The sequence below is a fragment of the Ambystoma mexicanum genome, chromosome 6q, assembly GCF_040938575.1.
Source record: "Ambystoma mexicanum isolate Mex_15411 chromosome 6q, UKY_AmexF1_1, whole genome shotgun sequence".
NCBI lineage: Eukaryota > Metazoa > Chordata > Amphibia > Caudata > Ambystomatidae > Ambystoma > Ambystoma mexicanum.
The window spans coordinates 73451452-73595630 of NC_090937.1; positions in this window are offsets into that span (position 1 = coordinate 73451452).

The following is a 144179-nucleotide window of genomic DNA, read 5'->3' on the forward strand; positions in this document are numbered from 1 at the left end:
ATCTCTGGTTCCCAACATATAGGCAACATAGGGGCAGAGCTTGGAGTGAGGATGTCTGACTGTACCTCTACACTCCCTCCTCTGGGCAATTCATTGGCCACTTCATTATCAATATTTACATCAGGACATCCTTGTCTGAAAAAGTGTTTCTTTGGGACCCAAATCTTCATACCTCCTGATAATTTCACATGCTCATCAACGCTCCATGTCATAATTGTGCAGTGTTCAGTAGGACTACAGTAGTCCAATCTTCCAACATACTTCTTCTGTTGTCTTGGATACAGAAACGTTGTACCTTCAGGTGCATGTATGCTATCTTTCACATAGTCTCTGATTCCTTCATCTGTTAGTTCCTTAGTCTTCCATCCTGATTCAACATCAATCATGATCTTCATTCCTACAGCTTTCTTTACAGCCTTCCTGCACTGAGTGGTTATAATTCTGATCGCACACACAATCCGAGTATGATCATCACCAACAGGGCTCCAAGAAACTTGAACATGTCTGTCATCCATTGTGGAACCCATGAGAAAACTGCTCCAAACCAACTGTCATCAGCAATGTCTTCCACTTCATCAATCATCTGGACATGTAGGTCTGTCAACATGGATATGGCCTCTGTCAAGGTGCCATTCTCATCGTCATGAAAAGGCATAAATGTGCAATATGATTCTCCAATTTTGGCACAAAGACCTCCATCCATAGCTGTAATCATTTCTAGAACATATCTGTTCTGAAGAGTCATCAGTCTTATGGCTCTCAGCTCCTCCTTGGTTGCATTGAATCATTTTATGGTAGTGTCGATCCTTTGCAGAAACTCCCATCTGGTTATGTTCAACCATATAGGGGTAATTCAGAGAATTCAGCGCACAAGTGGTGCACGCGGCTGGCGCACAGTGTGCACGTGCGACAGTCTGCACCAGCCGCGTGCACCAAAATCCATTTCTGCGCACAGCGTATTCATGGATTTTAACATATATTACCAGCCGTGGTGCAGAGTGGCGCAGCGACCCTGCAGCAGCGCCAGTTATGCTCCCAACCCTTCCCCGTGTACCATGCACAGCACACAAATCCCGTCCATGGCGCACAGGCCAGTGGACCATCATACAGGCCCCCAACCACAAAAACGCCTGTAAAACTCCAGGCGCCTCCCTCCGAATACACGTACACCCCTGCACGGGGAGAATCACACGCGATTGGCCCTGTGCGAGCGGGGTATGTGTATTACTGAGATTCGCAGTTAGAATAACACGCGATTGGCCCTGTGCGAGCAGGGTACGTGTATTACTAGGGTTCACGTGGAGTTCCACACGCGATTGGCCCTGTGCGAGCGGGGTACGTGTATTACAGGGGTTCGCGGGGAGTTCCACACGCGATTGGCCCTGTGCGAGCGGAGTACATGTATTTCTGGGGTATGCGCGGAGTTTCACACGCGATTGGCCCTGTGCGAGCAGGGTACGTGTATTACTGGTGTTCGTGGGGAGTTCCACACGTGATTGGGCCTGTGCGAGCGGGGCACGTGTATTACTGGGGTTCGAAGGGAGAATCACACGCGATTGGCCCTGTGCGAGTGGGGTACATGTATTACTGGGGTTCGCAGGGAGTTCCACGTGCGATTGGCCCTGTGCGAGCGGGGTACGTGTATTACTGGGGTTCGCGGGGAGTTCCACACACGATTGGCCCTGTACGAGCGGGGTACATGTATTACTGGGGTTCACGTGGAGAATCACACGCGATTTCACTGTCAGAGTGGGTTACGTGTGTCCAGTGGGGTGCGCGGGGGGTTCCACGCGTGTATTGGCAGTGTGGGTGTGTGGGTCCTCCGAGGTGTGCCCTCTACCCCCTCCACGGCCCCTGCAGTCAGCCCACACCACAGGGGGCTACCATGCACCCCTGGTCATGTCCCGCAGGCAGCCCATCCACCATGGGCATGCCCCCCAGCCAGCCCACATGTCACCGTGCATTAGAGATCACCAACTCATGTTCCCCAGCACCCCCACCCCCCAGCATTGACAGGCACCTGCCAGCAGGCCCCGACTCATGTCCCCCAGCAGCCACCCACCCACCCAGCAGTGAGGCTCAGGCTCTGACTCATGTCCCCCAGCACCCCCACCCACCCAGCAGTGAGGCTCAGGCCCTGACTCATTTGCCGCAGCACCCCCACCCACCCAGCAGTGAGGGGCACCTGCCAGCAGGCCCCGACTCATGTCCCCCAGCATCCCCACCCACCCAGCAGTGAGGCTCAGGCCCTGACTCATGTCCCCCAGCACCCCACCCACCCAGCAGTGAAGCTAGGCCCTGACTCATGTCCCCCAGCACCCCCACCCACCTAGCAGTGAGGGGCACCTGCCAGCAGGCCCCGACTCATGTCCTCCAGAACCCCCACCCACCCAGCAGTGAGGCTCAGGCCCCGACTCATGTCCCCCAGCATGAAGCAGTGAGGCTCAGGACCTGACTCATGTCCACCAGCACCCCCACCCACCCAGCAGTGAGGGGCACCTGCCAGCAGGCCCCGACTCATGTCCCCCAGCACCCCCACCCTACCAGCAGTGAGTCTCAGGCCCCGACTCATGTCCCCAGCACCCCCACCCACCCAGCAGTGAGGGGCACCTGCAGCAGGCCCCGACTCATGTCCCCCAGCACCCCCACCCACCCAGCAGTGAGGCTCAGGCCCTGACTCATGTCCCCCAGCAGTCCCACCCACCCAGCAGTGAGGGGCACCTGCCAGCAGTCCCCGACTTATGTCCCCCAGCACCCCCACCCACCCAGCAGTGAGGGGCACCTGCCAGCAGGCCCGACTCATGTCCCCCAGCACCCCCACCCACTCAGCAGTGAGGCTCAGGCCCCGACTCATGTCCCGCATCACTCCCACCCACCCAGCAGTGAGGCTCAGGCCCCGACTCATGTCCCCCAGCACCCCCACCCACCCAGTAGTGCGGCTCAGGCCCTGACCCATGTTCCCCAGCACCCACCCAGCAGTGAGGCTCAGGCCCCGACTCATGTCCCCCAGCATCCCCACCCACCCAGCAGTGAGGGGCACCTGCCAGCAGGCCCCGACTCATGTCCCCCAGCACCCCCACCCACCCAGCAGTGAGGCTCAGGCCCCGACTCATGTCCCGCAGCACCCCCGCCCACCCAGCAGTGAGGGGCACCTGCCAGCAGGCCTGACTTATGTCCCCCAGCACCCCCACCGACCCAGCAGTGAGGCTCAGGCCCTGACTCATGTCCCCCAGCACCCCCACCCACCCAGCAGTGAGGCTCAGGCCCCGACTCATGTCCCCCAGCACCCCCACCCACCCAGCAGTGAGGCTCAGGCCCCGACTCATGTCCACCAGCACCCCCACCCACCCAGTAGTGAGGCACAGGCCCCGACCCATGTCCCCCAGCACCCACCCAGCAGTGAGGCTCAGGCCCCGACTCATGTCCCCCAGCACCCCCACCCACCCAGCAGTGAGGCTCAGGCCCTGACTCATGTCCCCCAGCACCCCCACCCACCCAGCAGTGAGGGGCACCTGCCAGCAGGCCCCGACTCATGTCTCCCCAACACTTCATCATGATCCACAATCATGAGCCTCATGGCCTCCCAAATCCCACCGCACGCCACCTCTGTGCAGACCCAACCAAGTAGCCCATCCACCCCACATTGAAATGCCCATTACATGATACAACCCAACTGGCGAGAATGTACATCAAAACATGTCTGTCAGCAGTGAGGATCAGGCCCCGACTCATGTCCCCCAGCACGCCCACCCACCCAGCAGTGAGGCTCAGGCCCCGACTCATGTCCCCCAGCACCCCCACCCACCCAGCAGTGAGGGGCACCTGCCAGCAGGCCCGACTTATGTCCCCCAGCACCCCCACCCACCCAGCAGTGAGGCTCAGGCCCTGACTTATGTCCCCCAGCACCCCCACCCACCCAGCAGTGAGGCTCAGGCCCCGACTCATGTCCACCAGCACCCCCACCCACCCAGTAGTGAGGCACAGGCCCGACCCATGTCCTCCAGCACCCACCCAGCAGTGAGGGTCAGGCCCCGACTCATGTCCCCCAGCACCCCCACCCACCCAGCAGTGAGGCTCAGGCCCTGACTCATGTCCCCCAGCACCCCCACCCACCCAGTAGTGAGGCTCAGGCCCCGACACATGTCCCCCAGCACCCCCACCCACCCAGCAGTGAGGCTCAGGCCCTGACTCATGTCCCCCAGCACCCCCACCCACCCAGTAGTGTGGCTCAGGCCCTGACCCATGTTCCCCAGCACCCACCCAGCAGTGAGGCTCAAGCCCCGACTCATGTCCCCCAGCACCCCCACCCACCCAACAGTGAGGGGCACCTGCCAGCAGGCCCCGACTCATGTCCCCCAGCACCTCCACCCTCCCAGCAGTGAGGCTCAGGCCCCGACTCATGTCCCCCAGCACCCCCACCCACCCAGCAGTGAGGGGCGCCTGCCAGCAGGCCCCGACTCATGTCCCTCAGCACCCCCACCCACCCAGCAGTGAGGGTCAGACCCTGACTCATGTCCCCCAGCACTCCCACCCACCCAGCAGTGAGGGGCACCTGCCAGCAGGCCCGACTCATGTCTCCCAGCACCCCACCCACCCAGCAGTGAGGCTCAGGCCCCGACTCATGTCCCCCAGCACCCCCACCCACCCAGCATAAAAAACAGCTCTTTTATAACAAAAATGTGTCACTTCTGACGTCATACTATGTGGCACACTACAAAACTTATGAGTACCTGTGGTTGGCTCTCAGTGAAGATCTATGATATGTTCTATATAGCCACTGGTTATGATAGGGTACCTATGTCAGGTGGGCATCAAAACCCACCCCCAATAACTGGTCATCATTGTCGTCACTAAATACACAATGATTAATTGGTTCTTGAAACTATAGGGCTCTTCATTACATGGCCCACTATGATTGTTTTGGCACCCTTGTACCCCTTTAAAATATTCCACACGCTAGCAGCACGCAGGCTACCATCCCAGGTGCATGGAAGCTCGGCGTGATCATGCCTCCCCTCTAATTAACCCACTATCCATCAACACTCCTTCAGTCTATCAGACAATTAAACTTTTGAACTTAGTCTTTAAACTGTTGACTTCATCTGGTAAATACATGGGAGTATGGCTTCACTCTGTCTTCCAGTTTCGGAACAGCCTGACCCAAGCTATTTCGATCTCACTCATGTGACTTGTAGACCATTCTTTTCGAGCCATTTGCAGCATTTAGTCCTATTAAATGATGAGCTGTAGAAACCTTTAGTGTTTTTACATGCTGCTTCAAACAGAAGAGTGTTCCTTTCTCACATTCGTTGTAGCCTTTTTGACAGACATCAGTTTCACTGTGGTGTTATCAGCTTGGTTCTGGGCCAGACCCATCTTCTCTGAAACTTGCCTTGCCAACAGAAATGTCCAACTGTGCCATTCATTTGAAAGTCTCTTTCTTGTTTGTGAGGTTTTCAGGACTGCTAAAGTGCATTGTGGAATCATCCAGGATTTATACATTCCTATGTATATACATTGTTGCATCGCCACAATCTAATTCAGTATGTAGCAAGCCTTATGAATACTTTTCCTTACTTGCATTTCAGCAACTGTACACATGTAAACTGATTTACATTTTCTTCACCGTTTCTGTAGCATGAGCATTTTCATCTCAAGCCCAAAATGTTGCTCATCTCTACCATCTGTTCTTCAATTCCTAAGAGAATACTGTTATGTTTCCTCTCTTCATTCAGCCTCTAGATACGTCAGCTCCTATTTCATGTGACATCATCAGGCTCCTTTCTTTGTCAAATGCACATTTCCTCCGGTACTTCATCCAAAACAATACCATGTCTCTGTGCATTTAGGTAGGGTTTCCTCAAAGGATATCTTGTCTGGAAGGTTCTCTGCGATATTGGTATACTGACTGGGACTGCACATGTCGTGATCTCTGGTTCCCAACATATAGGCAACATAGGGGCAGAGCTTGGAGTGAGGATGTCTGACTGTACCTCTACACTCCCTCCTCTGGGCAATTCATTGGCCACTTCATTATCAATATTTACATCAGGACATCCTTGTCTGAAAAAGTGTTTCTTTGGGACCCAAATCTTCATACCTCCTGATAATTTCACATGCTCATCAACGCTCCATGTCATAATTGTGCAGTGTTCAGTAGGACTACAGTAGTCCAATCTTCCAACATACTTCTTCTGTTGTCTTGGATACAGAAACGTTGTACCTTCAGGTGCATGTATGCTATCTTTCACATAGTCTCTGATTCCTTCATCTGTTAGTTCCTTAGTCTTCCATCCTGATTCAACATCAATCATGATCTTCATTCCTACAGCTTTCTTTACAGCCTTCCTGCACTGAGTGGTTATAATTCTGATCGCACACACAATCCGAGTATGATCATCACCAACAGGGCTCCAAGAAACTTGAACATGTCTGTCATCCATTGTGGAACCCATGAGAAAACTGCTCCAAACCAACTGTCATCAGCAATGTCTTCCACTTCATCAATCATCTGGACATGTAGGTCTGTCAACATGGATATGGCCTCTCTCAAGGTGCCATTCTCATCGTCATGAAAAGGCATAAATGTGCAATATGATTCTCCAATTTTGGCACAAAGACCTCCATCCATAGCTGTAATCATTTCTAGAACATATCTGTTCTGAAGAGTCATCAGTCTTATGGCTCTCAGCTCCTCCTTGGTTGCATTGAATCATTTTATGGTAGTGTCGATCCTTTGCAGAAACTCCCATCTGGTTATGTTCAACCATATAGGGGTAATTCAGAGAATTCAGCGCACAAGTGGTGCACGCGGCTGGCGCACAGTGTGCACGTGCGACAGTCTGCACCAGCCGCGTGCACCAAAATCCATTTCTGCGCACAGCGTATTCATGGATTTTAACATATATTACCAGCCGTGGCGCAGAGTGGCGCAGCGACCCTGCAGCAGTGCCAGTTATGCTCCCAACCCTTCCCCGTGTACCATGCACAGCACACAAATCCCGTCCATGGCGCACAGGCCAGTGGACCATCATACAGGCCCCCAACCACAAAAACGCCTGTAAAACTCCAGGCGCCTCCCTCCGAATACACGTACACCCCTGCACGGGGAGAATCACACGCGATTGGCCCTGTGCGAGCGGGGTATGTGTATTACTGAGATTCGCAGTTAGAATAACACGCGATTGGCCCTGTGCGAGCAGGGTACGTGTATTACTAGGGTTCACGTGGAGTTCCACACGCGATTGGCCCTGTGCGAGCGGGGTACGTGTATTACAGGGGTTCGCGGGGAGTTCCACACGCGATTGGCCCTGTGCGAGCGGAGTACATGTATTTCTGGGGTATGCGCGGAGTTTCACACGCGATTGGCCCTGTGCGAGCAGGGTACGTGTATTACTGGTGTTCGTGGGGAGTTCCACACGTGATTGGGCCTGTGCGAGCGGGGCACGTGTATTACTGGGGTTCGAAGGGAGAATCACACGCGATTGGCCCTGTGCGAGTGGGGTACATGTATCACTGGGGTTCGCAGGGAGTTCCACGTGCGATTGGCCCTGTGCGAGCGGGGTACGTGTATTACTGGGGTTCGCGGGGAGTTCCACACACGATTGGCCCTGTACGAGCGGGGTACATGTATTACTGGGGTTCACGTGGAGAATCACACGCGATTTCACTGTCAGAGTGGGTTACGTGTGTCCAGTGGGGTGCGCGGGGGGTTCCACGCGTGTATTGGCAGTGTGGGTGTGTGGGTCCTCCGAGGTGTGCCCTCTACCCCCTCCACGGCCCCTGCAGTCAGCCCACACCACAGGGGGCTACCATGCACCCCTGGTCATGTCCCGCAGGCAGCCCATCCACCATGGGCATGCCCCCCAGCCAGCCCACATGTCACCGTGCATTAGAGATCACCAACTCATGTTCCCCAGCACCCCCACCCCCCAGCATTGACAGGCACCTGCCAGCAGGCCCCGACTCATGTCCCCCAGCAGCCACCCACCCACCCAGCAGTGAGGCTCAGGCTCTGACTCATGTCCCCCAGCACCCCCACCCACCCAGCAGTGAGGCTCAGGCCCTGACTCATTTGCCGCAGCACCCCCACCCACCCAGCAGTGAGGGGCACCTGCCAGCAGGCCCCGACTCATGTCCCCCAGCATCCCCACCCACCCAGCAGTGAGGCTCAGGCCCTGACTCATGTCCCCCAGCACCCCACCCACCCAGCAGTGAAGCTAGGCCCTGACTCATGTCCCCCAGCACCCCCACCCACCTAGCAGTGAGGGGCACCTGCCAGCAGGCCCCGACTCATGTCCTCCAGAACCCCCACCCACCCAGCAGTGAGGCTCAGGCCCCGACTCATGTCCCCCAGCACGAAGCAGTGAGGCTCAGGACCTGACTCATGTCCACCAGCACCCCCACCCACCCAGCAGTGAGGGGCACCTGCCAGCAGGCCCCGACTCATGTCCCCCAGCACCCCCACCCTACCAGCAGTGAGTCTCAGGCCCCGACTCATGTCCCCAGCACCCCCACCCACCCAGCAGTGAGGGGCACCTGCAGCAGGCCCCGACTCATGTCCCCCAGCACCCCCACCCACCCAGCAGTGAGGCTCAGGCCCTGACTCATGTCCCCCAGCAGTCCCACCCACCCAGCAGTGAGGGGCACCTGCCAGCAGTCCCCGACTTATGTCCCCCAGCACCCCCACCCACCCAGCAGTGAGGGGCACCTGCCAGCAGGCCCGACTCATGTCCCCCAGCACCCCCACCCACTCAGCAGTGAGGCTCAGGCCCCGACTCATGTCCCGCAGCACTCCCACCCACCCAGCAGTGAGGCTCAGGCCCCGACTCATGTCCCCCAGCACCCCCACCCACCCAGTAGTGCGGCTCAGGCCCTGACCCATGTTCCCCAGCACCCACCCAGCAGTGAGGCTCAGGCCCGGACTCATGTCCCCCAGCATCCCCACCCACCCAGCAGTGAGGGGCACCTGCCAGCAGGCCCCGACTCATGTCCCCCAGCACCCCCACCCACCCAGCAGTGATGCTCAGGCCCCGACTCATGTCCCGCAGCACCCCCGCCCACCCAGCAGTGAGGGGCACCTGCCAGCAGGCCTGACTTATGTCCCCCAGCACCCCCACCGACCCAGCAGTGAGGCTCAGGCCCTGACTCATGTCCCCCAGCACCCCCACCCACCCAGCAGTGAGGCTCAGGCCCCGACTCATGTCCCCCAGCACCCCCACCCACCCAGCAGTGAGGCTCAGGCCCCGACTCATGTCCACCAGCACCCCCACCCACCCAGTAGTGAGGCACAGGCCCCGACCCATGTCCCCCAGCACCCACCCAGCAGTGAGGCTCAGGCCCCGACTCATGTCCCCCAGCACCCCCACCCACCCAGCAGTGAGGCTCAGGCCCTGACTCATGTCCCCCAGCACCCCCACCCACCCAGCAGTGAGGGGCACCTGCCAGCAGGCCCCGACTCATGTCTCCCCAACACTTCATCATGATCCACAATCATGAGCCTCATGGCCTCCCAAATCCCACCGCACGCCACCTCTGTGCAGACCCAACCAAGTAGCCCATCCACCCCACATTGAAATGCCCATTACATGATACAACCCAACTGGCGAGAATGTACATCAAAACATGTCTGTCAGCAGTGAGGATCAGGCCCCGACTCATGTCCCCCAGCACGCCCACCCACCCAGCAGTGAGGCTCAGGCCCCGACTCATGTCCCCCAGCAACCCCACCCACCCAGCAGTGAGGGGCACCTGCCAGCAGGCCCGACTTATGTCCCCCAGCACCCCCACCCACCCAGCAGTGAGGCTCAGGCCCTGACTCATGTCCCCCAGCACCCCCACCCACCCAGCAGTGAGGCTCAGGCCCCGACTCATGTCCACCAGCACCCCCACCCACCCAGTAGTGAGGCACAGGCCCGACCCATGTCCTCCAGCACCCACCCAGCAGTGAGGCTCAGGCCCCGACTCATGTCCCCCAGCACCCCCACCCACCCAGCAGTGAGGCTCAGGCCCTGACTCATGTCCCCCAGCACCCCCACCCACCCAGTAGTGAGGCTCAGGCCCCGACACATGTCCCCCAACACCCCCACCCACCCAGCAGTGAGGCTCAGGCCCTGACTCATGTCCCCCAGCACCCCCACCCACCCAGTAGTGTGGCTCAGGCCCTGACCCATGTTCCCCAGCACCCACCCAGCAGTGAGGCTCAAGCCCCGACTCATGTCCCCCAGCACCCCCACCCACCCAACAGTGAGGGGCACCTGCCAGCAGGCCCCGACTCATGTCCCCCAGCACCTCCACCCTCCCAGCAGTGAGGCTCAGGCCCCGACTCATGTCCCCCAGCACCCCCACCCACCCAGCAGTGAGGGGCGCCTGCCAGCAGGCCCCGACTCATGTCCCTCAGCACCCCCACCCACCCAGCAGTGAGGGTCAGACCCTGACTCATGTCCCCCAGCACTCCCACCCACCCAGCAGTGAGGGGCACCTGCCAGCAGGCCCGACTCATGTCTCCCAGCACCCCACCCACCCAGCAGTGAGGCTCAGGCCCCGACTCATGTCCCCCAGCACCCCCACCCACCCAGCATAAAAAACAGCTCTTTTATAACAAAAATGTGTCACTTCTGACGTCATACTATGTGGCACACTACAAAACTTATGAGTACCTGTGGTTGGCTCTCAGTGAAGATCTATGATATGTTCTATATAGCCACTGGTTATGATAGGGTACCTATGTCAGGTGGGCATCAAAACCCACCCCCAATAACTGGTCATCATTGTCGTCACTAAATACACAATGATTAATTGGTTCTTGAAACTATAGGGCTCTTCATTACATGGCCCACTATGATTGTTTTGGCACCCTTGTACCCCTTTAAAATATTCCACACGCTAGCAGCACGCAGGCTACCATCCCAGGTGCATGGAAGCTCGGCGTGATCATGCCTCCCCTCTAATTAACCCACTATCCATCAACACTCCTTCAGTCTATCAGACAATTAAACTATTGAACTTAGTCTTTAAACTGTTGACTTCATCTGGTAAATACATGGGAGTATGGCTTCACTCTGTCTTCCAGTTTCGGAACAGCCTGACCCAAGCTATTTCGATCTCACTCATGTGACTTGAAGACCATTCTTTTCGAGCCATTTGCAGCATTTAGTCCTATTAAATGATGAGCTGTAGAAACCTTTAGTGTTTTTACATGCTGCTTCAAACAGAAGAGTGTTCCTTTCTCACATTCGTTGTAGCCTTTTTGACAGACATCAGTTTCACTGTGGTGTTATCAGCTTGGTTCTGGGCCAGACCCATCTTCTCTGAAACTTGCCTTGCCAACAGAAATGTCCAACTGTGCCATTCATTTGAAAGTCTCTTTCTTGTTTGTGAGGTTTTCAGGACTGCTAAAGTGCATTGTGGAATCATCCAGGATTTATACATTCCTATGTATATACATTGTTGCATCGCCACAATCTAATTCAGTATGTAGCAAGCCTTATGAATACTTTTCCTTACTTGCATTTCAGCAACTGTACACATGTAAACTGATTTACATTTTCTTCACCGTTTCTGTAGCATGAGCATTTTCATCTCAAGCCCAAAATGTTGCTCATCTCTACCATCTGTTCTTCAATTCCTAAGAGAATACTGTTATGTTTCCTCTCTTCATTCAGCCTCTAGATACGTCAGCTCCTATTTCATGTGACATCATCAGGCTCCTTTCTTTGTCAAATGCACATTTCCTCCGGTACTTCATCCAAAACAATACCATGTCTCTGTGCATTTAGGTAGGGTTTCCTCAAAGGATATCTTGTCTGGAAGGTTCTCTGCGATATTGGTATACTGACTGGGACTGCACATGTCGTGATCTCTGGTTCCCAACATATAGGCAACATAGGGGCAGAGCTTGGAGTGAGGATGTCTGACTGTACCTCTACACTCCCTCCTCTGGGCAATTCATTGGCCACTTCATTATCAATATTTACATCAGGACATCCTTGTCTGAAAAAGTGTTTCTTTGGGACCCAAATCTTCATACCTCCTGATAATTTCACATGCTCATCAACGCTCCATGTCATAATTGTGCAGTGTTCAGTAGGACTACAGTAGTCCAATCTTCCAACATACTTCTTCTGTTGTCTTGGATACAGAAACGTTGTACCTTCAGGTGCATGTATGCTATCTTTCACATAGTCTCTGATTCCTTCATCTGTTAGTTCCTTAGTCTTCCATCCTGATTCAACATCAATCATGATCTTCATTCCTACAGCTTTCTTTACAGCCTTCCTGCACTGAGTGGTTATAATTCTGATCGCACACACAATCCGAGTATGATCATCACCAACAGGGCTCCAAGAAACTTGAACATGTCTGTCATCCATTGTGGAACCCATGAGAAAACTGCTCCAAACCAACTGTCATCAGCAATGTCTTCCACTTCATCAATCATCTGGACATGTAGGTCTGTCAACATGGATATGGCCTCTGTCAAGGTGCCATTCTCATCGTCATGAAAAGGCATAAATGTGCAATATGATTCTCCAATTTTGGCACAAAGACCTCCATCCATAGCTGTAATCATTTCTAGAACATATCTGTTCTGAAGAGTCATCAGTCTTATGGCTCTCAGCTCCTCCTTGGTTGCATTGAATCATTTTATGGTAGTGTCGATCCTTTGCAGAAACTCCCATCTGGTTATGTTCAACCATATAGGGGTAATTCAGAGAATTCAGCGCACAAGTGGTGCACGCGGCTGGCGCACAGTGTGCATGTGCGACAGTCTGCACCAGCCGCGTGCGCCAAAATCCATTTCCGCGCACAGCGTATTCATGGATTTTAACATATATTACCAGCCGTGGCGCAGAGTGGCGCAGCGACCCTGCAGCAGCGCCAGTTATGCTCCCAACCCTTCCCCGTGTACCATGCACAGCACACAAATCCCGTCCATGGCGCACAGGCCATTGGACCATCATACAGGCCCCCAACCACAAAAAAAACGCCTGTAAAACTCCAGGCGCCTCCCTCCGAATACACGTACACCCCTGCACGGGGAGAATCACACGCGATTGGCCCTGTGCGAGCGGGGTATGTGTATTACTGAGATTCGCAGTTAGAATAACACGCGATTGGCCCTGTGCGAGCAGGGTACGTGTATTACTAGGGTTCACGTGGAGTTCCACACGCGATTGGCCCTGTGCGAGCGGGGTACGTGTATTACAGGCGTTCGCGGGGAGTTCCACACGCGATTGGCCCTGTGCGAGCGGAGTACATGTATTTCTGGGGTATGCGCGGAGTTTCACACGCGATTGGCCCTGTGCGAGCAGGGTACGTGTATTACTGGTGTTCGTGGGGAGTTCCACACGTGATTGGGCCTGTGCGAGCGGGGCACGTGTATTACTGGAGTTCGAAGGGAGAATCACACGCGATTGGCCCTGTGCGAGTGGGGTACATGTATTACTGGGGTTCGCAGGGAGTTCCACGTGCGATTGGCCCTGTGCGAGCGGGTACGTGTATTACTGGGGTTCGCGGGGAGTTCCACACGCGATTGGCCCTGTACGAGCGGGGTACATGTATTACTGGGGTTCACGTGGAGAATCACACGCGATTTCACTGTCAGAGTGGGGTACGTGTGTCCAGTGGGGTGCGCGGGGGGTTCCACGCATGTATTGGCAGTGTGGGTGTGTGGGTCCTCCGAGGTGTGCCCTCTACCCCCTCCACGGCCCCTGCAGTCAGCCCACACCACAGGGGGCTACCATGCACCCCTGGTCATGTCCCGCAGGCAGCCCATCCACCATGGGCATGCCCCCCAGCCAGCCCACATGTCACCGTGCATTAGAGATCACCAACTCATGTTCCCCAGCACCCCCACCCCCAGCATTGACAGGCACCTGCCAGCAGGCCCCGACTCATGTCCCCCAGCAAAGCAGTGAGGCTCAGACTCTAACTCATGTCCCCAGCACACCCACCCACCCAGCAGTGAGGCTCAGGCCCTGACTCATTTGCCGCAGCACCCCCACCCACCCAGCAGTGAGGGGCACCTGCCAGCAGGCCCCGACTCATGTCCCCCAGCATCCCCACCCACCCAGCAGTGAGGCTCAGGCCTTGACTCATGTCCCCCAGCACCCCACCCACCCAGCAGTGAAGCTAGGCCCTAACTCATGTCCCCCAGCACCCCCACCCACCTAGCAGTGAGGGGCACCTGCCAGCAGGCCCCGACTCATGTCCTCCAGAACCCCCACCCACCCAGCAGTGAGGCTCAGGCCCCGACTCATGTCCCCCAGCACGAAGCAGTGAGGCTCAGGACCTGACTCATGTCCACCAGCACCCCCACCCACCCAGCAGTGAGGGGCACCTGCCAGCAGGCCCCGACTCATGTCCCCCAGCACCCCCACCCTACCAGCAGTGAGGCTCAGGCCCCGACTCATGTCCCCAGCACCCCCACCCACCCAGCAGTGAGGGGCACCTGCAGCAGGCCCCGACTCATGTCCCCCAGCACCCCCACCCACCCAGCAGTGAGGCTCAGGCCCTGACTCATGTCCCCCAGCAGTCCCACCCACCCAGAAGTGAGGGGCACCTGCCAGCAGTCCCCGACTTATGTCCCCCAGCACCCCCACGCACCCAGCAGTGAGGGGCACCTGCCAGCAGGCCCGACTCATGTCCCCCAGCACCCCCACCCACTCAGCAGTGAGGCTCAGGCCCCGACTCATGTCCCGCAGCACTCCCACCCACCCAGCAGTGAGGCTCAGGCCCCGACTCATGTCCCCCAGCACCCCCACCCACCCAGTAGTGCGGCTCAGGCCCTGACCCATGTTCCCCAGCACCCACCCAGCAGTGAGGCTCAGGCCCCGACTCATGTCCCCCAGCATCCCCACCCACCCAGCAGTGAGGGGCACCTGCCAGCAGGCCCCGACTCATGTCCCCCAGCACCCCCACCCACCCAGCAGTGAGGCTCAGGCCCGACTCATGTCCCCCAGCACCCCCACCCACCCAGCAGTGAGGGGCACCTGCCAGCAGGCCTGACTTATGTCCCCCAGCACCCCCACCGACCCAGCAGTGAGGCTCAGGCCCTGACTCATGTCCCCCAGCACCCCACCCACCCAGCAGTGAGGCTCAGGCCCCGACTCATGTCCCCCAGCACCCCCACCCACCCAGCAGTGAGGCTCAGGCCCCGACTCATGTCCACCAGCACCCCCACCCACCCAGTAGTGAGGCACAGGCCCTGACTCATGTCCCCCAGCACCCCCACCCACCCAGCAGTGAGGGGCACCTGCCAGCAGGCCCCGACTCATGTCTCCCCAACACTTCATCATGATCCACAATCATGAGCCTCATGGCCTCCCAAATCCCACCGCACGCCACCTCTGTTCAGACCCAACCAAGTAGCCCATCCACCCCACATTGAAATGCCCATTACATGATACAACCCAACTGGCAAGAATGTACATCAAAACATGTCTGTCAGCAGTGAGGATCAGGCCCCGACTCATGTCCCCCAGCACGCCCACCCACCCAGCAGTGAGGCTCAGGCCCCGACTCATGTCCCCCAGCACCCCCACCCACCCAGCAGTGAGGGGCACCTGCCAGCAGGCCCGACTTATGTCCCCCAGCACCCCCACCCACCCAGCAGTGAGGCTCAGGCCCTGACTCATGTCCCCCAGCACCCCCACCCACCCAGCAGTGAGGCTCAGGCCCCGACTCATGTCCACCAGCACCCCCACCCACCCAGTAGTGAGGCACAGGCCCGACCCATGTCCTCCAGCACCCACCCAGCAGTGAGGCTCAGGCGCCGACTCATGTCCCCCAGCACCCCCACCCACCCAGCAGTGAGGCTCAGGCCCTGACTCATGTCCCCCAGCACCCCCACCCACCCAGTAGTGAGGCTCAGGCCCCGACACATGTCCCCCAGCACCCCCACCCACCCAGCAGTGAGGCTCAGGCCCCGACTCATGTCCCCCAGCACCCCCACCCACCCAGTAGTGCGGCTCAGGCCCTGACCCATGTTCCCCAGCACCCACCTAGCAGTGAGGCTCAAGCCCCGACTCATGTCCCCCAGCACCCCCACCCACCCAACAGTGAGGGGCACCTGCCAGCAGGCCCCGACTCATGTCCCCCAGCACCCCCACCCTCCCAGCAGTGAGGCTCAGGCCCCGACTCATGTCCCCCAGCACCCCCACCCACCCAGCAGTGAGGGGCGCCTGCCAGCAGGCCCCGACTCATGTCCCTCAGCACCCCCACCCACCCAGCAGTGAGGGTCAGGCCCTGACTCATGTCCCCCAGCACTCCCACCCACCCAGCAGTGAGGGGCACCTGCCAGCTGGCCCGACTCATGTCTCCCAGCACCCCACCCACCCAGCAGTGAGGCTCAGGCCCCGACTCATGTCCCCCAGCACCCCCACCCACCCAGCATAAAAAACAGCTCTTTTATAACAAAAATGTGTCACTTCTGACGTCATACTATGTGGCACACTACAAAACTTATGAGTACCTGTGGTTGGCTCTCAGTGAACATCTACGATATGTTCTATATAGCCACTGGTTATGATAGGGTACCTATGTCAGGTGGGCATCAAAACCCACCCCCAATAACTGGTCATCATTGTCGTCACTAAATACACAATGATTAATTGGTTCTTGAAACTATAGGGCTCTTCATTACATGGCCCACTATGATTGTTTTGGCACCCTTGTACCCCTTTAAAATATTCCACACGCTAGCAGCACGCAGGCTACCATCCCAGGTGCATGGAAGCTCGGCGTGATCATGCCTCCCCTCTAATTAACCCACTATCCATCAACACTCCTTCAGTCTATCAGACAATTAAGCTTTTGAACTTAGTCTTTAAACTGTTGACTTCATCTGGTAAATAGATGGGAGTATGGCTTCACTCTGTCTTCCGGTTTCGGAACAGCCTGACCCAAGCTATTTCGATCTCACTCATGTGACTTGAAGACCATTCTTTTCGAGCCATTTGCAGCATTTAGTCCTATTAAATGATGAGCTGTAGAAACCTTTAGTGTTTTTACATGCTGCTTCAAACAGAAGAGTGTTCCTTTCTCACATTCGTTGTAGCCTTTTTGACAGACATCAGTTTCACTGTGGTGTTATCAGCTTGGTTCTGGGCCAGACCCATCTTCTCTGAAACTTGCCTTTCCAACAGAAATGTCCAACTGTGCCATTCATTTGAAAGTCTCTTTCTTGTTTGTGAGGTTTTCAGGACTGCTAAAGTGCATTGTGGAATCATCCAGGATTTATACATTCCTATGTATATACATTGTTGCATCGCCACAATCTAATTCAGTATGTAGCAAGCCTTATGAATACTTTTCCTTACTTGCATTTCAGCAACTGTACACATGTAAACTGATTTACATTTTCTTCACCGTTTCTGTAGCATGAGCATTTTCATCTCAAGCCCAAAATGTTGCTCATCTCTACCATCTGTTCTTCAATTCCTAAGAGAATACTGTTATGTTTCCTCTCTTCATTCAGCCTCTAGATACGTCAGCTCCTATTTCATGTGACATCATCAGGCTCCTTTCTTTGTCAAATGCACATTTCCTCCGGTACTTCATCCAAAACAATACCATGTCTCTGTGCATTTAGGTAGGGTTTCCTCAAAGGATATCTTGTCTGGAAGGTTCTCTGCGATATTGGTATACTGACTGGGACTGCACATGTCGTGATCTCTGGTTCCCAACATATAGGCAACATAGGGGCAGAGCTTGGAGTGAGGATGTCTGACTGTACCTCTACACTCCCTCCTCTGGGCAATTCATTGGCCACTTCATTATCAATATTTACATCAGGACATCCTTGTCTGAAAAAGTGTTTCTTTGGGACCCAAATCTTCATACCTCCTGATAATTTCACATGCTCATCAACGCTCCATGTCATAATTGTGCAGTGTTCAGTAGGACTACAGTAGTCCAATCTTCCAACATACTTCTTCTGTTGTCTTGGATACAGAAACGTTGTACCTTCAGGTGCATGTATGCTATCTTTCACATAGTCTCTGATTCCTTCATCTGTTAGTTCCTTAGTCTTCCATCCTGATTCAACATCAATCATGATCTTCATTCCTACAGCTTTCTTTACAGCCTTCCTGCACTGAGTGGTTATAATTCTGATCGCACGCACAATCCGAGTATGATCATCACCAACAGGGCTCCAAGAAACTTGAACATGTCTGTCATCCATTGTGGAACCCATGAGAAAACTGCTCCAAACCAACTGTCATCAGCAATGTCTTCCACTTCATCAATCATCTGGACATGTAGGTCTGTCAACATGGATATGGCCTCTGTCAAGGTGCCATTCTCATCGTCATGAAAAGGCATAAATGTGCAATATGATTCTCCAATTTTGGCACAAAGACCTCCATCCATAGCTGTAATCATTTCTAGAACATATCTGTTCTGAAGAGTCATCAGTCTTATGGCTCTCAGCTCCTCCTTGATTGCATTGAATCATTTTATGGTAGTGTCGATCCTTTGCAGAAACTTCCATCTGGTTATGTTCAACCATATAGGGGTAATTCAGAGAATTCAGCGCACAAGTGGTGCACGCGGCTGGCGCACAGTGTGCGCGTGCGACAGTCTGCACCAGCCGCGTGTGCCAAAATCCATTTCCGCGCACAGCGTATTCATGGATTTTAACATATATTACCAGCCGTGGCGCAGAGTGGCGCAGCGACCCTGCAGCAGCGCCAGTTATGCTCCCAACCCTTCCCCGTGTACCATGCACAGCACACAAATCCCGTCCATGGCGCACAGGCCAGTGGACCATCATACAGGCCCCCAACCACAAAAACGCCTGTAAAACTCCAGGCGCCTCCCTCCGAATACACGTACACCCCTGCACGGGGAGAATCACACGCGATTGGCCCTGTGCGAGCGGGGTATGTGTATTACTGAGATTTGCAGTTAGAATAACACGCGATTGGCCCTGTGCGAGCAGGGTACGTGTATTACTAGGGTTCACGTGGACTTCCACACGCGATTGGCCCTGTGCGAGCGGAGTACATGTATTTCTGGGGTATGCGCGGAGTTTCACACGCGATTGGCCCTGTGCGAGCAGGGTACGTGTATTACTGGTGTTCGTGGGGAGTTCCACACGTGATTGGGCCTGTGCGAGCGGGGCACGTGTATTACTGGGGTTCGAAGGGAGAATCACACGCGATTGGCCCTGTGCGAGTGGGGTACATGTATTACTAGGGTTCACGTGGAGTTCCACACGCGATTGGCCCTGTGCGAGCGGGGTACGTGTATTACAGGGGTTCGCGGGGAGTTCCACACGCGATTGGCCCTGTGCGAGCGGAGTACATGTATTTCTGGGGTATGCGCGGAGTTTCACACGCGATTGGCCCTGTGCGAGCAGGGTACGTGTATTACTGGTGTTCGTGGGGAGTTCCACACGTGATTGGGCCTGTGCGAGCGGGGCACGTGTATTACTGGGGTTCGAAGGGAGAATCACACGCGATTGGCCCTGTGCGTGTGGGGTACATGTATTACTGGGGTTCGCAGGGAGTTCCACGTGCAATTGGCCCTGTGCGAGCGGGGTACGTGTATTACTGGGGTTCGCGGGGAGTTCCACACGCGATTGGCCCTGTACGAGCGGGGTACATGTATTACTGGGGTTCACGTGGAGAATCACACGCGATTTCACTGTCAGAGTGGGGTACGTGTGTCCAGTGGGGTGTGCGGGGGGTTCCACGCGTGTATTGGCAGTGTGGGTGTGTGGGTCCTCCGAGGTGTGCCCTCTACCCCCTCCACGGCCCCTGCAGTCAGCCCACACCACAGGGGGCTACCATGCACCCCTGGTCATGTCCCGCAGGCAGCCCATCCACCATGGGCATGCCCCCCAGCCAGCCCACATGTCACCGTGCATTAGAGATCACCAACTCATGTTCCCCAGCACCCCCACCCCCCAGCATTGACAGGCAACTGCCAGCAGGCCCCGACTCATGTCCCCCAGCACCCACCCACCCACCCAGCAGTGAGGCTCAGGCTCTGACTCATGTCCCCCAGCACCCCCACCCACCCAGCAGTGAGGCTCAGGCCCTGACTCATTTGCCGCAGCACCCCCACCCACCCAGCAGTGAGGGGCACCTGCCAGCAGGCCCCGACTCATGTCCCCCAGCATCCCCACCCACCCAGCAGTGAGGCTCAGGCCCTGACTCATGTCCCCCAGCACCCCACCCACCCAGCAGTGAAGCTAGGCCCTGACTCATGTCCCCCAGCACCCCCACCCACCTAGCAGTGAGGGGCACCTGCCAGCAGGCCCCGACTCATGTCCTCCAGCACCCCCACCCACCCAGCAGTGAGGCTCAGGCCCCGACTCATGTCCCCCAGCACGAAGCAGTGAGGCTCAGGACCTGACTCATGTCCACCAGCACCCCCACCCACCCAGCAGTGAGGGGCACCTGCCAGCAGGCCCCGACTCATGTCCCCCAGCACCCCCACCCTACCAGCAGTGAGGCTCAGGCCCCGACTCATGTCCCCAGCACCCCCACCCACCCAGCAGTGAGGGGCACCTGCAGCAGGCCCCGACTCATGTCCCCCAGCACTCCCACCCACCCAGCAGTGAGGCTCAGGCCCTGACTCATGTCCCCCAGCAGTCCCACCCACCCAGCAGTGAGGGGCACCTGCCAGCAGTCCCCGACTTATGTCCCCCAGCACCCCCACCCACCCAGCAGTGAGGGGCACCTGCCAGCAGGCCCGACTCATGTCCCCCAGCACCCCCACCCACTAAGCAGTGAGGCTCAGGCCCCGACTCATGTCCCGCAGCACCCCCACCCACCCAGCAGTGAGGCTCAGGCCCCGACTCATGTCCCCCAGCACCCCCACCCACCCAGTAGTGCGGCTCAGGCCCTGACCCATGTTCCCCAGCACCCACCCAGCAGTGAGGCTCAGGCCCCGACTCATGTCCCCCAGCATCCCCACCCACCCAGCAGTGAGGGGCACCTGCCAGCAGGCCCCGACTCATGTCCCCCAGCACCCCCACCCACCCAGCAGTGAGGCTCAGGCCCCGACTCATGTCCCCCAGCACCCCCACCCACCCAGCAGTGAGGGGCACCTGCCAGCAGGCCTGACTTATGTCCCCCAGCACCCCCACCGACCCAGCAGTGAGGCTCAGGCCCTGACTCATGTCCCCCAGCACCCCCACCCACCCAGCAGTGAGGCTCAGGCCCCGACTCATGTCCCCCAGCACCCCCACCCACCCAGCAGTGAGGCTCAGGCCCCGACTCATGTCCACCAGCACCCCCACCCACCCAGTAGTGAGGCACAGGCCCCGACCCATGTCCCCCAGCCCCCACCCAGCCGTGAGGCTCAGGCCCCGACTCATGTCCCCCAGCACCCCCACCCACCCAGCAGTGAGGCTCAGGCCCTGACTCATGTCCCCCAGCACCCCCACCCACCCAGCAGTGAGGGGCACCTGCCAGCAGGCCCCGACTCATGTCTCCCCAACACTTCATCATGATCCACAATCATGAGCCTCATGGCCTCCCAAATCCCACCGCACGCCACCTCTGTGCAGACCCAACCAAGTAGCCCATCCACCCCACATTGAAATGCCCATTACATGATACAACCCAACTGGCAAGAATGTACATCAAAACATGTCTGTCAGCAGTGAGGATCAGGCCCGACTCATGTCCCCCAGCACGCCCACCCACCCAGCAGTGAGGCTCAGGCCCCGACTCATGTCCCCCAGCACCCCCACCCACCCAGCAGTGAGGGGCACCTGCCAGCAGGCCCGACTTATGTCCCCCAGCACCCCCACCCACCCAGCAGTGAGGCTCAGGCCCTGACTCATGTCCCCCAGCACCCCCACCCACCCAGCAGTGAGGCTCAGGCCCCGACTCATGTCCACCAGCACCCCCACCCACCCAGTAGTGAGGCACAGGCCCGACCCATGTCCTCCAGCACCCACCCAGCAGTGAGACTCAGGCCCCGACTCATGTCCCCCAGCTCCCCCACCCACCCAGCAGTGAGGCTCAGGCCCTGACTCATGTCCCCCAGCACCCCCACCCACCCAGTAGTGAGGCTCAGGCCCCGACACATGTCCCCCAGCACCCCCACCCACCCAGCAGTGAGGCTCAGGCCCCAACTCATGTCCCCCAGCACCCCCACCCACCCAGTAGTGCAGCTCAGGCCCTGACCCATGTTCCCCAGCACCCACCCAGCAGTGAGGCTCAAGCCCCGACTCATGTCCCCCAGCACCCCCACCCACCCAACAGTGAGGGGCACCTGCCAGCAGGCCCCGACTCATGTCCCCCAGCACCCCCACCCTCCCAGCAGTGAGGCTCAGGCCCCGACTCATGTCCCCCAGCACCCCCACCCACCCAGCAGTGAGGGGCGCCTGCCAGCAGGCCCCGACTCATGTCCCTCAGCACCCCCACCCACCCAGCAGTGAGGGTCAGGCCCTGACTCATGTCCCCTAGCACTCCCACCCACCCAGCAGTGAGGGGCACCTGCCAGCAGGCCCGACTCATGTCTCCCAGCACCCCACCCACCCAGCAGTGAGGCTCAGGCCCCGACTCATGTCCCCCAGCACCCCCACCCACCCAGCAGTGAGGCTCAGGCCCCGACTCATGTCCCCCAGCACCCCCACCTACCCAGCAGTGAGGCTCAGGCCCTGACTCATGTCCCCCAGCACCCCCACCCACCCAATAGTGAGGCTCAGGCCCCGACGCATGTCCCCCAGCACCCACCCAGTAGTGAGGCTCAGGCCCCGACTCATGCCCCCCAGCACCCCCACCTACCCAGCAGTGAGGGGCACCGGCCAGCAGGCCCGACTTATGTCCCCCAGCACCTCTACCCACCCAGCTGTGAGGCTCAGGCCCTGACTCATATCCCCCAGCACCCCCACCCACCCAGCAGTGAGGGGCACCGGCCAGCAGGCCCGACTTATGTCCCCCAGCACCCCACCCACCCAGCAGTGAGGCTCAGGCCCCGACTCATGTCCCCCAGCACCCCCACCCACCAAGCAGTGAGGCTTAGGCCCGACACATGTCCCCAGCACCCCCACCCACTCAGCAGTGAGGCTCAGGCCCCGACTCATGTCCCCCAGCACCCCCACCCAGCCAGCAGTGAGGCTCAGGCCCCGACTCATGTCCCCCAGTACCCCCACCCACCCAGCAGTGAGGCTCAGGCCCTGACTCAGGTCTCCCAGCACCCCCACCCACCCAGCAGTGAGGGGCACCTGCCAGCAGCCCCCAACTCATGTCCCCCCAACTCTTCATCATGATCCACAATCATGAGCCTCATGGCCTCCCAAATCCCACCACACGCCACCCCTGTGCAAAGACCCAACCAAGTAGCCCATCCACCCCACATTGAAATGCCCATTACATGATACAACCCAACTGGCAAGAATGTACATCAACACATGTCTGTCACACACACACAATGGGTGCTGGTGGTTGTGAAAACCTACACGGTGACATGCATGAAACCAATGAGAGAATACCACAAATCAAAGTAATAAACCAAAATGTATTGAACACAAAAAGAATGTAATCATATGAAAACCTAACAAAAAATGTTTTAAAACAAGATGAAATGCACCATGTCCAAAACACAAATAGAAAAACATGAAGTCTGAATCCAAGTAAATCAAAACGAAAATGTGTCCAAAGTCTCCGGCCACCAAAGCAAATCCAAAGGAAACTGAAACACCAAAATCAATTGCTCCATGGTGAGAAAAATAAGAATAGATAAATCCACTCTTCAACTATGTACAAAGAAGTAATCCAGGGTCCATGAGCCCAACAAATGAAATGAAACCTAGCAGAAAAACTACCTAATAAAGAACTATATACAAAAAGGTCGGGCATAGTCCAAGCGAACCAAATGAATGAAAAAGATAAAGGAAACCTAAAACTACAAACTATATACAATGGCGGCAGGCTAGTCTGATGGCTCACTTTCCGATTTCCCGGGCAAGGGCATCATCGAACTCCTGCTCGATGTCCTGGAGGCGGTCCTCTTCCATGGTCCCGAGGGTTTGCAGGGACGATGCCATGTTGGACTCCAACTCCCTGCGAATGGCCTCGAGGCGCTCAGCCCACCTCAGTGCCCTCCGCATGGAGTTCTCCGCCCTGACCATTGTGAGCCGTGCCTCTTCTGCCCGCCGCCGCTCCGCATCTATACGCCGGCCCAACTGCAGCCACACGGAAGACACACCCATTCCAGGGTTCTCCTGCCCTCTGGCCGATGCCTGCCCCTCTGATGTCGATGGCCCCGAGCCATCATTGCTCTCACCTAGAGCCTGCTGCTGCTGCTGCCATGTGCCCTGTCCGATGATGCCTGCACATCCTCCATCAGCTGGTCTCCAGTTGTTGTGGTGTCCACCCCTGCTGGACCGCCGACTCCCGACTGTGGCAGGGATGGGATCTCCACCAAGCTGGCTGTGTTGGTCAGGCCAGGTCCACAGGGGACCCTGGTGGAATCTGGGCCGGAAGACGGCAGGGAGAATGACTGGTGCATAGTCTCCACAGAGGAGGAGAGGTCCGCCAGAGTGCGCGACACATGTAGGAACCCACCGACCAGGGCCCCTCCCAACAGTGCCACGTCGCGACGCTGCTGTTTGTGATGGTGTGCGTGCTCCGCCCAGGAAGCATGCACGTCATCATGAATGTCACGCGTACGCAACGTGACACCAACCAGGACGAAACCCATACGGCCGTGGGACCCCTTGTCTGCAGGTATTGGAGAGGCAGATGACATGGTGCTCCCCCCTACCTGCGGACGGGCCTGGGACGGGGCATCCCTGCTGGTGCATGGTGGTGCAGTCACAGGGTCAAGGACAGCGACATGCACAGGCCCCTCCACAGTGACCTGTGCTGCCTCCTGACCCTGGCCCTGGACTGCAGCACTTGCACAAGTGGTAATACCCACTCCAGGCACCATGTGCGGCTCAGTAGCGGGCTCCTCCTCCTCTGTGGAGACCACCAACCTGGATGTCTCCACACCGTTTTCCGCCATTGCAACCCCTGTGGGGGCTCACCCGGCCCTTCCACTACAGCCGTAGTGGCAGACGCGGCACCAGTCCCCTCGCTCCCGGATGATGGCAATTCCTAGGAGGGTGGCTGGGCCTTGCGTCGCCGCCATGTGGAGGCATCCCCGCCGCTTGGCTCCACAGTGCCGTCTCCGCCCTCTTCTTCACTTGACGCTGCGTAGAGAGAGACATAGAACACAAGCATCAGGGTACAGTACAATAATCCCCTAGACAGGAAGCAATAACACATGAGTGGCTCTGTCAAATGTCACTTCCATCCTGTCCCTCCACAATACATGGGTGAATGCACGCAACACGCATGCAGAAACAGGCACGGCGCCTGCAATCAACATCAGCATCCATGTACAAGGGCCTCTTTTAACCAAAATGTTGCCTTCAAACTCACATGCATCATGGCTCACACTGATCCCATGCACACACATCACCGGAGGGTCATGCATCATGGCTTGTACACCACAGACACAGTGGATAGACACAGTGGATACAACGGTGACCGCACTGCATGAGTGAATCTACACATCATCACGGACATGTGTCATGCATCCATGGTGTTTCAAAGTCACACACACACTTCTCAGACACACACATGTGCACCATAAATGTACATGAGAGCAGCACCCATCCCTCACCCCCCCTTCATGTCCAAGAACAGAGACTGGAATGCATTCATGTGTGCATTCCGCATACAGCTCCCCATGTTGCATTGGAACACATGCGCCATCCATGTGGTTCACACATTACTGGTCTCACATGCATGACCATGATGTCCCTGCACACACACATCCATGGCCTATGTCACACATACAGGCAAGTATCAGACTACCAGCACACTTCAACATGCCCTGTCTCACACAGCAGTGCTTGGCCACTTACTGCTCAACTCCAGATGGGTCTGCCTCCGAAGGATCTAGGTGTGGAGCGCTGGGCATATGCGTTCCAGGACCCTCATCTGGATGTTGCCCATGCTGACCCGGCACCCCTCTGCATCCTCTGCCTTCGCGAGGCACCGGGCCTTGTAGAGGGTCCTGGACCTGAAGTCCTCCCAGCGCTTCCGGACGTGCTTGATGTCGCGGGTTGCCATCCCCCCCACATTGATGGCAACCACTGCGTCCTCCCAGATCCTCTCCCATCCTTCCTTGTTGGTGCGTGATGTTCCGAAGAGGGCATCATAATGCCCCAGGACATGCTCCAATAGGACACCAACTTCCTTCTCACTGAAGCTGGTGGCCCTCTGCCTCTCTGGCTGGGGGTCGCCAGTGGTCTCAGATGGTGTTTGCCCCGACATGGCGACCCCTGAGGCAGGCATGGGTGGGCAACTGGGTCCTGGGGCTGGGCTGTGGAGCGATGCTATCCCAGTCGGGAGTCTTCTGTTCCAGCAGGGATGGACACAGCAACTGGACCCCTGAAGATGGCTGACGTGCAAGCACCAAATAGCAGGGCACGTGGGCAGCAGGCAGGCAGCAGCAGATGGCTGGTGGGAGCATGCTCGGGGCTCTTCGGGGCAGCAAAATTGCCTTTTGGGCAGGAGCGTGGTCTTCAGTGTGTTTTCGCGTGGCCAGCTTGATACGGAATGATTTGGCACGTGAAAAAAGTGCACATCAGTGTGAAATCTGAGGAAATGCCCTTAGTGCGTAAGCACGTAAGTGACGTTACGCGCGCAGGCATTCTCCACAACATGGGTGCATTGTGATTCAGCACGTGGGAAAACTGCACGTCACCCGTGCTATTGGAGGAAAGTGCCTTAGCGCGTAAGCACGTAAGTGACGTTGCACGTGTGGGCTGGCTTAAAAGGTACGAGTATCACACTATTTTCTTGTACGTGCTTTTTGTGGAGAGCGAGCGGGTGTTTCTTGTACTTCTTGTCGGTTCACACGAGATTACTTCACAACGTTTCCAGTTCGTACTCCCTGTTTCCTCAGACTGCGTTCTTTTCTTCTTTTGGTGGGGGTGTTGCCAACGCGCACACGCGCCTCTTTTTCACATTCTTTTTCAAGGCAGACGGTGAGTCGCGCATGTATTTTCCAACTGTGGTTGCCCCCGTGTGTCGCGTACCCCAGGCTGTGTGTAACACGCATACGCTTATTTTTGTGTTTCTGGGTGCCACAGCATAGTGCGGGTTCATTTTTCCATGCACGTGGTCTACCAGGGGTTGCATGCATGTGTACTTTTGTTTTTGGGGTGCCTGTGCATTGCGTGACCCATCATCTTCCCCCAGGGGTCACATACAGCCTTGCTAGAGCACTAGGGTACGAATTCCATCTAGTACCCTACCCCTTTCACCCCAATTGCCTACGACAATTGTTTACTGCAGCTCCCATACACACAACAACATCAGTGCCATGGTTGGGAGACAACCAAGCAGTAAGCGAGGCAGAGGTGGCCGACCTCCAAAAGGTGGGCGTGGTGGGCGCGGTAGGGGACGTGGCCAGGATTTGCAGGGTGCCCCTAGAGCCCTGTGTGTGGAGGACCAATCGGGGACACCTATGCCCCCCCAATGGTTGTGGGAAACGTTGCTGACACCATCCCAGCTCAGCCCTTGTTGGACCGGCCCATTTTGTCACCTGAACCGGCAAAGGATGACTCCCAGGCTGACTTCCAGGTCAGCAAGTCTAATCCACGTGTGGCGGTGAACGTTGCTGTCACCTGGCCATGTGGATCTGGGGCATCAATGACATCTGCTGCCCCAAGTAGCCAGGGTGGGGAGGCTGCAGGGGCAGCTGCAGCTCAATCCACCCCAGCTCCGAGTCTCCCAGCCGGGACAGTGTCGGTCCAGGTCCATCACACCGACATTGGCCCTGCCGATATCACCCTGCAGCCAATGCCTGCACCAAGACCTATGGTCATTGTGCCTTTACAGGCTTCTAGTACCCAATCCACCTGCGCTTCTGCCCCTACTGACCAGAGTGGCGTAAGCCACTCAGGATCCACACCACCTTACAAGAAGAAGAAGAAGGGTGCTCTTGCACTACAGGCTGAGACCCCAGACACGGCTACACACTCCGGCACGTCAAGGAAGCCTAGCTTCAATGACGCCGAACTTGATGCACTTGTGGCCTATGTGTCAGCACATAGCCGCAAAATGTTGCTGACTGCAGGCTGTAAGACTACGACTGCTCAACGTAGGGCCCACTGGCAGACCATCGCGGACCACATTAGTGCCCTTGGATTTGTGAGGCGCACAGCTGATGATTGCTACAAGCGGTGGAATGGCCTGAAACGGAGAGCAAAGAACAAGCTGGCTTCCAATCATGCCTCTACTCTGGTGACTGGCGGTGGGTCTCCACCAGAGGACGACCAACTCACTGAACATGAGTCTGTTGCTGGAACCTTCGTCACAGAGGAACAGATCCAAGGCGTGGGAGACCTACCAGATTATAAGACATTGTCCGGTGAGTGCCCATGCAAGTGTGTGTAATCCATGTGTATGTTTCTTAGGTGATTTGTAATGATTGAGTGCCAGGTGAGGGTGTGTACTCCTGAGTGGTATGGGTCACCCATGTGCTTCCTCCAAACCATTCACCGGCCTTGGGTTTGGGTATGACAATATCCCTTCTGACCACAGTAGCCAATTAGCGCCACATTACTGCAGTTGCCCTTGAACTGTCATATTGCAACAACATTGTTCTGATTTTTCAGTGTGCATTCAACCTGATTGTTTCAATCCTCCCATTTTTGCAACGCATTTTTCTGCCCTAATTCCACATATGTGACATGCTTCTGTCATAGATTACAACCCACATTGGCCCACATTTATTACCTTGTTATGGGAATGATTTGACCATTCAAGCTGATTGAGTAAGGGCCTGCTCTCATTAATTTTTGGGGCCTGTTTGAGTGACCAACCATTGATGTATCCATCTGCCTGCCATCACTGTATTATTGCACACTGGATGTGTTGCAGTGTGTGGCATATATATATGTTGTCACACTATTTTGCATTTTTCACCTCATCATGTCCATCTCACATGGATGGGTGACAGTACTCATTCACTGACATATAGCTGTACTTGTCAAATGTACCATGGCTATGCTACATGCCATCTGTGTGCTGGCATGTGTCATGTATGTGGATTGCCCATGCCACTCACAGGCTAATATGTGACGCCAGTGCTATCCAGCATGCAGCACATGTGTTGATTTTCCATTTTGGAGTCCTCAGTGTCTGCTTTTTGCCTCCCCTTCCAAATCATTGACAGTGCATGCATGCCAGGGTTATGGTCGTGTGGGACATGTGTTATTCATGTACTGGATCTCTACCTTGTCAGGCCTATGTGCGTGCTATGGTGCTAATGCCTGTTTCCATTTGTTGTCTTTCATGTTTTTGCAGGTGATGATGCACTTGATGATCTTCAGGTGGAGGAGATGGTGCAGACCCAGGAGGAATCTCAGCCATGACCGGGCACCAGTGGAGGATGTGGTGTGGTGGTGTGTGAAAACCCTATCCTCCTGCCGACCATACTGTCCACGGGTGTCTCTGGGTGCACCTTCCCAGACCTCTATGATTCAGGTGCTGAATCGGACAGAGGGACTTATGTGCTGTCGCAGGTGAGTGTTTCTGGCAGGGATGCTGTTCTGTCCAACCCACCTGCACGCGGGGTAGGCCCCTCTATGGGGATGTCAGTGTTGGTAACTCCACCTTTGGCGGTTACAGATGCAGGGTCACACTCCACAACATCTGATCCTGTTCCTGGGCCAGCAGATCAGAGGGGGAATGCAGTCCTGCAGCCTCAGGAAGTGCCAGCACAGCAAGGTGCAGATCGCCTTGCCCCAAACAGGTGTGGTGCCCGCTGACGCGGTGGCCCTACGCCACCAGGCAATACTGTATGGGAAAACTCCATGTACAGTATAGCAGCTCAACAGGGAGCATCGGTTGAAATGATGGCTCAGGCAATGGAGAGGGTGGCCACTTCCATTCTCTCCCCTGAAAGGCAGATGGAGCAACAACAGCAGGCAACAGACTCCATTTGCCAATCACACAGGGAAGACATGTTTGCGTCCAACAGGGACCGACTGGCGGCACTGGAGACTCTGCGCGAAGCCATATCTGTTGAGTCACAGGGCCACAGGGAAGCCCTGAGGTTAGAACTCCATTTCCTCAGGGAGACTCTGGGTGAACTTGAGGCTTCCCGAAATTTTAGGTCAGAACAGCAGCTTGAGCAGCTCACACGTTCGCTCTCAGCTGAGCTGCAGGCAACTCATGAGGAGATCCAGGCATCACGCGAGGCCATGCGTGCAGAAATGCAGGCAACCTGTGAGGTGCTGCATGGGGATCTCCGTACTATCATCCTCCAGAAGGAGACCTTCCATACCCGCTTGCTTGCTGCCATGGAGGACCATATCAGGGCTTTGCGTGGGCTGCCTCCCATAGCACCGCCACTTCCTGATGTAGTAGCAGAAGAGAGCGACAGCAGTTCTCCCACATTGGCGTATCCGTGCAGGCCATGAGCCCATGGAGGTATTTTTTTTCCCGCAAAATCCACGCAGGTGGATGTTGGTGTGCACCCTGTCCTCAAACCTCCTGGGTGGTCTGCCCCCCCCGGTCCACACATGGCCATTTTTGATTTTAGTATTTTCTTTTTTTTTACAGTGTGTTGCCTTGTGTGGCTCCTGTGGGCATCCACGGTGTATTCCAGCTGGGCACATACAGGCTTGTCCTGTCTTTGGGTTAGATGCTTGGGTTCATGACACACAAACCCCTCCTGCTTCCCCTTTCCATTTGCTTGCAAAGGGTGTGACCAAGTGACAGTGACTTACACAGTGACATTGGGCTCCCATGAGCTGTGTGGGCAGTCTGTAGTCAAAACTGTGTGGACATCCCTAGTGGGGAATGTTGTTGTATTGAACACTGCATGGTATATTGATATGTGCTTGTGCATCCATGTCTTCCTCCTTATTCACAGATACCTTCTTCATGTCTTCACAAGGCTGTCTCCTTTGCAGATGCAGTTCTTGGTGTATGCAGTACACTGACACATTTGCCTGACAGCAACACTCTGCTGTTGGAAGGGTTCGATGTGCTAGTTTATTCAGGCTGTAAGACTTGCACTACTTTGATTTTGTACTGTCATATTTTGCCACTGTTTCATCCTGTGTTGCTGTATTGTGTTGCTGGTAAGTATTTGTTCATGTGTGCTGTTTGTTATTGATTACTGGGAGCGTATTGTCTGTGGCCTGTTTCTATTTGGGACAGTGCACTTTGTGACACTTGTGTCATGTGTTGTGCATCAATTTGGTTGCTTTCACATTGCATGACATGCCTTGGTGTGTTGGGTAGCTGAGATGGGGAGGGGTTTGGTGACATGGCACTATTTTCATGTTGTATTTTGCAAGGGGGTAGTCATTCATGCAGCATAAATGTGTGTCTTTTGATGACACAGCATTGGTTGTCTTTCAATTGGTAGGGATGCACACAATGTAACACTTCCAGGTGACCAATTTCAGGCTGGTATGGTTGTGACAGTTGACTGTCCCTTATGTCATCATCATTGATTGTCAGCTGGTATGTGCCAGGGCTGTGTGCACTCCACAGGGGTGTGATTTTAGGTGAAGTAATTAGCCACCAGCTGCGTACGGGCTGCCTCACCACGTGCCCTTTCCCCTCCCATGCGCAGCGGCCGTGCATGTGGTTGTGGATGTGGGGGCACCACCATGTCCACCGGCAGGCCCCGGCGGGTTGCAACGTTGTGCAGGACACATGCTGTCACTATGATCCTGCACACTACTGGGGGCGCGTATAGCAGCTGCCCACCAGAGCGGTCAAGGGAGCGAAAGCGTGACTTGAGCACTCTGAATGTGCGCTCCACTATGCCCCGGGTTGCAATATGGGCTGTGTTGTATCTTACCTCTGGTGGTGTGGTGGGGTTCCGAATTGGCGTCATCATGTGGGTGCTCAGAGGGTAGGCACTGTCCCCTGGGGAGGTGATGATGGGTATCATTAGTGGGGTTGTGACATTACTCTGTATCTGACATGCATGCATGTGCAGAGGCATTTATACTCACCAAGCAGCCATGTATCGCCATGTCGCCCAGCTTCTAGGTCCCGGTTTAGGGGTGACATTCTGAAAATGAAACTGTCATGGGTGGACCCTGGATAGTTGGCATATACTGAGGGGATGATTCCCTTGGCAATCCAGTGCTTGCGGTTTCTATAGATGTGGTCAGTTGCCCTGGGAGGACGTAGTGCCACATGGGTGCAGTCAATGGCACCTAGCACTTTGGGGAAGTATGCCACCCCGTAAAAATCCAGGACGGCAGCCTGCCTTTCTGCAGGTGTTCTGGGCATGTATATGTGCCTGCGGACTGAAGAGCGTGCAGTCATGATGGCCAACACATGGTGTAGGCAGCGTGACTGCGTGGCTTGTGACACCCCCCCACTATGGCACTTGTCCGCTGAAATGAACCAGTGGCCAAGAAGTGCAGTACATTGAGCACCTTTTCCAAGGGGCTCAGTGCTTGGGAGCACAGGGTGGGTGATGTGAGGTCATCCTCCCACTCACTCACCAGATTAAGTATTATGTGTGGTGGGAACCTGTACCTCCCAAACATGGTCATAAGGCATCCCAAAAAGGCTGGTCCTGGGTGCACAAATTCTGGGCCTGGCTATCCTCCTCCTCCGGCGGTGTCCCATGACCACCGCTGCGAGGAATGGTATATTCATCGTAGCGTCTGAGCTTGTTTGTTGTTTGCGCGCACTTTTATGCTGCATGGGGCCGTGTACGCCTGCTTCCTGCTGGCGTACGTGTTTCCGGATTAGTGCGTCTTTTTTGGCGCATGCGTTTCCCCTGTTCGATTCCATGAATACGTGTTGAAGACGCGCGTGTGGGCGTTCCGCGCATTTACCTCCTGTACTTCCCCGTAACGCCCACATTTTCACGTGTTGTTCCCCATTCCGCGTGTTACGTCCCGTGTTCCACCCACTTTTGTTGTGTGCGCCGTGCTATGTGTGCTTTCGCTGTGCACGTAGCGCACGCTGTTTGATGACGTGTCCGCCTGTGTGCGCCACGCAGGATTTTAGCGCACATCCCAGGATTTACATGCGCACGGACTTCCATGAATCGATGTGCGCGGCTTTCGCATGCTTGCGCTGTAATTTTCGTGCTTGCGCTGCGATTCGCACGCTTTCGCACGCTTGCGCTGCGATTTTCAGCGCACATTAATTCCATGAATCGGCCTGATAGTATTTGCATCCGTCTGGATCCTGGGCATGAAGATTATCCGGAATATCGATGAGGTATTGCTAAACAGTCTGTGTTCATATGGAATAGAATCAAAAGCTTCTATTGATTTTGCTGAGAAATAGTTCTCCCTCTTCAATCGACTCAAATATTCTGCAGACCTCTTCTTTCTTAGATGTGCATCTTCTTTCAGGAATTCACCAATGCTCAGATCACTTTTCGGAATCACCAACGCTGGAACATGAACATTCACTATAGAATACAGTCCTTCCGAATTCTTGGGCAGTTTCATATAATCTCTGGATCCACAAGCCCAGTGCTTGCCCATTATTACTGCTGTCCCAACACTCATTCCTTGTGCATCAAAGATTTGACCACAATTCTGATTTTATCACATTTTTCTTGTGGCATTATTTCTGAAACACAACTTTGCACTTTCCACGGGCACTATCTGCAAAGGTTCTCCTTTGTCTTCGAACCATGTCAGTAGTTTAGCAAGGCTTGACAATAATGGTTTGCACAGCCTTTCCACATTTTCAACAGTTGACTTGTAGTTACCCATTACTACCCAAGCACTGCAGATTACCACCCCTTCTTCCCAACCATCTGGAGAGAGCACTGAACCCCAGATCTGAATTTGGCCTCTTCCCTTCCATCTTCGAATCTCCTCTTTAGTTTTTCCTGGGCTCTCCAATCTTCTGTTTACTTCCCATCTGATTCCAGCTCCTTTCACTCCTGGCTGTTCATGCCTGATCATGTAATTCTTAGTGTGCGTTCTTGCTCTTGTCTTTGTGTCTTGCACATAGTCATTTTCATCCGGATCTGTCATTCAGTTGCCCATTTTAGGTAAGCTGTTCGGACCATAAACTTGCCTCTTGTTCGACAGAATGCTATGTGAGATAGGCAGTACTGCTGTCAGGACATATATTTCAATAGCTATGAAGACCTTACATTTTCCCATGCTATAATGCAGGAGTGGATATACATAGCAGTCCTCCTTTGAGGTACTCTTGCCCACCTCTTTCATGTGCTTATACCAAACATTGTTTCCCAAGTGTGCTGTGCTGTCTAGATAATTATTCAATTCATAATCATCTTCTGGTGCATATCTCTTAGGTCTCCCCCTTGCCACACGAGGATCAATGATTATGTCATAAAGTATATCAGCATAACTATTTCTTACTGGAGGGATCATAGGAACATTAGTCAGTGGAACTGGTGTCTTTAAATGTAGTACTGGTGTAGGGTTAGTTAGAGAAGACCTCTTCTTTTGTCTTTCCCTAAGAATCTATATCTGATGCTCAGCAAGAATTCCCAAATAATCCTTATCTCCACCAAAGTGAGTGTTCCCGGGCAAATCCTTTTATCACACTATGCCTTATCTGCTCAAAAAAGAAAGTCTCTACAATTTGTACAGGTCATTTTTACAAATTAAAGTCTACATGGGAAGACAAGGCGCAAGAATGGGCAGAGTCCCAGTAAAAGTATTGCATTTTTTTACAATAATTTTGACTTGTATAAATGTTAGATATTACTGGATTAACACATTCATCTTTATTCTCCAGAAAGTGTTAAAAATATCTTGCTCTGAGAGACCTCACCCTACTTAAGCACGCGATGAAACAATAAAAGAATATTTGTGTTTTTACACTGGATAAAACAGTTATCCATGATGTTTTGAAGGGAACAAACGGGAAAACACTGATAAACACATATCCTTATATTTTTGAAAACACTGGAAAAACACCCCCGGAAGTAAATTAAAAAAAAAACGAAAACAGGAAACCCTAGGTATTTTCAAGGGAGTGTGGAATTTCGTCTCTTATACCACAGAGCTGATTCATTTTCTCTGGTGGAAGGCACTCTGAGGTGTTTGTGAAGTGGTTTATTTGATTCGCAATTAGTCTGTTAGGTGCTGGATTGCTATGTGTTGGAGAACCTTCCCTGGGAAAGTAGTATTCACTGTCGGTGCATATTTTGCAAGGGTGGTATGGTCATAAGAGGGTTTCTTCAAGAGAAGAGCGATTTGGGTGTCATATCTTGAACCCGAACAAACTCGAAATTTAAGAGGTTCATGTTTTACACAAACTGTTTCACTGCGCCTAGTGATTTTCACACCTGAGTAGTAGAATTCTTATGTGTCTTCTCTCTAATATACAACACATTGTAAACAGTCTGGTAGATATCAAGAAACACTTTAGAGGCTTCATTATGAGTTTCCCAGTATCTTGCTGGTAATTCCGGCAGGATACCGGGAAAATACCATACCATCTCCGCTGCCCGATATCCCGGTATTACTGGGATATTACAGGTGGCGGGGAGGTCGGTAACTCCCCATTCCATGGAGATGAGGTTGCCGGCATCACCGGCACAGTGGGTACCGATGCCAGTAACTCAGGCATTTATCTACCAGTAGGGGCCTGATCTACCAGAAGGTTAGGCCTGCCGGTAGATCAGAGCCCCTACCGGGAGATTTGGAGTTGACCGGTCCAGAAAGGTGCCGATATACGTTATTACTGTCACTTTATTTCCAGACAGGACAACTCATAATGAGGGTGTAATTTTGCCATCTCACCTGTAATCATCCGCAACTTTTTGATTGTGTACTCTTTGTACACTTTGTCGAAATCATTTCAACCAATGTATTTAATAGGGGGTCCCCAATATGCCCTTCTAGAACCCCCCTAGCCCCACTCCCCTACCTTACATACACATGTTTAGGTATATGTAATTGGTGGAATTCAACGAAAAGTGCATTAAAATGCCAGTGATCAAAAAGGTGGTGATCAACAATCGTATTACGAATTTTGCTGGTAGCCAACTACTACCAACAAATGGTGTTTTAATTAATAAAGTACAAATATTTGAAGGAAAACACCTTTTTATGAAGGGTGCCTCGCATTGGGTTTGAAATGTGTGTATTTATATCGCTGCACATAATCACACGCAACGCAAAGGAATAACAAAAGTGGGGCAATGGTAAGTGAAGGTCTGATCCCTTTTATATTGTGTGGTTGACATGCCATTGCTTGATGGCTACTATAGAGGTTTTTTACGCTTTCCAAAGACAGTCATTATTCAAAGCAGGATCAGTGCAGTAACAGGCTTGCAGCTTGTCTGAGTGCGTAAATCGCCAGTGATCAGAGCGGCTCGGAAAATTGTTCATATTTCGGTGGAAAGTACATCCACGAATGACCCTGTCTTTCTAATTTTTTTAGAATTTATTGTTCTCCCTTTCTCATATAGATGCCACAAGACTGCGCGGTTTTAAATACACAAGTCATCTGCTTCCTTGTGAGTTTGGTGGTAAAGTTAAAAAGATGTTGTTCTATAAATTCCACTTCTTTTTTAAAGAAACACCTAATTATAAGTTTGTTTGTCTGTTTGTTTGTTTATTTATTTGTATTGCGCACCAGACCCAAGAGTATCAGGGAGCAGGAAATACAGGAAAACTTTCAGCTTAAGTTACAAAAGACATACAAATATACAAGACATGGGAAACAGATACATAATGTACAGGAAGTGTTGGGTAAATACAATACAGATAAATAGCATTTCTACAACAGGATGAAGTATGGTGAGGCAATATATTTACAGTGTAGGTATGGTGGGAGACATATACGTCATTGGTCATTGACTTTGAGCCAGTTAGTACAATTCTGTCTAAAGCTGGCATATGTTTGGTCAGCTCTCAATGATGAAGGCAGGGGGTTCCAAAGCTGTGCTTCTTTAACTGGGAAACTACACCCCCCAATCGTAGAAAGTCTGGCACGGTTAGAAAATTAGAGTTGGCTTATCTCATGGGCCTGCTAAACGATTTTCTATTAAATCTCTCAGTAAGGTAGCATGGTGCCGCGTTGTTCAGGCATTTGTAGGTCAGTGAAGCAGTTTTCAGCTGGATTTTATCATTAGTGGAGAGCCAGTTATTCATTCTTCTGATCTCTGAGATGTGTTCTTTCCTTGCTATATCCAGAGCAGCTCTAAGGGCATTATTTTCGAGTGTCTGTATTCTTCTGACAATGTACTTATTAGCACCAATGTAGAGGGAGTTACAGTAATCCAGTTTGGACAGAATCAGAGCTCTGGCCAGGGTGAGGCAACTGTTCCATAATAAGAATGGTTTACCCGCTCTGATTAATTTGCATCTATATGCGGTGGCAGAGGCCATTGCGTTTACTTGTTTGGTGAAAGTGAGGGTAGAATCAATGTAGAAGCCAAGGGTTTTAACTGTTTGGCAACCTTGATAGGGTTACCATCGATGTTGAAGGCAGAATATTCAGGGCCAAGTTTTTTGAGGTTCAAAGTGGTTCCCAGGATAATGAGCTTGGTTTTATCATCATTCAGGCATAGCCTATGCACAGCCATCCATGCCTAGATGATGAGGTAGACTCTGTTTACCAAGGCCAAATCCTTGTCGTAATCCCTAGTAAGTGGTAAGAGAATCTGGGTATCATCTGCATAGTTAGCATAGGTGATACCGAGATGGTCCAGATCATTGCAAAGGGGCTTGGTAAATATGTTGTAACAAATGGGTGAGACACAAGAGCCTTGGGGCACTCCGCAAGTGCTGGGGATGGGGTTAGCTGCTTCTGTGGGTGAGAAGTCCCTTGTTTGCTTGTACGGGATATGTATTTACAACATCGGTTTCATACAAATGAATACATGATGTAAATACCAATTATTAAACCAAACAGTACTTTTTAGTACCAATACAGCAAACATCCCATGTAATCCCAACTCATAATAAGGACCTATTTGAAATACAAGTGGTATTAAATATACTTATGTTATAATGTTATTTTATTGCTCATAGCGAGAACCTAACTCGAGAGAAGCAGCAGAGTGTTTTGCAACGGGAGGGTTGCAAGCATTGGGCTTGGCATTTTATATAGGAGAGTTGGTACTTTTGGTGAAGCGAGGGAGGGATTTTTATTTATCTGGCAGGTATTGTTGAAAATGCCAAATTTTTTGTGTTTTGCAGAAGTGGGGAATGCTGGGGGCACTTGCAGCTTCTGCAGAGATTGGGTTCCAGATTGCTGGGGCGTGGCAGGAGAAAGTATTAATAAACTAGTATTTGAAGTAGTAAGATAAATAAGGGTGCAATACAGTATGGCCAAGAATTTCTGCGAACCCCAAGGGATTGAATAGAGGATCAGGTCAAGGGACATATACAAATAAATGTCACTATGAAGAAAGAATTTGCACTTCATGAAATCATGCAGTCCTGCTCGAACTGGCTCACTGTCATGCATGCTGGACGTGGTTCTACCTCTTACGCTCATAGAACAGCTAGACCGTTCTATTCCAAATGGCGGTTGTTCGATGCATTGCCGGGAAAACGACGTCTGCACTTTTCACGTCGCTAAATTCACGTGAATTCTGCTTCGTCACGTGAACTACGGCATTACGTATATAAGTAGCGTGGAAACTTCACTCGCTGCTTCTGATCGAATCATTTGGCGTTGTGTAGCTGAACCTCCGATCTGCATCCTTGCAGTTTTCCTCAGCTGCTTCTTGGGCCTTCCATAGCGTGTTTTCCGCCACACGCTGATTCCTGGAGCTGTTTGTTCGCGTGTAATTCCACATGCGCACGTTGTCTTCAAACGCTGCTGTCCTGGGCTGCGTGTATCCTGTTAGCGTGCAAATCCACAAGCGCACGTTGTCTTCAAGCGCGGCTGACCTGGGCTGCGTGAATCCTGTTTGCGTGTAATTCCACATGCGCACATTGTCTTCAAGCGTGGCTGGCCTGGGCTGCGTGAATCCTGTTCGCGTGTAATTCCACACGCACACGCTGTCTTCAAACGCGGTTGTTCAGGACTGCGTGTATCCTGTTAGCGTGCAAATCCACAAGCGCACGTTGGCTTCAAGCGCGGCTGACCTGGGCTGCGTGAATCCTGTTCGCGTATAATTCCACATGCGCACGTTGTCTTCAAGTGCGGCTGTCCTGGGCTGCGTGAATCCTGTTTGCATGTAATTCCACACGCGCACGCTGTCTTCAAGCGCAGTTGTTCAGGACTGCGTGTATCCTGTTCGCGTGCAAATCCACAAGCGCAGGCTGTCTTCAAGCGCGGCTGGCCTGGACTGCGTGAATCCTGTTCGCGCGTAATTCCACACGCACACGTTGTGTTCAAGCGCTGCTGGCCTGGGCTGCATGAATCCTGTTCGCGTGCAATTCCACAAGCGCACGCTGTCTTCAAGCGCGGCTGGCCTGGATTGCGTGAATCCTGTTTGCATGTAATTTCATACGCACACGTTGTCTTCAAGCCTGCTTCCAAGACTGCGTGAATCCTATTCGCGTGTAATTCCACATGTGCACACTATTTTCTTCGCGGCTGTTCAGAACCGCGTGTACTTTGTTTATTCCCCAAAAGGGCGCTATTTCCAACTCCTGGCACCTGTGATATTAACAGGTGGATTTATTCATTTCTATACTTTTCTCTACGTGGGAAGGAAGCTTTTCAAGGACTGTTGGAAGGTGATAGTGCACGGTACTTTGGACGCTATCCTGTGGTGCACCAACCCGGTATCTAGCATGAGCCTCGTGCCGTTCGGGATAAGTCTCCCTTACTAATCTTCCCTTCCTTGTCGTTTGTTCTATTTCTGGATTTTCCTCAAGAGACTTCTGCTGGATTCTTCTACCCTAGTCATAAGGTCAGTGTGTGAATTAATGCCAAATACTGTTCTATCATAGAGAGTCGATTTGGGGCAGTTTCTTATGATACTTTATTTTGTTCTAGGCTGACTTCCTATACTTTACCCACGCCCTTTCCAGTGATCCATCTCTCTGCCTGTTTCATCAGTCAGAGAGTTGTATCATTTGGAAGGTCTAAACTTGACTTCACAACTATCAAATCGTGTGAACAGGGATCCAGAAGACCCTACCACCTGTATCCTTTTGAGTACCGTATCCTTTTCAGTCAATACTTTGGTGCTTTATGACACTCACGATGAAGAGCTGGTTGACTAAACTCCTGATGGCCAAATATCAGACATAACTCACAGTCATCATCATCATTATCATGCTTTAATGCAGAATACAAATACACTACACAACAACTGAAAAATGAAAAAAAAAATTGATTTTGATTTAGCTAGATAAAGGGTTTCCTTCAGGGATATATCCCAGAGGACTTGAAAAGCTTCACTAACCAAGTCTTTCTTAAGTCACTGAAGATTGGGCACAAAAAGAGAAAGTATATCAAAGTTTCACTTAGGTTACAGGGAAATGGGCAATCTCCAGAGCTCGCTGGCATCCAACCAGCATTGAAGCTGGCCAATGATGATATATTCAGATGGAATTTGAGGTACAAGTTTTTCCTGATCAGGTTGCCAGTCTCGTCCAACTGTTGCTCAGAGACAGCCACAAACTTATCGACCAGGAAGTCCTTCATATCAGGGTGACTTGTGATTTGTTAAATCATATCTTCGAATCACCGGAGCCCATATTATTTTTGTCTGTAGATATTACATGGTCCTTTATCTGTGCCGCATTAATTAGAAGTCATAAATGGGCCTCATCACAAGCCTGGTGGTAACCCTTAAAAGAGGCGGTAACGGAATTAGCACCTCCAATACCGCTCTGCCGGATCATGAGCTGGCGCAAATACCACCGAAAACACAGCAGTTATCTCCAGCATCCAGCTGGAGGTAAATGAAGACAGGTGCATGAAATGAATCCACAGGTGAACCCAATCCACCCCAGAGGCACACATAGCACACACCCCTACCCCAAGCACTGTTTCCAACACCATGCTGCCATTAGACACTGTGAGCCGGGACGGGCAGCTGCTCATGCTGCGCTTGGAAGTAGAGATACTGGGCAACCAGGACAGGGCACAGGGAGTACATGGAGGTTGGGCAGCAGGAGGAAGAGGAGAAGCAGGCAAGGCATGCCCCAATCTTCAGGTTCAGACCCTCACCTTGGACCCTCACTGACAGCTAGTTGTTCACCCTGTACTGCCTCAACAGGGAAACCATAACAGAGCTGCTCACTACAATAAAGGACGGCATAGGGAGCAGGATCAACATACGGACAGTTGTACCCCTACTGCTGAAATTAGTGTCCGTCCTACAAGTCCTCTGAAATGACACCTTCCAGCAGTCTGTGGCCATGATACATGGCATGGCACAGCCCACATTCTGTGCAGTGCTGGCCGTGGTGCTTGAAGCTTTCCTGCAGCAAGTGCAACGTCACATCTCACTGCCTACCACCCCAGCACAGGTCAATGCATGAAGGCACAGTTCAATGCCAGTGCCCAGATGCCCTGGATAGGACTATGTTGTGCTGGTGGCCCCCCAGGACCATGCAGCATTGTTCCAAAACTGCAAGCACTACCACTCCATGAATGTGCAGGTGACCTGCAAAACCAAACCTCATCATCACCCAGTGCTGTGCCCGCTATCCTGGTTCCACCCATGGAACAGCACACTGTCAGGACACATGCAGAGGCACATAGGACAACAGACACGAATAGTGGGTGAGTAGAAAAGCTAGCACACATGCACTGTGGGTCACATGCCCAATGGGGGGGAGGTTCGAATGACCACATAAAGGCTGGCATGACAAACAAATGTGAAATCACTACTTGACCACCTCCTGCACCAATGTCACAGTATAGACATGTCAGACTTACCTGCATGGAGAAGCAGTAGTACACGTACCCTATCAACCAAATACACCAACATGACTACAGGTACCACAATGTAACATGCACCCACCAAAGCAATGCAGAGAAATAGCCAAAATCCCACACAGCACAAGATCCCTACCAGTGCCACATACATGCAGTCATCTGCGGGCATCCCCCAAAGCGTCCCCCAGTGAAACCCAGCAACATGCCCCATGCATGGTGTGAATACACATCCACATGTCAGCCACCATGTCTGCTGAACATGTCACCTACAGACACCCTACGCAACATATGTTGTAAGAGAACAGGGGGCATGTGAAGCATGAACAATGCATGGCAAGAGTGACACTGCATGAATAGGTACATGCTGTGAAATTAAAGCCCATCTGCATGCAACAAAAACTCCATTGACCGGATTGTGTGTAAGTCCACCCCCACACCTTACACCGTGACTTATTCCTGTGCCTCCACCCATGCAGGTGACTCTGGATGCTCACAGTTGCCCCGGGTAATGACCCCTGTGCGTGATCCAGAAATACTGCAAGAGAATGCCTACAACCATGCTCATAGCCGGACCCGGTCTGCATCAAGTGTATCTTTGGCCTCCTGAAGGAACGTTTCCTCTGTCTCGACCGTACCAGTGGAACCCTGATGTACACTCCAGAGAAAGCTGGGAAATGTGTTCTTGTGTGTGTTATGTTGCACAATATCTGCCTGAGAAAAAAAAATTCTGCTACCGCCTCACAAGGACATGCCACCCCAGAGTATGAGGAAGAAGTGCCTGTAGCAGAGGCAAATGCACGCATTGCCAGAGATGATGTGAGGTATAGGAGAATGGCACACCAGTGATAATTTCTTTTGACACTTTTACATGGCACAAGCCATGCACCACTGTGTGACACCACCCCAATCAATAAACATGACAGTGAGACAATCAGGAATGTCCTCACATTGATTAATTTTGATTGAATGAAGTGCCCCAACAATGCCCCCTACCCCCTCCCACCACCAACTCCCCTGCACACTATCCCGCTCTCTACTCCCACCACGAGCTCCCTGCACACTATCCCCCTGGCCCCATCCCACCATCAACTCCCAAGCATGCCCACTCATGGTGCCCAGTGTCCCCAGAGTCATTCACTGTCAGGACCTCTTCCCCCCACCCTGTTGGCCCCTGGTGGCTTTGTGCAAAGAAGGCGCTGGCACCGTTGTAGCAGCATGCCCTGCTGTGACTCCTCCATGGGTGTGGTGGGGGTGGACGGGACGGAGCCTATTATCAGGTACTGCTGCCATTGCAACGCATTGCCCTGCTGGATGGCTTCCGCTAGGGCAGAGACAGCCTCCGTTATTTCTCTTTCACGTTGTGCATATAGTGTCTGGGGCAGACGTGTTGGCACTCATCTCAGCCTAGTTCTGCACCAGTATATTTATCAGATCGCATCAAGATCAAGACAAACACCAGAAATCTTCGATCAGCAGCAGCTCCAGCACTTGACCAGCCAAGATTTAAACTGGCTCATTTTGGTGGCACAAGTTTTGACATCCAAGCCCCTATTCTTTGGAATTCTCTTCCTGCGGCTATACGCCAAATAAAGAACCACCTGCTCTTCAAAAAGGCTGTCACGACTCACCTCTTCAACCTCAGTCCAGATTAATGAGCTTCTGTTTGTTCATCTCTTTCCTGGCTTGACTTTTGTATGTTTGTGTCGTCTTGTCCCTATGTCTGTGTGCGCCCTGAAGCCTGCGGGCATGCAGCGCAGTATAAGAATTAAAATGAATAAATAATGAGATAAACAGGATTTTTTTCCCCATGAATTGGGGCTTGTCCTTTACGGTTACCTTTCTCGCCCTTCCTGCCATCAGGGCTCATAGGGAACTGTGAGGGACAGTCCTTCCTCATCACTGCATCGCGTCTGTGGATCCACAGGTCAGTCCTTCCACCTCCTTGGTGGTCGTAATAGCAAGCGACGCCCGAAAACAAAAAAGGATCAAATGCAGCAAGTCCTCGCTGCACTACAAGACTTTACCCAAGAGGTGCAGCACCTAAAAAACAAAAATGCCACGTTAAGGCAGATGGTTGCTGCCGCCACTTCTAGAGCTGAAATATCTCCTGTGCCTTCTATGGCAGAGAAATTTGATTGGCAATCCTAAAAAATTAAAGGAATTCTTGGAAGCCTGCATTGTTCAGTTTACGCTTAAGCCAGCGTTTTTCCCACTGACCGTTCTAAGGTCAGTTTTATGGTGTCTAACCTGACTGGAGGTGAACTTGCCTGGGCAACTCCCCTGGTGGTAACAAATAACCAAATCCTTGACTCAATTCCAGCCTTTGCCAATAGCATGCAAGCCATGTTTGGATGCCAAGAACTAACTATTTCAGCCAAGAACAGCTTCTGGACATCCGACAAGGATCTTCCGATATCTTGACCTATATCACCAACTTTAAACACCTGGCCGCCGAGACCGCCTGGCCTGAGGAAGCCCTGATGACACTTTTTCAGTAATGCCTATCAGAGGACATTAAGGATGAGCTATCTAGGGTCCCAAGACACCCCAACTTTAGAGAGATGATCGCCCTTGTTCTACAGCTAGACCTTCGAAGTTGGAGGAAAAACATTTCAAAACAATTTTTCCAAAAAAAAATGTTTTTTTTCTTTTTGTAATTCTGTAACAGAAATAATTTCTTAATGAAGGCAGAGTGACGACAACAATAAACATTCTTTTTGTAGTCCAAGGGCTCTCCCCACCCCATGGCATGGAAGATCCTAGGCTCGAGGCCTCCATGTCATGGGGTGGAGAGAGCCCTATGACTTAAAAAAAAAAGTTTATTTTTGAAGTCACTCTGCCTACACAAAGAAATTATTTCTGTTATGCTTTGGTCCTTAACGGAAATAATGTCTTTATGAAGTCAGAGTGACTTCAAAATGAAACAATGGGCCTCATTACGGGTTTGGCGGTAACCGTGCCGGTGCTACGGGCAGGTTGACGCCGGACCGTAATGATTTACCAGCGCCTGACTTCCCAGTAAAACCAGGGGATTACAACCCCGGCAGTCCGGGAAGTCAGGCGCTGGCAAATGGTAAGTCCCCATCCCCATTTTCTCAGAGTCCTATGGGAATGGGGACCATGGAAGCACCGGCACCATTAATAACGGTGCCAGTGCTTCTGTGGAAACTCTGCGGGCAGGTGCCGTTCTACCCGCAGAGCTGTAATATGCCGGTCCGGAAACAACAGTGCTTGTAAGCTGGACCGGCATAGTTGTAATGAGGCCCAATTTCATTTGAAGTATTAGGGCTCCCATCAACCCCATGAAGTGTGCGTGTGTGAGTGTATGGTGAAAGGGTGCACACTTAAATGTATAGGTGGCTGCCTGTGTGAGTGTATGATGAAAGGGTGCACACTTAAATGCATGGGTGGGTGCCTGGGTTTGTGTGTCTATATGGTGAAAGGGTGCATACTTAAATGTATGGGTGGCTGCCTGGGTGTACCTGCATGGTGAAAGTGGGCACACTTAAATGTATCGATAGCTGCCTGGATGTGCCTGTATGGTGAAAGAATGAACACTTAAATGTATCAGTGGCTGGGTGTGCATGTGTGCATATGGTGAATGGTGCGTGTGCTTGCGTTCAGGGGCACAACAAAACCTACATTTCGGGCGGCTAACCCTTCAAATGTTGGGAGAGGCGCTAACTTCATGGGCGGTTGGGGAGGGGCAAACCTATTTATATGGGTGAATCTAATTTCTATACACATTTTAATGAGACTACTCTAGTGCAGCTTCAAAGTTACAAGCAGTTAACTCTCTCCTTTAAGGTTCAAAGCACCCACTTATGAACTGCTGTGAGAATGGGTGGTCTCCTGTTCCCTCTCTACCCTTCCAATTACTCCCCTGACGGATCGTGTGACAGATCATAATGGTTGTCCATGTCCAGGCTAAGCAGGTATGATATGTGGTATTAGTGGCTAGAGAGGCATTTTGGTGCAGCCAGTCTAGTCATTCCTCAGTTTGGTATGACTTTTTTTTAACTGGGCATTTCTGATAAAGCAGTCCTACTAAGTGTAATTACTTATCTAGACTGCCATTTGGGTGCTGCCAGTCTAGCCGTTTCTTACTGCGGCATTGTATATTTTTCTGTGCATCTGTGATCAAATGATATGATATCTCATTTATAACACGCCTGTACACAAGTGTTTCTAGGCGCGACAAGACAAGAGTTGGAAGGTAGAGGGAGGACAAGACATGCGATCTTACTAGGCCTTATGTCATTCAGATCGTGCAAGTGCGAGAAGGAGAAGTGCAAGGGGAAAGGGAGGGGGAAAGTGCAAGGAAGAGGGGAGGGAAAAACAGGGCAGCAATGCTCTGAGTAAGTGCAGCCAGGGCAGCGTGGCTCTGGGTAATCCAAGGAGAATAAGGGACTATAGGGTTAAAGATACGGCCCCTAAGTGTGTGGTAGGCCCAGAGGCAGTGCAAGGATGAATGATCAAGAAAGAGTATGGACTCAGTGGTACTCTGCGGGTAGTCAAGCAACCAGTCAGTAGGTCAAGTAGGCCAGCAGAGGAAGGAGAGAGAAAAATCAGAGGACAAGAGGAACGTTTTGAGCTGCTTACGTCACTTCAGGTGGTCCGGCTCAACTTTGAGATGGGCATAGAGGCTATTCCGAGGGAGGCAGAGGAGGGAGATCTACCCCGCACTCCCTGCCTGGAGAAGCGTCTAACCCTTAGAGAGTTGGAGGTAGCTGAGTGAAGGGCTCGAGAGGGAAGATATTTTGGATGAGAGTGTTGGATGTTGTGCGGGCCCCGGGCATTGAGAACCATGCAAAGGGACTTGAACTTGATCCTTGCAGCAACTGGGAGCCAGTGGAGAGCTTTCAGGTCTGGAGAGATACAACCCCTGGCTTGAGGCCAATGATAAGTCTCGCAGTCCTGTTCTGGATAAGTTGCAGAGGGCGGAGAGTAGAGGAAGGCAGATTGAGAAAGAGGTTGTTGCAGTAGCCCAGCCTAGAGAGAACGAGGGCTCTAGAGACTCTGAGTTTCTGGGGGAAAGGGGAAAAGGGAGAAAGGGAAGAGTCCCTTTGAGGAGGAGCAGCTGGTAGTGGGACTTCTTGGTGACGTCCTAGATGTGAGGCGAGAATTAGAGAGTGTAGTCAACCATTGACATCAAGGTTATTTGCCTCGCAGGAATGCGAAGGAAGATGGCCCAAGGCGAGCGGCCAGAGTGAGAGAGGGAAAGCAGGGGCAGGAGTCCCAATGAGAATGATCTCCATCTTACTGACATTAAGGCAGAGATCGCTGTAGACACAACAATCCTGAATCGCGGGTAGTCAGGAATGAGCGAGAGAGGAGAGGAGTCTGAGGCAAGCCTGAGGCAACAGTTTGCCCAGGAAAGGGCTGATGGAGATTGGGCAATAGTTTGCTGGGCAGGCAGGATCGGCAGACGTGAGGCGTGGGTGCATAAGGGAGTGCTTAAGGGGAGAGGGGAACATTCCAGTGGCGAAAGAGTGATTACAGAAATTGCCAAGGCTGGAGCGAGGGTGTCAATATGGTCCTTGATGGTTCTGGAGGAACAGGGGAGCACCTGTTTGGACGACTCTTTCATAGATCCGACTTGTCTAGAAACCTTGTCATGGTGTTGTCAGAAAGAAAGAAGAGAAAGGAGGAAGAGAGATAGAGGTGGCCAAAGGGGGGGCTGAGAGAGGAAGAGGGAGAGGAAGAGGAGATGCAGGACAGGATGTCCTGAGTTTTAGCAGAGAAGTGAGAGGCATAGCCATACAGAGGGCCTGGGAGGGAACAGGAGAGGTAAAGACCACAACAGGATTGACCAGTTCCTTGCAGATTTTAGAGAGTTTGGCCATGTTGTTAGAGGCCACAGAGACGTGGGCTTGAATGTGTGGTCTCTTCTTGATGAGTGTGATTGCTTCGACTAGTATATTGGTGCAACCAGTCTAGGTATGTCTAAATGTGGCCTGGTATGCTTTACTGTAATGTTATTTCGTGTCTGCACTGGTCTACATTGTGCAGCCAGTTGGACATGTTTTCATTTTTTCATTGTGGCATGGCTTTTTAGCCAATTTTTCTCAGAAAGTGTGCTGTATATTGCATTAAAACACATATTTATATATTTCTCTTATTGCAGTGTGCGGCATATCCCTTCAGCAGCACGTTTGTACGTATTGCGCAAGCGTGATAATCTAGGCCGGTCCGGATTGTGGCGCAACCCGTGATTTGTTGCTGAGTTGGGTGCGGCATGGCTCGCAGAGGGGCCCGCACATTTTGTGTTACGCCGCTGGTAGTACACGAACACGACTCACAATTAGGTAAGGATTAGACTGAGGAGCTGGCATCAGAGAAGGCAGAAGAAAAAGGGTGTGTTTATGACTTTGGACTTCTGTATGTTTTTCCTTTATTTATGTAGCAAGTCCAGTAGAACAAAATGATATAGAACGGGAATGGAGTGTTCCAAACTTAATTGCCAACCGCTGCCAAACAGTTAAGTGAACAGCTTTCCTGAGAATGACAGTGTGTCTGTGTATGACAGGCATTTTCCAATGGACGTTAGTAATTCACAACATTAGCTTTGGGGATAAGTTATGGAAAGCACGTTTTTATTCTAACCGCGTTATCCGCATTTAAAATGGAGCCACCCAATTCTCTCCTGCTAGATTGCTCGAAGTTGAATCATTCAGAGACAGCCTTAAGCACAACGAGTGGGGGGATTAATCTCCCCTGGGTAGGGGTTATACTCAATACCACCTTTAATTCATTTGTTTATGACAATGCTGTAGCTTCATGCTGGAGAGCTATTTTGGAGTCACCAATTGGTACATGGCTTTTATTGATTCTATGACAGCAACCACTAATACTTGTAATGAGAAATGAACGAACAATACAATGATGCTATCCCCTGAAGAATGTCCAGCATAGGATAGCAAGAAGGACTGAAACTATGTATACAGGAACTACGCAAAAGCCAGAAGGGCTATTAGGAAGAATGACACTGAAAAGGACACTAAACAGCACACTGAACTGTATTGCGAATACTCATGAAGAATGGAACACAAGATATGTGTAATCCTGTGTGGGAATTTACTCATTACTTAGCAGTGTGTTGTGAGTGTTATGATATATGTGCAATCCTATGGAACGTTAGGGACACTACTTCAATAGTTTCTGCATATAGCAATTGTAAATAGATGAATTGCTACATTATTATTGATTTATGTAATAAGAGTCCCCAAAGAAAATACCAGCATTGGGTGCTACATCCACCTTCCCAGGAGGACCAAAATCTATAATGGCAGTAACCACTCCCCATGCCCGCAGGGACACCATAAGGGGTTCGTGTTGGCTTTCCACATGAGGGAACACTCTCAGGTCCCCTTCCATCCCACAGGATTGGACGTTAATGTAGCAATAGTCTATTATGCTACAGAACTGGGAGGAGTGGTCAGTCAGGCATAGTTCTCCCATTCAATGGTCTGAATTCGTGTTTCACAGCAAAATCACACAAAAGCCAGTCTGGCTTGCTAAAGGATGTAATCAGAGGTACCAGCACAAGGATTGCATAGACCTCCTTTTCCCATTGACACTCCTCATGCCCGTCACTAGGCCTGGTCAAATCTTTGCTAAACTGACTTGCAGTGCTTCAAAGTTTCTCATGACTCATATTGGGGCCCCGATTCATTGAATTATTTGCGCAGTATATCGTGACATTGTGCCAAAGTGCACACAAAACCCCTTTTTGTTGATTCATGGAATTGACTGCGTGGGACTTTGTCGTACCGTGCAGGGACTTTGCGCAGGCTCAGCACATCTCTGCGAGCGGCCGAGTGCCTTGTGTGAGACACCTCACAGAGCGTGGGTGTGGCTTGTGCACAGTCTGGAGTAGGGGCCGGAACTTGCAAAAATGGGGGAGAACAAGGGGCAATGTGGGCATTACGAGGGATGGCCCAATGGCAGTCCATTGCACGACCACAAATGTGCATAACTAAGCATATACATGGATCTGTCTGCGCAACCTCTCATCAGGGAAATTGACATGCAAAGCATTCAATCTATCCACCACCCGCAGACAGGTGTACAGACACTTCCGCATAAGAATCACCACACAGAGGTACGTTTGGATGTTGGGTCAAGAGCTGAGGTGCGTGGGTTCCTCCCATGTAAGAAGAAGAAGAAGGGTGTGTTGGGTGTCCTGACCCACGTTTGGACTATTATGCTGCAACAGTTGGTGCTGTGGGCTTAGAAAATCCAAGATGGCCAAAAAGCCCATGTTGGACCAGAATCCAGGAAAATCGTGCAATTTTGGCGCACACCAAAATGTTCCCCTGACCTGCCACCCACCAGTGCGAGCGTGATGGGCCAGGAGTGCCAAAGGAAAAACAGCAGTGCCGGTTAGCACAGAAAGCGCTTTGAAATCACCTTTGTTTCTCTGAAATGCAAGCTAAAAATGCCTATTTTAAACATTGCAAGATATTCAAAAATCTCAATGAACACCAGCAGACATTTGGCAGAAGGTAGACTTGTGTGCATACAAAATCTGGAAAGAGAAAGAGCCCAAAATAATGTTCATAATGAAACTGGCTGAGCTGTGGATGTCAGCAGCTGAAGTGAAATTGGACTTAAAGCCACTAAAATTGAAATCTTTAAAATAAATGAGTGACCTACTGTTGAGTGTCACATAGTTTGCAACTGTTAAATGTCATAGTTTTGAACTTAGAATCAGCATTCTAGCTGCATGTGTGAAAATTGTAAGTTTGGTTTGAATATAGAAAACCTGGAACCAAAGTGACATTTAGCTGAAGCCTGGCTTAAAGAGATTGAATTGTGCCTGACAACTACCCCCGACAGGAGTTGAAACTTGATCAGCAGCTGTGTTCCCAGGCCTGGTTGCATTCTGCTGCCCCTGCCAAAAGGAGATGACACCTCTCTGATTGAATTAGGGGAGTGGCACCTGGGGACTACAGGAAACTGAACAAAGCACTGTCTTGGGCTCAGGCAAATGTTATATTGGGGGGTCGTAAAATAGCTTCCTCTTGGGAGAAGTGGGAGGAGAAGTGCCTCTGTGAGCAAGCTAAACAAACCAGAAATTCCACCATGTGCTTTGGAAAACCACACCCCTTTGGGGCCAGAGCATCATTTTAAAAAGATGGATAATTCATAATGCGGACTTGTAAAAAATATATAAATAATATCATCATTCTTGTGATTTTTCTGTGCACATTTTAAGAGGTGTCAGGACTCTGTGGTATGTTCTGGGGAGTAGTAGCAGAAAATAAGGTTGTTACTCCAAATGGGTCGTTATCTGGATGAAAAGGGCAAAATTCTGTCAAAAGTGGACACAGCATCTTACAAAGACAGGGATCGGATGGTTTGGTGCTACAGAAAATATGTTAACTGGACATATAATATTAGAAAAATGGTACATAGATAAATGGGTATTTGGATCAGAAATAGATTTGTGTGCAATTTGACGAGGGGAGGATCCTCTGACCATAAACCTACCTCATCACTCTGACTCACTGTTCCCTGCTCAAATCAGGTCAAAGAGAAATCCTTGACCTATCAAATCGTGAGTGGGTTGGGCAAGGAAAGTTATCATCCACACCCATTTTCAAAAGACATAAAAAGAGAGCCACTGGAACCCAGGCAGGGACATTCACTTTCCACTTTCTTGCGGGACGCTTTGCCGGGAGACTCCAGACTTCAAATCCATCAATCTCCAGAGAGACCAGAGATTCAAAGAGGCCAGATTGCTGTGCAGTGCTGAGAGCTGACCCAGATCGCTGTGCGCATAACCAGTACCCAGTGGCGAGACGACCGCAGCCAATCCTTACCCGATCCGTGACGAAGTCGCATTCCTTTCCAAAATATAGTGTGAGTACTCAGCCAGAACTGTGCAAAACCAATCTCTTAGTTTAAAATAATCTAATTAAAACAATTTTAACCTATTGAGAACTGCATCATAGAAATCGTGTCCCTCCTATTGATTCAAAGCTGCAAAATTGTCTTCTGTCATTCTGAGCTTTACTTTTATTTTGAGAATCTACCTTCACAAAATCGTCCGTATCTCTTGAACCGTTTGTGATTTAACTTTTATTTTAAAGCTGAGATTCTAAGCTTTCCAAGCTCTAAACCAACTTGCTACTCCTTATACTTCCTCCGTAATTGCGCTCGACGCACGCGACTAAATTGCTGCGATTTGACATTTTGTTTCGTTTCAGCCACGTGTAAAAATATTTGTCTTTTGCTTCCATTACGGAATTCCGTTTTCAACCTGGTAACCATCCCTGAATCATTGATAGGGCTGGGCTGAACTGATTTAAAGTATCTCGCACTCACCCTGAACCTCTAGAGGGAATTAAAATCATTTTTAGCCTGTTTTTCCCTTCTTTGCTTACCACATTTAAAGTACTTTGCCTGTGTTTAAAATCATCCTTGTGATCTAAGCTTGCTAGGGGGGAACTGAATTCGGATTGTACTGTGATTGTATTCCTGAAGACTGTGGCCCTCATTACGACCCTGGCGGATTTTTTCCGCCATCGACGGACTTTTCCGCCATGGCGTAAAGTCCGTTTACGCCATGGCGGATGGCGGACTTACCGCCCCATTCCGAGGTTGGCGGGGCGGTAAGTCCCCATTGACCCATTTACCCTTCCCCATTCCCATTTCGGCCCCATAGGGCTCAATGGGAGTGGGGAAGGCGTTAATTACGCCACCGTACATTACGGTGGCGTAATTAACACCAAGGTCCCATAGCGCGGGCGGAAAAGTGACCATGGCGCTTTGGGAACTCGTAGTTGGCGGTAAGGGGTCGGCGCAGCTAACGCTGGCGTAAACCCCTTACCGCCAGGGTCGTAATGAGGGCCTGTGTGTGTTACTTCCATCTCCTTACATTGCATAGGGGGGGACTGAATTGTCAGAGAAAAGTAATCATATTATCTATTGCTGAAGTCATATCAAATTATTTCTGTGTTGCATTCTGTCCCACCTTGCATTTCCTTGAACCATATAAAGCATTTTCTGCTACCTTAGTCCTCTGTTCTTATTCATAAGTAACCGAGAACTGTGCCACTGTAGGATTACCTATTGCTGATTACTGCTCATATTCACAAGGGTGTTATCAATTATCAATTTATTTATGAAAGTGTGATATATATATATATATATTGTTTAATTATTCAATAAATCTTTTAAATTGCAGAACAAACCTACTTCTTGGCTCAGTGAGGTCAGGGGAATTCAAAGAGAGGGGCGTTATATAAGGGTTTATCATCCAGAGTATAACGTGTCATAAAAATATATAAATAAGGGCTTCCCTTGAGCAATCCCAGACAAGGCACTGACCTAGTGGGAATGCTTGATTGGAGTCATTAACAGAGTGGGGGCTTGTAGCCGGGGATTCTGGATTAGATCTATCACTTGTGCAGATGAATACAGTGTGCTAACTGACAGAATATATAAATTCTGTTGGATCACCACGCCGTGTTACACTGTAAAAACACCCCTCAAAGGAACGCTCTAAGGAAACGGTCTGTTTTGCAAAATAAAATACAAACTTCTATAAGTCAGGGAGGAAATCAAGTTCCAGAATGACGACCTTGGTAGATATCAAAATAGCCAGAGAACACCTCTTACATAAACTATTTGTGAGAGGTGAGTGGGCTCATCAGGACCAGGCGGTCTGGTTGCAGGCAATCGCACCCCAGATCACTGAAACAGGGTCAGATACATGGAGAGATCAGGGTCCCTTACATGTGGCCCTGAGTGAACTATATATGGCCCCTAAAACCAAGGATGAGCACAACAAGATTGCCAGGGTAGCGGCATATTTATATTTACATATGGGAGCCATACAGGACAAATGTGCTGAAGGCCAAGATCTGGCAAATAGGCAACTGATGGCATTAGAGAAGGCCCAATCTGACCTGGTCTCTTCTGAGCAGAGGCTGCAGAGGAGCCAGGAGTCAGAAAATGATAGTAGGCAGTATATTATTAAAATAAAGGAGGATATGGATATCCTGCAACAGGAAAAGTCTGACCAGGATAACAGATTTCTGGCCTTGCAGACGGAGTACCAAGAAGGATAGGGAGAAGACAGAGAGCAATAAACTGATTTTGAAAGACCTGGATACCCAGGCAGAGTTTGAACAAGAACGCCAGAAAGCTGGTGCCTTTCAAAGGCAGAGGGACGACCTGGCGGCACAGATGCAGGCTCCTAGTCAGGAAAGGGACACCTTAGGCCAGGAAGTCTTCCAATTAAAAGAAAACATTGAAGGAAATCACCAGGGGCTGGATGACCTCCAAAAAGAGCATCAGAACTTGTTAGAGCACACCAGGAGGGTGGAAGATGCTCTGGCAAGAAAGGAGCTGGCCAGTAGGGATGGGACTCAGGAGGTAACCCTCCTGCAGCAAAGACTGGCCACGTATTCCAGGACCAATCAGGAGGCACAGAGAGAGAATGAGGCTCTCTGTCAGCACAATGATAGGCTCCAGCAACAGGTAGGCATGCAGGAGAGACTGATAGAGTCTAGTAAGGCCTTAACTGAGGAACTGAAAGCGCAGGCTCTTGCATTGCAACAGGGAGCAGGGGCTGATAGAGATGAAGTTTGCTGGGAAAGGGAAAAACCTCAGCATAACCTCAGGAGCCCTAGTACCAGAGGCCTTCATCTCTCCCAGTCCTTGGACTCTGCCACCCCCATGTCCCCTGGCGCACATGAGCACAGGGCCACAGGGAGGGCAGATTACTATCCGGCCAAAAGTATGGGGTTCATAGGCCAGTACCTCCCAGGAATGGATGGGCGGGCATCCGGGTATGGTCACCCCAGCACAGTGCAATTTAGTGGGGAACCCCAGGATAGTAGGCCCACTAAGGGCATCCTGAAAACCTCTGCCAAGTTAGGTCAGTGGGGGGGGGGTACCCATCAAATCCTGGCAGCAAGGAGGGATCTGAAGACTCCTCTGAGCGTCACAGGACACAGGAGACCAGGTCCCCACATTCTGCCAGCCATTCCCAGGATCGCAGAATCCGGGAGAGCCTGGAAGATCAGACGGGAACCTCTGGGAGCAGTGCTTCTGAGTCAGAGGATGAATGGACCAGGGTTACCCAAACCAAAAAGGCCAATAAGGCAAAAAGGGCCTTGCTTAAGGACCCCTTAAAGCAGATCAAGGCAATAAGGAGTGTCATCACCCCTTATCACAAAAACGCCAAGTATTCTGTTTGGGAACACTTGGAGTTTTATGAGGAAATGATGGAGACTTTCCATTTGAAGGACAGCAGTAGCTGCATCCAGTACGTCAAATGGACATTCTCCCCAGAATACTCCAGTTTCTTTGCGGGGCTGGAGGACCAAAACCATTCAAGATGGTCCACATATAGGGCGGACATCTTGAAACATTTTTCTGTTCACCGGAATCCCCAAGAGGCTCGCAAGGCAGCCTACAATTTGCAAAGCGGGGAAGATCAGGCCCCACAAGAATTCGTGCAAGAATTGAAGCATGCCTTTGCGCAGACCACCAGAAGGGTGCGCACGGACAGCAGAGAATTCATCAACACATTTTGCCATGCACTCCCCAAATACATAATGACCCAGCTCGTGAGTCATTTTCACGAGAAAAGATCTTTAGACTGGGTCATTGAGCAAGCCACCCGCATCTATGAGGTGCAGAAACCGGTGGAAAATAAGAATCAGCCCAAAAACCCCAAAACCAACAGCACCCCTGCTGCTGCCAAGGTGGCAGAGGTAAAGGTTGCCCCTGTTTTAGATTTGGAGATGGGGGGGGCCTAAAAACCTGCCTGCACCGAACAATTCACAGCCCAGAAGGCCCTCGGGCCAGTCACAGACAGGGAGTCAAGGAGGTAATCCCACAAATGGGGTCCCCCGCTCCCCTGACTATGTAAGTCCCAGCTACAAGGGAAACAGACCAATCCTGGGTTATGTGTGGACTCCTCCAGCCCAAGGGGGGGGATCCAGCCAAGCACCTCACCCAGGGAACTTCCCTCCTAACTTCCCACAGGAGGGCAGAAATACCCCAAACACTGCGCAGAACTTTTTTCCCAGGTATCCACCCAATTTCCAACCCCAAAACCATCCATCCTTCTTTCCCCAATTCCCTGAGCCCAGACAACCTAATCCGGGAGAGGGGAGGCCAAGGGTGGAGGGGTACCCAAATCTTCCCAACCCGGGGCACTACCAGAGAAGGGATAGCTACCCTTCCCGGGATCAGCCAAGGGGAGAAAACAGAACCCCGTATCAGCCTGAGCGGGTTTCCTAACTTGAGCGCCAGGTCCTAAATATGGCACGGGATCTTGGTCACATACTGAGGGCTCAACAGAACCCTCAGATGAGCATGCCACCGCAGAATGCCCCAAACTCTGGGCGTGGTGCTCCAGAACAATGACGGGGGCAGCACCCCAATAACCCACCGGTTCCCAAGAAGGAGACACAAGAGGAAGGGGGGTGTCAAGCCTTGGAGGAAGCTGCCTTCCCCACTTGTAAACAGCCCCTGGAAGCCCAGGAACCGGAAACAAAATCTCCTACCCCTGAAAGTCTGCCACCCAAGGAGCAAAGAGGAGGTAGGAGAAACAAAGGACCCAAACAGACCCATTTTGTAGAGGAGGTACAGGTCTTCCAATTTGAGGGAGACGGATCCTCAGAGGATCCTGGGAAAAGGATCTTCTCCTTCAGAGATGGGGGAACTCCTCCCAAGGAAAAATGGGTCCCAAGGGATTCCAACCTAGACTGGGTAGATGTGGGGATCGAGCTGTCGCCGCCCATCATCCTATCCCAGAACCAACAATACCAAAAACCCCTGGTTCAAACCCATTCTGGTGACTGCCTCCAAAAGGGGGGGTGGCCCAGAACCGGAACCAGGGGAACCCGAAACCATTTCCAGTTGCCAACTTTTTCTTTCAGATTCCCAAGGCTCTCTACAGAATTCTGCCCAAATTTCTTCTCTCTCAATGTCCAAAACCAGAAAAGTAGCCCACCAGTTGTCCAAAAATGTGCATTATCTGTGCCCCCTTGAGGAGAAGGAGGGAAGATACTATGCCCCGGTACAAGTACAGGGGCAGGGTACAATTTTGGCGTTGGTGGACACTGGATCTCAAGCTATCTGTTATTAACCAATTTCTTCCTTTAGCACTCAAGCTACTCCTCACCCTCAATGCTGGCGGATGGATAGCACAATCAAAGTGCAGCTTACCTTGTCTTCGGAACTGCAAGAAGTGATGAGAGTTCACCTGCCACACTCTCCATGTGCTTATAAATAAAGCACTTGGAGACCACAGCAGGGAAACCCTCGAACGGGAGAAAACCCTGGGCGGTTTGAGTGCGCTGGTCTGGAGGAACTGGCTAGTGAGCGTAGTCTTCCCCTATACTCGTAAGTATATTCTACTTCTCGTGGATGTAACTAGAATAACAAGAAGAGAATTAATAGAGGGTCTTACAGAAAGGAATATCAGAAGGGAAAAGTGAATGAAGGTACCTTTCTGGGATGTAGATTTGCTGAACGAGAGAGAAGAGGGATAGGAAGTCTTGCTGTTGGTAAACACGCTCGATTCCTTTAATAAACAGAGTAAGAGAAAGGAGAGGTTTCAAGTGGCAGTTAGAAAGCTCTACTCTATTACTACTCTATTGAGGATTCCATTTACCTAAGTTGGTAAAGACACTGTCCGTGACTTGAGGAGAAAGAGTTGTGGGTAACGTAGTCTTGTACCAAGGATCCTCGTTAGCAACGAGGAATGCTACCTGAAAAGGCGAAGAGTTATTGTTGGCTAAATAGCAGCAAGACACAAACCTTATCTCCGATAAATTACGAAACCTACTTGAAAAGGGTCTCGGGTTATGCTATGAGTGGGAAGAATCGCGTCTACGCTCAGTGGGCGCGTAGGAGCGAACTGCCTGGAATACAAAGGAAACGGGAGGTAAGGAAAGTGGAAAGTTGCAGAAAGGTAGGGATTCGGTAGAGAGTTCATAAGGTATCCGATTACTCACGTAACGTGGCTACAGTAAGCAGTAGCAACGCACTGCTGTCCCGGGTTCTGGTTCAGATGAACTGTTTCCGGGTAAGAGGAAGGAGCCTCCTGTCTGCCGTTCTGTAGGTCTAGAATGCAGCTCTCAGTGAGATGTGCCATCTTGGGAGAACAATACGCCATCTGGGGTGTAGCATGATATATTGACGAGATGTGACGCCAGCGGTGCCAAATCGACCAGGTCCGCCGGCGATTCATAACAGAATGCCCCCTTCCAAGGGAGGCACATCCCGGTTTACCCGGATGACTCCGGTAAAACAAGCGAACCAGGGGCGGGGCGTGGACTGCAGAAGCGGGTTCCCAAGAGCGCTCAGCAACGGAATACCCCTTCCAATCCACCAAAAATTGAAGGACCCCATGATAGTAGCGGGCGTCACAAATTCCAGAAACCTTGTATTCAGGGCCAGCGTCCAGAAGAATAGGGGGAGGCGCACCAGAGGGTTTAGGATGAAAATGACTCCTCACATCCAGTTTCAGCTGAGATACATGAAAAGTAGGGTGAATGCGACTCCATGAATTCATGGTGAACGGCCCATAAAATTTGGGTGACAATTTGGAAGGGACCAGTCTTCTGGGCAGGAACTTGCTTGCCAACCATACACTATCTCTTACATGTATAAGCGGAGCGGGAGTCCTGTGCTTGTCCGCTTGCCTCTTGCTCGCTTCCTGGGCAGCTTGTAGTGCTTCAACAGCCTTAATGTGTCCTTGTTGGATCGCATCCACGAGTCTCTCCAAATTGGGAAAACGCAGGGATTGAGGTAAAGAAGCAAGAAACACTGATGGATGAATCCATATGTACAAAAGAAGGGGCTGGAGCGGGTAGCAGAATGTCGTGCGTTATTATATGCAAATTCGGCTAACGTTAGCAGTTCCTTCCAGTTGTCTTGGGCTGAAGACACATAACATCTGAGGTAACCCTCTAGGGTCTGATTAAGACGCTCGGTCTGCCCATTAGTTTGTGGGTGGTAGCCCGAACTCAGAGCTCGAGAGATCCCTAAAGCATTACAAAGGTGGTGCCAGTAGTTGGAGGTATATTTTGGACCACGGTCCGAGACAATGGTGTCTGGTAATCCGTGTAGTGAGAAAATACAGTCCAAGAAATTCGAGCCATCATGCTTGCTGAAGGTACAGAAGGGAGAGGAATAAAATGAGCCATCTTGGTCAGAGAGTCCACCATGACCATAATCGTGGTACAACCTTCTGATAAGGGGAGATCCACAATGAAATCCGTAGAAATTATTTGCCACGGTTTAGTGGGAAGTGACATTTGAGTCAATTCCCCAATGGGGGGTTGGCGTGATGACTTGGTTTGAATACAGACTGGGCAGGAACTGATGTATAGTCGTACGTCCTCTTGCAGCGAAGGCCACCAGAAATGTCTCTTGATCAATTCCATAGTGTTTACAAAACCCCGATGTCCAGCAACACGGGAGTCATGGCACGGTCGTAATACTTCTTTTTGCAGGATTTCCGCAGGAACAAACATCCTTTCCTCCTTGAACAGCAAACCTTTGCTAAACGTAAGACCATGTTGTGTGATAACCTCGGGATTCGAAAGGGCCCAATTCCTGGTTCTGTCTTCCATCTTTTGCAAGCAGTTATGGATAACCGGAATGAAAAGTGCCTTGGGAAACAAAGGTTCTGGTCGAAAGGCTGTTTTCTCCCAGGGATCCCATCGAGATAGTGCGTCCGCCTTTCGATTAATCCTTCCGGGAATGAAGGTGAAAACGATGCGGAAAGGAGAAAAGAAATGTGCCCATCTCGCCTGTCTGCTATTACATGTTTGCGCGTATTGTAGAGTGTGGAGGTTTTGGTTGTCCGTTCTCACCTCTACAGGATGTTGTGCTCCTAATAAGAGATGGCGCCATTCCTCAAAGTTCTTTCTCAAGGACTGTATAGTTGATTTCCGCTGGGGTCAGAGTCTTGGATAGGTAGGTGATGGGTTTCTCATTGTTTCTATGGTCTGGTTGCAAAAGAATAGCGCCTATGGCGTGATGTGATGCATCGGATTCTACAATGAAACGCCTCCTTTGATCAGGAACAGACAAGACAGGAGCGACTGTAAACAACCCTTTTAGGTCTTGGAAAGATCTTTGTGTCTCAGAAGTCCAATTGAAGGTAACTCCCTTTTTAACAAGTGAGTCAAGGGCATAGTAAGCATAGAAAAATGGGGTATAAAGCGCCTATAAAAATTGGCGAAACCCAGGAATCTCTGGATGTCTTTTACAGATCTTGGTGCGGGCCATTCAGTGATAGCGGACACTTTTGTCGGGTCCTTAGCAATACCCTGAGGAGATAGTATATATCCCAGGTATGCGACAGTTGTCTGATGAAACTCGCATTTCTCCAATTTGCATAATAACCGATTTTGTTGTAGTCGGTGTAAGACTTCACGCACATGTTGAATATGTTCAGATAGAGAATGAGAAAACACCAGGATATCGTCAAGGTAAACGATAACATAATGAAGAGAAATGTCGGAAAAAATATGATCCATAAATCTTTGAAAGACTGCTGGGGCATTTGCTAAGCCAAAGGGCATTACACGATACTGAAAATGTCCAAAGGGCGTTCGAAACGCCGTCTTCCATTCATCTCCAGTTCGTATGCGAATCAGATGATACGCTCCCCGTAAATCAAGTTTAGTGTAGATTTGGGCAACACGGATCGCCTCCAAGATGTCTGGAATAAGAGGCATGGGATACTTGTCAGGTACCATGATTTTGTTCAGTCCTCTATAATCGATACATGGACGAAGTTCCGTTGTGTTCTACTTTGGAATGAAGAACAATGATACAGCCGCTGGTGAAGTTGATTCCGTGATCAGGTCATTTTGTAGATGAGTGTGAAGATATGCTTTCAAGACTTCTTTCTCTTTGGCTGATAGAATATACATGCAACCGAAGGGTAATGGACAATCAGGAACGAATTCTATCGCACAGTCATCTCTTCGATGAGGTGGGAGTGAAGAGTATTCTGACTGGGAGAAGACTGACTGGTACTTCTGGTATTCTGGGGGCACTGAAGATACCTGATTGAGTATTTTGCTGGTAATGCTATCATTCGGGATCTTTTTGTATGTCCTAGACAGTGGTGAACGCAATGTTCCAAACCCAGAAAAAAAGTACCCGCCGACCAGTTGATGTAGGGGTTGTGTCTCCTCAACCAAGGTAATCCAAGTATGATCGGATAATGTGCAGTCCGGATTATATATAGGACCACTGTCTCCTGGTGAGCAGAGATGTTAAGACCAAGGGAGCAAGTCTGTTCTTTAATGGGACCAGATATTAGTGGACTCCCATCCACGCTTTCTACTGGAATTTCCATGGGTTTCGCTTCTCTAGGTATCCCATGATTTCTGGACCATGGAATCCTCTATAAAATTTCCTGCAGCACCACTGTCTATCAATGCGGATACCTTCTCTATTCTGATGTTATTCCAAGATAAGGATATTTCAAGAACGATCATGGTGTTCTCCATGAGATCGGGAAGATGAGTTGAATCCATGAGTAGGGAACCGGTAACTGAAAGAAAGCCCTGCCCCGTCGTTCCCTTTACAGTCGGGATTTGGCGTTTCCCGGCTTCCTTTGTGGTGCCACAGTACATTATTTCACTGTGTGGGTGGCTGACCCACAGTACATACATAGACCCTGGGCCTCATTACAACCTGCCAGTCCGGGACCGTGCAAAATCCGTGACGGCGGTAAAAACGTTTCCGTGTCCGCAAGGTTGCGGAAAAACCGTCCGATTACACGCTGTCGGTCGCGCGCACCACACGGACTCGGAAACGTTGTTACCGCCGTCACGGAAAACCCCACGGAAATGGAAATAACGAAGCCACAAGTGGCGCTAAACCCGTTTCCGCCTCCGCCACCACAGACACGGAACCGGAAATACCATGATCGCCAAAACAGGAAACAGAGAGGCGGCCATCATATAAAAGCACAATCCATTGCCATCCAGAGCCAGCACAAGCACAATCCTAACTCTGAGAAGCCAAAAGGGACCACCAGCATGTCTGCCAGGATTCCTGCTCAGAGGCAGCGCAAACAGCGCTTCAGCGAGGCGGAGCTAACCGTCTTGGTGGAGCACATTGTGGACAATGCTGAGATGCTGTTCAGCGCCGACCAACGGCGTGCCACACAGCAGCGGAGGAAGGAGGTGAGGGCCGAAGCTGCACGCAAGTGCACCGCCGTGGGCGTGGCAGTGAGGAGCGTGAAGGACTGCCACAAGCTTTGGGACGACCTGAGGCTGAGGGTACGCAACCTCATTTCCACGCACCGCCAACGCAGCAGTGGGACAGGCGGAGGACCCCCTTCCCCACTGAGGCTGCAAGCATGGGAGGAGCGTTGCAGCAGCGTCCTCCACCTAGAGGGAATCCATGGGATCGGGCAGGCTGAGGCAGGAGTGAGCCCACCTGCAGATGCCGGTAAGTGCCCAAACATGAATGCCACATGTAAATATGCAGTTGTGAGTACTGGGCCAAAGGACCCATTAACAACCCCCCCCCCAGGCAGTGCATGTGTGGGCCAAAGGACCCATTAACAACCCCCCCCAGGCAGTGCATGTGTGGGCCAAAGGACCCATTAACAACCCCCCCCCCCAGGCAGTGCATGTGTGGGCCAAAGGACCCATTAACAACCCCCCCCCAGGCAGTGCATGTGTGGGCCAAAGGACCCATTAACAACCCCCCCCCCCAGGCAGTGCATGTGTGGGCCAAAGGACCCATTAACAACCCCCCCCCCAGGCAGTGCATGTGTGGGCCAAAGGACCCATCATGATCCGTATGGCAACCAATATCACTGAATGCAGACACCAGCAATCAGATGCATGTGACTAACACTATTCAATGTACAATCTTAATGACGCATGTGATGCACCCATCTGCCACCACAACAACACTAATTGCATGCCCTTTGTGTCCCCACAGCCGTTTCAAGTGACAGTGATACTGCACAACAGGCCAGCCAATCTGCATCGGCAAGTACACTAGCCACTGCCACCACACAGGAGGATGCTGCCGGCAGTTCTGCACCTCTGGCCACATTACCAGCCACTACAGATGTGCGGCACACCACCACCACCGACATCCCCACCGTCTCCACACTGGCTGAGTCTAGACAGGTGCCACGGGAACCTATCATGGACACCCAACACAACACCGAAGGCAGCAGCACTGCAGAGGGGGCGGCCTGCAGTGATAACAGTGCCCCGCAAGAGCACTCGGAAACGGGGCCACAGGGGGAGATGCCCACATTGGAAGACCTGGGCTCCTTCCATGAGCTGGGGTTCAGCCCCACTTCACTGGGGAGTCCCATGAGGTCGCCCACCCCATCCATGGCCGAACTGAATGCCCGCATGCAGCGGATGGAGGACCAGCAGGCTACCCTCACCCAGCTGGTGGAGAGGCAGCTAGAGGAATCCAGGCTGCAGAGGGAGAGCTACAGCGCCTCAGTGCGTCGCCTGTCGAGGTCCATTGGACGCTTTGCGAGCACCATAGTGACCCTTGCACGCCATGTGCGGGAGGGCAACGACCACACCTCCAGGCTTGTAGAGGCCATGTTGGTTGGCCAACAGGCAAATCTGGCACGGATGCCCTCAATCCCAGATTCTGGCCCATCAAACACTACCACCCCATCCAGCTCCACCGCTGCCAGTCCAAGGAGGCGCTCAAGTAGGCTAACGGGTCCTTCGGGCAAGGTTGCACAGGCACAGAAGCGCACGCGGAAGTGATGGCATGTGTGTGGGGCAGTGCAGGACACATGTGGACTACAAGGGTGTGAGAGGGGTGGGCACGTTTGGGTGGTGGGGTAGGTAGTTTTGGGGGTTTGGACAATGGGCTCTGGGTGGGGGTGGGCACGTTTGGGTGGTGGGTGGCCCCGGGTGTACAGCTTCCCTAACCAATGCACCTTCTTCCCTGTTGTTATCACATCAATACATCACCATTTCAAATCAAGACATACATGTGTGGACATTGATCATTTATTTGGCAGTGCAACTATTAATTCATTGTCGTCACCATGTTTGTGCATTTCTGTGAATGTGCTGTGACTCAAAAGTAAATGCGAATCAGGGCATCCCGTGCTCTCTGGCCATCATGTGGACCCCAGGGGGAGGCGGTGCCATCCCATCCCCATCTCCATCCCCATCCCCATCCCCATCCCCATCCCCATCTCCATCCCCATCCCCATCCCCATCCCCATTTCCATCCCCATCCCCATCTTCCTCATCTGCGTCTGGTGGCATTGGGATGTTCCTGCGCAGGCATATATTGTGCAGCATGGCACATACGAGCGTGATTTTGCCCGTCTTCACTGGGCTGTACAGCAGTGATCCGCCAGATCTGCTCAGACAGCGGAAACGGGCCTTCAGCAGTCCAAATGTCCTCTCAATCATTCCACGTGTGCGGATATGTGCCCTATTGTATGCCTCTTCATGCCTGTTCCTTGGTCTCCGTACAGGTGTCATCATCCATGGCGTGAGTGCATATCCCGCATCACCTACATGGGATGTAGATGGGGGAACATGTCAGTGTTTGTGGCATCATGTCCTCATCTGCTGCTGTGCATTCTTGTATCATCATTCATTCATGCATATGTACCATGCAGTGTCTGGAGGTATGTTTCGGCCATCACGAGGTATGTCGCTGACTGCATATGGGCCTACACATTAACTTGCATGTTTACTGCGCCCTGCGGGTGAAATTTGATTGTGTGCATGTCATGGTGCAGTGCTGTCCACACATGGCAGAGTGACTCCACTGTACGGAAGTAGTAAATACACGTCGTCTCATTTACACGCCTCCCGTGCTTTTTGGGGCAGTGTTTCAATTGAGGGTGGGTTTCTGCAGTGGCACAGGGTTAATGGGACAGTGACGGGATTGGCTGTGGCAGCGTGTTCACGGGCACATTGTGGTGCCCTGTCATGTCTTCCTTCATGATGTTTGGCATCCGCTGTGTATTTGGTAGATGGAAGGGGGGTGATGCATGTGCGGTCACAGCGGCACACTCACAATGCTCATTGGCCTGGACACACACACACCACTCCGACAGGGTTGTAGCATCGTCAGCTGTACTCACCCAATAGCCATGTGCTTTGTCCGGCATAGCGTTCCATGTACCGTGGCAACGTGGAATTCCGCAGTACCATTGAGTCATGTGATGAGCCTGGGAAACGTGCACAGCAGTGTGTAATCAGTTGCATGGCATCACAAACCATCTGGACATTCAAAGAGTGATACTGTTTTCTATTGTGGAACACCGCCTCAATTGCATGTGGTACTGTCAGCTCGACGTGGGTGCAGTCAACTGCGCCTATGCAATTTGGCATGCCTGCTATGGCATGGAAGGCCAACTTGGTGGCAATGACCTCGGGGAGGGTGCGGGGTAGGGATATGTGTTCCGACACATGGCGCAACAGGGCATCCAGTACCTGTACCAGGATTTTTGAGAAACACGGTTGTGATATGCCGTGCAGCTCACCAACCGTGTGTTGATAGGTGCCAGTGCCAAGGAAATGCAGAACTGAGACAACCTTCAAGAGGGGGGGGATGGCGGTGGGGGTGTCAATTAGGCTGCTGATGTTGTCCTCAATCATGGCGGTGATGTGCAGGATTGTTGGACGGTCCAGCCGGTATAGGGTGTGGATCTGTCCTGGGGTGAGGTTCCAGGGTGAGGCCCTGATGCGTGGTATTGGTGGCTGGCGGCGGGGTCGGGCTGGCTGAGCAATGGGGTTTGCATTAGCTGCAGGGTTGGCTGGTTGCCGCCTGCGCCTCCTCCGCCTACGCCTCCTCCTCTGCGCCATTACTGCCACCATGTGCAGCACTGCCTGTTGGTTGAGTAGGCCCAGTCCCAGTGCTACTAGACCTGCTGCCTGCATGGTTCTGTGTTGTGTTGGGCTGGGTGTGGCCCTTTTGTAGGCTCCCAGTGGCCTGCTAGGTCCAGCTGGGCTGATTTGGTGCACCTGTGCCCTGATTCAGTTCAGCAGGCAGTGTATAACGCCATGTTCGCGGTGGCGGCGTTTCCGCCACCGTGATCACGGTATTTTCGCCATTTTTTTCCCGGTATTTCCGTGTCTGCGCTAGTTGTGATGCTCACGGTGTTTAGTGTTGCCGGTAACGGAGGGGTTTCCGTGCAGACGGACTTAAGGGGAACCCTATTTCCGCGGTGGCGGTTTAGGGTGGTGCTATTACCGGGGCCGCGGGTCATGATTGCGCGGACATGGAAACGGTGCCGGTATGGTTTTACCGGCAGTGTTAATTCCGGACCGGAGTACTTGTAATGAGGCCCCCTGTGTCTTTCGCCTATATCGTTCTTCCGCCGAAAGGGGTCCTCTGGTATTTCCTAGCTGCATAGGTTCTTCAGACGAGGTACTTTTGTTTGAGGGAGTACTACTTTCGGTCTGCTGTCTGAAAGTGCGTCCTTTTTTTCTTTCTCTATTCCATTCTTGCAAACGAAAATCCAGTTGCATTACTAATGCAATGAATTCAGACATATTATGTGGTCTAGGTACTCTGGATACTTCGTCCTTGAGTTCCTCAGAAAGACCTCGCCGAAATATGGTGATCTGGGCATCGTCTGCCCAGGAGGGGTCTGCCGCCATTTGTTTAAATTTGGTTATATAAGTTAGAATATCTAGATTTCCCTGTTTGAAATCCAGTAGTTTCTCTTGGGATGCAACAGTAACTTCTTGTCTCCCGAACATATTCTTAACACTGTTACAAAAGGTGGGATAAGAGTCGAGAATGGGATTGTTGTTGGTCACAAGAGGTGTGGCCCATGCCAAAGCGGCTCCCGTCATTTGTGCAATCATGTGTCCTACTTTATCCCTGTCGGTAGGAAAAAAGGCTGCTTTGAAAGCGAATTGGACCGTGCAGTATTCTAGGAATTCCTTAACCATATGAGGGTTTCCATCGAATCTGCCACAGGGCAAAGGACCCGGGGGAACCCCCGAACTCTGAACTGACTGTCCTACAGTTTGACGTAGACTAAGATTTTCCTGTTTGAGTTGTTGCATTTCTGCCGAGAGGGTCTGCATGGCAGAAACTAACTGTTGCACTTGTTGTTCCATGGTGAAAAGCTACACCCGGTTGTACTCTCCAACCGCCAACTCTCAGTGAAGGTAATAATTTCAGGCGTTGCTATCTGTTATTAACCAATTTCCTCCTTTAGCACTCAATCTACTCCTCACCCTCAATGCTGGCGGATGGATAGCACAATCAAAGTGCAGCTTACCTTGTCTTCGGAACTGCAAGAAGTGATGAGAGTTCACCTGCCACACTCTCCCTGCGCTTATAAATAAAGCACTTGGAGACCACAGTAGGGAAACCCTCGAACGGGAGAAAACCCTGGGCGGTTTGAGTGCGCTGGTCTGGAGGAACTGGCTAGTGAGCGTAGTATTCCCCTTTACTCATAAGTATATTCTACTTCTCGTGGATGTAACTAGAATAACAAGAAGAGAATTAATAGAGGGTCTTACAGAAAGGAATATCAGAAGGGAAAAGTGAATGAAGGTACCTTTCTGGGATGTAGATTTGCTGAACGAGAGAGAAGAGGGATAGGAAGTCTTGCTGTTGGTAAACACGCTCGATTCCTTTAATAAACAGAGTAAGAGAAAGGAGAGGTTTCAAGTGGCAGTTAGAAAGCTCTACTCTATTACTACTCTATTGAGGATTCCATTTACCTAAGTTGGTAAAGACACTGTCCGTGACTTGAGGAGAAAGAGTTGTGGGTAACGTAGTCTTGTACCAAGGATCCTCGTTAGCAGCGAGGATTGCTACCTGAAAAGGCGAAGAGTTATCGTCGGCTTAATAGCAGCAAGACACAAACCTGATCTCCGATAAATTACGAAACCTACTTGAAAAGGGTCTCAGGTTATGCTATGAGCGGGAAGAATCGCGTCTACGCTCAGTGGGCGTGTAGGAGGGAACTGCCTGGAATACAAAGGAAACGGGAGGTAAGGAAAGTGGAAAGTTGCAGAAAGGTAGGGATTCGGTAGAGAGTTCGTAAGCTATCCGATTACTCACGTAACGTGGCTACAGTAAGCAGTAGCAACACACTGCTGTCCCGGCTTCTGGTTCAGATGAACTGTTTCCGGGTAAGAGGGAGGAGCCTCCTGTCTGCGGTTCTGTAGGTCTAGAATGCAGCTCTCAGTGAGATGCACCATCTTGGGAGAATGATACGCCATCTTGGGTGTAGCGCGATATATTGACAAGCTGTGACGCCAGCGGTGCCAAATCGACCAGGTCCGCCGGCGATTCATAACACTACCCTTCTGTCCAGAAGGGCCTTTGATGAACTGAATTCAGGTAGGGGGGAGAAGTACCAAATTCCCCTCACCTCTCTTCCTGGACAGCGTCAGAACTTTGACGGGAAGGAAATTCCCGTCGAGGGGACTGCAGATTTGGACATCAAAATTGGGCGACACAAGGTGAAACACCCGGTCATAGTAGTGGCTCCAGAGGGCACCCCTTGTTTACTAGAGAATGACCTCCTGAGAAGGTTGTCACCCTTAATAGATTGCGTAAACAAGGTCCTCTGGACCCAGACTAGCCGACCAATAAAATTAAAACAGAGTGTCAACCATGTTAGTTTAAACGGCACCTGCCACATGGTTGAACAAACATCTGACCAAGTAGAATTTCACTTCCAGAATAACCAAATTCCAGACGTGACAGTAATAGCAGTAGGACAACAGACTGGTGATGGGGGGTCCTCTCTATTTCCGAAAATCAACCTTCCTTCCAGTTTAAGGTGGTATCCCACACTGGAAGGAAATACTCTATAATTCTTTACTAATCCACAATCAGACATTCCCACTCCGATAGTCCAGAAAGATGTGAAATCAGCTCAGAGCCAGGCTGATATTCAGCAAATTGGAGAGCAGTTTTTCATCCCTGTTCAGTTAAATGATGGGAAGGACTCTGTTCTCGCCCGAGTGTGTATGAACAACGGAAAGAGCTTCATCAGTGAAGCCAAGTTCCGCCAACTCCCAAAAGATCCAGCCATTACCGCATTCAAACTGATAGACAAATGGGAAATGGACCTGGTGTATGCTCAAAATCTCCATTGGCAACAAGAGCATAGTCCATAATTGTTGGGTCATGCGAGACGTCACTGCCGCCTTTTACTTAGGCAGTGACATTCTCAATCGCTTTGCCATTAGTTTGGACCTAATAAACTTCAAAGCTTGGTCCCGATTAGCGGATAATCCGGTGGGCTTTGGTGATCCAGAAAAAGCATTTAGGTCAGCTCAATTGCTACCTTATTCAGTTGAAATTCAGATTAAGGAGGAAGTCACCATCCGAGAAAGGACCCGACAATTCTCCCTGGAAGTGAAAGTTAAAAGAGGACAAAAATTGAAAAACCCTAATGCTTATATTCATCTAAATGCTTTCCTCCAACAGCAAGGGTTAGGGGTAAACCCAACACCATTAGTCAACAAAGATCATGACACCATTCCAATAGAGGTGGATAACAGCTACTTAAAGAGTATTACTCTAGCCGCAGGCACCATTATTGGAATGGCGGTTGATGACCCACATTTCTACATTGATTTAGGAATTGAACTGTTAGGACCAATCCCCAAGGACTGTTTTGACAGTGACAGTGATGACAATACAACACCAGACAAGATCTTTGACCGGCATGGGGGGAACTTCCTGGTGTACACTTCTTGCCCTTATGGTAAGGAAGATGTGACTTGTGACTTCAGAGGGGATGAGGTGATTTTCCAGGTCCATGAGGGCTGCTTTTCCCACCTGAAGCCTCCGGTCCAAATCAGCACTTTGACCAGGGACTTCTCCACCCAGCTGGAGGAGGCCGCTGAGATAGCAAAACCAGAAGTCTTTCCAGGCTTCAGGCAGATGGTGGAAGAGAGAGTCAACCTAGCTGATGCCTGTGTGACTCTGGAACAGAAGTAAAAGTTGAAACAAGTTTTCTTGGATTTCCAAGATCTCTTTGCGGTAGACTCATATGACTGTGGTTGCACCGACATCCACACAACAATAATTCCCACGGACCCTGGCATGACTCCAGTGTTTGTGAAGCAATATCGCTTGCCTCTCGCATCAATGGAGTCCCTTACTGAAATAATTAAGAACCTTGAGTCCCGGGGAATAATCCGTCCAGTACACAGCACCTTCAATAATCCGGTGCTGGGAATATTGAAGCCAAACGGCCAGTGGAGACTCTGCGCCGACCTTAGGGAGCTCGACAAATGGGTCCATACTTCCCGATGGCCTCTGCCCTACATTGACCAAGGGCTGGCCCAGATTCAGGGGTCACAGGTATTCACTGCAATAGACCTGACCAATGGATACTGGACCGTGCCTGTTAGTAGGGAGGACCAATACAAACTGGCTTTTACCTTTGGGGGCCAGCAGTACACATGGACCAGGACTCCCTTTGGATACCTCAACTCCAGCAATGAATTCAACATTTTCCTACACAAGGCCATGCCCGACCTGGGTGCGTGGGGTAACGTGGCTTATGTAGATGATGTCTTCATTAAAAGCTCAACTGTTGAGGAACACATAGCAGAGATCCGTTATGTCCTGACCTAGTTGAGGGCCGCCGGAGCAAAACTTTCCTTCCAAAAAGCACAGTGGTGTAGAACACGTGTTAATTTCTTGGGGCATGAGATTACTCCTCAGGGTCTCTGTCTCCAGGAAAAGAAAGTGGAAGCACTCCAGAAACTAAAGGATCCCACAACTCTGCGGGAACTAAGGAGCTTCCTTGGACTGACTAATTACAGCAGAAAGTTCATTGAGGGCTACGCAGAGATCACTAGAACCCTGATTCATCTTTTGAAGGAGGGGGTCAAGTGGGAATGGGGTCTAGAACAATCCGAGGCAGTAAGACAACTCAAAAGAAGCCTCTCACAAGCGCCTTGCCTAGCTTACCCTGTCAGAAACAAGGAGTTCTTCCTGGAGACAGGGTTCTCTAATACGTGCTTGACGGCAGTATTATACCAAAAGCATGGCAAGGTCAATAAAGTAATGTCCTATGCGAGCAAAACTTTATCCTCTGTGGAAGAAAAATTCAACGATTGTGAGAAGGCACTCCTGGCAATGGTGTGGGCATTGAAGAATTACCGCCCGTTCATCCAGGGGGTACACATCATAGTGGAGACTCCACACCAGCCTCTGCAATATTTCCAAAGTGATAGAATTCGGGCCGGAAATGTGAGTAATTCCCGAATTACTTCCTGGATTCTGTCAATGCAAGGCTTTCCTGTGGAGGTCAGATATGGCCAAAACAAGAAGAGTCCGCTCGCGCAAGGTCTGGCTGGCTTGCATGATTGTGCCAGAGTAAACTGTCTCAAGGACGAAAGTCTAAAAATCAAGGACAACATGGAGGCATACCTTAATTCCCCACACAAAGTCTTTGAAGAAGACATGTGTGAGGAATGCCCACTGTCTATGTGGATGGATGCTCTTACCATGTTGAAAACAACGGGGAAAAAGAATTGGTGGCCGGCGTAGGGAATGCACGGGTGAATGAGTCCCCAGAACCCTCCGCTGGGTACAAAATTGGTCCCCAAAGTAGTCAAGTAGCAGAGTTGATGGCTGTGCATCAAGCCATCCTCACTGCTGTCCAACAGCGACTCCACGAACTGGTCATAATCACAAATTCAGATTATGTACGGAACGAGTTCGTGGAGCACCTGGTCAATTGGGAAACCAGAGGCATGCTATGTGCTAACAACAAACCCTTGAAACATGGGAAGTTGATCAAAAACATTGATGATCTGGTAACATCGAATGGGATGACCATCTACTGGAAAAAGATCAAGGGTCATGCCAAAGTAGAGGGACCAGACAAAACTGGAAATGACTTAGCTGATCAGCTAGCCAAAACCGGGGCCATCCAAGGGGATCTAATAGAAATAGAGTCCCTGTTGGGGGAAATCCAGGTCACTGCTAACACTAGGTCCCAGACAAATGCTCACAATGATCTTTCAACTGCACAATGGAGTAAGGAGACCCCTGATGCTGATTTAATTACGGCTCAGAAGGGGGATCCAATAATTGGTAAGTTTTACCAACACATTGAGGACCCTGAGAACTTTCCCCTGACGGATACCGATTACATTGGGAAGGAGGACCTTAGAGTGTTGATGAAATGTCCAAAGATGTTCAGAATCCAAGACGGTTTGTTGGTAAGGAAATCCCAAGCTGGCCATGATCAGTGGGTGGTCCCTACCTCATTCCGAAGCCTGATGTTAAGTCACGCCCATGATGCGGCCACCGCCGGTCATAGAGGGTTTCATATAACACTTGAGATCTTAAGAGAGGTTGCATACTGGGCACACATAGGGCAGGACTTCCGCCAATACTTGAAGGGGTGTCTGATGTGTGCACAATTTCAGCCATCATCCCTCACACACCGGGCACCTCTCCAAAAGAGGGGGATGACACTGCCATGGTCAGATTTGCAAATCGACTTCGTAGGCCCTGTGATTCGCTCGTCTAGAGGAAACAAGTACATGTTGACGGTCACATGCTTGTTTACCAAGTGGATGGAATGTCTCCCGGCCCCAAACTGCAAGGCAGAAACAGCAGCTGCCCTGATGATTAACCACATCTTTTCCCATTTGGGTCTACCTCAAAGGATTGAGTCAGACAGAGGTAGCCATTTTACCAGCGAAGTAATGACTAAGATGAGGGAGATACTGGGGGTCAAAAGGAAGCTACACATTGCTTACCGACCACCTTCTTCTGGGGCAGTGGAACGCTATAACCGAACCATTGTGAGCATCTTAAAAAAGTTTGTGGCAGATTCTGGGCCAAGTTGGGATATCCGATTACCTCTGGTCCTAATGGCCATCAGATCTACCCCTTCATCTGCAACCAAAATGTCACCATTTGAGCTGATGACTGGACGCAAGATGGTGCTTCCCCAGAATTTGCTCTACAGGACCCAAGAGCAGACATTGATAAATGCCTCCACAACTCATGAGTATGTGGAGAATTTAAGGAAACACCTTCAACATGCTTTTGCCTATGCTCAGCGGAATCTAGAAAGATCAGCTGATAGCATGAAGACCCATTACGACCTGAAGACAACCAGGAAGTAATATAATGTGGGAGACTGGGTCTATCTATACAATTTCCAAAGGAACCAGGCCAAACAGCGAACATTTTTGCCTACATGGAAGGGACCGTTTGAAATTATAGACAAGATCTCCCCAGTTGCATACAAAATCAGCATCCCCAAAAGCAGTTTGGCCGAGGGGGAAGACAAGTGGGTCAACATCAATCAGTTAAAGTGTTTCCATCCCAGGCACACTCTGCAACAACTGGAGGAATCCTCTGGAATCCCAGAGGGGGCCGCTCCAGATTAATTCCGTTCCAACCCTAAAATATCCCGCATATAGTCTCTAAAATATCATGATTCTGGTATGAAAATGTTTCCTGTTATATCTTGTTTTTTAAAATAAGACTGCAAAATGTATCCGGATGTATAAAATGTATATGTTCGCCACACCATTAATAGTGGTGGAAAAATGTCTAGGAATGTGTATTGCCGCTTTGCTTTATCATCCTAGGAGAGATGAAACCATGGAGACTGACCAAGGAGGATGACCCGGGGACCGGGAGCAAAGATCCGAGGGGCCCGGGGTACCGCCCAATATTCCCATCAGGACCGGCGAGGAGATATTGCTACTTGCTACTCCTTATACTTCCTCCGTAATTGCGCTCGACGCACGCGACTAAATTGCCGCGATTTTACATTTTTTTTCATTTCAGCCACGTGTAAAAATATTTGTCTTTTGCTTCCATTACGGAATTCCGTTTTCAACCTGGTAACCATCCCTGAATCATTGATAGGGCTGGCCTGAACTGATTTAAAGTATCTATCACTCACCCTGAACGTCTAGAGGGAATTAAAATCATTTTTAGCCTGTTTTTCCCTTCTTTGCTTACCACATTTAAAGTACTTTGCCTGTGTTTAAAATCATCCTTGTGATCTAAGCTTGCTAGGGGGGAACTGAATTTGGATTGCACTGTGATTGTATTCCTGAGGACTGTGTGTGTTACTTCCATCTCCTTACATTGCATAGGGGGGAGTGAATTGTCAGAGAAAAGTAATCATATTATCTATTGCTGAAGTCATATCAAATTATTTCTGTGTTGCATTCTGTCCCACCTTGCATTTCCTTGAACCATATAAAGCATTCTCTGCTACCTTAGTCCTCTGTTCTTATTCATAAGTAACCAAGAACTGTACCACTGTAGGATTACCTATTGCTGATTACTGCTCATATTCACAAGTGTGTTATCAATTATCAATTTATTTATAAAAGTGTGATATATATATATATATATATATATATGTATATTCTTTAATTATTCAATAAATCTTTTAAATTGCAAAACAAACCTACTTCTTGGCTCAGTGAGGTCAGGGGAATTCAAAGAGAGGGGCGTTATATAAGGGTTTATCATCCAGAGTATAACGTGTCATAAAAATATATAAATAAGGGCTTCCCTTGAGCAATCCCAGACAAGGCACTGACCTAGTGGGAATGCTTGATTGGAGTCTTTAACAGAGGAGACACCTGTAGAACTGTGGACTGTGTTGTTGTAGGCGTATTCAGCTGCCCATAGTAGTTCCACCCAATTGAGGTCCGCTTGGGTAAGCATACATCAGAGATATTGCTCGAGTGTCTGATTTGTCCTATTGGTTTGGCCGTCTGTCTGTGGATGGTGACTGGTAGACAAACAGACTTCAATTTGGGCCTTGGCACAACAATCCCACCAGAACTTGGAAAAAAATTGACTCCCCCGATCGGAGATCACCACAGAGGGGAAGCCATGTAGTCTGACGATGTTTGCTAAGAAGGTCTGAGCTAGAACTCCTGCATTCGGTAATCATTTCAAGGCGGTGATGTGTGCCATTTTAGTTAGGAGATCAACAACAACCCGTATGGTGTTATAAACATTGCAAGGTGGCAGTTCAGTAATGAAGTCCAGAGAGATTGTATGCCATGGGGCCGGTGGAATCAATAAGGGGCGGATCAATCCCTGTGGTTTGTTTCTTGGTGTCTTCTTTCTGGTGCATATATCACAAGTCCTTACATACTGCATAACGTCTTTCCGCCACGTAGGCCACCAGAAGTTCTGCTGAACTTTTGCCATTGTCTTTGCTATACCTGTATGTCCTGCTGTGAGCGCATTGTGGTAGGTTCTCATAACCTGGTCATGCATCATGGGGTGTGGTAGATTCAAGCAGTTCTGGTAATACGGGAGGTTGTCCGCTTTCATCTGTTGTGTTCCCTGTGAGAAGCAGGCTTGTATTTGGTCACTTTTCGAGTTTTGCAAACAGGTGGTGCTGGTGTAGTTTTTCCAAGTCCGCCTTGCATGGTGCACGTGTTCTTCCAATGCTGTGGAGTAGATCAAGTTGTCATCTACGTACACCATTGCGCAAACGTCCAGTAACTCCCTTAGAACATCAGTCATAAAAAACTGGACGCTCCTGGTGCGTTGCATAGTCCGAAGGGCATGATGGTGTACTCGAATAGCCCGAATTTTGTGCGGAGGCCGGTCTTCCACTTGTCCCTGGCCTCTTCACGTGAACCAGATGATAGGCGCCTCTAAAGTGAAGTTTTGTGTAGCTCCTTGCACCTTTAATTGGTCCAGTAGTACCGGAATTAATGGCGAAGGATACCGTTTTTTAATGGTGATTTTGTTGAGTCCTCTCTAATCTATACAGGTTCTGAGGTCCCCCTCCTTCTTGGGGATGAAGAAAAAAGCTGAGGAGACGGGTGACTTGAATGGCCGAATGAACCCGTTGGTTAGTTACGTAGGTGTTGGTTCTCTTTCTCCATGAGGGCATATATGCAACTACATGGAAGTTGCGCTTCCGGAACCAGGTCGATTTGGAAGTCATAGGACCTGTGGGGCAGCAAGGTGTTGGCTTACTCCTTCTGAAAGACAACTTGATAGGCGTTGTATTCCAAAAGCAGTTGACCCATTATACCGATCACCGACCCATGTAGTCCGGCTCCTGGTTCTTGGGTTTTGGCAGCGTCGGTGGATGCAGCTGAATAACAGGTCTGAGCACATTCGGCTGGGAAGGTCAACTAATGGGTCTGCCAGTCTATGGCCGGGTTATGACACTCCAACCAGGGCATCTCTGGTATCAGTTGGGACTGGGGTGCATTGATTAAGTCAAAGGCTATGTGTTACCGATGGCCATAATGGCATACCAATACAACCTTCCCTGTACATTGGGTCACTGGTCCGGGTGACAGTTGAGTCCTATCCACAGACACACTTTGTCTGCCTTTTCCCGTCTTTGAATGGGCACACCTATTCCCAGGGCCACAGTGATGCCCATGTAATTTCCTACTGCCCCACAGTCGATGAACTCTTCCAATGCATTCATCCACTGAGGATGTTTGGGGCAAAGCAGGTTCACTGGTGTTGTAATGTGCGAGACCGTTAATGTCCTTTCCTTTCCCGACAAGCCGATCTCTATTCTTGTCGAGCCATGCAGTTTTATGACAACTCCTGTAGTTCTGTCATGCTTACTTTAGTGGCCCCCAGTGGCTTCCGGGGTGTCTTACTTGGGCACTTCCTATGTCGCTCCCTTTCTTCTTTGGTTAATGGTCCTCTTATACTGCCAAACTGCATGGGCTCAGGCGATTTGTCTGTGGTTCGGACTGCATCCTTGGGACGTACATACAGAGGTTGGTTCTTGAAATGCGACCAATCAGACCGACTTTCCTGTAGGCAGTGGTCCAGCTGCACCCTCAAGTCTATGTATTGTGTACAGTGTTCATGTGGGTTCACACCCTGTGCTAAAACGTCGTTTAACTCGTTTCGGAGGCTCTGGTAGAACAGGGTGGTTCTCTTGTCCTTGGGCCAGTTGGTCTCGGCCACCAGCTGATTGAATGTAGTGATGTATACCAACAAATCCTGGGACCCCTGGCAAGGGACCTGCAACTCTCAGTCCAGGGCATGCCCCTGGGTACGAGGGACAAAGAGCTCATCCATTTCCTGAGGGAAAGCGGCAAAATTGTACAGAATGAGGTTGTCCCGGTTGACCAGTGGCACTGACCGACCAGCTGCATGCCCCCTAGATAAGACTGATCAGTCGGAAACACCCCTGGGCGACATAGGAAATGGATCCGGCACTGGTTAATGAAAACAGCATATTTTTGGGGGTCCCCATGTATCTCTCATGTGGGGCCAAAGACACAGTAACTGGAGTGTTCACATGTATCTGAGGTGATGCTGCTGCAGCGCCATCAGATGCACCTGGTAAGGGGGTCTGTCCGGCTTGTGTTCTGGTGAGGCGCTTTGCTAGCTCATCTGTTCTCTCTCTATTTTCTACTAGCTCCTTGCTCATTTGATTGCTCTCAGAGCTGGCGGCATGCACCTCAGCCCGCAGTTAGCCTAACAATGTGGCTTAATGGTCTACTTCTGATGCCATGACACTCAGGCAGGGCGATTATGTGCGCTTGGCCTTCTGTAATGCTTCCCTCTGGTGCCCTGCAGGAGTGCCTGGTCCAGACTGTCGACGTGTGGTACTGGACTCGACTCTGTGCTGCTCACTCCAAACCACTCCCTCCCCTCTGTTACACTGAAGGATTAGTTGCCTGTGGTCGAGAGTGATTTGGTATGGTTCTTGAATTGGCACTTGGACTGCTGGGATGGTTATTGGACCCCTCAGGATGAACCTAAGGACAGGGGAATAAATGGAATCAACCACTGTGTAACCACTGTGCCCCACCACCTCCCTACTGCCTTCCCGGGTTTGCTGACTGGCACCACTAACTCCTGCTCACCTTATGGCACTCTGTAGGCTCAGTCTTTCTCCAGTTTCCTCACTGGATTTGTTGGCCCAGGCCTGCTGCGGCGCACTTGAAGCCTTTGGGTGAGTGTCTCTATGGATTTGCAGGTATGATGTCAGATCTGTGCCTCAGAATGTCTCTGCAGCACTTTTACAGTCTTGCTTTGATTAATAAATGTGTTGTAGGTCAAGCGCATTATTCACATGATGCGCACGCTATAATGATTGTTTGTAGTGAAAACTCAAGTGTTGTCTTCTCTTACTTGTCAGGTCCGGAGCTGTCAATGCAAGTGATGACAGCGGGAGCCCCCGCCACGTAGATGCTAAGCAGGGAAGTCCAGAATGTGGACCAAGGTAAGTAATACTGTGGGAGGAGGAGTGGAGGAGAAGCGTAGCGCTCCAGTCTAACCATTTGTCTTCTTTTCTCTTGCAGGATCTGCGGGTGAGCCACGCTGGATGCTGGAGAGCCACGCGGGAAGACGATCCCGTGGAGCGGTCGGATGGGTTCCTGGCATAGCAGAGGTACGTATCAGAGGTGTGTATGTAAAACACTGGGTAGCAGATGGAAAAGCTGGGCTTAACTGGTGAAACGATGAGCACGATCCGATGCACATGGACTGCAAGATTCAGAAAGGCAAGCGTTACGCTGCCTACATGTAGAGCCAGAAAAAACGCTAAGCGCTGGGTGTGGCCCAGGGCCGGGCTTATATTGTCATGGTCTGCACCCAGCACCGCTACACCACCAAGGATATTGCAGGCTGGATTGCCAGGGGCCATCTTGAGTTACACATGGCGACCTACTCCGGGGGCCATCTTGAAAGTGGCGTTTGGCCATATAAATAGGCTGCAGCATATTCCTGCACCAGCCAGTGACCATCACTGTCCAGGCATTGCCTATGCTGCGTCCCTGGTTCTAGGGACCTTGCTTGGGGTCATGAAACCTGCTGCATCTATGCATCTGCTTCGGTTGGAAGGAGGGCTGACTGTTCATGCGGCCCTGAAGAGCATGAAAAATATGCTGTTTCTGCTTCTTTCTTATGTCATCTGTGTACTAATAGGACATCTGGTGAGTTCAACATGCCTGTGCAGCTCTCCTCTCCCACATCACTCTCCCTTCATCACTCTGCTCTCTCGCTATATCCATGGCACACTTTATCTCTCCTGTTTTCCCTAACTTCTACTCTATAACCTATCCCTCCCTCCTCTCTAAGACTGGAAGGAAAAAGCTCAAAAAGAATCTGCTGGTTTCCAACCCAGGCCTGCCCAATGCTGCCATGTATGTCCACGCTTCTTCCAAGCAGAATGTCACAGACATCCTCTTTGTCGCTCCCTCCCCTGACATATGGACACCACCTTTGGTATCTGTCCTCTCTCCCTTCTCCTCATCTCCCATTAATTGTAGAACCAGATGGGAAGTACTCTTGGCTGGTTAAGCGTTCTCTAGGTGCATCATAAATGTCATCTCAATGGCACTGTCATGGCCAAGGGCTCTCATCCCAACCTTCTCCTTCTTGACAGGCGTCTGCCTTCTCTCATCAACAGCCTCCCTTCTCCTGCCACTCCTCTGACGGCCACCTCCAACCCATTCTCCACCTAAATTGGACATACCTTGTCCCTGTACCCCTCCTCAGAAGTCCTTCAAAGGTGGTAATGAGGTCCACCTTGCAAATTTCAACTCTCGCTCTGCTGTCAAACACGCCTCTGATATCTGTCTCCTCCTTGAGGAATTTGACCTCGACTTTCTCCTCCTCACTGAGACGTTGTTCACTGTGAACTTTGTCTCTGCCTTCGACATACACCTTCCTCATAAGATCCTCTCCAAGCCCAGGCCTTACCGGTCTGGTGACAAGTGGTCCCGATCTTCCCAGAGTGGATATTTGCCACTATCATTCCCACTCAGTCCTATTTTTCCTTTGCATGCCTCATATGCAGGCTTGCCATTGCACCATCCCTTTTGATGACTCTTGCCACCATCTACAGGACCCCTGGTACGGTCGCTCTCTTCCTCTCTGAGTGGTCTGACATCACCTCTTCTCTTCTTGTCTCTACCTGCAAAATTCTCCTCATTGTTAATTCAATATTCACCTGGGCTCTTCAGATGTGGCCACTGGTCACTTTCGCAGTGTTTGCAATGCTCTTTTCCTCACCATCCATCCCTCAGGTCTGAAACATTCTGCCAGACATACCTTGGATGCTCTTATCTCCTCAATAATTCATATCTCCAACCTTCGCACTACACCTCTCTCCTGGTCTGACCACTTCCTCCTTTCTTCTCATCTGCATCTCATAGGTCCCCCTACTATGCCTCTGCCGGCACTGCCTGTCTCCTTCTCTGTCATTTGACTGATGAAGCGAGTGCCAGTTGCTGCCTTTGCTACCACCTTCATTCCTCCTCCATCTCCTGCCACGTATGCCCACGCTGACTCTGTACTTGCTAACCTTCACCTTTATATCATCAACACCCTGGATATCCGTACCCCCTTCACGATGATCCTAATGAAGCCTGGCTCCAAGTGCAACACTTGGTACGACTCTGAGCTAGCCTCTCTGAAATGCAAGTGCAGAGTGGCTGAGAGGAAGTGGCAGGCTTCAGACGTATCCTCTGACAAACTCGCCTGTTGCCTACTCCAAAGGCATTACTTATTCTTCATTTATTCTAAGAAGACAGCTCACATCCAAGCCTGCATCTCCAGGGCCACTAACAACTCAAGCAAACTGACAAAAATGTGCAAGGAACTCATCAATCCTTCTGCAGTCTCCACATCTCCCCTTCCATCCCTGACCCTCTGTACCTCTCTGACCTCCCACTTCCTTTCCAAAACCGAGGACATTCTGTCCTCACTCTCTTATACCCCCTCTATTCCCCTCCTCTGCTTAATTCCTCCCATCTTCCCTCCCTCACCTCCTTCTCTCACATAGTATCGGATGAGGTATCTAAAGTACTCCTCTCTATGAAAGTCTCCTCCAAACAGGTGCTCCCTTGTTATTCTAGAACTATCAAGAAAAACACTGCCTCCATTGAGCATTCCCTTGCAGACTTCTGTAACCACTCCTTTGCCACTGGCTCCTTGCATCAACCCCTCAAGCACTCCCCTGTGTACGCCCTCTTTAAAAAGCCCTCTTCTGACCCTTCCGGCTCTAGGAACTATCGCCCTATCTCCACCATCCCTTCCTGGGCAAAGTCCTCGAGAACCTTGTCATCTCCCAACGGACTCAACATTCTGACTCTGTCGGCTGTCTCCATGACCATCAGTCAGGTTTCAGAGCTGCCAGAGGCATGGAAACTGCTCTACTGAACACCTGTGACAATTTGCTCTATAATCTTGATTCTAATTCTCCTTCCACTTTTACTTTCCTTGATCTTTCCTCTGCCTTTGACACGGTCAAACATGCCACCCTGATAAATCGGTATTGTGACACCCTTGGCATCATGGTTTTGGCTCTGGACTGGTTGACTTCCTTCCTCTCCAACAGACCCTCCCAGGTTCAACTGGGCCCTATTCTCTCCCCTATCTTACTTTCCACCTCCGGCATCCCTCAAGGTACAATCCTCTTGCTGTGACTCTTCAATATCTATCTTGCCCCCTTGGGCCATCTGAGCTCCTCTTTCTCTCCTCACTTCCAGTGTTATGCAGATGATATGCAGCTCTATTTTAAGCTCCCCTCTCCTTTCTCCTCTTCCTCCTCTCTCATCCCTGACTGTCTTATTACCATTCAGTCATGGTACACTGCCAATGATCTCTGCCTTAATCCCAGTAAGACTGAGATCCCGTCTATTGGATCCCCACTCTCACCTTCCCTCCCTCCTTCTGGCCACCCTCTATGGGCCATCTCCCCTCACACTCTTGTGAGGCAAAAAACCTTGGGGTCATCTTTGATTCCTCGCTCTCCGTCTCTCCTCACATTACTGACCTTGCCATGAAGTCTCACTATCACCTGCACCTCCCCATAGTTATTCTCCCTTTCCTCACATTCCCACAGAAACTCAATGTCTCCAGAGCTCAGGAGATTTCTAGGCTTGAATACTGTAATAGCCTCTTCCTTAATCTCCCTTCATCCTCTCTTCGTCCCCTTCAACTAATTCAGAATAGGACTGTAAGACTTATTCTTCGCCTCAAGCCCAAGGACCGCATATCTCCAGCCCTAATTTCTCTCCACTGGCTCCCGGTTTCAGCTAGGATTAAATTCAAGACCCTCGGCATCATCCACAAGGCTTTCTGGGAACCAGCTACATCTGTCTCTCTCTCCCTAAATAGCTTCCCACTAGATCGCTTTGATGTGCTAGCTCTAACTCCCTTCAAATCTGTCGCTTCTCTAGTGGGGTAGATGTCTCTCCTCTGCAGGTGTCTCCCTCTGGACTAGTCTTCCTGCCCCTCTCAGGCTTGAGCCGGATCTCCTAAAGTTCCAGAAACTCCTCAAGACCTTCCTTTTCCCCTCCTCCTTCTCTCTCCCTCTGCCCTGCTAACTCCTTCCTCCCCCCTTTATGACTGGCTTCCTGGTTCCCTCTGAGTTTTACAGGGTTCTAGGCAGCCTTCTGTCAGGTCCTCCCTCGCCGCTCTCCATGGCACTTGCACTTTGGCCTTCCCGTAACACCTGCACCGCCCCCTCACCTTTCCCTAGCACCTTAGTACTTATCGCTCTGACCTGCAATTCCCACCTCCCCCTTCCATCGCACTTCCTGTTCTGCACTTGCACTATCCGAATGTCACAAGGCCTAGCAGGACCGTTTTTTTATCTTTCTCCTTTGTCCCCCCATCATTTGTCTTGTGGTGCCTTGAAACACCATTTGTTCTATTGGTGCCTTACAAATGTCCAATACATAAATAAATGACTCTCATTATGTTCACAGTCCCACTACATACATAGTACTGCCCAATCACATAATGCACTTGGTTGGCTGTATGAATTCTCAGGCACAAATGCCCTTCCAGGACCCAAGCCTACCATGATTTGCCAAGAACAAGATACCTCTACCCCTACACTCTTCTTATTTAGCCCCTCCCATTTCTCATCACACGCACATACAGTTGGTCCTTGCTTCCGCCTCACTGGTAGCTCGTGTGGTGCTTGAGGCTGAGAGATCTTGCATGGATTCTAGTGGCGTGGGTTGCCTCTGCAACAGGTTTCCTACTGAGGTCCAAACAAAATCTCATATTATCAATTTTAATCTCCTGTGTGTCTCAGTGCGTAATATCATTCCATACACATTTTCATTTGATTTATACAAATATTGTATTAAAAACCACAAATTAAGTTCACAAATCATAGTCTCCCGTGTTGTTATTTTCTGCCTGCTTGCGTTACTTGCCAATAAGAGTTTCGACCTATCAGCCTTTTTCAAGGCAAACCAAACATTAATCATAATAAAATTATCATATCTTAATTCTTCACACAATTCAATCATTTTATGTGTGTTAACAAACCTTTTTGGACAATCAGTCATCTACACTTATTTCTGTCTCCTAATTACCTAATATATAGCATTACAATATATATTCACTGATACTGCCCCAACTTTCAGAAAGCATCGGTCATATGCATTGATAGTATCACAATCCATTATATTACATCCCTTTCATGTCTCAAATCTCCATTCCACAGTTTGTGTTCAATAATATTGCAATACATGTGAAGATGGCTTCCTTTACGTAACATTTCTAACCAAGATTCGTGAAATAGTAGTAGGTTGATATTCTCTATATTGGTTGTTACTTCTTTAAGATATTATTTATTAGTGACAAGTCTTCTGAATTCCATAAATCTGATTAATTTCTTTTCATGTTATGTAGTATTGGGATGTTGATCATTCATGGTGTACAAAAATGAGGACTCAGTAAGGAGAAATGCATAACCATTGAAATAAATAGGTTACACCCATACAGGTATTCTTCAAGAATGCATTACAGACTAATCCCGAAAAAGAAAGGAATACAAACAGAAAGTAGTACTATTTGACCAATCTGGCTCAACTCTGGAATAAAGATTTTAGGCATGAAAGGAACACTGATCATGGGATCAAAGGGACTTCTGAGCATGGATTTACATGTATCTACAATGGACCAACTACCCTGCACCCAACCCCAAAACCACTTACAATTCCAGGTAGTTTTAATCGCACAATTATAATGATTTGGATTCACACATGAAGAATTCCCCCAGACCTGAGTAGGTATTGGAAGTCTGTATCAAATCTAAAGTTTGAGTACTCACTGATATGGGGTAATCAAAGGCCCTAAACTGAAGGTCCAAAGGAAAAGCAGCATTTTAATTCACAAAGCAAGAAGAAATTCAAAAGTTCCTATCACATGAAACTACAGGATTTTTAAACAGTGACACTAAAATGGCTTTGCATGTGTGTTTGCATGTTAAGCAGTTTAAATGTGAAAATGTTACCCCTGCTAACATAAAAATGTCAAGGAAAAGGACATGACACTTGTTGACAAAAAGTAATGTATATTATATTTTGCATGCAAAATACCAGCAGACATTTTTTTTAAAAAGCCCATTTTATTTCCATAAAAAACTTTCTGTAGGCTTGAGACAATCCCTTTGCTTGCTGTGGAATAAATGTCACAAAGAACTCACCCACAGAAAGCCTGGGTTACATCCCCACAGCTATTTTACAGCTGCAATAAAATGTGCCTTGCTTCAATGGTGTCGAAAGCCAAGTGTCCTTTAGACATGCTGTCTCCGCAGGACAATTTCCTATGGCTGATGCATGACCAAAATGTAAGAAAGAAGTGTGAACAGAGGGTTATAATTTAGGGAGGCTGAAACTCCAACTTCAAAAAGCAAACTCCAAACACAAAGAGACTAATAAAAACAATGTCCCATTGAGGACAAATGGTGCTGGAGGAAGGGAAGCTCATATTTGCACATATGAAGATTCCCTTTGTTTAAAAGGACTATTGTCATTTTGCCATATTTCTCGGCAACCCAAGTCAGATTTTCTTTATTTATGTGTCATTTATTAGGTAATCCAGGTGATTCTGGTGAAATAAAATTCATCCACCTATGACTCAGGGAATTGTAATGCCCATCTAAAATGGGTTTCTGGCTGATCTGAAAATGTTTGAAATGTGATAGTTTGTGAAAGGGTGGAGGGTAAAATTAGGAATATGGGTAATAAATGACATGTTCCTAACTATTACTTATTTGGTTTAAACAGCGGAAAATTTGCACACGGCCGTGCAAAATGGTGCAGACCTGGCTGTCGTCTTATTTAATTCACCATGATTAGCTGAATTGGTAAAAATATATTACAAATCCACAGTAGTGGCCGTGTAGTTATGGTTAAGTTGCTGTTTCCATAGGAAGAGCACTTTTTGGGCGGCTTATAACTCCGCTCCCCCTGGAAGAATCCTCACCAAACTTTGCAACTTTTTTCCCATAGCGTGAATGGTAGAAAAACTTTGCGCACGGCTACAGGCCAAACTGCTGGATGGATTTTGGCCAAATTTGCGGCAGGGGCTTGGTCCCAAAAGCATGCTTTTGTAAATTTGGTGACAATCCGTCCAGTAGTTTCCTTTAAAACGACCAAAGAATATGTCTCAAAAGATTAGTGATATCTATGTCTGCTCCAAGGTCACACTTCCCTGTTCGCTTCGTGGACAAGATACCGATTGGCCAGGGGGGTGGTGTCATGACCGCGGACACGCAAAGTCTTCGCCGATTGGCTACAGCGGGCCGTGATGTGCATCTGAATGTGTGGATGCGCCCGACATCTTGGAATCCGAAGACAGGGTGGACGCCACCAGAGGCGAAATGCTGTTTTGCTGTTTTGGAAAGTGTTTTGCTCTGCTACACTGAGTGGGGAGGATTACAGAGTAAGAGATGGGTTAAATACTGTACTTGTTTGGACGGTAGGTGTTAATGATGTATTGGCCATGCGAAATGGTGTTTGGGAAAATATTGTGATCTTCTCTAGTGATGGGGGAGGTTTAGAGAGCAAGAGATGGACGAAATACTGTACTTGTTTGGGCGGCAACTGGTAGTGATGTATTCTCCATTGCCGCCTTGTTCAGGATATTTGTATGTCCAGAAAATGAGGGGTGTAATAAGCATAGTATTTCAGTACGTACTGTGTGCAGGCACCTTGAAAATGATTGAAGGACACGCGTGGTGTTAGTGACCATTGACATTGCGTTCCTGTCGTTATTACATTACATTTTCCTATGGGTCTCTTATTGATTAGTACGGCACCATGGTTGTGACACACGGCCACAGTAGTGGCTGTGCAGTTATGGTTAAGTTGCTGTTTCCATAGGAAGAGCACTTTTTGGGCGGCTTATAACTCCGCTCCCCCTGGACGAATCCTCACCAAACTTTGCAAAAAAAGTATATGGTCCACTCTGAATTTTTCTTGCAAAGTTTGGTGAGGTTTGGTCCAGGGGGAGAAAACTTATAAAATGTATTTTTTTCCAATAGAGTGAATGGGGGAAAAACTTTGTGCACGGTTACAGGTGTTAGTGACCATTGACATTGCGTTCATGTCGTTATTACATTACATTTTCCTATCGGTCGCTTATTGATTAGTATGGTACCATGGTTGTTAAATGCCGCTGTGGTTGTGGGCAGGGCCTAGAGTCTTGGATGCATGGCTGTAGGTGTGATGAAGTATACAGTTTATTACACATGTCCCGATAACCCCTGATACTTTTTTGCCAAACTTTCATTCACAACCCCTTATCTGTAAGGTAAACACACATGTGATGTCATCAGTGATGTCATCAATTACATTTGTGATGTCATCTTTGATGTCCTGGGTGTTAGTGTTAGCAGTGCACAGTGGTGAGGGCAGTTATGGTTGCCTAGGCTACCGTAACTGGCGAATTTCAGGGGTTTTTCGGTTTTACTTGGAACTATAATGTGACGTTTGTATTATGTCACGTTTATACACATTTTTTAGTGAATTTCACAGGTTTTTAGTAGCGCAACTTAACCATAACGTCCCCTTAACAAAGTTTTATGTCATGTAGTTATGGTTAATTTGCTGTTTCCATAGGAAGAGCACTTTTTGGGCGGCTTATAACTTTGCTCCCCCTGGACGAATCATCACCAAACTTGGCAAAAAAAGTATATGGGCCACTCTGAATTTTTTTTGCAAAGTTAGGGGATGTTTGGGCTGGGGGGGAAAAGTTATAGGGGGGGTCCCAAAACTTATTTTTTTCCCATAGACTGAATGGGGGAAAAACTTTGCGCACGGCTACAGGTGAAACGCTGGACGGATTTTGACGAAATCTGCGGCAGGTACAGGGGCTTGGTCCAGAAAGCATGCTTTTGTAAATTTGGTCAGTATCCGTGCAGTGTGTTTCTTTATAATTATCAAAAAGTAGGTCAGAAATAATTAGTGATATCTATGTTCACTCCGCTGTCACACTTCCCTGTTCGGTCGACGAACTAGCTACCGATTGGCTAAGGGGCTGGCGTCATGACCGCGAAACGCGATGTCTCTGCCCATTGGCTGCTGCGAGACGTGTTCTGCGTCAGATGGTTTGGATGCGCCTGACATCTTGGATCCGCGGAAAGCGGAGCAACAACCAGCGTACACATGCTTTTTTCATGAAACTATTTTGCTGTGTCACAGAGCATTGGGAACGGTTCAGACAGTAACACATGGGTGATCAATGCATTTCTTCTTCGGTCGTCATGATGTCATTTCTATGGACACCTTGTACGCATAGTAAATGTGGGGTGTAATAACGATAGCACTTCAGTCCATGTAGTGGGCAGGAAATTTGTAACTGTTGAAAGCACACGCGTATTGGTAGGCAAAATTGAAATTGACAACATGCCGTGAATGCATTAATTTTTTCCAATGGCTATTATTATATTCATTAGTACGCCAACATGGGTGGCACATGCAACAGTGGTTGTGTCCAGGGCCTAGAGTCTTGGATGCATGGCCGTCGGCCGAAGGCCGAAGGCCTTACTTCCAAGACTGTAGGCCCTAGCCACAACCACCACCGCATGTGCCACCCATGCATACACCCGTAGTGTTGCATTTTGATTGGCAAGTTGTGGGGAGTGCGTGCAGTCTTGGGTGCATGGCCGAAGGCCAAGCAACCAAGAACAAAGTGTTAAGTACTAGACTTGGAAGACACTGCACACCCATCCCATGTAAGATTTACAGACATACAGCTAGGAGGGAAGCCTCTGGGCAGAGGTGCTGAAGGATAACACACCTATAGAATAACCCCCACTACCACACATCACTGAGGCGGTGGTGGGGAGACCCTGCTCTCTTGTGCACATGGCTAAAGGCCATGCACGCAAGAATGAAGTCATAAGCAGTGGAGTTACAAGTCAATATGGGTGTGGTGGAATGTGCTAGTTGTGTTGATGCTCTAGTGTCTTAACTTCATGGCTGAAAAGTAAGTTTATAAGCAGCTAATTTACAAGGACCATGGTTTCCATATGCAGCGATGGTTGTGGATAGGAACTGTACTTCTTGTTCCTTGGTTGTAAGGTGTAGGCGGTAGGTTACTCACCAAAGATGGAAGGGCAGCCTAAAGGCACTGCAGCATATTAGTATCATAGATTAGACATGTAGATTCCCATGTGTAGAAAATGCCTGCCAATATACTTACTCCTTACTTTGTTCAGATTCCACATACTTTTTTTTAATTGGCTATTGTATTTGGCGGAAGTATCACTTTTTCCATTTCTGTGATGAAAGAAAAAGGTGTGGTAGGGTTTGCATTTTTTAAAAATGTACTACATTGCATAATAGACAGTTAACTTTTTTTTTGGACCCGCATATTTAGTTTACAAACCAGTGTACTGTGCATTGCGCTCAGTTTCTGTGTTTGCTTTTCTAATCCTTGGGTCTGGGGAAAAAAATCCTTGTCGGATTAAAAAAAACTTAATTTCATATGGTACTAACTACTTCATTTTTTCCTTTCAGTGTTTTCTTCATCTTTCTGATCAATGTTATGTTTGTTGCCTTCCTGCCCATTTTTAACAACAGCTAGATACCTGTAGGTGCATTCTAACTGTGCATTTGTTCCTACAGATTTGTGATACTCATTCATTTGTGTCGTTGTCATATCCTGTTTCCTTTATCTTTCCCATTAATGTTTTCTTCGTTGCCTTCCTGCTGATTTTTAACAACAGTTAGATACCTATAGGCGTATTCTACCTGTGCATTTGTTTCCAAAGGTCTGTGATAATCATTTATTTGTGTCATTCTTCCATCCTGTTTTGTAGTTAGATACCTGTGGGCGTATTCTAACTGTTTGCAGTCTTTCACATACGTTGTTGCCACTTTTGAAGTACACATTAATTCGTAGATTTTGGCTTCAAGAACATTAAATACGCATTTCTTAGGTTAGCTGTCAACCTCTGCTTTAGAGTAATGGTGCTATCATTACATTCAAACCATCCAGAATTCTTTTTAATGTATGCAGTGTAGTGACCTGCATTGGTTGTAGCTCCTGCATGGTAGATTATTTCTACTGTTGTAAAGGTTTTCTTTCCAAGTGACACTTGACCGTGCGTGAATCCAGTCAGTTTGCAGTTGTTTTTGGTGCCATCTGCATTGTAACATAGAAGCATAAGTATTATGTAGGCATTATGTGATTGTATCAGTAAGGTAGAGCGATTGTCTGAATTGCAAATACTACATAATCTGCCATGGTTTGCATTTTGTACAAGTTGCTGAAATGGAATGCTCTCACTATTTGGTATGGAAACATACACAAATCGCTCATTTGGGATTTCTTCCTGTATCACTTTGTTACAGAGAGTGCATGTATGTTTCCACATGTACGAAATTTGGAAGATTTCATTTACAGGTATGCTTTTGTTTTCCAATACTAATAGTATGTACATTAGATATTGTTGTGGATCTTCTTGTGAGTTCATAGTGAATCTCACCATTCCAGCATAGTCGTCCAATTGTTGCCTTACTCCATGAACACTGTATGCGTTGTCAGGATTGCTTGTTGCATTTCTATGCAGCACTAAAATTTGCAAACACAATTGGTCTGTGCTGTGCAGGTAAATATTGTTAACAATTGGTGGCAATTGAAATAGAATATTCATTGCTACATTTGCATAGCAACTTACCCAACTTTCATTTGTAAATTTGAATGGGCCTTCAAGTTCTGTATCTGAGTGCATTTTTCGTTTTTTCTGTTGCATCTTTGCCGACGTGCCTGGTTTACATTCCCTAATAGGTTCTTCTATGTTTGCAGCAATTGATGAAACTTTACCTTCTTCTCTTTTCTTTGCAGAATTTGCTGTTGTATTCTCTTGCATTTCTGTTTCATTTGCTTTTCTTTTACCACGTTTCACTTTATCTGGAACAGGGTATTGTTTCAGATGAGGGGTGTACAGTGAGCGCAATCTATTGTATTCTAGAATGCAAGGAATATCAGCTTTGACTTTACTTGAATCAAAGTTTATTAGCAATAGACCGTCAAGTGTACGTAAGCGTGATAATGCTACATAGCTCATGCCTTCCTTAAACACTGTCTTTTCTAAACCTATCAATGCTTTCTCTGGGGCAGAGGTCTTCAATCTGTGGGGAGCGCCCCCCTTGGGGGGTGCGCCACCATGCCTGGGGGGGGCGCTTGATGCCTGGCAGAAGACGAAAGAGTAACGCTTTTTTTTTCTCCTTTTTTTCTTTTTTCTTTTTCCCCTGCTGCACTGAACTGAGCATGTGCAATGGGGAGCCACTGGCTCCCATGCACATGCTCAGCCAGTGCGATGTGGTGGGGGCGTGGCCATGAAAGAGGAAATAAACGCAGCCTGGACGCACGCTTTCCTGCATTTGGATCGCACGTCCTGGCTGCGTTGTGGTGTCCTGTATTCCTTGCTGTTGCTGCTGCCGCCCGTGAGAGGTAAGTGACCCCTTTTTATACAACGCAGCTCCCCCGTGGCAACCTGCCACGGGGGAGCCGCGTTATTAATACAGTACCGGTCCCCCCTTCGCCCCTCTCCCCCTGCGTTCCCCACATTAGGGGGCATGGAGGAGAGGAGGCGTTTGGGGGACCGAAACTGCTCTGCCGGTGTTTTTTTACAATGCGGCTCCCCAATGGCAGATTGCTGGAGCCCAGCAATCTGCCATGGGGGAGCCGCGTTATTAATGCAGCACCGGCCCCCCCTGCGCCCCTCTCCCTCTGCAACCCCCACATTAGAGGGCATGGAGGAGAGGAGGGAGGGGGGACCAAAACTGCTATCTGCCATGGGGAGCCGCGTTATTAATGCAGCACCGGTCCCCCCTGCGCCCCTCTCCCTCTGCAACCCCCACATTAGGGGGCATGGAGGAGAGGAGGCGAGCGGGGACCAAAACTGCTCTGCAGAGATCAGGGAAACATGATAAGTGCAGTAAATAACTTGCACAGAGAATGTACAGACGTTTCTATTTTTTCTATGGACTAAACCGCGAAGCCATCAGGGAAAAAATAAACATGCTTACAATAATATTCTGTGTTCCTCTGAGGCACGGCACTGCATACTCTCACCACTAAAAGCACCTCCCAATCTAATAATTATCTTTAAAGGATGCAAATTACTTAAAAAATATTCCAACTTTGCAGGCTTGGAATCACAATGTGTTGGCTTTGGGGAGGAGGAGAGGATGCACTTAAGGCAGAGGTCTTCAATCTGTTGGCTCCAGCAATCTACCATGGGGGAGCTGTGTTATTAATACAGCACCGGTCCCCCCAGCGTGTGATGCAGTCAGCCTTCCCTGATGCCTCCAGGCCCTCTAAGTGAGGAGATTGGGTAATCAATTCAGTAGTACAATTGGGCATTGAAGCCGCGCAGATTTGCTGGATTACACTTATGAGCTGCCCTTCCAAACCTGCACCAACTTGATCCCTGAATGCTGTTTCTGCGAATTCAATAATGCTAAGCTCATGTATCTCCCTAAATCACTGGTACAATTCTTATTCAGCATAATAGTGTGGTCAATAAGTGCTGTGCCTTAAATTGGTGTGATAGACTTTATCTCTGTGCTATTTTCAATGGATTTAACAAAATATTAGTTGTGAATTCTTTGGTCAGCATTCAGGGTCTGGGTAAAGTTTGATTTGTGGTCCCAAGTTTCCTGTTACATCAACAGGCCAATGAAATCACTACCGCACTGTGAAGGGGTTAGCCAGGAGAAGGTAAGCCGTGAGAGAAAAGGAACCAACGCAGGACATAACGGCAGGGAAAGGGTGTGTGGATAGCTGTGGGAAGAGGGTCCCTTGGGACTGATGGAAGGGTGCTGCGACGAATCACCAGTCACGTTAGGCCAGAGGTCTTCAATCTGTGGGGAACTGGGTGGAACTGTGGGGAACTGGGTGGTTCAGCCTTTCCTAGTTGAGGTAGGAGCCCATATCCCAATACAACTTCACTAATGGAGCTCCAAAGTGACCGCCTACTAGAGAGCCAATTCAGAAAATTGTCTTTGGGTGCATTTTGGCAACATGTGTCTGCAGAGTTTCCAACTTTATCGAAATGTGCAGTCAATGTACTTTTACCTTACAGCACCTCATACCTGTGCGAAATTGGGTTCTCTGCACTTGCAGCCCTAAAGACAAAATATTGGTCAAAGCTGGAGGTGGAAGAAAGCCTGCGGTTGGCTTTTGGAAAAATTGAACCCTATATTGACAGGCTGGCTGGTGAAAGGCAGGCCCACCCTTCACACTAGTTCTCCAGTATGCCACTGTCCAACTTGCAAGTGACAGCACGTTGTTGTACTTGAGAAACAAATTGTTACAGCACTTGCATAGCAAATGTTACTACGGGACAGCAATATTGGGTGTTTTCGTTTGTGTGAAATAAATATCCAACACTATTTTTAGTCGAGTCCTCTGTATTATAGCAAAATAATCAGAATGCTTTGTTCACAAATATTTGTCCTCTAATCTGATTTGAATCATTGCAAGCAATGATTTTGAAACATGGTGTTTGGCATTCACTCCTTCATTAGGGGCACCATTCTACTCCAGAGCGCGATAACCGTTCACAACCGAGTACAATTTTGGAGTCCATGTGTATAGGGGGGCCTGGGCTGGAGAAATTTTTCTTAGGGGGGGCTCGGGGTCAAAAAGTTTGAAGACCACTGCTCTAGAGTAAGTCCTTGGGATTTATGAATGGTAACTGCATATGCAAGAGTGAGAGAAAATTGCTCTCTACGTACATATATGTCTTTGAAGAGAAGGAATCGAGCAATTGAGTGCCCTATCCTTTTCACTTCTGAAACTTTATCAAAGCGAATATTTACAAACTGAATGTTGCTATCACGTGGGTATGATTGAAAGCCAACAACTGTGCCCAGTGCTCCATTAACTAGCCCTTGCTCTACGTCAAGGTTACGTCCAAGCATTACTCTACAATTTAATGATAATTTCAATATTTTTTCCAACCCATCTGTGTTGGAGATTGAATTTTCTAAACTATTTAATCTTGTTGTGGCTTGCTCACACATGGGTACTGTCATACCATGTATGTCTAGTTTGTCTGTGGCCTAATTTCTATTATTGCTTGCATTTCTTTCTTTAACATTGTTTCATTGAGTTTGAAACAGCTAGCAAGAGTTGGCATTAAGGCCATACAATTGGCATTTTTGTCACTATTTGATCCATAACATCAGTCGCACATGCATTATCGCCATAAAGTGCATGTATATGGCGCTTTTTCAATACAGCTTGTGCTTCTTGCGATAATACACCGACTCTAATACTTTTTAAGATGTTGGCATAAGTGAGATCTGCAGATTGCCTTATGTTCTCAGTTAATTCTCTGTATTGGAAATGTTGCAATCTGTGATGAATCAAAGCCAACATTAGGTTGGAGACCATGCTCACTTCATCTATTAGTAGCATTTTCATTTGTTTCAATACTCTACGTAATTCCATTGCAGATTCTGCAGAAAGTTTGTAGTAGTCTAATTTATTTTGATGCTCTACTGGAAGCAGTAGTAATCTGTGTAAAGTCACACCGCCTATGTTGTAGGCAGCTAAACCTGTGGGGTCTGTTACAACAGCTGACAGTTTGTTGTTTGTAAATTGTTGAAGGAACTTGCTGATAATTTTGATTAAGAATGTTTTCCCTGATCCAGCTTCACCACTGACATGCAGCAGTATAGGTTTGTAATTTTGGCAGATACATTCTTTATTTTCCTGTTGTACACGATGTACAATTTGTTTTGTTATGTCTTCAAAAATGGTGCGCTGATCGTTGTTAAGTTTTGCTTGTTGTACAGTTAAGTCTTCTGTATCTTCTTGATACTGATACATGGTGTTTTCTACTTCTGCCATAGCAACTTCAGCCTAATTTGCTATTAGTGGTTGTCCTAATGGTTCTTGACTTCCTGTTACAGAAGGTTAACTACTGTCGGAAGAGTCTTTATCTAGTTGGGCCTGAATTTCTTCTTCCTGTTGCTGCTCATTGTGTAACATTGTTTTGTACTATGTAAAGTTCACATCGGTGATAGTGCTTTCATTTGCTTTGAAAGCATCTTCATAGCACTCATAATTATCTAGTATGTCTTTGTCTTTTCTCCATGGTTTGAAAAGTTTTAACAGAGACATGTAATATAGTTCTTTCTGTTGAGGAGTTTTTAATGACAATTTCACATGATTAATTAAGCTTCATTTGTTAAGTTTGACTAAGCTCCCTTCACAATCGGTCACTCTATATCTACGTTTGCTTTCATCAGGTTTTACATTATTTTTGTATGCAACGTTTTGCGTTATGTGGTATAGACACATGCTTTCCAGAGTGGCACTCCTGTTCAGATAGTATGTGTCCAGTAAATTGTTTTTTATAATGTCTTGGCTGTTGGGATCATTTCTGGCAATTGTTTCTATGTCCTCATATGATTTTAGCACTCTTTTTCTAGATTTTGCAGGACCAAGACTGAGCCATACTATGTTGTCTGATTTTCCATACAAAGCAGTGCCGGTTAAATGATCTGCTGCTTCATAGGCCCCACATTATCTATGAGAGAGCATTTTTATGCCTAGGCTGTACAATTTCTGTGATAATGTTTTGCCTGATGCTAGGTCATCCCAGAGGTCTTGAAGCTCTGTTATTTCTGCTTTTGTTAAGTAGGCTGTAATATATTGTGCTACAGCAGTTGAATTGTCTGCAATATACTGCACAGCTATGTTTGCATTCCATAATAGGGCAATGATTGCATTGTAATCATTGATATATTTTGATTCTTCCCTTCTTTTTATGTAATACGTGTTTTTAGGTGATTTACCTTTAACACTATGTCGAACCGAAGACATGAAGTTGTTTACTTCACCTGTTTCTGTAACTGGTCTAGGGAAACCAAAGCGGCATTTGGTGTAGTATTTATCTTTGTTTTTGTATTTACAGCGACAATATATGCCACATTTGTGTCTTTGAAATTGTAAAATCTACCCATGCTGCTCACTATATGTCTGTTGTGAAGGGATTCAACATGTGACATATTTTTGGATAAACTGCAAAACAGTGCTATCACTGCCATGCCCAAATTTTGGTGCACCTTTGATCCATAACAGCATGTGAATATGGTGTGCTCCTCTCGCTTGATATTCTTTTCTCCAAAAGAAGTGTTGCACTTCTCCAAGGAGAGGAACAGTTTTATTGCAAATAAAGTGTAGCATTGCAATGAAATGATGATGGACATATCTTGAGACATTAACTGGATCTATAGAGCAAAGTTCTCCAGGTGTTAATACATCTATGTTGTTTTTGTTGCTGTTTGCTATGCGTAGGAACTCATGTAAATCTTCCCATGCATATTCTGCGCAACTTAGCATAACAAACCAAGTTGGTGGTCCAAGGTTTCTGATCATGCAACGCACGTCTCCATGCTGTCTGAACCAGTATTCCTTTGTACCACGCATGTTTACAAACAAATTTGTTATACTTGATTGTTGTAAAACCTCATCTTTTTCTTGTACTTTTTGTATTAACTGTGTAGCTGACATATTTGGAAAGTGCGTTCCAGATTTAAGAATGCGTGCAACTCCATAACATAGTGTTGCTAATTCACTTTCATAGAGTAGGTGGAATATGTATTCCACGTTTTGTCTAAATCTGGGATCTTGCGAATACATTCGTAATGAGCGGTATTCTGATGCTCCAATCTGAGTACGTCTATCATCGTATTTCCCCCCCTTGTCCAGTAGGAAATAGCAGTGAAAAAGCATGTGCTTCTATACTTTTCTCCCAAATACTCATTGGTGACCCTTTGGTTTGTTGCATTTGGTAAGTTTCTAGTGCATCATCTATGCTTTCATTGGAATGCAATGGATGAATTGTGTAATGGTCCAAAAGAGGGGATACTGTAGCTGGATTCAGAAGTTCGAATTGTCCAGTTTCTGATGGCTCTTGAATGATTTCAGTTGTTTGCCTTAAGCTTCCATCAATATTTATTTCCTTGTAGTACTCATTATTGGCTTTTAGATATTGCAATGCTTGTCTAACTTTGTGTAAATCCACTAACTGTTGCCAATTTTTTTGTCCTTTGTTGGTACTCCATTTACCAAGACTGTTAAAGAATGCTCTATTGAACGTTCCACTCCTAGAGTGTGTACATTTTCCATTAGATCTAATGGCCAGTAAACTACTTTGCCACAAATGCCTTTCACCAATTCAGAGGAAGGTAATTTTGCTGTTTTTGGATGAAGGTGTATAATTGCTTGAAATGGGTGAACTGTTTGAATTATTATGCTCTCAAACAAATTGAGCTGTTGCAGGATTTTTGGTAATGGAAACAATTCCAAATTATTTGTAATAGCACGTGAAGGAGTGTGGTTGTTGTCTAATTTTGGAGTACAGTAACTGCAACATATTAGGCGTTCAGTTATTTCATATTTGTTTTCAGCTAAAAGGTACATAGCTAATTCAAACCATTTAGAGTCTTCATTGTTTTCTATTTTGTATGCTATGTCCATATTTTGTGTGTTCCTTTTGTAAAACGTTCTGCGGCAACACACACACACATGGTACTTCAGCCTATGACCTTTTACATTTTACTATTTCTTTTCTGTATATGTGCAGTAGAAGTTTGTTATGTGCAGAATTGTCGCTACTATGTTCTAAAACTGTTGCATTTTCTATGTGGCTCTCACTTCCAAAATACTTTTTCTGGATACGGTCCATTTCTTCTTGTAAGTATTTGGGTGTACCATGCAGAAGAGTGGTATTTAAATTGCCTAATTCTGAAGCTGGACTTTTTGCAAAATATCTTTTATACACTACATTTCTTACATTGGAATGATGTACTGATATTCTTTTGATATCATGGAAGGTACTTTTGCAAATAGGCCCAGAAATGCAGGCTAATGAATGTCCTTTTAGTCCTGTGTCTTTCCGCACTGCACAAATATCCATATTTTTCAGCACTTTCATTTTACTTTTGTCTTTACCTTTCACATATTGATTGAGAAACTGACGCAAAGATTTGAAAGCTTTGTTTGGAATGGCACACATTGATGTGCACGGCCATTTGTATACTGGACGGTGTGGTTCTACTAAATCGAGAGGTAATTCTGAGTTTTCAGGAGATAGTTTTGTAAGCAGTGTTTCTTGATCCATGGTGGTAGTATTGATTTTCTCATACCCTCGCCCACTGCTATCGATGGCAATTGTGTTTGTTTGATTTTGTTTGTATGCTTCTCATTAAAATATGGCTCTGTGGTTGTTATGTGACTCCATTCACCACCACAAACATGCAAGAAATTATTTTTGTTCACATTCCGTTTATTGCTGAGTTTCTTTTGTAGTTTGGTTCTTAGTTTTGTTAGTGCTTTCATCCTATTTAACACTAATATGAACAACTTCCTTTTGAGAAGGATTGCACTGTCCACGAGAGCCTGTAGGATTAACTTTCTACAGTAGGTTTTAAGGGGTGAGGATGATTTTTGTCCTCTTCTTAGTAGATTCTGAAGGACTCTGTGACGAAACATTTTAGCTAAAATCCTTTTTTTACTATGGGTTCTTCTTACACTATCATTATTATTAGGAACATTGTTAGCTGTACTGGCAGCCATTTTTTTGACAACACTTCTGTATTTTGTGACACTTTTTGATGGAGGAGGTACAGTTTCGGTAGTTGAGACTTCCTTTATTATGTTACCCAACTGCATTAGCTGGTTTGTACCAAGATTCTCTACACACTCTACAACAGGTGGATGCTTACATTGGGCACCTTTATTTTTCTTTGCTATAATTTTGCGTTCCTTCCTACGGAGTTGCTTTTTGGTAGGCATTCTTTGGTGTCTGTTGAGAAAAAAAATATACTTTGGTCTGTTGTCCAATGTATGTGTGCAGTGTGAATGTGTGCATAAGTCTGATGGGGAAGCTCTTTGTCATGGTGTGTCAACTTACAGTGAACTCTAACAATCATTTGGTAAGGCTAGTTTACTGTTTGTATACTACTACAATGTGCTTCAGATGAGAGTACAAAGTGGCCTACCTTTGACGAGAAACATTATTAATAATCGAAATGCCAAGAACTTGCTACAGCAACTTCTTTTCACAATCTACCCTTCTAAGGATTACCTATGTTATTTCAGTACCAAACACACAGAGATTTGTCAGCCATTCTGCCTGTTATTCTTTGTTCAATAAATGGATATTTGTAGGTAGAATGGTTTACAAATCAATGCTTGCTTTGGTGCCCAAAATAAACAAATAAGCCACGCAGCCTCTCTAACCAGTAGTTACAATATAAAGGTTGTACTGTATTTACTTTTTTGTGCAAGATGACCAGGTTTCTTCGGATATGTCGTCTGCAGGGTAGATGCTGTTGATTCTCAGGAGAGTAGTCTTCACTGCGAATTAAAAAAACAAAATCAATTACTTTGTGTGTTTGCAGCAGCGATGATACTGCAGACATTACTTGCGCTTCTTTCGTCAGAGGATTGAACTTTCATATTTAAACCCAGTGCACGTGCACATTTAACTTCACTCTTTGAAGTCTTGGCATAGTACTTGCAATATGGTACTTGTAAGTCCTTCAAAATAACTAAATCTTTTAAGGATATGGAAATGTCTTGTTCTTTACAAAGTGTACTATGCATAGCAGAGAGGTTTGTAAGCGATAGGGCAAAGTCCTAGATGGGGAAACATTTTTTACTTGTTAATGAAAAGAACAATGTCGAAAAATCGGGAGACCCTCAGAAGGAAATGTCAGCACTACAATGGGGAGCGCTTACTATTCTCATACAATCACACTGCAAGTAGCATTACTGTAGGCCGTACAGAGTACAGAACTCTGACATTCTCACATACAACATTGAGGTCTGCCCTAAATAGGCATGCTTGCAATGTATGTACAGGTTATGCGGAAGACAGTAAGCAGTCGTGCGATTTGTGAATGACAAATCGGCAATCTTGCACTTTAAAGGAGGAGTGTTGTTATGTGTTCCCTATGGACATTTAGCGGCATTATTTTGTCTAATTTAAATCATAAGGCTTCCACATGTTCTTTGATTAAAATACACATACCTGTGCTCTATACTTATGCATGTGGACATGTATGGAGCTGTACGTAGACATTCGCAATCCTTACACAGTAGCTTGTGAAGTAGGTGCTTTGCAATGGTATGCGACTTCCATTCAGAATCATCGACAGTAATTTTGAAGTGCACAATGTTGATGACGGAGTTAAAATTAGCGATGTTCTATGTGATTGGTGGATGATTGTGCGACCCCTTAGTTGTGTCCAATGAGGGACTTGCTTTGGTACCGCTGTAGAAAGGGTGGAAGGACTAGGTAAGAGTTATGTGCCGCACTAAGGCAACGCTTGTCCGCTGGTAGGGCGTGTCACATACGGGTTTCTACAGCAAATCCTGCATGGAAAGGCGACTGTAGGCATCAGCCAATCAGATGTTCACATTACTCTTTTGTGTGGAAAGACAGTGCGCACACTGAAGATTGCAGAGGTGGAGAGAGTCAGAGTTTTGATGCTTGGAGACATTTTTGTGCAAGGCTTACAACACTATGCCGAGAGTAGGCATGTGGCACACAATTTTGATGTGCGAGGAGTGGAGGTGGTGTGGAGCGCTGACACTGATGCCAATGCTGTGGCAATTCTGCAAGTTTGTAGAGACATGTGTAGAATGACCACTCCTCATTTGGTAATTTTGCACTACAGCGCTTGCCATTTGGGATACCTGACTTCAGGTACTTTGTTGGCAGATTTGGCACAGTTGGTTGAAGCACACATGACCATCTTCCCAACAACTAAAGTAATTTTTTCTGCTTTACTCCCGAGAGTACAATGGAACAACACTTCTGTTTTTCTGGCCAGATCAAAGCATCGGGAGGTGTATCATCAATCGCGGCATGCGTGCATTCATGCTACAAGTTGGTATGTTTTTTTGCAGCCACGAAAACATTGCTCCAACCAATGTGCATTACATTGAAGGAGATGGTGTTGCACTATCTTCTTTAGGAAATGCAATGTTCTTTTGGAACGCAAGGCTTGCTTTGGAGAAGGTTCTGTAATGTTTGCAAGAGTAAAGCAAGGGCAAAAAATACAAAAAAATACATAAAATACCAGATGTCTGTACGGTATCTGGCCAAAAGAAAAAGAAACAGCTCTTTTCAGAGCCTACTTTAAAGGGGAAAAAGGGGAATAGTACTTTACTGTACAGTCGTCACGCTCTGATCCTGTACATGTCTGCGAACATGGCAGTAGTTAGCAGCCAGCACATATCACCACAGGGGATTCAAGGGTGGAGCCGCATGTAAATGAGAATGAGCGGTGCTAGGGATTGGTCCATAAAGTTCAGTCGGTGTGTTCTGACTGATGTACTTTAATAAGACTGTCTTCTCCCTTACAGGAGATCACGCAGCCATGGCTTTCCATGCTCGAAAACAGATTACATGGATTTTGGGAGACTCATGGATACATTGGTTGAAGGTGCCTACAAAAAGCTGCAGTTTATCTACAACTCTCGGATTTCCACATGTGGATGTGCACTGGCATGGCGTGCGTGGCATGAGATGGCTGGACTTGGTACCTCTTTGTGTTACTTTACTGACAGAGCGTCCTCCAGATATACTGATCATTCATTGTGGAGGAAACAGTTTAGGCCATGTATCTGGAATTTCTTTGCAATTTGCAATGAAGGAAGGTCTCGCAAAGCTCATGGACATGTTTCCAAATTGTCAAATACTTTTTTCCCGTATTGCCCAAAGACAAATATGGTTGCGTTCTTCTGCGTTTGGTCCACAAATGGAGAAAGCGAGACGCAATGTGAATAAGGCTGTGTGTGCATTTTTAAGAGATGTTGGCATGTCCTCTTTCCACAAAGAAAACATTTTGTTTCACAGCACTTTCATTTTCCGCAGAGATGGAGTCCACCTCACATATGCTGGCAATCAGATTTTTCTTCGCAATGTACAAAATGCATTGCAACCTCTTTTGCAATCACACTACCTATCTGACAATCTGTTTTTCCCAATCCACTGTTTTCGACCCACACAACACACCACCGAAAGGCTCTTTTCAGAGCCGCCACTTACTCTAAACGTACACTTTATTGCGTTTGCTCCGCATGCACCCTCATTTTTTTCCTGCACAACTGTCCGCAAACTTTTTCAGAACTCCGCAGGGGTGTACTGCCGTCACTTCATAGTTGTATTGTTATACTGAGAAAGGCGGCTCTGAAAAGAGCCTTTTCTGTACTTTTTGTTATTTTTACGTTCATTGCTTAACAGCACACGACACACTAGGAGAAGAGGCGAAAGGCGGGTAAGGAAGGGACACCAGCCACGTGGATAAAAAAGGGCAACTAAACAGAGGTAAGATTTAGGGGAGCTTTATTTAGGTAAGGAGCAGGTCTTCTGGTGCTTGGTGACTGCAGCCTCAAAAGCACTTCGAAAACTCTCCTCCCTGCAGAGTACTGCGTCACAATACGTGCACACTACTGTCACCTTTGAAAGGTAAGGGTCAAAAGCATTGTGAATGGCTTGTGAGGCAGCTGGAGGAAGGCACTCCCCCACGGGAGTGTCTCTTGTGGTGGGAGGATTGGATACCGAGGATGCTGTAGAGGAACTCAAACGACTACACTCTTCACATGGCAACACCTTGCGAATGACCACAATGTGGAACGAAGTGAGGTGTCGCTTCATGGTTGTTGTACCAAAACTGTATGCTCCAAATCTCCTGCGACTCAACACCACCTCGCCCTTGTTACACTTCACCAGGTTTGCACATGCTTTTGGTACATTTCCATAAACGGAAAACAACCGCCACACCCACGACTCCCACCGAGGGCTCCTAGTGCAGAGTTCCTCCACTTCATTCTCTTCCTCCTCTTCTTCCTCGATCTCTACATCCTCACCCGTATATTTCTCGGCAGGCCCTTGGTGAGGTGGTGGTGGCGGGTTTGGGGGTGGTGCAGAGGCTAATGAGCCAACAGCAGCCATGGAAGCCATACCGATTAGTTTCCTTTTGGTCACTACAGCAGTAAAGGCAACACACCTCAATCTGCTATAGCTAGAAGGACAATGAAGATGCGCTCGGAGGTGTGGCCTTTTGTAGGGGTTCAGGGGTGTGCCTCATGACCGTCTTCATCCCTACAAAGCGGTACACAAATTTTACACAGCAAGTCCTGAGGTGGCCTATTGTTTGGAATGTGTGAAATTACATTTTTACACTCTACAATACTTTGCCTTGTGTCTACAAGGTTATTTGTATTGTTCGGAAGCATACCAACCGCGGAAATGAGTCCCCACGCTCAGCAGAGGTGCAGTCACATGATGATGTCCTCAACACATCCGCCCCAGTAATTCAAGTCTCCTGGGCAGCAAATGCAAAGAATCAAACGTGTCCATGCGTACAAGTGTCCTTACGGACAGGGTTCGGGTTCTCAAACTACTTCAAAGTGTGACCCAAGTGAGACGGACAGTTAGGAACAGGCGCGATGTTCGCAATACTTATGTTTCTCCTGCGCATGTGAACGCATGCTATGTTCACTGTACGGACAGTTCCTATGTCCTTAGGACAACTCCCTTTTGTTTGTCTACGAACTTGCCGGCAACCGTGCCTGTTCTACAGATGGCACCATTTTTCGTCAAAACATCTATTTCCCTGTTCAAGGTTTGGGGATGGTTCACTAGGGAATGGAGAAGCAGGGCAGGTGCAGGTGGGGCAATGATAACAAACTTTTCCTCTCACACAGTCCTCCACAAACTCCCGTAAACTTTGAAAATTGTTGTTTAATATGTCCATTTTCTGCTCTATCCTTTTTATCCTGTCTTCTTCTATCTCGTTTGTTGCGTTTTCTTCTTTTCTTTCCTGGTCTGTTAAAAAAAAATACATAAGTTGAATGCCTCAAAAATACTGGTCACTATTTTGCATATGCAGAGCACTGCGTACCATTACGGTCGCTGTCTTCAGACATTTCCTCATGTGGGAAATACTCCTCCAGCCACTCCAAAGTACTAGCCATTTCTGAGTCAAAACAACAGAAAGCAATTATTATTTCTGCACCACATACCACAAAAAAAACCTCACCCATATAAAAAAATGACGTGCGCTCACTCTTTTGCTGTAATGTCCCTTCGTCCTACTGTGTCCGTCCACTGCCGTTCCAGGCTGCCGAGTTTCTGTGAAGTGATTACGCTGGAAGCATCCTTTCTTTTTTATGGTACTATCCACTTCATTCTACATGGTTATTAAATGTGTCATTTTCTTTTCGCAGCTTCAGGTTTCTAAGACAATAGTACATTTTCAGCTATCCCCCGCCTCTTTGGGTAATGTTGATCCTGTCCAACCCCGTCCGCAAACAGGCGCTCAGTCCGTCCCTTTCCAATATCAATTGGGAGGGGGTTCTGTATGTTCTATGTTAAATGTATGTGAAGTACGTAGATTATACTACATATCTCTCAAAATCACAAGATTACAGTGTATATTTTGCTCAACGACTTCATTGCCACAATTTCATCCTTAAGTTCCACCTTCCAAAAACCTATACAATTCCACACAAAAAAACGTTGTTAAGGGGACGCTATGGTTCAGTTGTCCTCCCAAAAACCAGTGAAATTCACTACAAAAAAACTTGTTGAGAGGACGTTATGGTTAAGTTGCCCTAACAAAAACCTGTACACTTCACTAAAAAAAAACTTTCCTCCTCCCCTTTATGCTTCAAATTAAAACCGAAAAAATCCTGAAATTCGACAGTTATGGTAAAGTAAGCCCCCAACCCTGCCACCAACCCTGTGCACTGCTAACACTAATACCCAGACCATGAACTATGTCATCTCAAATGTCAATGCTGACATCAATGCCAACATCACTTGTTTAGCCCCTTTCTTTTCCTTCCCTGCCATACATATATATGTGCATTCAGTAAAAATAATTCACTAAAGGAATGTTATACTTCACAGTGCAACCAAACACCACTGCACATTCCCCCATTATAGTAAGCTGAGCAACCATAACTCGCACCATCTACGTGCATTGCTAAGGACATCAAAGATGACATCACAAATATCATTGAGAGAAAGCAACAGTCAGGCAGGGCTCAGGTTCAAAGACCTGCTCCCCCTCAGGGGGCCAGACAGTCGGCTATCCGGCCTGGGGGCTGGAGCACAGCCCATCCACTATACACATCAAAGACCCAGGTCTCCCCTGGGTCTTATAAATAAGAGCAGCATGCTCTAAGAAAACACAATCTGTTTGTGGACCCTGAACGGGGACCCAAACAAACAGGATGTTTGCTGTTCACTGAGCGTCTTCCACTCTTTGCTTCTTTAGCAACTCTAAAAGTTCACTGCATCCGCAGCATCTTTTTCCCTCCTATTTGAACATTGTTACTGTTCAGAACTTTCCATTCTGCAAACGAGCAGCGAAACATTGGGAAACAGAAGGAGTCTCCAAGGACATGCGCGTGCGGTGGCAGGACTTCAGACCAGCTCAAACAAGCAGAGGAGAAAACAAACAAAGCACCCCGGCGTAGGTGGGCGCGTCAATTTCACAGTTTGCTTGTGAGCCGCTACGCCGTGTTTGCAAGGGAAAGGGAGGTTAAATTGTTAGAACGCGGACACCAAGATAAACATCCCGCGGCCTGCCGGAAAAGAGCAGATCCCCCGGCAGCCACAGAACGCGTTTCATTGTCAATTACATAAATGAAAGTAACAAGGTTTAACCATGCCACTTGAAATGTACCTTTATAAATCTCACGCAAGGGAAAGGAATGTTAATTATTAGAAACCGGGCGCTGACATAAACATGCCACGGCTTACCGGCAAAGAGCAGATCCCGCGGCAGCCACAGAACGCGCGTTCATGGTCAATTGCATAAATGAAAGAAGCAAAGTTTAATCATGCCGCGTGAAACTTAGCATTATAAATCTCATGCCTCTCAGACGCAACTTTACAAGGAAAAGAACCCGGCTATTAATAAAGCAGTGCTCAGATGCCTACGTTTTTATAGCGCTATAGTGGCCGAATGAATAAAATCCAAATAACAAGGGACCATAATTTTACACCGCCCATGTCCACTTGTTTGCTGGGGCACCAACGGGTGACTAGAAACAAGCTTGGATAATAATAAGCAGCGATCAGACACCTGATTTTCCATAGCACAACATAAATGCAAAATAGAGTTTAAGTGGGCAACTCAGGGGCTACACGGAGGCCAGGGAACAAACCAGCTTAGGAGCAGCAGGTTTTCAAGGCCCGCACCTGCCACACAGGGCAAATAAAGGAACCTTCACAGGGACTGAACAAATCTGCTAGTCCCACAAAGTAAAAAAAACAATTCTTGTAATCAAACAGGGTACAGAATCATGGGGCCCAAACGAAAATCACAGGAACCCCCAACACCTGCCCAGAAGCCCAAATCACCTCACTTACTAGCAGCCATTGAGGCAGCTGAGCATTATGGCTGGGCCTGGGTCAGAGAAAATATGTATGGCCTACCGAAAGAAGGGGTGCCCATACTACCCGGTCAAGAGGACGCCACACTACCAAAGAAAAGGAAGTCAACAGAAGGCATGGGAAAAGGTAACAGAAAACTGTCTAAATTATGCGAGAACATGAGTGAAATGCAGCAATTATTGCTTGAAATTAGGGGCAAACAACTTCTTCCCATAACAGAGACCAGGCCTGCAAACCCCAACATACCATTAGAGCCCGACATCACGGTGACCACCCCCACCAGCAACAACTAGAGCAGCCCCAGCTACACCAATACCACAGGTGCCAGCAACACCAGCAGCTGCTACCACAGCTTTAACCACGCCAACAGTGGCAACACCAGACCCAACAGGTGCTTTAAAAGCATGGACAACCCCCAATACAAACACCCCGGGGCAGACAGGGGCAAGCATCAACAACGCATCAGACATGGTAATGATGAGCAGTACTCAATTAGACCAAAAATGTAAATCCTTCCAGACAGAAATACTGAACAGATACAAAAGATGCTTAGCATGGAACATTGACATTACAATCAAAGAAGCCATATGGGCTAAAGAGTTCATTGACATCTTTTCACTCATAGAAGCCCAACGTAAAGGGAAAGATGCCTTTATGGATCCCAAAAAGATAGAAGACAAAGCCATAGCCAGAAACGCCCAAGTGGAACAGAACTGGGACAACTGGCTGCAGGCTTTTGCCATCTTGGCAACTATATATGAAGAAAAATTCCCCAAAGATGGCAGAAAACTATGGGCATACATGGATAAAATCAGAGAGGGAAAAATCACTCACAAAGGGAAGACTTGGCTAGCATATGATATTAGATTTAGGAGAAGCATGTCAGAGAGGCCAGCCATAGAATGGGACGAGGTCCAGAATGACTTATACAAGCCTCCATCAGAGGAAGAGGTTGCACAAGCAAACCCCAAAAATAGCAAAAACCCACAGGGCCCCAGATTTCCTGACAATGAAAAACACAAAAAGGGAGAACAGCCCTTTCGGAAGAATCAGCCATGGGTGGGCTAAGCCTAATGCCCAGAGGCAGAACAAAAACCACTCTCCAAAAGCCAACATCCCATGCAGGAATTTTGGTAAAACCCAGTGCACCTGGGGGAAAGAATGCTGGTACAAACATACTTGCACAAACTGCAACGGTCACCATGCAGCAAGCAACTGCACCAGACTCCCAGCCAAAAATGTGAAAGATTAACACCAACCCCGCCCCACCAAACCCCACGGTTAGCACCGGGCATAACCCCCATCAATCCAAACAATTTTAGAGAAGCACTTATGAATTACCCGGACAGAGAAACCAGCAAGGAAATCCGGCAAGGTTTCACCAAGGGTTTCACCATCCCCTTCAAAGGCACAGGGTCACAGAAAATTCCAAAGAACCTGAAGTCAGCCAGGGACAACCCACAAATGGTGGAGAGCAAAATCAAGAAGGAATTACTACTAGGCAGGATTGCAGGACCCTGGGATTTCATGCCTCTCAAGGAGTACATAATATCCCCCTAGGACTGGTCCCCAAAAAAGAACCCGAAAAAATGAGGCTAATTCATCACTTGTCCTATCCTAAAGGCCACTCACTGAACGACGGCATCCCACACACGGAATCTGCGGTATCATACACGCATTTCCAATAGGCAGTAAGACTCATACAGGAATGTGGCAGGAACGCCCTGATGGCAAAACTGGACATCGAATTTGCCTTTTGATTGTTGCCAGTCCACCCAGACTCTCAACAATGGCTCTGTTTCAATTTTAAAAACAAATTCTATGTAGACAGATGCCTCCCCATGGGATGCGCAGTATCATGCGCCCTATTTGAGCAATTCAGCTCCTTTTTTCGATGGGCTTTCCAAAAACAGAGACCAGGGACCAAAATAGTACACTACCTCGATGATTTCATGGTAATGGGACCAGAAAAATACAAAGAATGTAGAAGAGACCTGGCGAAGTTAGAAGGGATGGCCACACAGTGGGGCATCCCCCTGGCAACAGAAAAGATGACCAAACCAGCCACCAACATAATTTTTCTGGGCATTGAGATAGACTCTGCAAAGGGCTTATGCAGAATCCCAAAAACAAAAATAACAGAACTCCTGGAGAATATACAAGGCCTGACAACAAAAGACAAGGGCACAATAAAAGAAATACAGTCATTAGCAGGAAGTCTCGACTTTGCAGCCAGAATCATCCCCCAGGGGAGGGTATTTTCCAGAAGTTTTGATCTAAAAATCAAATCATACACCAAACCCCACCTGCACATCCGTCTAGGCACAGAGGTGAAACAAGATCTGGAAATTTGGGGAAATTTCCTTAAAAAATTCAACGGGACCACACTTTTGCGCACGCCATTGAATACATGGACAAAAAGGGTCCTTTTCATTGATGCAGCCGGGAGCAGGGAATTTGGAGCCATACTAGACTCAGAATGGGTCACTGGCCCAAATAATGGCAATCTGCAGGGTGGAAAAAAAACATCACCCTCCTAGAAATATTTCCCATTTGGCTAACCTTACACATCTGGAGCAGACAGCTAGCTAACACGGAACTCTTGGTCTGGTGCGACAACATGGCCATGGTAGGCTCCATAAACAGAAGATCTACCAAATGCCAGTTAGTGCTGAAAGTTCTACGAGCCATTACAGCAGTCACACTACAAGAAAACATTGTGGTCAAAGCAAAGCACATCTCTGGGGCGGATAATAACATTGCAGATGCTTTATCTCGATTTCAGTGGCCAAGATTCCGGGAGCTAGCACCACACGCCCTGGAACAGATGACGCCAATACCAGGGGAATGCTGGGCAATAATGGGAATACAAGAATAACGGCATCAACGCCAGCGCCAGAGAGTCCAGGCCGGGATGCCCAACAAGAACCAGGCACCTCAAAAACGGGTGCCAACAACTCGCTGCCCGCAGAAAACAGGAACCCTGGTTCGGGGTTCCTAACAGAGATGTCAGAGAAAGCACTGGCAAGCACTACCGCAGCTCAGTACATTAAGTGCTTAGAAACAGTATTTAGAGCCACAGGTTTAAACCATGTAGAGTTAATAACGATTAAAGACATAGAAATATTTTTAAAATGGGCGCATGAGCAGGGCTTTAAGAGAGATTGGGCAAAGAGACACCTAGTGGCAATCTCATATTTCCCAAAAATACGGGGTGACTCAGATCCCACCCAGAACGCCCTTATCTCCTACACCATGAAAGGCTGGGCCAAATTAGAGGGACCCCAGGAAGACACCCGCCGCCCCCTTGATTTCAGCAAACTAGTAAAAATAGCAGACCAACTGGAAGCCAATTGCTGGCACCCATATGAGATCATACTATTCAAAACAGCATTTTTTCTGGCCTACTTCGGGGCTTTCCGCATTGGAGAACTCATCGCCTCCAGCACCAAGGCCACCAACGGGTTAGGCATCATGGAGGTCAGGGTCAGACAAGACAGCGTTAGCATAGAAATCCAACAGTCCAAAACAGGGACCAAAAGAACCATCGACATTTGTTGCATTGATGATCAACAAACTACCCAGTGTGTATCACCAACCTTTATTACGCATAAAGGCCCAGATTGGGGGGGAGGTTTCTAATCCACAAGGATGCCTCATTACTAAGCGCTACCAATTTAAAGGGGGTGTTGATGAAAGCAATCAGCAAAACAGGATGGGACCCCAGGGGTTTTGGCACCCAATCCTTTAGAATAGGTGCCACCACCTCAGCATGGCAAGGATGTCTGGCACCACACCAGCTAAAAAACATAGGGGGGTGGAAGTCAGATTGCTACAAAAGATACATCAGACCACAGCTAATATAGCCACCCCCCCTTTTTTCTCTCCACCCTGAAGAAGCATCAGGCGAAGGGAGGACCTCACTCCGATCAGCATGGATAGTCAGGCACTCATTCGTCTTCAGGACAGGCCGATGGGCAGAAGAAACCAAAGAAGGGCCACTCTTCTGGAACACCATTGCTTCCTGGTGGGGATACAGAGGCCTGCGCTGGGCCGACATCCACGAAACACTAGCAGAGCTAGTCGCATACAGAGACCCGCCTGAATTCTTGATAATACACCTAGGGGGCAATGACTTAGTGACCACAGGAAGTAGAAACTTATTTGAGGAAATATGCTCCTCCCTAGCAGCATTTCACACAACTGGAGGCAAACAGAAATATACTTCTCGGCCATCCTACCCAGAAAGAAATGGCAGGGGGCCACCTGTTACAAATCAATAGACATATCTAGAAGAAAACTCAACAGGGGGGTAGAGAAATTCTGCACAGCAAGAGGCCTGGGCTTCATAAAGCATCCGGCCATTACCCTGGGTGACCCGGACCTTTTTCTTAAAGATGGCACCCACTTATCAAACCAGGTTATGGAACATTTCTTTCGAGAAATTTCAGCAACCCTAGCCTCCAGTGGTTGTCACTAAGAGATACTTTCGGGGGAACACGGTCAGCCGGCAACCTGCCCGTTTGTGGCGGCACGGGCCAGAGGGGGTAACCTCAGGACCTGGTGCCCAAAAGTATGATACTATTATGGTATGTGATTATTGTTATCTCCATAACCATATCTGCACAATAAAATCCTACGGCCTTTTATTGCCAACACTTGACAAACGTTGTGAGCCAATTTATTTACTGGTGAGGATAAGGGGTCGGCTAACACAAGTGCATGCATATGGGTTCAGCAGTATGTAATGCCGCAGTGCCGCCCAAGGCGAGGCAGGGTAACTGATGTTACCATTCAGCAGGCCAGAAGAGGGGCAGCCCCCAGCTCCATGCCTGCTCCTCTCCCTCTCAGCTGCAGAAACACGCAGTGTCTGCCATACAAAGCCAGGGAAGGGTGAGGTGTGAACAATCACCTCACCCTTACTCTAAGCAACAAGGTGCTAAGCACCTAAGAGAAACCAACAGTCAGGCAGGGCTCAGGTTCAAAGACCTGCTCCCCCTCAGGGGGCCAGACAATCGCCTATCCAGCCTTGGGGCTGGAGCACAGCCCCCACCACTATACACATCAAAGACCCAGGGTTCCCCTGGGTCTTATAAATAAGAGCAGCATGCTCTAAGAAAACACAATCTGTTTGTGGACCCTGAACGGTGACCCAAACAAACAGGAGGTTCGCTGTTCACTCAGCGTCTTCCACTCTTTGCTTCTTTACCACAAAATCCTCCCACCCTACAAAAGAAGGGAGAAGAACAAAGGAAAAGAGGTACAAGGCAATGTACGGTGTCCACAACAAGTCGTGGGACAAGAGAAGGCGGCACGGGCCAGAGGAGGGTAACCTCAGGACCTGGTGCCCAAAAGTATGATACTATTATGATATGTGATTATTGTTATCTCCATAACCATATCGGCACAATAAAATCCTACGCCCTTTTATTGCCAACACTTGACAAACGTTGTGAGCCAATTTATTTACTGGTATGGGTAAGGGGTCGGCTAACACAAGTGCATGCATATGGGTTCAGCAGTTATGAACTGTGGACCGTGGAGCAGAGCAGCAGTGTGATCAGCTCTGGCACTGTATATCCCTATGCATCACAGAGGCCGTGCTGCCACTTTGGCGTGGACACTCGTGACATTTGGGGACGCCGCACATTGATCTACACCTGACACCCTTCCTGAGGCCCTGACTGTGTGGTGCCATGCTTGTGATGGTCTTTACTATGATGACATTGTGGTGTTCTGTAAGAGGCGTGTAGGGAATGAGTGCTGCGTTACCACGACTGTGGGGCTTATCACGGCCCCTTGTGAGGTGAGTCACAGACAAGTCCTCCCCGGTGTTGTGCTGGGCACCTGATCAGTGACAGCACGTGCAACAATATGATCAAAGGCTCCATAGTGAAGAAGAGTAGCACAATTGAATGTTTCACCAAGTCGAGCCTGAGACCCACCATGGAGAGCGGCACCACACCCACTGATTCTGCCCCAGTAGATGAACTACAGCCCTTGAATCCTATTGATCTAAAAATTATGATGGATGCCATGCAGCAAGGGTTCTCATCTGTCAACAATAAATTGGATGATTGCACGGCCAGTGTCTCCTCGATTCGTACACGACTGGAGACAGAAACCCAGAGCATTATGGAGGCTAAGAACTGCATTAGTAATACATACGATGCAGTGTGGATGCTACAAGGAAAGGTGGCTTTATTAACCAAGGATATGAAGCAAGTAAAGACCAAGTGTGAAGACTTGGAGTCAAGATCACGTAGGGGCAGCGTTCATATCATTGGAGTCCCCGAAGATGCACTGAGAGACAATATGGAGAAAGCCGTTGAACAGTTGAACAGTTGCTATATGATCTGCTAGGAGACACGGGTTGGTCCCCACAGTTTACCATCGAAAGAGCACACAGAGCCTTAACATTCAAGCACAAACCGGGTGATTACCCAAGACCAATTATAGCCTGGATAATTAATTATCGTCACAGGGACACCATACTGCAGGCTGCATGTGAAAAAAAGGAGGTTGAAAACGGCTCTAACATTATATGCTTCTTCCCCGACTTTACAGTGGCGATACAACAAGAGAGGAGATCTTTTGCTGCATCACAAAATTGCTCATGGACAGCGATATTGAGTGCGCTATGCTGTTCCCCGCACTGCTTAAAATCCAACATAACAGCAAATCTTATTTCTTCACGCTATCGGAAGAAGCAATCTCCTTTGTCGAGGCTCAAATCCCTCCCCCTCGTAATGGGGAGTGAATGACACCTGAAAATCATGTGTGAGAAAATGGTATTTACAGATGGACTACCTTGTCTGTACCACGACGAGGCATACGCGGATCAGCCACGCACCTCTATAGGTGCATGCTATGAGCCTCACTCGCAGCGGGAACTGTCACCCTCCTTGTTAGTGCTCCTGGAAATGTTAATTGTCTGCTGGTTGGGTGGAGGGGGGCATCTTACATAGCAATGTTTGGGGAGCTATGAGAGGGTGGTTAGTTTGGGGGGTTTTGGTTGAAAATGTTTAAAACAAATCTTGGTGGCAACACAGGCGCCAATGGTCATTCAGATGATTATGGTAGCTATTCAGAGACTGCAATCGATTGAGGGTAATACAGGTCAGCCGGCTAAATTGTTAAACTGGCACGTCAGAGGCCTGGGTAGCCCAATTAAGCCTGCTAAATCATGGCATACGCAAACAGGTTGGGGGTTAATACATTGTTTCTGCAAGAAACACATATGCTGGGGTTTCAAATTATATTATCTAATAGCACAGATATTTAATTCCATGTACCGGTCTGAACAAGATTTAGATACCCCACATGTACGCCTTGAAAGACTCTGGTGGTGGGGGGCATCAAAGCCCTTCTCCTACTTTTGATAGGGAGTAAGTATTAATGCCCACACTGACTGGATCCAGTGAGAGCTACACGAGAGGCCTGGGCCAAGCTCTTTAATGTGCTAGCTGTGTATCACCTTTCGATAAAAACCTACCACTGTGTGGAATAGGTGCTAAATAACCTACACTTGACACTGCACTGGCAACTCACTGGTGTGAAGCTGGGATACGGTGGCTAGGTGATCTGTTCACCTCCGGCAATTTTATGACATGGGATATGGTCAAAGCACATGTGGGAGACACAGGACTGCAGATGTTCCAATGTCATTGCATTAAAACCGCAATGACCTTGTGCTGGCCTCAGATGCCCTCAGAACCGGATCCCCTCCCTTGTCTGTCCTTTATTACTTCCCACTTAGTTGGTAAGAAATTAATCTCTGTATTATATAAACTAGGACTGAAGATATTGACTGGCAAACAGTAAATGTAAGGGGCAAGTGGGAGGACGATTTAGGAGTACACTTCACAGATGTTGAATGGACACACATCTGTATGCTGACTAAATGAGTCTCACTGAACACTAGATAGCGACTATTACACTTTAAGATACTTAACAGGTCCTACTACCCACCTGCATTCCTTTCAACACTCTATCCCACTGCCCCACGCAAGTGCCCTAGATGTGGGAGCAGGGACGTGCACTTGGTACATATGTTGTGGGATTGCCCAACACTGTTGGAGTGTTGGAGGGTCGTATGCAGAATGCTAGATGAGGTCCTGGGTCAACCATTAGCACTAACAGCTGCTAATTGTATATTGGGTACACATGTCTGGTGAACCCGCTGAAGCGTACGTTTGTAAACCTGGGTCTACTTGTGGCCAAAAGGGGCATACTGATACCATGGACACGGAAGGATCCCCCAAAGTAATGGAATGGCTGCATGATGTAATTTGGCCCAATTATATGGAGGAATTTTATTTTTCAATGAAGTCCATTTCTTACCACCCCAGGGATATGGTGTGAATTTAGACAATGCCTGACATCTAAACCAGAAGAGGATTAACCTCAGATAACACTTATGCTGTGTCTGCACTACACTGCGGGTGTTAAAAATGTCAGATCTGGCTGTCAAACAACAATGTTACTTTGTATGGATGCCATCTTGTGGTTCTTTGTCCCGTGTTTTTTCTTTTCATAAATAAAGGTTTAAAAAAAAAACAATACTTCCAATAATCCTTTGCTCCCTTGTGCACCAGTGGTGTTCTTCCAGGCGTGATTTACTATGGTGTGGCTTCCTCGTGTGTGTGCTGGATGCCTGCTTCTGTGTTGCCCTTCAATTTACCGATTGCTTTTTTTCCCCATTGGGCCACTGTAAGGAGGTGAACGGTGGGCCTCTCTGATGCACTCTCTCACCAGCCTACCCATGTAATGCAGAAAAAGGTCAGAATGTGTTTTCCAGCAACACCAGTACTGTTACCGGTTTACCAGTGGGAAACCATGAATTGAGTGGATTTAAAGGAATACTGCCAGCAGAGGTGGTATTTGCCTCTAGCAGTCTTCCTGCTCCAAAATCCACCTACCTCATAATCTGACCGTCTGGTACAATAGTCTAACCAGGCCAGTGTCAGGCCTACAGTGAGTGTTGCCCAGTAGCTCAATAATAGAAATAGTTGCCGTGGCAGCAACCTCCTAAGCATCATGAGTTTTAAGATGCTGCTTTGACCTGTGGCTTGTGACCTGGTGGGAGAAGTTGCGGTTGGAGTTTAAGCACCCTCCAAGATAATTTCCTGGGATCAGTGGAATGGCGAATGATGATGTCCTGTGCTGTGGCTGGTCAGCAAGAGCTCAGATCTACCGACCACTCCCTCTATCTGTACGGTTTGTTTGCCTTGATGGAGAAGTTTGTCAATAATGGATAGGTACTTTTATTGAACCATGTTTCTGTGATACCAAATATTGCAAATGGCAGCCTTCATTTTGCAATGGAATTGCATCTTTGAATTCCAATGTGTTCTCGGTGGCCTAAAGTAGATTTGTTTTCCCTAGGCCCTGAACTTATTCCCCTACTCTTTTCTTAGATCCTTTTGGAATACATTATTTATTTTAATCTGAATGCAATATATTGTCAGAATGATAGATAACTCTCCAAACTGTACATCTAATATAGCCCTGTACGTATTGAATTGTACAGATATATGGTTTTAGAATTGTAGAATTGTTAATTCAATCCATGTTGAAAATTCCCAAAAATGAAATAAAAACCCACTGCGAGCCACAGACAATAAGGTGAATGAAAATATGAATGCACCTTGAATACAGAACTTGGCACAAAGTTGTATCGTGCAGTTCTCAGTCCACAAACAGCTGGCTTCCATCGCAGGCAGCGTTTCACTGATAAAAACTGTTTGTAGTCGAAAGTCATTTGCTATTAATGCAACAAGGATCGATTTTTTTACCTCCAGCCTAAATCATTGTCTCCTTTGTCCTCTGTTTGTATGGAGACAGAAGTCCCATTCCACCCATGAATGGAATTATAACAACAGGAGCAGAAATGGGACGGTCGAGACAGATGCTTTCATTAAAATATTAGGCACTGAGGGATCAACACCTGAACATTTCCGAGAGTAAATTAAGTGCTAAATTCGGTACCATTATGAACAAAATACAATTGATTCTGCCAGAAGATGTGTTGTTTGAATGAAACAGATATGCAAAATATTAGACCTCTATTAGTTGTCCTGCTCTATATCAATGAATGCAAGCGGTCTGCAAGTTACTGGTCATGCGGATATAATGCGACCATTGAACACCCTGCTTCCTGCTTCCCTTTCTTATGAATACAGAACCACTGAACCAGTTAACCTTTCCTTTGCACAGAGGAGAAATCATCGCTTGAATAAAAAATAAATGAATGGCATTATATAGATAGCAGAATCAACATGGGAAATTAAGAGACAGAAAAAATATATTGAGACATATATTGTCTCATTATGCACTAAATTGCTCGCAGTTAAATTCAGATTAAGCATTAGAAGAACCCTGCGAGCAAAATGCAAACTTTCCGAGTTAAGTGCCTGTCTCTAACAAAATGGAGCCAGGATGCACTTTGTAAGTTCAAATCTGGGCAGCGCTGACTGGGAGTCCTTCATCATTCTGCGATCAATACATTCAGTACCATTAAACTGGGCAACAATTAGGCAGTATAAGCCGAGGAGGGGGGCGGGGGTATTACCGGTAGGGTAATTCCCCTGGGGCCATAGTTAGAAGTCAGAGCGAAGCGAGGTCTTTAAGGAAGCCCTTGGGGCATGACCTTAGTGGTAAATCTCCCCCTCCAAGGGTTATATTGCCATTAGTACCCCGTTACATCTTACTTGGGTACTAAGAGCAATTTTTCTCAAGTTGAGAAACGGCGCTGCGACTGTTTCTCGACTTGAGAAAAAAAAAGCAAAAGAAATGGCCGTCAGGGATCAGGGAGAAGGGACTACACGCAATTCCTTCTCCCTTTCCATGATGGCCATTAAAAGGCATGTAAAAAAAAGTAAACAAAATGGCCACCATAGAAAGGGCGAAGGGAAGACATGTAGTCCGTTCTCCCTTTCCATGGCGGCCATTCGTGGAAAGAACATCTCAGTCAGCTAAGGCTTTTTACAAGCTCATTGACCCCTGCCCGGAACTAATGACAGATAATGTTGCACTGGTTAAGGACTTGGAAATCCAGAATGAAGCTCTTTATAAATGCATAATATTACTATTAGATGATCTGGTATTTAACATCTTAAAGTGGCATCTTGCATGGCTGAATACTGAAATGTTGAGTGGGGTTACTATTTTTCTTATCTACTATCTTGAATCTTCCTGCCGGTCATTGAACCCCTACTTGGACACTTGGTTGGAGGAGTGCCTTTGGTAGACCTCTGCCCTTTCTCACAGCATCTAGATCATAAGGTAAAGAGACCAACTTCATTACGGGATAGGCAGCACAGGGATCCCTAGAGGTGGGACTCTGCTTGGCAGAACCACTTTCACCAGATGAATTCCATGCACTGCTAAGGCGGGTGGCTTCGGCTTACAGCTGGCCTCCAGTATCCTTTCAGCCAACCTGCCCAAACCTTGGGAACCATTGGGTATTCTTTTTTCCAAGCATTGCCGGGCATCAGACTCCACAAATAGTTCATGTGCCAGCGAGGTGGCTACCGCCAGCTCAGACCTGCTAAAAAGCAGTGCCATTGCTTCAACCACTTGCCAGCTCTCTCCACCCACATGCTAATTGACCTCTGCCTGAAGACTCCTGGCATACAGGACTTGGGATGTTGGAGAGAAGGTGGACGGAGGCAAGGGTAACCTTTACAACAGTTGAACTGGCAGAAAGCCTGTTTTTAGTTAGAGCAAACTTGGGAGTGTGCAGATGGAGGAATTCGCCTCTTGTTGGTGTATTTGCAATGCGGCCTAAGTGAAAATGTATGGTTAAATTGAGCAATCTCTGTAGTTTTCATCCTGACGTGTCTGGTGATTGGTTGGAATATGCTGCATAGAGTAACTGGTGTGCAGGGCATTTTAAAACTAAATATGAAATGGATGGACAGAACTTTGGCTATGTTTCTGATGTGACTTCCTATACCTCTCACCAGTTCTTGGAGAGTTCATTTAGACAGACTCTCATACTCCAGCTTCCAAGCATTGGCGCAATGACTATCACTGCATATGCTCGTCGGTATTCCTAATTTGTCAATTTCTCCCATTGACTCCTTTGAAATGAACAGTATCTGATTAATTTCAAGCACATTCTATGATTCTCTTATATTAAGAGTGGTTCTCATTGACTCTTAACATGAGAATGCATCATGCCCTGTCTTTGCGTGTGTTCTATTTGCCTGCTCAGAAATTCATGGCATGTGGCTTTGTGTTTCAGTAGTTGCTTACCTAGAAGGTGATAATAGCAGAGAATTACACATGCAGGTGATGAGCGTGGGATTAGAATTAGCCTCATGTGTGACTCCCTTCTTCGTGGATTGTGTGCCTTCCAGTCCACAGCTGTGGCTGATATAAGGGTACCCATGCATGTTCCACTTGCACGATTGAGCCCTTGGGGTTTCATGAAAATGGAAAACCCATAGATGTGCGTGTTCAGCCTCAGGACCTCTGCAACTAGCTGCCACCAACAACTGCACTTCTCATTGGTCTCACTTTCTTTCAAAGCTTGCACTATAGATGAAATGTTGTGTCTTTGGGTTCGCAAACTTTCACATGTATGTATTCTATGTAGGGAAGGTCAATGCTCCCTCATTTTCTTTACTGGAATGTCTTCGAATGATACAGGCAGGCTTCAGACACGGCGAAGGAGTTCAGAGTACACCTTACCTTCACATCATAGGATCGTAAAGGTCCCACAAAGAAAGACACGAACAGCACAGACACACACTCGCGTTGTGCATCACACAATATCTTTATGAGTTATCAAAGTGAATCTTTAATGGAACAAGACACAAGTAATCATTCAATACAATCAGAATAAATCAATCTTGCAACTCTTGATAATAACAGTACATCCATTCAACAAACATGAACCTGTGCAGAATAAAAACAATGACAGAATTACACATTTTCTCTCCATAGAAAATATCAGAACACAGTGTCCCAGTTATCTTGCAATGTTTGTAAATTAGAACACAATCAAGCTACCAAAGAACAAGAACTTTCATCCTTGTCCGTGAATTCACATGAGAAAATGGAAAGTTGATCCTTCCCTACTCTAACAATATAATAAAAGGCCAGATGTATGTTTGTCCAATGCCACTAGAGGGAGCTGTTGCCTTAGGATATCTAGTGGTCCCACTGTGTTAATGAAAACCTGCACTTTGGGCTCTTACACTAGTTTAATATTGTGTCTCTTACAAAGTGTGTTACTTCAGCCTCTGAGGTTGTAAATTGAATATGAAGTGTGAAATCTCAGGCTTCTCTTTAAAATTCCTCTAGTGGAAGTGCATTTATCAGACAAGACGACTTTTCTACAGAGTTACCTGTCTCTATAGAAAACGTGGAGTGGCCAAACATGACCTGTCACCAATCAAGCGAAGCTTATTGGTTTAGTCCCACTATTCACAGAAAGTTGAAATGCATGAATTGCGCATCAGGATCGAGTCCTTAATTGGAAACCTATCAGTTCCAGTTTGCCATGTGTACATGGAGGCACTGCCAGGATGGGGACATCTCCTTCAGCTTCCACGCTGACTCTGATCCGATAAGTAGCCTTCTCTCACCAGCTGGTCCCAGAGGCCTCAGGAAACCCCAAACCCAGAAATCGCCAACCTGAACAACCTAGAAAACCTGACCATCCTGAAACAGACGCAATAGTCTGCATGCTGCTGAATATAACATCTCTCTTCTCCACTCTTCTCATCTGATTCCCTATACATGCTCTCTGGGCTGTCTTTCTCAGCACGTGACCCTTTCTGTACGTCTCCCTTTGCTAACAACCTGTTTTCTCATACATGAAACAGTCAAAGCTCCCTTCATACTTCACACGCTGAAAGGGTTAGCTACAATGTTGGCCATCCACTTCCCTTCCCCTGTCACATATTCCATGATCGCTGCTCTGGTTCTATTAAATGCAGCCTTCTTTTTTGCAATTGTGCTTAATACCCAGAGGTTTCTAAGGGCAACCCTTGAATCTCTGTTGCTCTGCATCATCTTGCTTCCAAGGCAAGCACATTGCCCCTGAGCTATCCTCCTTGTCCATGGAAATGCTTATAATTTTGAATGTTGCATCATCTTGCTTCCAAGGCAATCACGTTGCCCCTGAGCTATCCTTCTTGTCCATGGAAATTATTATAATGTTGAATATTTTCTCTCTTTCAACATTTAACCCTGCAGCTCACAATGGTATTTGAACCAAATGTCAAAATGCTACCTAATGCCCCTCAGCAGGAAATAGCAATTACAACACCTGCTCTATCTTCACCTTGTGTGATATATAATTGCAGGCACAGCAATGTGCTTAAAGAATCAACCACTTTGTTAGCTTGCCCAAAGTATTCTGCTAGCCTCACCTAAATCTCATGCACAACCCATCCACACAAACCTTTGCTGTGTTCAGCGTTAAGGCACTTGTTGCTGCAAACGCATGTTACTGCTGTAAACATCACCCAAAAACCTCATCAAACCAGATGTACTTTAAATCATGGTTTTATGTTCATGACCCAGAATTCAATTGGTTTTTCGAAAATAATTTAGGGCCTGAGTCATGTGTTAAGTATTTCAATCAGGCGATACATCCTGGTCTCAGCCTAGTATGCAGCGAACAGCTGAAATGCTTATTTTACTATATCTCTAGGTTCAATAGTTTGAGTGATATACCACTCATATCACACTCCTTCTCAAACACCCCATGTCACGGTGGACCAGGAATCAGGCTGGTTGCTAAAGGTAATATTTATTTATTTATGTATGTAAAATTCAAATCAAACATATACTTTTAAAGGGAGCAGCAATCACCAATGCGGTGACAATAACAGATAGGAAGGTATGTAAGGCACGTGAATTCACTATTTAGCAACACAGAAGGAAAACACAAGAGAAAAGAACACTTTTGGCTTGTTTGGAAAGATAGCACTTGAGTTAGGATTTCCCCCTGCAATATTCCTCAACCCACAAACAAACAATTCTAAACAGATGCCAGGAAACAGCAGGTAATCAGGAATAATAAAGAATAGAAAACAGAATTTGAATCTAACCTTCCCTCCCCAAACAAGAGAGAAAAACGGATTTGAAATCTTACAGTTTAAAATGAAATTTCGGAAATGGCCGGGTAAAACAATGAATGTGTGCAAAGATCCCTAAATCGGTCCAAATCTCTATGGGAGCAACATTGGAAAGATACTGACAATCATAAGCTATAGTTTGAGCAAAAGTAAACACTTTGAATCTGAATGGAAGGTTGAAAATAATTTAGAATAAAAATCACACATGTAAAACTTTGCAAAATGGTGGATTCCCGCCTAAAATTAACGTTTTTTAAGAAAAATGGGTGAAACACACTGATTGCAGTTTTTGGGTTGGGGTGTAGCTATATGTCGTAGGTATAATCCAGAGTTGAAATGAACTAGCTACTAGACTGATGGAGATATGCAATGTTGAATGAGAGGCATTTTTAGAAAAATTGGGTAGTGAAAACAGAAAAGAAACTCAGTTTGGACAAGAAAATATTTACTAGAGTTTTACTCTATGCTAGAGCATTCCATCCAGAATACCAAGGAGGGACACAGCAAGCTCAAGAGTTGATTCATGACTTCAATGTGAGATCCCCATCGCCCACCCCGGCGGAACCAGTCGGATCACTTGAAGTAGGATTGATAGCTTAAGATCTACACAAGATAAATTGACTAAAGAAATGGCGCTTGGCAAGATAAATCAAAGACAGGACTGCAATAAGGATTCTGACAATGTTACAAGTTATTAAGGTAAGGATAGGATGGTTGAGAGATTGGGATAGGACAAGGCAAAGCAAGGTATGCTATGGTTTTCTATGATTCCTATTAATACTTACAGTCCACTTTAATTTATGATTTTGGGACCGTCAAGGGTCCTAGTCATCACACGGATCAGGTCTAACCAAGGACAGGTGGGGAAATCTGGCGGGACAGGATCATCTGGGCCGTTCTGGTCACCAGACTGCACTGGACTGCACTGGAATGGCCCTTCTGGTTACTGGAGACTGGAGATCAGTGGGAGGGCGAGTTTGCAGGCATACATCTAGTAGTAGCAAGCCAGACTGGATCAGGATGCTTCCCTTGGGTTTTTGGGATTTTTAGAATTTGAGGCCTAGCTGAAAAGGGGTTCAGCAATGCATAGGCCTTGGCTTTGCAATGAAATCTGGAATAAGGATCAAGCAGGATGAAGAAATCAGGAACATGACTCCACGCAGGAAATCCGGAAGAAAGTCAGGAATCCCTGTTTCTGTTGTCAAGTTCCCTTATTTATCATGACAAATGACATCACCACATATATGGCAGAGGCAGGCTTACTAACCACACCCCTAATGCTAGGATTGGGCAAGAGCATAGTTTCCGCCTTGCTCTTCGCTGATTGGATCACAGAAATGGATGTCATGCTTATGGGATGATTTTTACAATGACTAGAAACCTCCCCTAGCAACTGGAACCAAAATCTAACTTTCCCACAAATAGATATTTATACAGTTATAACCTCTGAGAAAATCAGATACACAGGTTACATATTTTGTGGGTCATACTTCAATCCAAACCCCAAGTCTGTGGGACCTGGTTTTGCCTTTCTGCTATATTTTGGCAATTTTAACCATGAAAGATTTGGTCTAAAATTTCCCAACTTTGTACCCAGATGCGTCTTTACCCCTGGGATGTGTGTACACATGTTATGTGCGTAATAGCAATAATTTCCCCACAATCTGTCATTCTTTACAACTTCTGTTCCTTATGCAGTAATGAGTTCTACCAAGTATTCACAGAAAGAGCATACAATTAGATTTAAAACTACAAACTGTTCATATTTTTCCTCATTCTTGTTGCAAAGTTAAATGTCTTGAAGTTCAGTTACAAAATAGGCTTTTTAAAACAGGAAGTCTATTGTCACTTAACCAGTTTTTTTCTTTTCCCAAACTGCAAGCAAATGTCAATTTCTTTGAAGCAGGCTGAGGGGCCCCTCTCTTGATTGAAGTTTACTGTCCCTCACACTTGACAGGTGAGAGTCTCAGCCTGCTATTGTCTCAGCCTGGCGCAAAGACAAATGTCTGATGACGACTTTGGAAGTCCCTTTGTTCTGGGTATTCAAAGCCTCCAAGCTAGCAATTAGCCACTTTCCTGTTCCAGAAGTTTATGAGGTGTCACCCTTTCTTAGGGCTAGCAACTGGCAGTGCATGGTTTTTTAATATAGTTTGCCAACTCAGCCTGGGTTTTTAGTTTTTTTTTTCTCATTTTAAATCTTGAATTTAAACCTATAGAATTAAAACAGTTTATATGTGTATTTTTAACAGCAACACATACTTTTACATTTCTAATTAATCAAACCTTTACTCCACAAGGGACTTTTAAATAGGCGATTTTTCCCCTTCAGTCAGGAAAAAGCACATTTTACTATTTCTTTAAATCTGGTTTTTATCTCCCGCAAATATACACTTTGTGCAACTATAGTTCTTTTCTTGAGTGCTGGAGTTGTTTTGCAGCATGGATACAGTTGCAGGCATCTATTTAGAGTCGTTCTCTGGACAGCTGATTCTTGATACTGTTGTAAAGAAATAGCCGTGTTTCCTGTGTAAAATGAAAGCCCCTGGTTGATTTTTCAAGGATACATTTGACAGGAGCTGTCATTCAAATGAGGCCTGGTTCCTCTGAGACACAATGAATGATCCTGGGCATTTCAGGGCCTTTTTAATCACAGTGTTTCATGAGAAATTGATGAATTTAGCGCCAAGCAGCACTTTTACAGGTTGAGAAAGTGTCATTTTAAAGAGACATTTTGGGTTTTCAGCAACTAATGCTGCCTCTTTCACTTCACACCATGTTAAATATTGCAGAGCACACTGGCACATTCCTGCAGTGAGTACTCTGTTCCACCCCAACTGAAATGTGTGTGGCAGGGGGTGCAGCCACTTTTTGGTTGTTGTTAAATGCAGTTTAAATATCTCGGCGCGCACAGGAGTCAGCGCGGCTATTTTGTGCTGTTTCTTGCACCAATGCAGTAAAGTGATGTAGCATAGCACAGCTGAGTGGGTCAAAATATCCCACACATGGAATATTTTGCACAGTGCCAAGTGACTTTACACTGGTGCAAAGTGACTTTGACTGCCAACAAAACCCTGGATCATGGAACAGAAAAATGTATCTTTTTGCCATGCAGAGTCACTTTGCACTGCATAAATACATTTTGCACTGCTCCATGAATCAGGGTGGAACAGTGCAAAGTGTATTTTTGCAGTGCAAAGTGACTGCACTGCAAAAAGACACTTTGCACTGATCCATGAATCCGAGTGGGGCAGTGCAAAGTGTATTTTTGCAGTGCAAAGTGACTGCACTACAAAAAGACACTTTGCACAGTTCCATGAATCAGGGTTTGGGTCGGCAGTGCAAAGTCACTTTGCAGTGTGCAAAAGATTTCATTAATCTGGCCCTAAGAGCTTGATTCATGGAATTGTTTGCGTGTAAAACGGGAATATGCGCACCATTCTGCCTGAAAATCCCCATTCATCAAACAGGAATTTGCGGGAAGGATGACATGCAAATCCCATGTTACACGCAAATAATTCCATGAATCAGGGCCTTAAGAGAACTAGAACTGGGTTAAAGCTTATGTATGGGCTCTCACATAGGGTCACCTTGTAATTAAAAGGTCAGACCTCTAAAATCAAACCCCCCCAAGCTCAGTGCAGCCACGTGTGTGCCCCCAAATGAAATGCTATGGTCCCATGATCCCCTAATCATATTAAAAATCACTTGTATGATCAATAAGAATTCTTTAGAAGTTTCATAGACATGTTTAAAACCAGCTGGTATTCACAACCACTACTCACCTGTACAGGACTCAGCTATTGCTAATGAGGATGAAATGATGGACTCTCTATGAACAACCTCAGCGCTAACATGTGTACCTTCAGCTGCCTTCTACCCTTTTGTCAGGATCACATGTGCAACCTCATTCTGGATGCCACAAACTCAAAGAGGAGTACAACATGTTTCTGCTCCTTAACATGCAGAAATAGATGCATGCAAATTAATTATAAACTCATCCAGAGTCAATTCCTTTTCGCCTTGGTCAGAAATCATGACATACCTCTAAAGTGTCCATTAAGCCTTTGTTTATTGTGAGGAAAGAAAGATGGGAACTTAAAAGATCTATTGGTCCATTGAAGAAAGGTGAAGCAGAAGTCACTCTCCAAATATCATTTACCTTAATATTACATGAGACAATCATCGCAGTCTTGCACCAGCTCAGGTGCAAACCGCTCCACTTTCAAAATGAATACCATTAGATAAGTAAAGAGACTGAATAATGATTGCTAACACATTGCTTACCTTATACTTCCCCCCTTTTCATTCCCAGTTTGGTCACTCGTCTCATTTGGAGGAATATGTCAGATATTTAATATATTTTCAGAGCCCTACTCCTTACTTCAGAGAAATTATTTTAAATCAGACTTGAACATGTACACTGAGAGGGATGAGAATTTGTTTCCATCATCTCCTCCTCAGCTGTTGTTGACAGGATTTTTAGGGTATTGGAGATTGAGGGTGAGAAGATTGGGATAAGAGTAAGTGACTAGTGAAATTGAGTTGGTGGGAGATAGAAATGAGCCAAGATGCTATGGAGATCAGTCTCGTAAAGGAATTGTTTCAAGATGGCCACATCATTTATGAAGCCAGCATTGGACATGTCGCTATGTTGGTTATTGAACACTTCTTGATTGCACGAATAACTGGTTAGAATTAAAGTCTGTCAGAAAGTGATGTTAGGAATATGATAAACTATGAAAGTAGCCTGAAAAATATAGCAAAGGTGGAGGTGAAAGAGGTTCGGACTGATAGCTGAGATGTACCAGGGGAAAGAAAATCACCAATGCTTCTAGGGAAGGAAGATGGTGGCTATAGTCAAATACTTATAGGTGAGCTTATGGTCAATTAGCACATGGAGGGCATGATAACGTATTTCTTCATAAACTTGGGCAGCAGGCAGGTTGTTGTCTGATAGAGTTTAGCCTTTCACTGGTAGCCTGTTTTGTGTATTTCTGGACACATACTTCATTGTATTTAGTAGATTTTCATTTTACTTCTCCCGCTCATGAATTGTTAATATGGCGCTGCTTAGCTGATTAGGAATATAACCTATCTTTTGATCTGTTTTCCCCATTTTGTTGTTTCCCCTGCCTTGTCATTGCTCAGTGTATGTTGAGTTGGAATTCGTTCTCCTTATGTGTTCCCTTTGTAGCCTACATAATCTGCCCCATTGCTGGTCTGTCCCACTGCATCTTATCAGTTATGGGTATTACCCATTCCAACACTCCAAGCTGTGTTCTTCTCTTGTGACAGCTGGTTTCTCATACCATCATTTTTTGTCTTGCCCATTCCATTTCCTGCCCTGCTCTTGCTAATGGTGAGGATTATTGCCCATGTATGGCTCTTTCTATGAGCTGCTCATATCTGTCAATCTTGGCTTTTCTTCATTTGGTGCTCTGTATGACTTGAATATTTCTTTCGGTAAAGATGTAAATATTGATATGTTCATTATTAACACCCTGCCCATGCATACACCACACGTCACTATTCAAAGGCTGTCCATACACTCGTTTTGGCAAGGTTTCCATTCAGTTAAAAATGCCTGCCTGCAGATAGGGTTTATTAGTAGTATTGGTCCTTGCATTATTGAATGTAAGGAGAACTCCTTGCATCTGTTTCCCTTTCTCCTGTCCCTCGTTGACCCCAGCCATTTTGGGACAGTTTACCAACTGTCTCACTGCAATTTATCATTGGATGGCTGTCTGATGCCTCATGCTGAACTGTTAAAAAAATGGAGGTCATTGTTCTCTTGGCTTCCAATGAAATCCTTTCCCTCTCTTATATCCTTTCCATCTGACCTAATTGCTCTCTTAAGAAAGGCTTGAAACCTTGGGGTCTTCTTTGATAGTGACCAATGACGGCAACAATTCATCACTATCCACAACTCTCCTGCTCTTATTTACCTCCTCAAAATTCAGATCAGTCTTCCTTTTTTACTAACCACTCTACGGAAACTCTAATTTCTACCCTCGTAGAAGTGAGCTCAACTACTGCTCAAGCCTACTCCTTGACCTTCTACTCTACTCCATCCTCCCTCTAAGCAAAGTCCTCAACTTTGCTACCTTAACTCTCCACAACATATCCAGATCCTCCCCCACTTCTACCTACCGATGAAATATTGGTTGGCTCTCCATGCACAACCGCTCCATTTTCGAGTTCTTGCTCCCAATCTACAAAGCTATCAATGGCCTTGCTCCTCAGTACCTCTCTCATTGCATCCCCTTTTACTCAACATCTTCTTCCCTCTGATCATCCTGGGCTCTCAACCTCACTGCCCCACCCCTTTGCCTCCTCACGCTTCTGCCATTTCTCCATATTTACCCTGCTACGCTGGTACCCGCTGCTCATCACAATCAAATCCATCCCAACTGCGAATCACTTCAAAGCTCTGCTTAAACTTCATTTACTTGCTAAAGAGGGAGTTCCTCTTTCCCTCGCCCCATCCTCCCTACCAGAGCTCACCACTCCCCCCAGTGATGCTTAAAAATGTAATTGTGTATTTCTTTTATAGTACTGCTCTTTAGTTTGGAGAACTTGCCCCCTTCGGTTCATTTTACCTTTGCAAGACCCTCATTTCTCCTATATACTTGTTTTCTTTGTTTTGTATTGTCCCTGGTATATGTATGACGTTTGTACACCCTCCTGAAATGGCACACCCCTTTGGGATTTGCACAGGCACCCTTCACATGAATCCCTCTGCCATCTGTAAATGTGTAAATTTAAGTGGTTTCTGATGAAAAGTGGCATCTTGTTCTGCAAATAAATCCCAACACGAATGCGTAAATTGCATGTAACCGACGTGCGTTGTTTATAAACAAACTTTAGAGATCTCCTCCTTTGATTATTTATGATTACTAACAGTACCACTTTGCTATTTTTGTGACCGGTAAATCTCTCTTTTTGCCCCTCCCTCTTCGGCAGAGTGTATTCTTTAGTCACTGGTCATGTTCCCCTGCAGGCATTGGAGGCAGCGAGATCGGAATGCCCTCCATGTCTAGCTTCGATAATCTGATTTCATAATAAATGTTGGGTTGCACCGAAACACAGAAACCATTCTGAACCCTTCTGCCTTGCAGGGTTCCAGTTACTGAGTAGCTGCACCACACATCCAGTGGTCCCTTCCACCCTACCGCCAGTGGAATGCTATAGATCTACATTGCGTTTGCTTCAGTTATTCCCAAGCTGAGCATGTGTAGGTCTTTTTCGGAACTTTCTTCCAAGTGGATTACATGCCAGCTTTGCAACAAGTGGGCATGGATTTCAAATCATAATCAAAAGGTTGGCAGCAATGTTTTTTGTTAACAGGCGACTAATTAGTGTTATGCGGATATGCCTTTCTAAAACCCAGATGGACACACGAAACCATGAGCACTTCATAAATAAGGAAGTTACATGTTTGTCCATGATTTAATCATTAATATCCTTTAAGAGTTGGTCAGCTGGCTTGGAAGGTAAATGATCACCCTTTTATGCATTATAAGTGAAAGGTGGCTAGAGGGGACATCTGAGTTGCCAAATACATGTATCATCCCCTTCCAATGTCCCCATATAAACACATGTTTTCCCTGCAGTGAAGGGGAGTTATTGTACCTCACTCCTGAGCACAAAACAAACATTTCAACATGTGCGTGGACGTTTATGATGTCTACCTTCACTTCTGGGATGGAGGACTTTCAAGACTCAAGAACACCTTGTGGTGAAGTCGTATTTGTACTGCCTATGCTAGAATCTTGGAATAACCATTTAAAAAAACATACTTTAGATGAAATGGGTGCTAAAATGGATGGTATTTACAAAGTACTGCCCATTCTAACGACCTCTAAACTCATAATGAGGCCCTTTTTTCTTTTTTCGCAGGTGGGCAATGGTCCCACCAGATTGGCTGCATCCTCAATTGCATTAGTTACATTAGTTAGGGAGCGTATCGCCTTTCGTGTTATTGCCATTACCCAGAAGTGCCTGGCCTGGAGTGCTCCTGTCTACTTGCAAAATAGGCTAGCACTGAACTCTAGCGCACGTGTCTTGCGATCTAACCACTCCAATTCCACAGTGAAGCCACGTGCTAAACTTGCCAGAGCCGGGTGTTTGTCCTTTGACTCCCAAGCGCCCTATCTCCTTCCACCCAAGCTGAGCGGTATATGCTCTTTGCCGCTCTTCGAGAAACCGCTGAACACTTTCTGCTGCACCTAATCTCTGCCTCACTGCTGGCTGGAATATAGTTGCAGGACCTGTATACTTGGCTAGTCGGACTGGCCTTTGGTATTTTTGCTTTGGGTTGTCTTGTGTATGCGTGCGTCTCTTGTGCCCATGGGCCTCTCTGGCACGTTACACATGTTCAAACTTAAACTATATGCACGTAGAGCTGCTATTGCCTACATATTTTCCAATTTTGAATTATAGCTGTCTAGGTAACCACCAGATTGTCTATGTTGATTTTATTGACTATTCCTGATCTTTCTAGTGAGCAGATGACACATTTCTACTAACACAAATGTAAGGGCTAGGGAAGTCAGGTCATCTTCTAACTATATGTAAGCTTGGTGACCTTGACCTGTTCATTCCAAGAAGAGGGAGAATTCATAATACAAATGTATGTTTTGAAATCATATTGATGAGCCATTTCCTAATTGAAAAGGCCTCCTGTCAACAAGATGGGGTGCTTTGGTCTGACCAATGTGCTGTAGTGTCCATGTTATGTGTTTCTGTAGCAACTAGTTCAAGGTAGTGGAAACTACTGACTAATGATGGCATTCATAAGGGAATGGAGTCAGGGTTAATCTGATTTATCACTTAAAAGATGCTCTTATTCGTATTTGATTATGTGTCATACAATCACAAATCTGTAACCTCCCTTACTATGTGTTAGGAGAGGAGTAAGGTCACTTATGCACAAATACAAACACACTCTCTGTAATCGTTCAAGAGCAATCAACAAACCAAGCACAGCGTCAATACAAAACCAGCTGCTATCAATGTGATCGGAAATGCGGGCCTGGCTACTAGACAGCATGGTGCGTGTCCTGCGACGTGGCTTTGCATCATATTTAGGATGGGGAATTAGAGTAATGAACATTACTTCAAGGGATTACACAAAATCCCTGAAACTCCCTGAAACGTTGCCTGCTTGTTTGTGTGTTGAATGATTCACTTATAGTGTTACGTTCTTACCCTGTAAAGTATAGGGACACCATACATATTGTGCACAATGTCATATGTGTGTAACTAAGAAAATAAACGCTAAAATAGCATAATTAGGATGCAAAATAACTGCTGTATATAGAATGACTTTATTGTGAATTGATCAAAAGTGAACATTCTTCCATAGATAATTGGCAGCTTTGATACTTCTATCATCATACTTTATCCCTTTGCAGTGGAGGTGATATTCAAGAGCATACTGTGCTGGGACAGCGGAGCCCTTATATTCAAATTGCATGGCTCCCTTAACCTACTGTAAGGAAAGTAGCCTGTACAGATACAGATAGATGTCTGTCTTGCAGCTAATTTGTTCAATGGTGCCCCATTGCAATCTTTAAAAAAATGTTATTAATTATTTATTTATTTTATTGGGTATTTAGAATGTGCCTATGCAGCAAAATGATGTTTCAAGGTGCATCAAGACAAGGGAGAGGGAGGTACAGAGAAGAAAAAAACAAAACAATAATGTTCCTACTAGGTCTTTAGACATTCAGATCGTGCAAGTGCAGTAACAAGAATGCAGGGGAGTGGGGGAGGAGGGGAGGTGTGGGTAGCGAGGAACAGGGAGGAAGACAAACAATAAGGTTCCTACGAGGTCGTGAGACAATTCGGAGCGCGTAAGCGCAGTAACAGAAATGAAGGGAGACAGGGAGGAGGGGAAGAGAAGGTAGGGATGAACAGGGTCTATTGTTTGCTCTATTTGAGTGGTATTAATTTATCTGATTAGTTGTTGTAGCATCTTTGGGCAGTTAGATAGCTTTTGGAATATTGTGACAGTTTATATTTTTTTACTACAAGTGTACTTAAGGTTTAAGTACAGTTTAGTTATCAAATTTTGGTTTTAAAAACATTAAATAAGCGTTTGTAAGATTTGCTGGTAATCTCTGCTTTAGAGTAACGGTACTATCATTACATTCAAACCATCCACATTTCTTTTTTATATATGCAGTGTAGTACCCTGAGTTGGTTGTGGCTCTTGCATGGTAGATTATACCTATTGTTGTGAAGGTTTTCCTACCATGTGTGAATCCAGTCAGCTTGCAGTTCTTTTTGGTACCATCTGCATTGTAATTGTGAAGCAATAGTATTACGTATTTACTATGTGTTTGGATTACTAACGTGGCGCGATTATCAGAATTGCAGGTCGAACATAACCTACCGTGGTTTGCATTTTGTACAAGTTGCTGAAATGGAACGGATTCACAATTAGGTATTGATATATACACAAAGCGCTCATTGGGGATTTGTTCTTGTGTCACATTGTTGCAGAGAGTGCATGTATGTTTCCACATGTATGAAATCTGCAAGATTTCATTTATAGGTATGTTTTAGTTTTCCAGTACTAATAGTAAGTAAATTAGAAATTCTTGTGGATCTTCCTGTGAGTTTATAGTGAATTTCACCATTCCAGCACAGTAGTCCAATTGTTGTCTTATTCCATAAACACTATACCTGTTGTCAGGATTGTTTGCTGCATTTCTGTGAAGTACTAACATTTGCAAACACAATGGGTCTGTACAGTCTAAGTAAATGTTCTCAACAATTGGTGGTAATTGAAATGGAATATTCATTGCTACATTTGCGTAACAACTTACACCAACTATATTTGAGAGTTTAAATGGACCAGGTAGTTCTGCATCTGACTGCTTTTTTTGGAGTTTGTCTTCCTTCTTTGAAGAAGTACCTGGTTTACTTTCCCTAATAGATTCTTTTTTGCTTGTGACACTTGATGAAGTATTACTTTCTTTTACTCTCTTTGGAGGATTTGCAGTGACATCCTGTTGCTTTTCTGTTTGATTTATTTTTCTTTTATAATGTTTTATTTTTTGTGAAACAGAATATGTGTTTAGATGAGGAGTGTATAGTGAACGAAGTCTATTGTATTCTAAAATGCAAGGAATATCAGCATTTATTTTACTTGCATCAAAGTTGATTAGAAATAGACCGTCAAGTGTACATAAGCATGATAGTGCTACGTAGCTCATGCCCTCGTTAAAGATTGTGTCACCAATGTCTATCATTGCTTTGTCTAGGGTAAGACCTTGTGATTTATGAATGGTGACTGCGTATGCAAGAGTTAGAGAAAATTGTTCTTTGCATACATACATGTCTTTGAAGAGAAGGAATCGAGCTGTTGAGCGTCCTATTCATTTTACTTCTGAAAGTTTGTCAAAGAGAATATTGATAAACTGAATTTTGTTGTCTCGTGGGTATGTTTGAAAGCCAACAACTGTACCCAGTGCTCCATTAACTAGTCCTTGGTCCACATCAAGGTTACGTTTCAGCATTACTCTGCAATTTAAGGATAATTTTAATATCTTTTCCAAGCCTGCTGTGCTTGAGATTGATTTTTCTAAACTATTTTGTCTTGTTGTGGCTTGGTCACACATGGGTAGTGTCATTCCATGTACATCTAGTCTGTCTGTGGCGCTAATTTCCATTATTGGTTGCATTTCTTTACTTAACATTATTTCATTGAATTTGAAACAGCTTGCAAGAGTTGGCATTAAGGCCATACAATTGACATTTTTGTGGGCTAATTGTTCCATAATATCTGTAGCACATGCATTATCACCCTAAAGTGCATGAATGTGCCGGGTTTTCAATATTGCTTCTGCTTATTTAGAAAGTATACCAACTCTGATACTTTTTAAGATGTTGGCATAAGTGAGATCTGCAGATTGGCGCATGTTTTCTGTTAATTCTCTGTATTGGAAATGTTGCCAAAGGTTGACATTTCCAATGCTGCCAACAGTTTTACGGCAGAGTTTGTGTACTAATGTTTTATAAATAGGCTCACCTTTTACTGGTGTGAATTGAAGAAGATCTCCGAAAACAATAATGTGTTTTCCTGAAAAGAGCTCTTCATAGTTTGTTTTGAGTACTTCTTGTAATCTGAGGTGAATCAAAGCCAACATTAGGTTGGACACCATGCTCACTTCATCTATTAGTAGCATTTTCATTTGTTTCAATACTCTGCATAGTTCCATTGCAGCATCTGCAGAATGTTTGTAATAATCTAATTTGTTTTGGTGTTCTACTGGCAGGAGTAGTAATCGGTGTAAAGTGACACCCCCTATGTTGTAGGCAGCTAAACCTGTGGGGGCAGTGACAACAGCTGACAGTTTGTTGTTTGTCAATTGTTGAAGGAACTTACTGATTATTTTGATTAGGAATGTTTTGCCAGAACCAGCTTTACCACTGACATAAAATAGTATAGGTTTGTAATTTTGACAGGTGCATTGTTTGTTTTCATGTTGTACACCATGCGTAATTTCTTTTGTTACTTCTTGAAAAATGCTACGTTGCTCATTGTTTAGCTTTGATTGTAGTATAGTTAAGTCTTATTTTTCTTCATACTGCCACATGGTGTTTTCTACTTCTATCATAGCTAATTCTGCCTCATTTGTTATTAGTGGGTCTCCCAGTGGTTCTTGACTTCCTGTGACAGAAGGTTGACTACTGTCAGGAGTGTCCTTATCTAGTTGGGCCTGGAGTTCTTCTTCGTGTTGCTGTTCATTGTGCAACATTGTTTTGTACTGTGCAAAGTTTACATCAGTTATACTGCTTTCATTTGCTTTGAAAGCGTCTTCATTTGAGTCATAGTTATCTAGTATTTCTTCTTCTTTTCGCCATGGTTTAAAGAGTTGTAGCAGGGACATGTAATATACTTCTTTATGTTGAGGAGTCTTTAATGACAATTTGATATGATTAATTAAATTTGGTTTGGTGAGTTTTACTAAGCTGCCTTCACAGTTTGTCACTTTGTATTTACGGTTTTGTTCATCAGGTTTTATATTGTTTTTATATTTGTAGTTTTGGGCTATGTGGTATAGACTCATGGTTTCCAATGTGGTACTCCTGATTGGGTAGTATGTGTCCAATACATTGTTTTTTTAAATGTCTTGGCTGTTGGGATCATGTTTGGCTATTGTTTCTATATCTTTGTATGATTTTAGAACTCTTTTTCTAGATTTAGCTGGACCAAGACTTAGCCATACTATATTTGTAGATTTACCATACAATGCAGTACCAGTTAATCGATCAGCTGCTTCATAGGTTCCACATTCTCTATGGGACAGCATTTTTATGCCCAAGCTGTATATTTTCTGAGACACTGTTTTATCTGATGACAGGTCATTCGAGAGGTCTTGGAGCTCTGTCTTTTCTGATTTGGTTAAGGATGATGTGACATATTGTGCAACTGCAGTAGAATTGTCTGCAATGTACTGCACATCTATGTTTGCATTCCATAAGTGGGCAATGATTGCATTGTAATCATTGATATATCTTTCTTCTTCTTTTCTTTTTATGCATTATGTATTTTTAGGTGACTTACCTTTAACACTATGTCTAACTGAAGACATGTGGTTGTTCACTTGACCTGTATTTGTAACTGGTCTAGGGAAAGCAAATCGGCATTTGGTGTAGTATTTCCCTTTGTTTTTGTATTTGCGACGACAATATTTGCCACATTTGTGTCTTTGGAATTGTAAAATTTTTGCATGAAGATCACTATTTCTGGATTCTGATGGAATTTGACAAGTGACATATTTTTCAATAAACTGTAAAACAGTGGCATCACTGTCTTGACCAAAATTAGGAGCATCTTTAATCCATAAAGGCATGTGGATATGTGGTGCTCCTCTGGCTTGGTATTCTTTTCTCCAAAAGAAGTGTTGCACTTCTCTAAGGGGAGGAACAGTTTTGTTACAAATAAAATGTAGTATAGCAATGAAGCAATGGTGAAAATATCTTGAAACATTAACAGGATCCTGTGAACAAAGTTCTCCAGGTGTTAGTATATCTATGTTTGTTTTGTTTTCGTTTGATATGCGTAGGAAAGCATGTAAATCTTCCCATGCATATTCTGCACAACTTAATGTAACAAACCAAGTGGGTGGGCCAAGGTGTCTGATCATACAACGTACATCTCCATGACGTTGAAACCAGTACTCTTCAGTACCACGCATATTTGCTAATAGATTTGTAAGATTTGCTTGTAAAACGTCATCTTTTTGTTGAACTTTTTGTAATAATTGTGTAGCTGTCATATTTTGAAAGTGTGATCCTGATTTGAATATGTGTGCAACTCCGTAACATAAAGTTGCTAGTTCACTTTCAAAGAGTAGGTGGAATATGTATTCCACATTTTGTCGAAATCTGGGATCTTCAGAATACATTCGTAATGAGCGATATTCTGATGCTGATAATTGAATAGGTCTATCATCGTATCTTCCTCCTTTGCCAGTAGGAAAGAGTAGAGGAAAAGCACGTGCTTCTATACTTTTTTCCCATATGTTGATTGGTGATCCTTTTGTTTGACGCATTTGGTACGTTTCCAGTGCATCTTCTATGGTGTCATTATAGTGCAATGGATGAATTGTATAATGGTCTAAAGTCTTTGATATTGTTGCAGGATCTAGGAGCTCAAATTGACCAGCTTCTTGTGTCTCTTGAATTATTTCAGTTGTATCTTTCAAGTTTTCTTCAATATTAATTTCTTTGTAATATTCATTATTCTCTTTAACATATTGCAGGGCTTCTCTAACTTTATGTAAATCTACCAGTTGTTGCCAAATTTTTTTGTCTTTTGTAGGTACTCCATTTACCAAGATAATTAAAGATTGCTGCATTGGACGTTGCACTCCTAGAGTGTGCACATTTTCTTTTAGATCTAATGGTAAATACACTACTTTTCCACAAATACCTTTTACTAATTCAGAGGGAGGTAATTTTGCAGTTTTTGGTTGAAAGCGTATTATTGCTTGAAATGGGTGCACTGTTTGAATTATGATGCTCTCATATAAATTAGGTTGTTGAAGGGGTTTTGGTAGTGGATATAATTCCAAGTTATTTGTGATAGCACGTGAAGGAGTTTGGTTGTTGTCAAGTTTTGTAGTGCAGTAACTGCAAAGTATTATGGGGTCAGTTATTTCGTATTTGTTTTCTGCTATAAGGTAGAGAGATAATTCAAACCATTTAGAATCTTCATTGTCTTCTATTTTGTATGATAGGTCTACAGTTTTTGTGTTACTTTTATAAAAAGTTCTGCGGCAACATACACACATGTGGTTTGGTACTTCAGCTGAAGTACTTTCAAATTTTAGTATTTCGTTTTTGTATGTGTGTAGTGAAAGGTTGCCATGTGCAGATTTGTTTCGAAGTTGGTTTACAGCTAATTCATCTTGTAAGTGGGTTTCACTTCCAAAATATTTTGTCTGGATATAGTCGATTTCTTCTAGTAGGTCTTTTGCTGTACCATGTAGAAGAATGTTATTTAAATTGGCTAGTGCTAAAGCAGGACTTTTAGCATAGTACAGTTTATAAACTAGATTTCTTATATTTGCATGATGTGTTGATATCCTTTTGATATCATGGAAGGGTGTTTTGCAAGTAGGTCCTGTAATGCAGGCCAATGAATGTCCTTGTAGTCCTGTGTACTTGCGTACTGGACAAGCATCCATATTTTGCAGTAGTTTAATTTTGATTTTGTCTTTGCTTTTCACATATTGATTGAGGAATTGGTGTAAAGACTTGAACATTTTTTTGGGAATGTTACACATTGACGTGCATGGCCATTTGTACACTAGATGTTCTGATTCAGTTGAATGGTGGGGTAAATCTATGTTTTGAGGGCATATTTTTGTAAGGAGTACTTCTTGTTCCATTATGGTATTATTAACTTTTTCATAACCTCGACCACTGCTATGTATGGCAATTGTATTTGTTTGCTTTTGTTTGTACGCCTCTTCATTAAAGTATGGTTCTGTGCTTGTAGTGTGACTCTATTCACCTCCACAGATATTTAAGAAGTTATTTCTGTTGACATTTTGTTTATTGAGAAGTCTTTTTTGTAATTTAGTTATTAGTTTTGTTTCTGGTTTCATTCTGTTTAACAGTAAAATAAATAACTTTCTTTTGAGAAGAAGTGCACTGTCTATCAACGCTTCTAAGATTACTTTCCTACGATAGGTTTGAAGTGTTGAACCTGGTTTCTCTCCTGTTTTTATAAGATTTTGAAGGACTTTGTGACGGAACATATTGGCTAAAATACTTTTCTTGGTATGCTTACTTTGCACTATATGAAGATTTATAGAAGAAGTTTTATTTGTAGTGATAGTTGATTTTCTGTTAATTGATTTTGGGTTGTTTTACTTTTTGATAGAGGAGGCAAAGTTTTTGTACTAGAAACTTCTTCTGTTTCACTACATGACTGTATTAGCTGTTGTGTTTCAACTTTTTTTACAAATTCTGCTATAGATGGATGTTTATGTTGGAGACTTTTCTTTTCATTTGCTCTACTTCTGCGTTCCTTTCTATGGAGTTGCTTTTTGGTAGGCATGCTTTAGGGTCTGTTGAAAAAAATACAGAAGGTATGGGTTGGGGTGTTCTGCAATGCATGTGTGTTGTGTGCATGAGTGTTTGAGTGAGATGATAAAGATGTATGTAATGGTATGTGATTGTGCATTGGGAAGAACAACTACTAGGGATGGGTATTCTTGAATTAATGTGTTACTAAACTGGGGTTCAGATGACAGAAAAAGTAAGCCAGTGGTGTGGAGAAGTATAAATAGTATATCTAAAGCTATACAATTAAAACAGTTGTTTCTTCTACAACATCTAAATTCTAGTGGCTGAGTTGGGTAATTTGTGTGGCAAAAATAGGAATTTCTGGGCCATTCTGCAAGTAAATCACTGTTTAAGACGGGAGGATTTTTGGTCAGAATGGTGCAGAATCTCTATTTTTAGGCACAGAAGTAGCATGAATTAACCTTAGAGTGTGTTTGAGCAATAATTCAAATATTATGGTAACAATCTACTTACTTTTTTTCTAAAATGAACAGTTTGCTTCTTAGTTGTTCTTTGTAATTTAAATTTGGCTGCTTATTTTCAGGACAATAGTCTTCACTGCAATTGTAAAAGAAAGAAATGAGTCATTTGGTTTGTATATAGCACTGTTTTTAATTTAGACATAGATTTTTTAACTTGAAATGCTCAGCGCCTTCCTCAAAACCATTAAAACTATCTTATGACTAACTGTAGGAAAGAAAATATCTTTACTATGACTTGTCAAAATCATAATGTACCAATGTATACAACTATTCCTGTAACTAAGCTTTTCCACGTAATAGTGAGTCCATGTGATAGCCTGCTTTTCCACGTAAGAGGGAGTCAATGTCATAGCCTGCTTGTCCTATATAAATGTAAGTAATTATATAAACTAAAAAAATTAAAACCAAGTATGTGTTTGTACAAATATTATTCTTTGAGATTTGATGATAGAGTGTGCATGTAATTTTGTTTGATCATATGTAGTCTATATATTTTATTTCAAAAATGTTAGTTTAACATCATTTGCGTGTGTGTGTGTGTGTACGAAGAAATAAAACGGTATAAAGGTTTGTAAGTCACAGTTCATTTTAGGAGAATGAAAAAATGATCGTAGATTCATTTTACAGATTATACAAGGTAAAAGTCGGTTAGAAAATGTGTTCATGTACTTTATCGAAAATATGCATACCTGTAGTTTGTGTTCATGCATATGGATATGGACGAAGCTGCAAGTAGAAATCTTGGAGACTTGTCTAGTATTTCTCGTAGATCGTGCTTGCCAATGGTATGAGACTTGTAGTCCGAGAGATTAACCGTACATTTGCAGTGCTGATCTATGATGATGCAGTTACATGTAGAGGTCTTGGATTTGATTGGTGGATGGTCATGCGATTTCTTAGCTACATCCAATGAGGGAATGGCACAGAGAGTGAAGTGGAAATGGTAGAAGGGCTGTCCATGTTACGATATGTTCGCGGACATGGCGGTAGTTCTAGGACACCGCGTATTACATCCGGGAATTATGGGGTGGGGAGGCATGCAAATGAGATTGAATGTAGCAAGGGATTGGTCAGTAAAGTTTAGTGAGTGTGTTGTGCTAGGAGAGGTTTTCTTAGATATTCTTTTTGCTGAGAGAAGAACAGATAGCTATGGCTGACTGTTTTAAAAAAACAGATTGTGTGGATTTTGAGAGACTCGTGGATACATTGGTTGAAGGTGCATGCAGAAAGCTGTGGAGTATCTATAGATCTTGGATTCCCACATGTGGAAGTGCACTGGCATGGAGTCCGTGGAATGAAGTGGCTGGACTTGCTACCTCTCTGTGCAACTTTGAAGATAGAGGAACATCCAGACATAATTGTAATTCATTGTGGAGGGAACAGTTTAGGACATGTGTCTGGAATTTTTTTGCTATTTGCAATGAAAGAAGGACTTCTGAAGATCATTGACATGTTTCCAAACTCCAAAGTAATTTTTTCACGGATTGCGCAGAGACAAATGTGGCTTCGTTCTTTCTCATGTGATCCACAAATGGAGAAAGCAAGGCGTAATGTCAATAAGGCTGTTTGTGCCTTCCGAAAAGATTTTGGCATGTCCTCTTTTCACAATGAAAATATTATGTTATACTTCGTTCTTTCTCATGTGGTCCACAAATGGAGAAAGCAAGGCGTAATGTCAATAAGGCTGTTTGTGCCTTCCGAAAAGATTTTGGCATGTCCTCTTTTCACAATGAAAATATTATGTTTCGTAGTACATACATTTTTCGCAGAGGTGGAGTCCATCTTACATATGCTGGCAATCAGATTTTTCTGAGAAATGTACAAAATGCATTGCGACCTTTTTTAGAAATGCAGCATCCATTTTGAAGTAGGTGTTAAGTATTTATAATTTTTGACATACAAACACCTCCCAAAGGCTCTTTTCAGAGCCACCACTTCCTCCCGGAGAAAAATGCAATGGTTACAATAGGGTAGCATCCCAATTTTTTTATGTGCGCGAACTGTCCGCGGACTTTCAAGAAATACAAAGGGCCCTGCGTTATTTATCTTTACTTCTGTTTTTTAACTGTGAAAGGGGGCGGATGATCCTACAATGATCCCGGAGGAGAAGTGCGTGCACGGGAACCGGCCGGCACTGGAAAATAATGCCCATGCGTGTGAAGATGATGGCTACACTCGCTGAAACTTTAATGCGAGTGGAGGGTGAGGACACTGAGTTATACTCGTCTGCGTGCCGCGTGCCCCGGTTCAGCCAGTGGAACAAGATGGCGGCAGAGACAAAGAGGACAACAGGGGTCACGAGATGTAGGTCCTGTAAAGCCCCTGCATCGAACTCCAAGACCAGCGATTAGAAGCAGACCGCGGCACTGGACCGGAAAGCGCTGGTGCTTCACTGAGGCGGCGCACATCTGTGGGCACACGTACCCGGAGCTGGTACAACCTATGGACTGTACATTGCCGAGACTCATCGAGCACATTGGTAACCGACGCTGGGCGGGACCCAGGAGGATTCATTGTGGCAGCGCACCAGTTGGGTGGCCGTGGATCCTGGGGCCGACGCGAACGAGCGGGCGGTGGTGGCTGTAGTTTTCCACAGCGAAACATCGGCGCAGGCCAGGTGGTTGAGGCCGACGCGAGACATTTGCTGACCCCCTGCACTTAAAGCGGCCCCTCTGGGCCTGGGCATTGTGGGCCGGATGGCCTTGGGATCGTGGAAGAAGGGGAACAAAGGGAGTGCGGCGAATAGGTGAGCACATTCGAGCACTGGCCACGGAAGGAATACGACAGAGACCGGATCATGACATCAAGAGGGTACGAGCACATGGGAGGAGACGGCCCACTCTGGGCGCGAGAGAAGAGACAAGTAGATACAAGTACATGCTTGGCCTGCTGAGAGTGGTCCGTGACCACGCGAACCTTTGTGCGGAGGGAGGCACGGCAGGCCCTCGCCCGGTTAACGTAGCAGGATGTCCTCTAAAGTGGTTAGACTCAGGATCCGACAGTCCACGATGGAGACCTACGCCAGGTCGCCCCCAGAAGTGGAGGGGGGCAAGAGCAAGGAGACCCCTACGGCAACGGTGGACACACCGGGCACGATCCAGGAGGTGCTGGTAGCAATCACAGACTTAAAGGTGGCCTTGGAGACTAAGTTGGGCCAGGCAATGAAAGAGCTGCAGGAGGGCCTGGACCTCAAGATCGGAGCGGTCCAGGAGGAGGTCAACCTGCTGAGGCAGGACGTGCGAACGATTGCGGAGCGCACTGGGGCCTTGGAGAACGAGATGGCCTCAAACACAGAGGCGTGCGCCGCACATGGAAAGGAGCTCCATGCCTTCGTGCAACGGGTGGGCAATCTGGAGGACAGAGCTGAGCAAGCAGAAGGGCGCGCCAGACGTAATAACATCCGTATGGTGGGCCTGCCGGAAGGTATGGAAGGGTCAAACCCCACAGAATACGTGGAATCCATGCTTTTACAGGAGATAACAGGCGGGGTGCTGACCCAGGGGTTCGCGGTTGAAAGGGCGCACAGGGCCTTGACAAGGAGACCGCCCCCTGGAGCCCCCCCGCGGCCGCTGATCGCAAAGATCCTGAACTATCGTGATCGGGAGAAGATCCTCAAATTTTTCTGGAGGGGAGGAACGATCGAAAAGGGTTCCGCAAAAATCACGGCCTACCCGGACTATACGCTGCTTGTACAGCGTAGTAGGATGAACTGTGGATCGGTGAAAAGGAGGCTGAAGGAAGCAGGCCATCGCTACATGTTGCTCTACCCAGCCAAGTTGAAAGTGTTTCATAAGAACAGATCCCTTTTTTTCAAGACGCCTACCGAGGCAATGGACTGGCTGGACATGCAGGGCCGACCGCAGGAACTGGATGTTCAGATGGAGGCTGCAGGAGATAAGTAGCAGATGGCTGTGGTACCTAGGGTGACATGGCCAAGACATTGGGACTTGATTATAGAGTTGTATTAAGCTTGTGGGGAGTGTGTTGTAGTATCAACTGGCTGGACCCGCTGGACGCACCAATCCTAAAATAGACGACTGGGAGCTCCTGGGAGACATCCCTTGTACCCAATAGTAATATACTTAGTTAGGTCACTGTTAGATCGGTGACGCCCCGCGGGGTCCTAGTCCTCGGCGACGGGACAGGACCAGACACGGTTGGGCCTGAGATCCAGGGATGGAGCTGGGCATTTGTTGGGGTTGGGCTGGGTGGGGGGAGGGGCTGGGTTGTGTGCAGTGGATGGGAGTTGGGGAACAGGGAGGGGGGAAACTGTTGAGGGGGGGAGGTGGGAGAGCCGGAAAACAAACCATCAAGGGAAGCATTGAAGGGAGAGGTGGGTTGGGAACAAACCGAGTAGATGGCATTGGGTAACCTCAGAATTGTGACCTGGAATGTACGGGGCCTTAACTGCTATCTGAAACGTAACAAAGTGATGCTGTATCTAAAAAGTATGCAAATTGATGTGGCCCTGTTGCAGGAGACTCATCTCACAAGGGAGAAGTTGGAGGTTGTCAGCCGAAAATGGAGGGGACATGTTGTGGGGGCTACATATTCTGCGTACGCTAGAGGGGTTATCACTTGGGTGGCGCCGCACGTGCCGCTCCAGGTGCTTAGCTCAATGGTAGACCCAGAGGGCAGAATGGTGGCGGTGACAGGACTCCTGGAGAACAGGGAAGTGCATATCATAAATCTGTACGCCCCCAATCATGATACAGCGGCTTATTTTAGGTCCCTTTACAGCAAAATTAGCCCCCTGGTTGGGGGTGCGGTGGTGTGGTCAGGGGACTTTAATTGCACCCTGAATCCCAAAATGGATAGGTCAGTCGACAAAGCGGGGAAGCCGGCGCTGGCGGCCAAAGCACTGGGGACATTGTTAAAAGATCTAGGCCTAGAAGACGTGTGGAGAAGGTTGCATCCAATGGATAGGCAATACTTGCACTATGCAGCACCACATGACCTGCACACAAGGCTAGATTATGTGTTCGTAGCGGCTGAGATAGCGGGAGAAATGGTGGGAGCGGAATACAAGGCCCAGGTACTATCTGACCACTCGCCTTTGGTGGTAGAGTGGCGACACAAACCCCCCAGAGCGTGGATCCTGACATGGAGACTTAGGACTGAGGCATTACAAGATGAGGGGTTCTGGGAGGACTTGAGGGAGGCCATTGAGGAATATTTTGATATAAACATGGGCAGTGTGCGCTCGGTTGGAACAGTATGGGAGGCGTTCAAGGTGGTGGTGCGTGAAGTAGCTATTTCGAAATCTAAAGGGCTCCAGGGGGGCATTGAAAGGGAACTTCAGGAAAAAGAAAGGGAGTTGGAGGGCCTCACGCGACATGAGTATACCGCCCGGAAGAATAGCGATAAAATAAAAGACCTACAGTTAACCTGCAGTGGACTCTGGGATAGGCTATGTAGACTAAATTACAAGAAATATACGGCGAGGCTACACGCAGGGGGCGATAAGCCGGGCAGATTGCTGGCCTGGCTGTATAAGAGTGAGACCCCCCGCACAGTGATCAGTGAGATAAGGGATGAGGAAGGTCGCATCTGTAATACCCAGGAGGGGGTGAACGAGGACTTCCTCAAGTTTTACAGACACTTATATGAGGACGCAGGGGAGGATAGGAGCCAAGACATACTGGACACGTTAGAGGACATAGAGCTGCCCACCCTGGATGACCTAGAACGCGCAGAACTGGACGCCCCTATCACCTCGGAAGAGCTGGAGGTGGTGATCCAACATTTGCCCACGTGCAAGACACCCGGGACGGACGGGTTGTCGAGCGAGTTTTACAAGACATACAAACAGGAGCTGCTTCAGCCACTGCTTGCTATGTTCAACGAGGCCTATGAGCAGGGGGAACTGCCATTCTCCCTTTGCGAGGCGATGATCATCCCACTACTGAAACAAGGCAAGCCGACCGCGGAGTGTGGGTCTTACAGACCCTTGTCCATGCTGAATCAGGACAGCAAAATACTTACGGCAGTGCTGGCCAATAGGCTGAAGAGGTTGATCTGTTAGCTGATAAACCCAGACCAGACGGGATATGTCCCCGGCAGGAACATCACAGATAACCATAGGAGGCTACACCACATCATTGACCACACTGAGGAAAATACGGGTGAGCTGGCCATCGTGTCGCTAGACGGTGTCAAAGCCTTTGACTCGGTGCGATGGCCTTGGTTGAAAGCAGCCCTGATGGGATACGGAATGGGACCCGGGTATATCAGGTGGGTCCAGTTGTTATACAGCACCCCGGTGGCGAGAGTTAAAACAGGATCCATAATCTCAGATACCTGGCAACTCAGCAGGGGTACCAGGTAGGGATGCCCCTGGTCGCCCATTCTATACATTCTGGCCTTAGAGCCGCTGGCAATATGTCTGAGGCAACAATACCGGGAGGTGGGGATTAGTACAGTAAGTGGTAGACACCTGGTATCGCTGTATGCAGATGACATGCTCCTTTATCTGCGCTATCCGGAGGAGAACTTGCAGTATGTGCTAGAGGTGATGGACCGA